The following is a 136,661-nucleotide window of genomic DNA, read 5'->3' as shown; positions in this document are numbered from 1 at the left end:
ATTCAAGGAAGAAGTAATTTGCAAATAAACAAGCCTCATGGCTCTCAGCTTTTAAGTTCTGAGAAAAGTAAGAAAATTCAGGAAGCTAAAAATGCCTTCAATATCTGTGCTCAAAATAACATTTGACATTTCTTGTTACTACCTTCAAAACAGAGGATCCTCTGAAGACCAGTTTTACAGATGGAGCAGTTTTCCATGAGCTCACCTTAATAAATACCCTAAGGTTAATGTAGACAGCAACAAGAAATATCATCTAAATGATATATTCCTCATCTGCACAAGCTGGTTGGCTCAACAATAAGCCACCATTTTCTACTGAAACTCATTAACACCATTAATACTTTCCACACAAAGTACTGCAAGAAGAGGGAGAGCTTCGACCCACCAGACGATGGTCGCAGAGCCCAAGAAGCTCCGTACACTTTCAAATGCTTCCCAGCCAGGGTACACACGTGAGAGTCTTCTGCAAAAGTGAGGGACAAAATATCTAGGGCTTAAAATGCTCCCATACATAAAATAGAGCAAAAGGTTCGCTCTATGCTATAAAGGTCAGTATATTAGTTTTACACTAACACCAGTTTTCTTCAAAATGTGAAGCATTTCCTAAAGACCTTGGACTTCTAAATGAGAAAATACACTCATTTGGGAAAAAAACAGATAAAATCCAGTTTAAAAAAAATGAATTTATCTTAAATAAGATCTCTTCACAGAATCAAGTCTTTCCTTCTCCCCCCCAACCCTGAAAAAAACAAAAAAACAAAACACACACACACACACAGATGAAGATTTCTTTTCGGAGCAAAGGAGTGTTGAAGATTTAAAGATTCAGGAAAGATTTTCATTTAACTACATGATTAAAATTTCATTAACAAAATATTCAGTCCCCTGGAGCCTTTTCAACTTTTCAAAATACCTAACATAAATCTTCTGTATTACTGAAGTTCCTTCTGCCTTGTTTTTCCTCATGTCTTCTGATTCTCCAATTGCTCTTGAAGAAATATCAGGAAAAATAGCAAAATACAAATTTCCATTGGATAAATATACCAACATTTGATCCCCAGTCCTTACTAACTTCCCTATTAACTCTCAGTTTGGAAATGCGTTAGGCTCCTGCTGTACTTTAGAAGAAACTGCAAGGTCCTGCAAATCCATTTCCTCCCTTTGGCAAGTCAGCCACATTTTGCATTTTGGTGAACATGAGGCAGGCGAACCAAACACATGATACAGGGAGATAATTCAGTCTGTAACTGGCATATTCCAAATTCCACTAGTACCAAAAATGTGTCAGTAAGAAAAGTAATGTAAACACTCTTGCAATGCAGTATTTGACACTGGCTACACTGGTAAGCACATAGTGCAGAGCTCACATGTGACAAAATGAGAAAAAAAAATTGAGTGAATTGTGTTCCACAGTGAGTTATGAATTATTTTAATGGGGAATGGCAGGAGTCTCTACTTCAGTAAGTCTTTACTTCCAAGCGATATGAAACATTATTTAAGTTGCATTGAGCTTATGAAGTAGCTGATATTCTCCCTTGTCGTTGCATGTGCTGATTTCAGTCTTATGAAACAAGTCAAGTTAGGACAGCAGGTATGGTTTGTTGAGACAGAAATAGACAATTTCTTATGTGATTGCCTTAAGAAACATCCTGAGATCAGGTTCAATTTGGATATCTGTATCTCTTTCAAATCCTGATGCCACTGGATATTCACATGCTGAACTTCCAAATGTTTAACAAGAGTTATTCAAAGAGCAAAAGTAGTATTTTGCTAGTTTAGTCTATTCAAAACAGCCTAATTTCATCTTGCCGTTATAGAGAGTTTTTCAAATCCTACTACAAACATACACTGTCATTATTTGACATTAGGATGACATTTAATTTCCAAGAAGATATAGCCTGACACAAGCATTAAGAAAGTCGCCCTCTTCAATGGCTTGCTTTGGGGATACTCTGGTGCTGTTTGAAAGTCAATTAAACTGATAAGATTAGATGTGTCAAAAATTGGTTTCTGATGAATCAGGGGGAAAAAAGCAAACTAGATCTAGCTAATTACTTTCTTCCACAGTCTTCCAAAAATAATATCTCTAGGGTTACCAGTCAAATATAAGATCCGGGCAAATACTCCAAGGCATACAATGGACTCCTTTTTATCATTATGTTTTCGAGGAAATAACATGCATAAAATCCACATCTCTGAGCCAGCTAACCTGTATTTAGGACAAAAATGTGGATAGGATGATGGTGTCATTTCCTTATTCTGGAGGAAGCCATTACTTTTCATTTTTAATTGCATTTTAGAATTGTTCTGCTAGTCTACGATTGCTGTCTACAATTTCGCAGAACCACTTGGGCACCAAAAGCAAGACTGAGCACAGCTTCTGTGTTCTTTCCACTGCAGCTGGAGACACAGCTTTGTACAGCTTTGCATACGGCTTTTCATATCATTTGTATCAATAGACTCTAGCAAAAAGTTATTTATTGTGTGGGGAAAGGAAACAGTTCCATATATGCTGCAAGAAAACACTGCTAGCAATCTGTTAGCAAAGGATTAAATGTCTCACAATAAAATACTCTCAAAAGGTTGTTAAAGACTATTCTCAAATTGTTCCATTTAAAGAGAAAATGGAATCTGTAACTTCACCTCAAGGGAGAAGTAATTGGCAATTCTCCTGCTGCTCAGCTTAGTTTGTAGTTTCACAGCTGACATTAATTGTATTCACTACATCAGCTATGGATAATTTTACCTGCATATGGCAAACCAAATCTGCCGTAGTTCTCCATCTAGCTGACACAGCGCTGCACTCTGAACACACCTTGCAGCCAAGTACTGCCTCTGTAAATGCTGTATACACAAAAAATAGTCTAAGGTACAGTAAAAATCTTAATTTTGACAAAACAATACAAAAGATCTGGGCTAGGCCAGGATGTAACCTTTTTGTTAATTTGTTCAGTACAAGATGACATAGGTCAAGTTCTGCCTTAACTTGCCATCAACTTCAGAGGTTTGGAAAGATGACGAGCTGCAAGGGAGTATAAATTCTTACCTCTTGCCTGACACACACAGCCTGACATGTTCTGACCACACGCCTTGTTCACAAGTACATAGTGGTGAACCTGCTGCTATGGTTGGGGAAGTCTCCTAAAAGCCATTTCCCTCAGCAGATCAACGTGTTTACACTGGTCAGCTCCTCATTTATCATTAGCCAACACATCCACAACGGATGTTAACAGAGCTTCTTAATAGCAGAGCAGTTACACACCCCTGCTCTGAAGGGTAGGAATTGATGAACAGCATTCTACTTTGCTTGCAGTAATTAGTTTTTAATCCAACACTGATATATTTCTTTTCCTACAATGTTACCTCAGCATGAAAGTGTTATTCGTTACAAACATGCCCCCAGCTCAAGATAGGCATCAAGGTCAGGTGGCAACAGGAGGTTAACCTCTTTCAAAGTGCTCCCTCGGAAATACAACGGCTGCCCCAAAAGCTAGTGCAGGCTACTGCACACACACAGCGCAGGTGCTGACAAACAAGGCTTGTTTTGCAAGAGAAAGACTTGGAGGAAGGGGCAAGGCAGTGGTGATGCCCCCAGTCTGTTGTCAGAGACGCACCTTGAACTATTACCTCTGCCCCTTTCCACTTCTAGGTCTAACCTACACAGCACTGAACCCTGCTCAGGCCTTGCAGCTGGGCACTGCTTCTACAAATGCTTTATAGAGAAGGAGTATTTTAAGGCAACAGCACTCGATTATAAATTTGGAAGGGAGGACCATCTCATACAACTTCAAAATGCTGAGCAGATGCTCAAGGGGTTTACCTCTATCAGAAGATTGAAATAGCTGAAGAAAAAAAAAAAAAAAAAAAAAAACCCTCTTAGCTGGTTTCTGGCTTGGCTCTGTTTCGCCATCTCAAGAAACAACATTAACAGCTATTTAACTGAAGATATCCTCTCACAATAAAGAGTGAATCAAAAATTGAAGAATGTCTTTTTGCTCACCACATAGAACTACTATTTCTGTTCTTTTTGTCCTCAGAGATTATCTTCATCAGCTGTTTCATGTGTTTTGCAGTTTCTGTAACACAGGGTAGGTAGAACTTAAACACCAGAATTAACCAGCAGAAAAATAAAATTTATATTCCTTTTTGTAGATGTACCTATCTATTGTAGCAGATGTTTGCTATACATTGGGCTAAGTTTGGCGTGTAAAATACTATTTTGAGTTTAAATGACCTTCAACTCCCAATTTCCTTGTAAATATGCCCAGTAACTTTGGGTTTCTTCAATGCTAGTCTCATAAATCCCAAGGCCCAGGTGGCTCTTTCATCCTGAGAACTCCTTTAAGCAGAATTATTTTCCACAGATAAAAATCAGCTGCACGGTCATTGCCACTAGAACACGAAGAATCACCCAGTAATTGCAACACAATCCACCCACATATTGCCACTGAAACAGGACAGAGCACACTCGAAGGAATCAGACATGCGAGATCAAATTAATAAATTGGAGGAGGATTAGTGGAGATTAGGGGAATTATGGCATTGGTGAATTGCTATGGCTGAGGACTTCTAGTGGCTGGTTTAGCTTTTGTTACATTTAATCCAGGACAATTTCACCTAATGTTTTGTTGTTTTTGTTGTAGATTTAAAGAAGATACTGAGGCAAACTGCATGACACAATGTTAGTTTGCAGTAGAATGCTTCAAAGAGCCACAAATAGAAATCAGGAAATAACATGTATGAAATATGTTAAAAAGGATTTAAAAGATGTATTTACAGTAAAATCAACCTGTATACATGAAATTGTAGCTACTAGATTTGTAATTAGTAGAGAAGAAACAGTTTAATGGAAAATTTGGTTACAGCATATTTAATATTGAACTAGGTCCTGCTCACCTGGGGACAGGTAACCGTGGTAAGTAGGAGACAGTGCCAAGACACTAGAGACCCCTCTTTTAAATTTTAACAAATGAGTTTGGGTAAGGTACTGATTTACATAAGGAGCCCGCTGTGAAATCCACGTTCACAGGCACACGCTCCTGCTGTTCCATATATTTGTCCAAGCCTCTTCCCACATAAGAACTAACCAGCCCTGGTTTGTAGCAGACACAGTGGAAGCCTGTCAATTCCTCACCCATATACAGAAAAATTTCATTTCATTCTTGGTTGAAATACAACTGGCAATGATTTTCCAGAACGGGAACTGTTCCGCATATTCTAAATATATAAGGTATATTTCTAATATTTTATATACGTATATATACACACAAAAAATTCAATAAAACAGCTAGCAGAAAGCAAAATACATCCTTTATCTAGCTCGCTATGTTCTAAGGATACATTGGAAAAATAAGGGTTAATCAAAAGTTTCTTCCCTGCTAAATTTACTCTGAAAGGGCTAAAAAAGTATGCAATTTCATTTGTGGTAAATGCCTACTACATTTGGGGTAAATTCTGATGGAAAACTCTAGGCTATCAGAGGACACACAATTCCTATCCACCAGAAACAACACAACCAACCCAACAGCTGCAAGTGATGACTTTTTATTTTAAGAAAAAAAAAAAGAAATAAAAAAAAACAAACCACCCCTCCCCCCAACTTTCCACCACTGCAATTTGTAAAATCGTCAATGTTTTCAGTGGAAACAGTTCACAAGTCAGAACTCAAGATTTAAAATAACATTGTGCAAAGTAGTACTGGCATTAAGTACACATAGCAAGGAGACTAGTGTAATTCAAGAATTCCATTGAAATTAGTTGAGCGGCTCCAGTTTTACACCAGTGCATCACCTCAGAAAACGCTCTTTCACAGAACATCCCCAAACACCTCTTGCTTACAAAAATAGCCTTACATGCAACAAGGAACCTAGCAGTACAACACACACAACAACATCTCCACAAGTTATCACAGTGTAACAGAGGAAAATATACCAGCCCATTTCATACAAAGGCAAATCTAAAGGCAGTTTTGGACACCCTTGGACTGCCAAACTCAAAAATTGCACATTTTAATAAATGAAAACATATTCTGAACAAAGTCAAGCAATATTATTCTTTAACAACCAACATATTGACAACTAGGATGGCTGAGGTGTCTAAAAAAGGTTTTCATTTTTTAGCTTACCAGATTTTCTAAAGTGTTTCAAGATACATGTCAAAATGAAACATAACTTCCAGTGTTATCAGACCTAGTATTTTTCTGCAATTCAGATAACCACTACAGAAGCCTCTGTTGCCAAATACAAAACCTAATGAAGAACTGATGAGCAAAGACCATATTTAAATGATTACTGATGACATGCAATAAGATCAAGAAAGCAGTAATAAAATTCAGTAAGCATTTTGAAGAGTGGCATTTCAGATGGCATACAGGATTGTATCTTTACAGGTACTCTTTACGGCTAGTATTCTTCCCCTACTGAACTCTACATACAAAGTAATTTTCCCAAAACAATGCATCTAGGTGATTCTTTGTATTAAAAAGAGCACAACTGACTCTCACAGGGGATGAAGACTCACAAATTCATGTCAAAAAAACAAAACAAAACACCCCATACGAGTACAGTTTGCAATAGCAGACACTTTGTTTGCTGCATGCCCAGGTTTAGAACACCAATTTCGTAAGAACTGTTCAACCACAGTGAAACCGAATCTTCCACTGCACCTTTTAGTCACCTAGGTTAGGAAAGCAGAACCTTCTATTACCTTTTCTAAAACTTAGTGTTTTAGTTGTAATACACTGCAGTCCATCTTGGGTCTAACCCAGCACAACATCTTTAGGCTGCAACTTTTGATAAAGGGCACTTAGATTATGGCATTACATAGAGAAAGCACAGTCCTGCCATTCGTTTCTCAGGCTATATTCATTTCAAGAGAAACGGTGGAAATAACATGCAATTTTGCTTTGCAAGGGCTTGTGTAAAAAGTGCGTTATCGGTTCTGGATGAGGACAGCTCTGGAAGTCCATCCATAGAGAAAATTCTTACAAATACCAGTCCTGCTTCAAATCAGAAATACAGAAGAAGCAGATCTACACACACTGTATGTATATACCTCTAATCAGACAAATGGAACTCAACACACCTATGAAGTCACCAAATAGCACTGATATTTGTAACTGCGAGCTACTGGTGTCCTTCTATGAGGTGCAAAAACCGACTTCTCACCATCTTTTATAGTTTCAGAGAGGACCTGTCAGATATTCAGCAAAGAAACAACAAGGATAAGAGGGAAAGCTTTTAGACATCACTGGCATGGAGTTACCGTGAGGTTATCACCAAGCATTCAAGAGATGGCTGGGAGAGAACACAGTAGTTCAGCAAGAAGTTGCTGCTATACTACTCAGATTCAGTAAGCAACATGCTAGTCCTGAGGCAGTAGGAAGGTTAATGATATCTTATTTGTTCAGTTTTCCTCCTGTTACCAAACTTTTAACTCTTTAAATTAATACATCCTCTTCTTCAAAAGCTGTCTTTAGCAACTTTTAAATCTTTCAATATATATAAAGCATATTGCTTCTAATCTTCATAGGATGTTTAATTTTTAAATGTATTTGTTAATAGGTGCATGAAGTTAACATTATGTAAAATATTTCCAGATATCACAATAATAAAATGATGCAAGTACCTATTCTTAAATTTTTTTTTTCCTCCCCAAAAGGCTCAGCTTCAGTGTTTTCCAACAGTCAAATTCTGAATTCCAGTACACTGTAATTTATAATAAACAAGAAAGTAGCCCTGAGAGTAAACATACTTTTTAGGAGCTGCTATTGCTTTACATAAGTCAAGCAGAGAAGTCACTTCCATTGTACTCAATTATTTAGTTTTCTGTCCTTCCTTTCTCATAGGAGATACATACATGCAAGCAAGAATTTCCAAGGAATCTGTACTCAAGCATTAGCCTTTACTGCCTCAGTACTTTAATTTGTTGCTCCAGGATTATGGCACCAATCCTGCAGAAGCAAGTTAAACTTTAACAAAAAAGTCCTCTTTCCTTGTGCCTTGAATTCTTAAAACAAAGGCTCCAACACAGCTGCCAGCACAGGTCTTTAGTATAACATTGACCTTCTACCTTGTGACTCAGAGTTTACAAATAGGGAAACACAATTTATACATCTCGAAAATCAACTACCAGTGTTATTGAACACTCTGCCACTGGCCTTTAGGTGTTGCTAGACACGTGCAATGTTGGGAAAACAGAGTACTAAGTGTGTCAAGTGATTCATAAAAAAATAGACCTTTACTTTTTTTTTTTTTTTTTTTTTTAAGCTACAAGATAGGCAATCAAGGAACTGACTAGGCTCATGCATAGCTAGGGCTGAAAGGATACCAAATGAACTCAACATCTTGGTAAAACTGTCCTCAAGCAATACATGAGTAAAACCTCCCAAACTCGGACATTCTAACCCATAAATAACACAGTTTTAAGAAGTCTATACTGAAATTGATTTAAATTCTTTACCTAACAGCCCTGCACAAGACAGTATACAGGATGTTTAAGGCTAATTTTTTTTTATGTGCACATGCATAAAAGCTGGTCTTGGAACAAGAGCTGTCTTATTTTCTTAATTCTGAGCTTTTAGCATGGATTCATAATAAAGTAGAGCTGCCACTGCAATGAGTGGAGTTGTCCTGTACAAAAAAAAAGTCCTGAAACCAGATTGTTTTCATAAAAAGCAAGAACCTCGCATTTCCATTTGTTTTTTCTCAGAGCAGCTCACTAACTCATACAGTACGTTGTCTGATAACATACAATGTAAACTAAGAGACGCTCAAGCACTATGATAACAGGTGCAAAAGAAAGGTGAGGAAGCTGTTGCTATTTGGGAGTCACTCAGTGATGACAACAAACATGAGAACGCAGTTTTGGTGAAGTCAGTTAAGTCTCAAGGCTGTGATGATGTGATGAAGGCTGCTCGTTAACTTTAGCCCTTTGGTTCTTAACTAATCAGTTAAGATCTCCTGATAAAGCACTAGGCTATGTGGCACTGACGAATCTTTCCATATGCTGTTACTGCAGAATAAGCACAGACTTACAAGTAACTCTTTCATCTGAATAATCCTCTCCCATGAAACCAGTCATGTCAGGTTTACACAAAGCCAGCTAAAGCAATACATTTTAGACTTCAGATCTCAAATTTTCAGAAGAAACTTACCAATATTCATAAAAAAATACAAAAAACCCACAACTGATACTACAGAAAATTGAAGCACCAAGCCATGTAATCTCCTCTCCCTAAACAATTTCTTAGTGTAAATCAGAGCTGTGACTTCAAAACAGTTTTTTAAACCCATCTATATAATCCTAACTATTCTGATGAGAAGAGCAAGGTGACAAACCAAGTTCTGCTCATTTGCTAATTTAGCAAGTGTCATACTTTAATATTTAGTAAAATATTTTTCATTTTTGGTATGTTGAACTTTTGCATAATGTTTTAAAAAGGGGGCTTGTTATACCACAAATGCAGGACTTATAAGCTAGCACAATTTACTGGTATTAGTTCTGTAAAATTTACTGTTATCTGACAGTTATTTGTGGCATTTACAGGAACAGAAAGGGTTTACCGAAACAGTGACTGTTACCTTCAAAGGTACACAGATAATTCTTCTTTAAGTGAAATGTCTGCGACCAAATTTAGCATATTAAGCACTGAAGACAGTTGTTATACTTGCAGTATAACATTTAAATAGATGCAACTATGAGAAGACTTGAGTATGCAGCTGATCCTTGGAAGCTTTATATATATATGTGTGTGCGCGCATTATAAGTCGGTAAGAACTCATATGCAACAGACCAATATTCAGACCCAGAGAATAAGTTGGTTTTAGAAGTAGAATTACCCAGAGAATAAATTTAAAATTACTGAATCTACTCTGCAAGAGAGGATACAAGGCCAATTCATTTTGTATGCTGATGTTAAGCAACTGCAATTGCATTTTACTCAAATCCCAGTAATGAACTTCAACACCAGAGAAGCCTTACCGAAGGTCCAGAATAGTGTCAGCTTGAAATGGTTGCTTCCCCTACTTTCATTTATCGGGGTTGCCAAAGAACCATAAACTGCTGCATGTCAATAGCAGGTGTCAGAAAATCCTGTGCTATCAAAAGGTTGGCTATCGAAAAAGGAGAACGTGCTGTTGCAGTAAACTGCTGTTTGACAAATACCATACCCTATAAACCATCACCCTCACCAGCCCCACAAAACCCTGCTATGGTGAAAGGGAAGAAACCACTCACGTATTTCACTGCTATGTGGCATGGAACTACAATATAGTAATGAGTCAGGACAGCGCAAATTTGTGCCAAGAGTGGTTAATGATTCAAGTTGGCTAATGCTACCAATAGCCAAGAAATCCTGTAAGAGGCAAGTAGCATATTTTCTGGGGCGGGGGGGGGGAGGAAAGGTGGAGGGAAAATAAGAGGATTTGCGTTTTCCCACCTCTACACAAAAATCCTATGCACAAAGGCAACACTGCTGGGACAAGTGCTTTCAAATGCAATTTTCCAGGCAATAAACACAGATGAGAATTCCGTGAAGGAAGGAGTCTTAAGAACGTGACTTACCCAAAACACAAACTTCAGATATATTTTAAAAAAACATTGCTTTTTGGATACTCTTGTTTAAACTCTTTTAAGAACATTATTTTTTCTTATTTTATTTTGGGCTGAGCCTGTTCAGCAGTCTCAAATCATGTGACCTTGCTGAAGTATTTCAGCAATCCTTTGGTCCCAAGAGCTGGAAAACAGCCAAGAAAATAAACTTTTCCTACCCCCCAAAAAAAAAAAAAAATTAAAAAAAGGTGGGGGACTGTGATCAGGAAATTATCTTTTGAACACTTTGCTATGCACCAGAAAAAGCAAGTTTTTGTTATAAAATACACATTTTCATACAAAAGACATCTTGCAAAACCATTTGATTGCCCCTCCCTTTGCAGATCACAACAGCAAACGGGGTCAGATGGTTGGTCTTGAGATATTTTTTTTTTATGGAAAGAAGTCGTCAAAGGACACGCTGTATCACAAGAACTGGTCCTTTAAACAGCAAAGCAAAGGATTGACAGTCTTCATTTTCACCAGTGTTTAAAAAAGCAGGCAAGAAAACAGAACTGGAGTCTTCAGAAAGTGCAGACAGAATATCTGCTGCTGCATCATCCTGAACTTTTCAACATATTACCAAATTGTCATATGTACAAGCAGTTCATTTATGACAGCGCCACAAGTTGTTAAAATGCAAATAGTCTGGACAGAAAGGTCTAGTCAACTGGTTCCAAATGTTTCCCAGGAGTTTCCCAGAAAATAATGTCAAGACAATCTAAATCTATCCTTCGGCTTCTTCAGTATGTCCTGATTGCTGGAGTAAGGAGGTCTGTGGTATTATCGTGCTTGTTCCACGAGAGATCCTGTCTTGATCTGTGTTTGCAGATAGGGAAGCCACAGAAATGGGCTGTAACAAACTGGGTGTCATGCCAGAGGAGACAGTCAGACTGTGAGTAGTGCCCTTGCGTGTAAGATCCTGTGTAGGAAGAAGTGGCTTGAGGATGCTGACAAGACAGAAAGCAGAACCACTTTTAGGAATGAAATTCACTTTGTTCTTGTCAGGGCAGTAGAAGGCTGGAATTTCATGCAATGGCTTTGGCCTAGAAAGAAAATACACAGAACAGTTTAAACCAGCATTGAAAACCAACATCAGATTGTGCCTCTGACAGCTACGCATTGCTGAACATGTCACCACAGACATGGTGGGTAGGTTTAAGCTTGAAATGTTTCAGAGACTCAGTGCTGCTTTGTGACATTCCTGCCTCATGCCACACTCAAGATGGCTATGAATATGTTTATTCATCCATATCCTGTCTGAATATTTTTTCCCCCTAAAATTTAGTGTCTGTAGAAAAAAAGGTATTCTACAAACAAATTAGTAATAAAATAAATACCAGGAATTAACCTGTCCAATTCATCTACAGATTTTACTCCTGATATTCACAAATATCAAGCTAGAGCAATCAGCAGGGAAATGGCAGCAACTATAAGTTAACATCCCAGGCTGGTCTGTGAGGCCACAAACTGGGTGCTGTTGCAAAAAGGTTTGAATGCAACTGGTTAACCAGTGCCTGGATGGGCGATCAAGTTCCACGCTTTGGAACAGGAGCGGATTTCCTGGTTCATAGTCTTCTTTGAAAAGGACGAAGGAACAGACTCGAGGCGGAAGAATAGAGCAATACAAGTAGCAGGTTCTCAAATTAAATAAGCTCTAACTCAGAGCAGCATCTTAGAGGCCCAGAGTCCAGGGACAGCCTAAGTAGGGACCAGGAGCAGTGGAAAAAATGTAATTGTTGCCTAACACCTGACCAACTTCATAAGTTTGGGGGAAAAGTAGGAGGAAGACAGATAACATTACTCTGCCAAGAACTTTACAGAGGCACTACTACCCTGAAGAAGAATAAATGGCCAGGTTTCTCGCTTATGCCAGATTTATACAGGCAATGCCAGATGTCAGGAAGAAAGGTCAAGGTTTGTGTGAAAGTGGGTTTAGCATCCTTGGATGTGGTGTTGAGATTCAAGGGAAACATCCCATGATGCAAAGGTACCTCAATTCACATTTGAGTCTCTATCGTAAATGGGATTGAGAGGACTTAGATCTCCCTGAGCCTCAACGGATAGGGTGGAAAAATAACCATCTAGTTCTGGAAGAGCCATCTCAAACCCAGCAACGTGCCACTGACCCACAGCTAAGAAGCTTTGACATTTCCAAGCTGATGGAACTTCATTAAACCTGCTTAGTTCCTCTCTTTGTACTTGATTTGAAGATTTTGATTTTCATACAAAAGTCCAGCAATAAATACACACCAGTATACAGTCATACAAAGCAGACTGTGCTGTTAGTGTTGTTTTAGTACTTAGACTAATAATTTTGATCGAACACAAAATCAGTAAGTCAGTGGGCACCTCAAAGCATTAAATGTTTTTTCTCATGTAGTAAAGATCAACTTACAAGCTTTCCTCAAAGACTTTCACTTTTTCACAGCCTTCTGGAGGTTCACGCTTGAACATGTAGCTGTTATTGGGTTTTGGTGAGGTAGCGTATTTTGGGAGTGGAGAATTATTCCCATTCTCTGCAGAAATAGAGTTTCTCATTACTTAAAAATGATGCACTATAAAAATCAAGGCCTCTCTAAAAAAAGCCCCCAATACTCAAGCCATCAGCATTATAAAACTGCAGAAACACTTTCATTCACCTGCCAGTCTTCCCTTGTAAATAAGCTTTTCTAGCCCAGTTTCTTCCCTCCTTTTCATTTTCCTTGTATCATTTACAGATCCTTCTGCACACTCCATTCATTGCCTGACGCAGTTTACAACTGCACACCTGAGGTCTAGGGCCCTATCCTCCCACTGCCTAGCCAAAAGAAATGAGCAGGAGCCGTATTTCTTAAAACAACAAAGACGACAGTTACATAATTTAACAGAAACCTATTATTGCTCAGAATTTTTCTGATTGAAACAAAAGCAAAAAAGAAAACAAACAACCCTCCCCACCCCACCCCCCCCCCCAAAAAAAAAAAAACACAACCAAAACAACCCATTACATTTGGCAGGGGAGGTAGGAGAGAAAAACTGCCAACAGGTGGAACGTTACCCCTTTTGACCTAAATCATAACAGATCCCTAACAGAGACAAGGAGACAAGCGTACTTTGCTATTGCACCTGCCACTGCACACTCCTCTTCCTCCAATTTCCCATTGAAGATACTTAATATTTTATTTTTTAACAAAATAATGCTGTTCATTTCTCATATCTATCCAACTTCAACAACAGAACACTAGAAATGTATTCTGCACACATATGAGTTCTGGAGGAACACATACTTCTATCTTTAGTACCTTTATCTCTGGACTCAGCAAGAAGATCATCTGTGGAACACGGACTTTCCTCACTGCCCTCAGTAGAGATGGTGAGAAATGAGGCTGGAGACACTGACTGGGAACGGCTGCTGTTGTTACTGCCTCTGTCTGCTCCACCGGGCGTTTGGGTATCAATGCTGCGGGTACTACTGCTACGCTGAGCCAGTGGAGGGGGAGCACGGTGCCCATCAGGAATATCTTGGGGCTGTCAAAAATAAAAGCATCAAATTGTATTAGAGGGTTGTTCTCATCTGGTTAGCAATTTCTGTAAACCCAGTAGTGCTGAGGACTTTTTCCTGTCTGTTTTCAAAACCTGTTTGAAGTTGAAAGTTTTGTTCATATATATACACGAAATTTCAGCAGAGGATAAAACCTGGCAGTTTTTGAAACTAAGAACAAAAAACCAACAGTTTAAGATTCTGTTACTTCTTTTACCAACTTACTTCTAAATATCCCTGAACATAAAACATGAATGAAAAATAGGAGAGTTATACTCCATCTGAGGAGAGATAGGAACCCCTCTTTGGGATGAGCAAAGAAGGAAACAAGAGTTAATAGGGAAATTCTCAAAATAGTTCTCTTTTCCTCTGTCTTATTAAACTTGCTTATTTCACTGAAAAGCTAACTATGTCAGAGCAATGACAAAGAAAAAGGTTCAGCTTCAAATTTTAACCTTTTTTTTTTTTTTTTTTTTTTGCTTTCCGAGAGACCTTCCAACAACTTCTACTATGAAAACAAAATTAATTGCAGAAAAACTTAAGGAACTTTCAAAGGCCATTAGGTTGACAGATACATACAACAAGCTGCTCTTCTTTGTCTCCTGTCTCCTTAATGATTATCTCAATCTCTTGATTCAGTCCTTCTATGCTGTTTCGGAACCGTGATCCTGTTGATTTGGCAATAGGTATCACAGGAACAAGAGCAGTCTTTGGAATGGGAGGCTGAAAAACGGAGGCAGAGAAAAAGTGATGTAAGTTTACTTACAAAACATAGTTAGTATTTTTACTTAAATATCAACTTTTAACCAGAATATATCTATTTCTAAATATCAGAGACTCAGGAGAAGCTGTAGCAAATATATTAAAATAGATACCTTTAAATGAGGAGACATTCAAAAATGTTCAAATCAAATTTGTAGCAGGAAAAGCTTTGCCTCCCACACTACATTGCTTTAAAAGTGGAAATTAAACAAAATCCTCAAATTTAAATAAGACAAATCTTTTAGGCACAGAGCCTTTAAAAATATATTCCAGTTCCCCTTGAAATGAGCTGTACCACAATTTCACTTTCTTCTCCATAGAATTTACTTCTTGTAACTTCATTATAATTTTGTTTTAATGGCAGTCTGCTGTCACCTACAGTGCTATGACAAGAGCAGAAGGAAAAAAACGTGTTTTTTTTTTTCTTCCCCCTCTCCCTCCATGTTAACTCTTTTGCTGGCCATATCTTCCTCAGTTACCAGGAAAGGGGGTTTGATCATCATCATTTTGAAGTCATATGTGCAACATGCATTATTGTTCTCCTAGCATAAAGGCTGAATAAGCAGTTACAAACATGCATAAAACAACAAAAACTGAATTCTGTCCCATTCAGCGCTGAAGTAACTACGTTCAACTATTACTGCGCAAATTTTGTAGGTGCTTTCAATGTTAAAAGAGACTATACTCATCTTAAAAACACTGTTTTTGTACAAATGCCCAGGACAAGGCCAGGTGACTAGTTTTGTGCAAATCAGAGTTTTGGAAGTCACAGTTGTCCCATCTTAATCTGTCACTAAACATCTGTTAAAATTTAGTTGATATATTCATATATTTGTGAGATATCAGTGGGGAAAAGTCTGAGAAACTAGCCATGCTTTCCTATTGATTTTCTTAAAGTTACTCAAGCAAAAGAGATCTGAAAAAGAACTTGTATGTCAGAAAGCCTCTAATCTTTTTCACCTACTATCAACAGAGCTAAAAATATCATCTCACTGTGAACCAGGCCCCATTCAAAGTGTCTAGATAAAGCTACAACTGCACACTGAACACGTGGCATAGCCATCACGTAGTTTTCATAGTGACTACTACTCAAAGTCTCAAGGTACAATGATAAATCACAGAGGAATGGTTACAAAGGCTGAGGCTGAATGCAGTCATCGAGAGGACACTCTTTGACAGAGCAACTATTAAAAAAAGGTAAAATTCTGTTTGAAATTCTTTTGAAGGCAGAGCTGTGCAGCAAAATAGCCTAGCCAAGTAACAAAGGCATCCTGCACCTAAGGCAGTCCGCAAAGCCAAAAGAAATTTCACAGAATTTATCTATAGCTACGATGCATGTAGAAGTACATGAGTTCCCTTAAAATCTTGAACAGAGTTAAAAACAGTGTTAGCTACCTACTATATCTAAAAAGATAGCATAGCCTTACCTGACTGTGGTTAATGGCTGTATGGTTACCGTGAAACGGAGAGTGCCTTTCCTTATCCCGATGGTGCCTGCTGCTGTGCTTGCTTCTCTGCAACTGTTGACGCAACTTTGCGATCTAACAAAGGAAAAATGTGAGTTAGGCTTTACCAGATATGCTCAGCTACATGCGGCTCCACGGCTTAATCGGTCACTTAACTCAGCCTCTACACCAGAATTGTCATAATTATCACCAGCACTAAATTAAACTTGAGTTCCTGCAAAAGTAACAAAGTCAGATACCAATTCAGGTCCAGGAGATATGTCCTGAAGTTTAATGAAATACATAAAATTTGGAAATAATTAGATCACTGCTGTATTTCTGCTGCTGCTGAAGAAAGTCTTCCCCATTTAATAATTTCTTTTCCACCCACTGATATTAAAAAAAAAATAAGTCCTGTACTGTTACAAGAAATCAAACCAAATGAACAGCTGAAGTATATTTTAGCTTATTTTCAACCAAGCCCAAGCTTTGTCTAAGCTTTACATAATACAAAAAAGATACAACTTTCATGCCTTACTAAAAATTCAAGACAACAATGCATAAGAGCAACAAACTTAACCCAAAATCATATTATATAATAGCATTCCTGACCTCCTTGAGTTGATCGTTACTGCCCCACGATGCTGAACGCTTGTGCGAGCTTCTCTTCTTTTCTAAATATTCTTCAGCCCAGGCACTTTCTGTCTACAGAAAAAAGAATTACCAGATTAATTACAAAAAAAAAAAAAAAAAAAAAGAGAGAGAATTTCTACTCCCTGGAAGAAATATTTTCTGACAAACTAGAAGAGAGAAGAGTGTTAAGATTTTCCGGATACAAAACTGCAAATGAAAAGTAGTCATTGAATAGAAGCCTTTCTAGCAAGTAAAACATGAAAACGTCTAGTGAAACTGTATATTTACCAACTTTCAGACCTCCTCCAGCATGAGGACATGCAAGTTTCCTTTCCACATTTCTATACATAGGTAAAGCAGTATTAATGGGTAGCTATATCATAAGTTAGTAAAGAGTGCTGAAGAACCAGCAGCACAGTGCTGAAGCTGTGGGCGATTTAGCCCTGTGCAGATGCTGAGCTAAAATAGCTTGACATAAATTACAGGAAATCCTGTACCAATGAAGCTTCAAAATCACGTTCATGCTCAGTAGAATGATAAAAGGGACGTCAAGCTACCAGAGTTATTCCGAGGCAGGGAATTAATTTATTAAAGCCTTAAAGAGCTTCAGGTTTACAATTGGCTCAGCTGCCAAGCAGAAAGCAACCCAAACAATACTATGCTACTTTCACTAAACCAACAAAGTCATTAACAGACTTGAGAAAAGTGTAAATATATTACAACTAAAAAAAGATCTGGGTTCTTCAAAGTATCATTAAAACAAATTGTGTTCATTAAAGGTAACAAAAAACACGAGCAAGCCTCTGATAGTAGTGCATGCTCTATGGACAAAAATTTGTATTTCTTCCCAACTATGTCTAGAACTGCCTTCAAAAGCAGTGAACTCTAAATCCTCTAGGTCAGGGATAACCTATCGGGAACCTCTATGCAGCCACAACATATCCAAAGAAGCAAAGGGAAGCATCTCTGGAAGCAGCAAACAAGCTGAAAGACAGTGACTTCCTTTATAGTCCCAGAGCTGCAGTGCCAAATTCAGCTTGCAGCAGCATCAGGGGTGCCCTGGCTACCTCAGCCTTAGGAGTCACTGAGGTCTCACTTTCCCCCACAGACAGAAACTTCAGCTGCCTCAGAGCCTCCAAATCCAAAACGCACAACAGTAGGACTATGTTTACACCACATCTAGGACAAACAGCTTGCAAGGCACAAGCTGACTGGCCTTACCCATCTATTCGCTGAGCACAGAAAATTGCAAAATCTTTAATGATATGATATTAATCTCCATTTTCTGGGTAAATGGAGATGTAACTCATCGAGCACATAGACTGCAATTTACACTGATTTCAGTTACAGATGGTGGTTTCACATAAATTAAACCTCCATGCAAAACCATCAGCAGGTTTTCCTATTAATGAGTGCAAATCAGCAACTAACTAGGGCAAATTTGAATAACAATTTAGTAGGTTTGAACAGGAATTTTGTAGGCAAAAATCAAAACCCATTTTTCCAGGGACATTTACCTTAATCACAGAATGATCCTTTCATGCTATAAAATCCCATCTATATTTTCCAACTTAATTAAAACAGAATAACTGACAAACCCTATTTCCCAACTCATAATGGTAGACCCAGTCTTTGCCTAGTCCATTCTCTAATTCTGGCCTGCAATCCTATGCTACCTTCTAGCTCCTGGAAAAATCCATTTTTGTGTTAATTCTAAACTTCCCCACTAAGCACAACTACTACATTTGCTAATAAGAATCTCATTTACACTTCAATCAGTCCTTGCATATAATTTATACTCAAAACTTTGTACCAGATCTTAATATCTGATTCATTTTAAAGAATTCAAGTTTATTTTGATATTAATCTTCAAAGCAAACAGGTACAAGATTTTTTTAGAGCAGGAGTAGGAATAAGATGTTAAATTACAGGACACCTTTGCATCAAGACAGAAATCTAATAGTGTTTTAGCAGGTCTCCTACCTCTTTCCTATATTTGATAATATATTTTAAGAACAAATAGATTGAACAATGAGCCAACATAAAGAAGGATTTTTATTTGTCTAGGTTCTTAACATACAATTACTTGCTTGTTAAGTTATCTTTCACAATGCCTGTTCTGGAATTACAAGAAGCTTGTTTATGGGTATATTTTTCATATACTAGAACATAACAAAAAAGACTTAAGAAAAAGGCTCTAAAAACATTGTACTTGAAATTTAAATTATTCTTTAAGAGCTAAAAAAAAAATTTAAAAACAATTGTCTCATTTTAATCTGCATTTTGACATAGGAGTTTTTCAAATAATTACAGGCAAAGCCAAACAAGAAGACAGAACAGGTTACAAATACCTGTTCAAGCAACAATTAATAACCATGCCTCCATTTATGATTTCCTACCAGACCTGGAATGCTCATCTTATCAGACAAATAACATTCTGTATGCACATAACTCTGGTTTTAGAAATAAGTTGTACCTCACTAAAACAAAATGGTTGAAGTCTGATATATAGATAATTTCTGCTCCAACTATGATCTCTTACACAATTCTGATCTGTGATCTAGGGGCATCTCTAACAGCCTGCAAGACAAAGCATGTCACAAACTGCTGCTGTTTCTCAGTCTGATTGAGCGCTCTCTCCACCGCACGAGGTCACGGATTCAAGATGCTCAGCTGACTCAACTCAGAAGGCTTCTACATCTCTGTAGCTTCAGTCTGCAATGGGGACCTCCATTAAAGCATGTGTCACATTGTTCATAGAAAAATAGACTTTAACTATCTGTTTTTTGCCAAACAGACTTTTTGGCATCTTTTTAGGTTCTGAATATAAAAGTATTCATGGCTAGTACCTTCACACATGATTTGAAGCCTAGCTGTTGCAATAAAAGTATTTGAAGAATAAAAGAATTTGAAATAATTTTGAACAAGCTCTCGCAAGTGAGTATGTAACTGTGTTTATCCATCTGCAACGTAACAACTTTGCCTCTCTTATATGCCTCAACTCCTGGTGTTAATCTAATTAGTTGATAGGCACTACTGGAAAATAAGTACAGACTCAAAGTATGTGAAAATGAGGGATATGACAGACTTTGTGAAATCCAAAATTACAAAGTGAAACCATGATACCTTGCAAGTGAAAGTTCATCTCTTCACAAACAAAAAACTGACCAGTTGAAGAGTCTACACTCTTGGGAAATTAGTTACTGTTAAATCACATGTTTAACTCTGCACTAACTCAGATGGTTGTTCTCAAGCCCATTAGAAAGATTAAAAACAACAGCCTTGTCAGTGTCACATCAGCTCGAGGCTTAGACATCAGATGCAAGGTATCCCAGAACTTTCTACCTTGGTAGACACATTTTCAATTAGCAAGTGTAAAAATATCATTCTACTTCCTTCAGGAGTATATTAACATTAACATCCATTAAATACACTCATTCTGAGGAAATCCCAAATGGAATTTCATTTTTTTTAAATTCATGTATATACACACATATAGCCTTCCCACTAATCTTTGTAGATGTGTTTCCTTTCATATATAAAAGCCCATCCACCTTAGCAGCTGAGTGTGTCAGAATTAGAAGAAAATGACAAAAGAAAAGTGTAAGCCAAGAAAGAGAATATCTAATCTAATTGGAAAATATACAGATTTTAAGAACCCAGACATGACTAAAACCTAACTAAGCTGAAAGAGATCAACTAAATACAACAAATACTTTGGTAGCCTTTTAGAAATACAATTATTTTAGAGTAAAAAAAAAAAAAAGTAAGAAATCAAGCTTGCAAATACAGAGCTAAGGCATCCATGAGCTGTCTCTTTTGCCCTTTAATGAGGGTTGTTAATAGCTAAGCATGAATGGAAATACCTTGTATATCATATGCCTTCTTCTCTCACTACAATTTGTTTTCCCTTTTCACACCAGTTCATTTTCCCACACAGAGAACTTGCTCCTGAACAATTCCTCCTTCACCAGTTTTTAAATTATCCACTTGATCAAATTCCTCTGTGAAATACCTTACTTGTGCAAAATTTAGTTCAAAGGAAAAGATAGTGGACATCTTGGGGAAACCAGCTTGCATAGCTGCATTTTCATTATTGTTACCACTTCTAACGATGGCCGGTTTACACCCAAGTAAGCATCACATGTTGCCTGTGTATTTGGCGGACGCAGTTCTGATACATTATTAGGAATTGGGAAAAGTCTGTTGTTGTAACCATGCTCTAGAATTAAGGACTTAAAAATTTGAGATGGTTGGTTCTTTCTCTCACTCTACAAGTTAGGAAAATCCACTGCCACACTGTATACACAGAAGCCGGAATGAAAGTCTGATAATTGATGGAAAAACCCACCTTGAATCTCTTCTATATACAGCATGATACCATATAAATCTCTCCTTGTAAGGAGAATTTGATAAAACAAGTGCCAGGCAGTTAGCTTACAGCTCTGGCAATGTCACAGTTTCATGGAATGTTTGTTGGTTCTATCTTTGCAGAGAGCAGAGGAATGTATCATTAAAAGGTTGTAAAATACTGTCAAGTTCTTGAAGTTAATCACTAAATCAGGTACTTTTAAAATGCTTTGCAGCTCAACTGAATTTGAGCACAATTTGTTCTTTAAAGACAGCACTTCAATGTATATATTCCAGGTGAATATTAAAAGACTTGTTACAAACAGAGGACTAAAGGGTTTTCATAGGAAAGACTAGAATAACTTTTATGAAATACAAAACTTATGTGGTTCTGTTCTATAATTTCATATCAGGAGTCACATTAAGTTCACTCCCATAAACACTAAATAATACTTAACCAAAACAATGCTTTTTCTTCCACACAGTACAAACGATGAGAATACAGATGTGTGGTACACTAGTGCCTTTCCAAGAGAAGAGTAAGATGCCACAGTTCATGGCCTTCTCTTAGGAAACAATGTAAATAACCCAATGGTGAAATATCAAAGGCAAAACCTCTGTAATTTCAAAGTGAACAAGAACTTCCAAGCTAAAAAGCCAAAGTGAATGCTTCAAAGAAAAGCTTCTTGTATTTAAATCCTGTCTTCATACTTAGGGATGTTAGAAATATTGAATATTTTAAAGAAAAAAAAAATCTGTCCTACCTGTGTGGCTTTGTCTCTCATACATGGAACAGCTTGCCCATGATTATCACGAGGCCACTGTCCAGCAAGATATGGAGCAGCAAGTGTATCCAGTGAGGAGGTGCGGCGGATAATACTGGAAGGGCTTGAGGAAGGTGGTCTTGACTTGTCAGCTGGAATGAGATCGTTTGATTAGGAAGAAAGCAAATCAAAGGGCTTAATTATTTCATTATCTACAGTAAGTCATACATCGGAACTGCCTTTTTGTGCCAGGAAAGGACAAGACAAGATACTTTCAATACAGGAATTAAGTTTGCTATTTCAAGCTCTATTCAGTTTTAATAAGCAATGCAATGTGTTTTTACCATTTCCCTGAAAAACATGCTATGTCAAAAACGTGGCACTGGTACCAATAAATCACCATTTATTCCCTCAAAAGCACAACAGTCATTGGATTCTTAAACAGGTAAGACCTAGAAGAAAATACAACAGCTAAGTTTCCTTATACCTGTCAAAGGCTAACAAAGAAAAGCCATGCGAAAGCATTTTCAGTTTAATACTAATTTTATTAGAATTCATAGCAATAAACTTTTCCCTTTGTCTACTTTAAGTCAAGCAGTATTGTAAGCTGACAAGTTCTAGTAACCACTCAAAATATGACATGTAACAGATTTGTAAAGAGGTGTATTTAACTCTTAATTCTAGATGTCAATTTTCATTAGATAATGATTCATTTATTACATTTGCTCCCTTTCAATGTTACTTGGTAGCTACGGTCACGTGACCTTCACCTTCTGCAAAATGTTGTTATCTAACACTTTTATTGTTTAGGCTGACACCCCTTTTCAAAGGAATCTATATATTAACAGGAACCTTTACTGGAGGGGGGGAAAGCTTAAATGTAACAAATGTAGGAAGTGAAAACACAACAAAATCTGTTTTTTGTTGTTGTTTTTTAAGTTGCACACACGCCATCTATCAATTTTGTTTTAAAGTGGGGCTACAGTAAAAAATTAAGCTACAAGCTAGTAACTGTCAAACACTGGAAGGAAGGTTCCTCAACAAGGTTAAAGAATTGGCAAATGGAAAAGAGTCAGGTTTTAGATATACATATATGGCCCACGCATACACACAATTGTCATTAGTCATTACAGAGGTAGAAGGCCAATTCATAGACTCCAATGATTTAAGCTTATTATCAATCCATCTAGTTCTCTCCAGACTTATATCTGACAAATATCATATATTAATCTGATCTGTGAAGAATGCAAAGGGATGAAGCAAATGGCTAGAATGCAGCAAGTGACATGGAGATCAACAGGAAGCTTAGATCACTGGGAAGTCTAGTGACATTCAATAAATAATATGGCTTATGCAAATATTGCATTAATGCACATTAAAACAATGCAAAATATTTCAACTTAACTATAAGGAAATAATTATTATTGCTCTAATCAGCAGCTCTCTCAAATTACACTCAAATCCTCATCTGATTAATTATTTCTACAGGCACAAATGATCAAAATTGTACTAGTGATGAAGAGTCCTTTATCAAAGACTACTGTGATACAGCATAGGATACATATAATTGCACAAGACATCAAAGAGATCCCATGTATGCCAAACATGCTATTCGTTTGAGAAATAATTGCCATACTCTGCCTAAACATTTATTTTTCTTCCAAATTATTATTTTTACATTTTCAAGGAGGTCCTCTCTTTTGACAAAGGGGAAATAGAAAGGATGTGGAAATAAAAAGAATCAGGAAGTGTGTATGGTCAGGCCCATCATCTGTAAAGCAACTGCAACAGACATCTTCAAAATTGAAGCTGCATAAACTACTACTGCATCCCCTCCCCCAGCAAAAACCGAGGGAGCATTTTAGCAGGCAGACAGAACGAAAACCGAAGAGCTTGTTTACTAGCTAAGTTCAACTGAAGCTGCTTATTTCAAGGCACAAAGCATAAACACACCTTTTTTTTTCTTCTAATTTAAATATTCCTGCAGAATTAACTGCAGTATGGGATTCCAATTTCAACTCGTTTTTCATTTATATCGGACAAGAATTGCTGATGATTTAATACATTTTTGACTATTTTTTAATACCAGGCACTGTACTATCACAACACATCTTAAAACAAATTGCCAGTGTCTACTATTCAAATCCTCTTGGTGATTCACAACACTTCAGTGGAAACATTTACAACGTTTTCATTACATTTTCCTCTACAGTTCTTGGAGCAAGTGCTCAGCTGCTATTTTCCCTTTATGTGACCTACATAACAAGAGATCTGCCTCCATAGAGATAACAGTTACAACAGCTGCGGCTGATGAAAAACAATGGAGCTGTTTCATCAAACTGAAGCTTCTTAAACATTAGATTTGTTTTAAGTGGCTTGATTATCTCTTTAAACCAATATTTGGGACAAACACCAGCCCTGCTCTCCCCACCTAACACCAAAATCTATTTGGAAACAAAGCTTTCTTTGCAATCTTGTTTGAAATAAAGCAAAATAATAAAACAAACTATCAATTGAATCTATAGAATATAAATTTAAAAAAAAAGCTATAGTATGAGGGAAAAAAAAAATCTAGTTACCACATCTCAACAAATCACTGCAGCACAACGGAAGTCAATTGCTTTGGCACATACCTATTGAAATTTTAGGAAGAGGCACACACCTGTGAAAATGCATTAAGCTAAGACAGTCAAGCAGTGTGACTGAACAAGGCAAAACAAAACACAGATGTTTACCAATAATGCTGTGAAAGTTAGTGAAAGGACGCTGACTTTGATGTACTGTTAATCAAATTCTATAGCTACTACTATAATGACAATTGGGGAAAAAAAGAAGGAACCGATACTGTGAGCACATACATCTTTGAAATAGACATGGGAAAGGAGAAAATTGTTACATACAAAAACTGGGCAAGTCTCTCATGAAAAGGTCCTAAAGAGAAAAAAAAAAAAACACTCTGAAGAACAATCTTTAATTTTCCTAAAAAAAAAGTCCAGAACTGTTGCTAGGTGCTCAAAGCACAAAATAAGTATTACTGATGAAGTATAACCTGAAGATTGATCTTACATCCCTGATGTTATTTTTCTAAGCATTTCTAATTAAAATTTTCTAAAAGGAAATTAAAAGCTTCAAAGAACTGTTTTCTGATAGACACCATGAACAGAAACAAGACCAGCAAGCAGTGGAAAGCTATTTTTTTTCCTCTGACAAAGAGAGTTCTAACTGAAGCCTTATATACACCTGAAATACCCAAACCGAGATAAACAAGCTTCTCTGGCATCTGGTAATATCTGAATGGGTTTTTTAGTCAGTTTTCTCTCCTCAAACCAACTCTCTTTTTTCCCACAAACACTAAGAAAATGCAACCACAACAACTTGTTCATGTTTGGTTGAAAGTACTCACCAGGCTCAACTGCTTTAAGGTCAGACGCAGAGTATGATGCACATACTCACTCTGGAAGATCCAGACACAAGATCGCCTCCCTCCCCACTACTAGCAATGCCCTGCCTAATGCCACCTAGTCATTGACCTAATGTCGTCTTTGCAAGGAGGGTGCATGGCTGGCCCAAGGACAACTTATTACCCACCAGGACCCCAGGTCCTTCCCTGCAAAGCTGCTTTACAAAGGACTGACCCCCAGTTGAAATGCCACAGTGAAATTTTAGAGCATAATGGAGTTCCCATCCTTCTATCCTCCCCAAGGAGGGTCTCCCATCTAAACTCTTTAAGACTTTCTGATATACGTTGATATCATTTTCTTCCACCACTTCCTTTCACATGTCAGCTTTAATATCACTCTCGCATATACTATTCTAAATGGTAAAAGACAATGACAACAGCAACAGAGCAGAAAGTTCACTATGCAGAAACAGTATTTCTCAGAATTTCAGGACTCTTGAATTGGACAGTAGATGACTAACAACATTGATTCTTATCTTCTTGTTCACATAGCCTCATGTGTCCCAGCATTTCTGCAGTTGAACACCAGTGTTCAAGCTCTCATGAGCTTACTCTTTGGTTTGCATACATAAGCACACTTTTTCTGGAACTCAACATCTATCTACTGGTCTCTCTTGATATTGAAGCTTGGTAATCCAACCATCTGGCTCCTAAAGCTCCAGCTGTACCTTACTCACTGTCTCTAAAGTGGAGTTGTGATTTGCAGTTGAACTCTTCTCTGACCTATTCTATTAAAGAGCACAAATAACTGAAGATCACATTTGCTCTCTACTCAGTAGATAAACCAAAATAAAAATAGTAGAGCATATGCATTTTGGACCTACTAATAGGTCAAAATGAGATTATTTGTTCCCAGTCTAAACCATGCGCTTTCTTATTTTAAATAAGTATGTTCCAAGATGCAAATCATACCTCAGGACATCCTCAGTGGAAAACTCCAATGCAACCATATATGAAGCTCTCTCTATTTCCACACTTTGACAAAAGGACATCTAGGATTTCCTCCGTGGTGTCACACTGACCATTCTCCACTCAGCTAACAGAGCCCCAAACCACCTTCAACTAAACAATTCTGCTCCTACTTTCAGGTGTAACAAGATCCCCTAAGGGGAGATAGAACAAAGAGAGGGAACTTCGACAGTGATGTCATTAATTGATTCCCAAATTTGTTGTGTGGAAAAGCTATTGAATTGGGAGTCAAGCAAAATGTATCTGGAAGAAGGGGAAGAAAAAAAAATCAGATGATTCTAACTTTCTCTGATAAACATGTTTGCAGCTAAAGTGTATGCAAAAGGCAAGCCAGAACTGGGATTGGCAGGACAGACTCTGCAGTGTAGAAGGGAGGTGTAAGAGTCAATCACCCCAGAAGTCATAGGGAAGACAGAGATCAAAAACCTTAAAAACAGTGTTGATTAACACGATGTAGAAGCTGAAATCGGAGAAATTGGATTTGGAGACTATAGGAAAGGAAAATAAAAGCTGAGAAAGCGGTCAGAAGAAATATCTTGGTCCTACTGGTCCTATTATTTAGGAGGAAAGCACCAAGAGAGGTATGGGAATTAGAAGAGTTTCATAAAATCTTCAGTTTGTAATTACCCCATCTGAACAGAATTTTCAGCTAAATATTTCCAAAATTTAGTTGCAATTCACTTCAGAAATCCTAGGTCTACAAAGTGGGAGAGGGGAAGAAAAAAAAAAAAAAACACACTGCAGTCCTGTGCCATGTGCTCTAGGTGACCCTGCGTGTGCAGGGGGTTGGACTAGATGATCTCTAGAGGTCCCTTCCAACCTTCAGCATTCTGTGATTCTGGCACATTTTAAAAGTTGCTCTCGTGTTAAATATACTGGAGAAAACATTACGTTCAGGACTCTTCAACTGCTTATTAGAAAAGAAAATCAGACAAACATGACATTGAGCCTTAAATGTACAGCTTACAGAACCAGTATCAACATTTCAAGCTCCATTAAAAAAACAAAAAGCCATCATCAAATGAAAACACCCACATAAGCAAAAACAGTTCCCTTTTCTCAGCTACCATTAAGCTTTCTCATCTATATGGAACAGAAAATAAGTCAACCTCTATCAAACACTGAACTGTACAATATAAACATTAATATTAAACTGCCTTGATCAGCATTTTAATTCTGTGCCAATACCAGTCCTTCTCAGAAATTTAAATACATGGCAGCAGTTAAAAGTACACAACTCTTCTGCTTCCCCTCCTCTTGCAAAAAGCTGGTGGGGTTATCTGCTAACACAGCAGTGGGAAACAGCTAGTGATCAAACCACTTTCTTTCTTTATGCTGCTTCCTAGATCCAGCAAGAAGTCAGGTAGACAGTGTTGTTCTAACAGGTTTGTACATGACGATCCGAAGATGGTGCAATTCTTTCCCCCTTCTAAGTGGTCTGATAGGAGCTTTCACAAACTGCTTTTGAATCTGGATCTCAAGGGTAGCCGTCCTGGTCCTCACTCTTCAGGCTACCCAGGAGACTGCATTTTGGAGGAGAATTTCTCTAGAGTTCTAGAAACAAAGATGCATTTTGTGCTGTGTATAATGTCTTTCAAATTGATCAACAAGAATCTCAAATGAAGAATATACACATTTCTCAACCCAAAACTTCAGAGTATGACCTTAAGCAAAACACTTATCTGGAAAGCTGGAGATCTAAATCAGAACCTAAATGCCTTTGTAGTTATGCTCTCTTTCATTTCAGAGAAATGGACATTTGGTAATCTCAAAGAAATGTGTCTGAATAAAAAGGACAACATACAAACACACAAAAAAAGAAAAATTAAGCCACAGAGATGTTACCATAAGTACTGCATGAACAGAGTTGGTTATGACTGGTAAATGGTAATGGTAAATCATTCCTCAAAAGTTAGGCTACATAAAAACTATAGTGCGGCTGCAATTGTAATTTTAGAAGGGGAGTGAGTGAGCGGGGCAACATTAGAAGTGAAAAAGTTAATGGGAATGATGCTGGTCCTACATTTCTGCCTTCTCACTTTCACGTAGTACTCAAGTTGGTGCAAGCATGTGATGCAAGTTCATGACAAAAGCTACAGCTTTGTTGTATTGAAAGCCACTCATTTTCCAGATTTGAGGACAATAGCACATTCCTCACTCATGCATTTTGGAGTAAACTTTTATGCCAAGACCAAGGATTTACTTACACACGGAAGCCTTCAATATCCTCAGCCAGATGCCACACATTGTTTACATTTCAGTGTCCCTCAGTACGTTTTAATTATTCAAAAACAGTAAAAAGCAGCTTGCTCCCACAAAACATATACCATTGCCACACATTTCCTTTCTTTGCTGCTGTGCCAGCCTGTCACTCTCAAGTTTACACATCCTTCTGCAGGGTTTACGTTAGGAGCAGCTACTAAGAAAGGGGCTTTCCTTTTCCTCTCTGTGTGTTTCACGCCCACAACGCTGAAGAGATTTGTGGTGGGCACAGACTTGGGGACGTTACTTGGACAAGAGCCACACACCGTGGGGCGCGCGAGGCGCGGGGAGGGCAGACGCGGCGGCTCCCCTGCAGTTCCCCCCTGCTCCCCTCAGGAACCCGCCGCGCGCCCCAGCGTTCCTCGCGCGGGTAACGGTCGCGCCCGTCAGTCTCCTCGCGCGGGTAACGGTCGCGCCGCCTGCGCCCCAACGTTCCTCGCGCGGACAACGGTCGCGCCGCGTGTCCCCCAACGCCTCTCCCGCGGGTAACGGTCGCGCCGCGCACCTAACGGTTACGGGGCGAGGCAGAGCCGGCGGCGCTCACCTTTGCACACCGGCGAGCTGGGGCTCTTCCTCTCCGGGGAGCTCCTCGCGGGCTCCGGCGAGTGCCGCCGGTGGCGGAGCCTGCTCGCGGCTGCAGCGCTCCCCTCCGGCAGCGGAGGCACCGGCGATGAGCAGGGCGAGGGCCCGCATCCCGGCGGAGGAGGAGGCGGCGGCGGCGGCAGCTGGTGCGGCCGCGGGGGGCTGCCCCGCGCCCCGCCCGCGCGCGTGGGGCTGCCCCGCGAGGAGGCGGCGGCGGCTGCCGAGGCGGCGGCGCCTCCCCCGCCCGCCGGCGTCTGCGTGGCCACGGCGGGGCCGGCGCGCGCGCCGCTGCCACCACCGCCGGCGGGCGCCGTACGCGTGGGGCTGATGCTGCGCGAGGCGGGCGCCGCGCGTGGGAGACCCCCGCTGGGCGCGCCGGCGCCGCCGCTCCTCGTGGGGCTGCCATGTTGCTGCTGCTGCTGCTTGAGCTGGAAGGGCACCGTGGCCCGCATGGGCTGCAGGCGGCTGCTCGCTGCCGCGCCGCCGCCCGCCGCCGCCGCGGGCCCCCCGCCGCCGAGGGCCGTTGCGGGGGTCGGGGAGCCGTTGCGCCGCACGCGCTGGTGGGACATTGTCCGCCGAGACGCGCGGCCCGCGCGGGAGCGCCGAGCACCAGCAACGCGGGGCGGCCCCCACGCGATCCGAAAACCTCGCGCGCACCCGCCCGCTCCGGGCGCCTCATCAACAATAGCGGCCCGGCCGGCCGCGCCGCCCCCCGCGCCGCCCATTGGCCGCGCCGCCCCCCGCGCCCGCCCATTGGCCGCGCCGCGGCGCCGCTCGCGCGGTGACGGCGCCACCATTGGCCGCGCCGCGGCGCCGCTCGCGGCAGAGCCTGCGCGGGGAGCGCGGCGGGGGCTGCTCTTAAAGGCGCACGAGCCCTGCCGCCCCGCTGCTGCCGCACGTGCCCCGCGGAGCCGGTCCCTTCGCCCGCCCGCCCGCCCCGGCCCCGAGCCGCGACCCCAGGCGCTAAGCGCCCGGCCCCGAGCGCTCCGCTCCGCCGCGGGGCCTGGCGGCGGCGCGAGCGCTCGCGGCGGGGCCGTAACCCGGCAGGGAAAGGCGGTTCCGGCTCTCCCGCGGCCCGGGAGCGCGGCCCCGGGAAGCCGCGGTACGGTAAGAGTAGGGCTACTCAGTTGTTTTTTCCTCCAAATACAACAGAGGAGAGGATGGGGGCTCAGCAGCAGTTTATCCAATCGCTGTGCCGCCAGCTTAGCATTAGTGATGATGGCACCAGGCATGCGGGTAATATCCAGGCAGAATTGACCCCCTTTCCCTTTAATTGCGGTGGTTACGGTTCTCCATCAGATCCTTTGCTCAGGCATCTTCAAAGCAGATCTTTCTCAAGGCCTTGTGGATTGCAGTCAGCCTTTTAACGTGATTTATGTGTTAGAAAATTGGATTCATGCATTCAGTGGGCCGTAGTTTGAGAATCCGGATCGTTTAGGTGCAAGGTAAATGCCATTTAGCACTTTCAACACATGGAGGAATCAGTAAATCCTCTCTCTCCCCTTTTGGCAAATGCCACTTCTGTGCTACCGAAGAGGACTTTCTTTACCCAGATTCTTTTCAGCATTGGCCTGCGAAATTGTATGTTGCAACTGAATACCAATGGTGTGATACAAATGATGTGACAAGTTACATATTGTTCTTGCTTGTCTGCAGCTTTTTTTTTTCTCCTTTGCTGTCTGATTGACGCTTCCCTTGCTGAAAAAGCCCCTCTTGGCCTTTGAAAAGGACTGATGTGTTTCTGAGAACCAAGTAAGTTAGTTCTTGCATTCTAAAGTAACTAAATTTATTTCAAAGGACACACATCCTTCACAGGACCTGTAAATTACAGTAAACTGGCCTGCAGGACAGACAGATGGGCCAACCACAGTCAGCAACAACACTGTGCTCTCTCTTGGGAATTATCCTGGACTACACTTGAAAGCACCAGCCACCTGGCTGCTCACCAACACACCCATTTTATCCCTGCTTAAAGTGTCCTTCAGTCACTCCAGAAATCACACATTAGGGCCACACACGGTGACTTCTTGCAGCCATCACAGGCACTGCTAGGGCAATGGGTCAGAACGTGGACAACCTGCTTAACTAACGAAGCACTGTGGAAACAGCACGGTCCTCACCAGGGAGGCAGAGAGCAGTAGGGGCTGCCCGTGGCAGGCGCTGGAGGAAGCAGATCGCACAATTCCCTCGGTGACCGCGTGTGCACTGCAGGGAGAACCTGCACTTCCTAATGCTCCACATGTAAATCCCTGCAGGCAGAAAAGGAGCACCTTAGCATGTTCTGGGGACACGGATGGAGCCTCGCTGCTGCTATTCCAGCAGCCTGGGATCAAGCGTGGCCATACTCATGATCGGTGGTGTCCTACGTACAGGCTAGTCAAGGAGTGTGAATATGATGATCCAAAGCTTGAGAAGCTGCTGCCACTGCAGAAAGTCTGAACAGTGCAAAAAACCTAGGCAGCATTCATTCACTCCTTTTGTGCGATTTTCCATCTGGATCAAAAGGTGAAATCCTCTTTACAGTCCTTCCTGGTGTGACCTAAGGACTACCCCTTACAGCCAGTGCCAGTGCAGCTGCTCAGCAGCTTTTATTATTCACACGGTTTATCCTCTCCAGAAATACTGGATTTGTTTGTAAGCAACATGTCATAAAGCAGCACACCATTTTTAAGGCATAAAATAAACCGAACAATTCCTGATTCCTCTTGAAGAGGCCAGAAGACTAAAGGTACTTATTCATATTTAGGTGCATGATGAACTGTAGCCAAGCCACAATTTTGAATGCACAAGATGTGGTGAATAATTTTGGTACTTCCCTCGTTCTTGTCACAGTGCAGAAGTGGCACTGCTTCCCGCAGCTGCTCTGAGTACAAAGAAAGGCCTTTGTGGGTACTGCTCACCACCGCTTGCATTGCTTTGTGTGCGTTGGACCTGAGCAGAACTTCAAAATGTGAAGCCATGTACGCAACGCTAATCACGCAGAGATTTAAGTTTTGTGTCAGCTGTCCCCCCTCACTATGTACGGACGCTGCTCAGTGGTGTCCCGGCCAACTGTGGACATCTTATACAGTTTCTTGTGGAACCTTTAGGCTGCAGCTACTTCACATCAGCAACAGTCTTGTTCTGCCCATAACACCCAGTGTGAAACGGCCATCAAAGATCCCAAATAAGAAGAATGAATATCCTGTTCCAGGCAATATTTCTTAAGCAAGTATCCAGTAAGAGGGGAAGGTACAAACAAATCAATCCAGGTGTTAGAAGCATGTCAAAAGTGTCCTCAGAGCATGTAGATAAAAAACACAGAGCTGCATACACCGATTTGAAATGTTCTGAAAATAGGAACATAAACAAGTTAAGGAAGTGGTCAGAACAGTAACCTTGAAAGTAAAACAGAAACAAGAGCCAAGAAACAAGCTCATAAGCCGACATCCCACTGATTACTGCCTATCAAAAGCAGTAATACCTGAGGAAGTTTTGTCAGACCGAGGCCTGAAGGCTTGTGAGGATTACCCACAGAGTAATATGCACGAAAAATACACTGTGTTCAAAATAATAGTAATGAGCAAACACAGGAAAAAATTCCATGCTCAAAGCAAGTTCAAATACGTTCTTGTCTTAATGCATAAATAAATAAATGCAGAACAGTACTTCAGCAACAGCCCTCTGCGCTGAAATTGCTTATCTGTGGTTGTGGTAAGTAATATCGAAGGTTGAAAGATTAAAATTCTGTGAGTCTAATCTAAATATTAGATTATGCTGCAGGCATTTGACTGCACTTCCGTGTCTCTTCCCTGCAGACTGAGTTAATTTTGCTTGTTCTTGTGGGCACTCAACATAAACAGGTGAAAAAAGGCATTAAAAAAAAGGACAACTGTAGTAGACTGTGTTTCTTCCTCCAGCTGTTAGAGCCCCGTTACGATTCCAGAACATCTCGAGGACCTGGGGAGGCCAACAGGCTGAAATAAGGTAGTGAGGTTGGAACAGTACAAACAACAGGATCTCAGCATAATTCAAGCTAAATGCAATAAGCACTTACGGCAAAACGCATCTTTGCCATAGATTATGCAGTTAAAATCCTTAAGAAAAGTCACTGTATAAATAATATCCGTTGACTTCAGGCCCTCGCTGTCATTAAGCTAAGGCCTCTTTGACAAGTCCTGTTCCTTAGTGCAACTCCTAGCTGCAGCCTGGGAGATGCTTTCTCCGCACATCCACAGCACGCAAAGGACTTGCGAGAAGAACCTGTTTAATTTCTTTAGGGACAAACCTGCACGCTGTGTGTTTTGCATGGCAGACAGATCAGTACTTTGAACATGTGAAATGTCATCAGGGAGAGTAAGTAACAGCCTTGTTGCGCATTAGTGTCCAGTTGCTAAAGGAAAGGAGCAGCTGGAGTCAGCTGTGGGAACATCTGCTCTCTGGGGTTTTTAGCGTATTTCCCCCCTCAGGATCTCGGTAAAGCTTCAACTCATGATATCCTTGAATCTTAACTTCCAGAATTTGGACAACAAATAAAATTAGCCTGCTGGTAATGGGGATATTAAACCACCTGCTGGTTCCTGAAGCCTGACTGATCATTTTTAATGACCCTGCAAGAAATACCTTGGCATGGCAACAGTAATGGTGCTCCCTGGTGAATACCTTCCATTACACACCAGCAAACCCTCCCGCAGGAGACTCCTGCCACCTGTGCCCGGCTCGATTGCGCCGGTAAAACCGGTGTGTGCAGCAGCAGCAGCAGCAGCAGCAGCAGCCGCCTCCCGGACTCGTTCAGACCCAGAGCTTTGTGCAGGGATTTGGCTCCAACCTGGTTCCACACCGCCCAGGCGGCCGGAGGAGCTACAAGTTGTTCTTTATAGCTCCGCAGGGCCAGCTACTGCCCCTCCAACGAGAGGCACCCAGGAGAGGAAGACTGATAAAATACTGGTCACTGCAAAAAACACAGACACAAACTCGCCTCCCTTCTGACAAAGCGCACAGCTCCAGGTGCATTAGAGCACCTCACGCAAAGCGTATTGCTAGGTACTCGGTTTAGGGACTCTGGGTGTTAACTTCTGGCAAACAAAGGCTGCATTAAGTGAGAGAAGGAAGCAAAAAGAGCCCCTGCCAGTCTGAGGAGCTGCTTGCAGGCCGGTTACAAGCAGTAGCACTGATAACATGGGCTGTACAGCTGCTCTTACCTCTTTGATGTTACCACAACGCCCAGGACTATTAGCCTTTTCCTACCAGCACTTGGCAGAGAACAACGAAATAGGGCAAAGACAAGTGCTGAAACCTACCGTGTAGCTAATGCCCGAAACAAACATTTCTACCCTACCCTGCGCTCTTTCCTCTTCCTCAAGTTATTTTTTACAGTAGAATGTGTTTTGGGTCACAATGGGGAGCAGGTGTCTATAATCCCTTGCACATGGAGAATTTCTGTAAACTCAGAATTAGCAAGGAATAAATGGGAGGAAAAAAATGAACGGGAACAAGTGAAAGACCAACGTGGCTGTGTTCCATGGAGCACGTTCTGCAGTGGCATCGCTGCTCTGGGACAAAGGGGAATGTAATTATTTTATTACTTTCCCCATTAGCAAATAAATAAGTGCAAGGAAAATAGTTGTTTTTATCTTCAGGAGAGAGGAGGCTGAGGTGAGCGCAGGAAGGTGCTGCGGAAGGATTTCTTACGGCTGCATAGCTCACAAGCCAGGAAAGAGGGAAACTCAGGGAAACTCAGCAGCAGAGCTGGCTCGAGGCTTCCCCGATGCCCCCGGGATGAAGCTCAGTGGCACCTGCCAGGGCTGTGTGGGACTTGGCTGCTCCCGGAAACGAGGCCTGTCCCAGCGCTCCCGGGGGTTGTGATGTACGGTATGACCGTGTGTGCAGCCTCTGCACCGCTTCCTCCTCCGTCAGGACAGCAGGACACCAAACTGTGCTGTGTCTCTTCGTGGTGTGTGTTACGGAGATAACTCATCACCCGCAGAGGTGTCAGCCTGGCAACGCCTTCGTACTTGCTTGCAAAAATCAGTAGTCACTGTTGCTACAAAGACAAATTGCCAAGAATCAGGTAACAAGCAGAGATGCAGAGAGCAGAGCAACAGCGGTGAATGCCAGGCCCCGCCAACGTGCGTAACGGGAAGCGCTGACGTTTGCGGGGTGGTGTTTCCACCTAGGGCTCAGCTCAAGGTCCCTGCACGTATCGCTGCGAGAAGGGAGGCTGGAGAAGAGCTCCTCGCTGCGAAGGAACAAGCATTAGCAGAAAGGTCCAGACGGCTCCCTCCAAGGAAGTCCTTGCAAGAAGACCTGCCGAACAGCAGGACAGCGGCGGCGGCAGTGGGGTCGGCAGCGCAGCGAGGCGCAGCCTCCTCCGGAGCGTTGCCTTTGCCTCGCGCAGGCTGCTCCGTCCCGGCTGGTTCTGGCGGGCAGGACGGCAGCTTCGGGCTGGGAACGCCGCTGCGGGTGAGGATGCCCCGACACGGCGTCCTCGTGGGCGCGGGGAGGCAGGACGGGGCTGCGGCCCGGCTCCTGTCCGGGCGCAGAGGCTGTGGCTCGTGGCGCTCCTCCCACGCGCTTGGATGTCACCGTCCCCACCGTCCATCCAAGTTCAGCCAAACCAAAAGCCAAGGGCAGAAGTGTTTAGCTAAAACCTGCAACCATGCGAGGCCTCTCCCCTTTTCTCTTTCTTTCCACTGTCTGTCTTCATCAATCACATAGCCCGCAGACAAGGCGTAACAAGAGGCTGCAGAAGGACTTTGTAACGCCCACAAACTATATTTAGTCGCCAGCGCAGGCACCCTCTGACTGGCTCCCCGGGGCAGCAGGGGACAAGGCAAGCGGAGGTGCCGCTTCCATGCAGCGGCGGCAAATGCGGATCGCTCGCGCTGTTACTGCTGCAACGCTCCGTCTGGCACACGGCTCTGAACACCCTGTTGGGCCCTCAGCCACCAAGTAGCTCCTCATCCTGCAGCCCACGAAATACAGCCCCAAGAGGAGATCTCCTCCGGGAGCACCATGAAAAACCCACAGGAGACTGGGCTTTGTCATTAATACGATCTTTAATAAATGGAATAATGCACCATTTTACAGCAAGCCATTTCTTTTAGACCTAAAGAATAGCCTTTTAAATGTTCTTACCCAATGTCTCTGTATCAATACAATCTCTTTATTTAGGTTTATATATAACAAAGCAATTCTTACAAGTATTCATAGAAAACTCTGTAGTGGCTTCAACAATGTCAGCTTTCATAGTGGCATCCACAGATGATTAAAAAAAAAAAATTAGCTTTTTATTTCATACTCACACTGTTCCATGAAACACAACTTATACAGCATAGCAAGGGTATTGGGCAGCTTATATAAAAGAAATAACTGAAAGAAATTATTTATAAATTCATACATGATATTTCCTCAGTTATTTGAGAGGAAAAATAAAATACCCGTTAACAAAAGGGTTCTGATGAGACTCCATATTCTAGGGTTTCTCCCCCTCCTCCCCAGAAATGCTCGCTCAGAAATTATCGCTCTTTTTACAGTCTTTCATAAAGAAAATGGCAGTTTCACATCTCTCTATTTCAGCTTTTACAGAAGGCCAAACCCTAGAAATCAGCCTTTGCCTCGCTCATTTTCCTTTTGTGCTGCATTCTGGGGGAAAATAATGAACAGTGATTGTAAAATATGATTCCAGCTTATATAAATGTGAATAGAGCACGCTTTCCTCTAGAGACAAAAAGCAGACAAGAAACATTACATACAAACCTTCTTAAATACAGCTCAACATTGTGAAAGAGAGAGAAGAGCCACAAATCAGAACTGGTCGGGAAAGTGACAAATGGAAGTCAGCTGTAACTCGGCCTTGCCTATTCCTTTGTTTGTGGAACTGCTGGAAAATGCCTGAAACATTGACCATTTTCCAAGACTGAAGTGTGACACGTCATGATACAGTCCTGAAGCACAAAAAAGTGAATCAAGTGCTCTAGAAAATAACCTCGCAATTTTTGCTTCTTCTTAAAAACAGGTAAGTGAATGGGCTAAAAAAGTTGACTTTTGGGAGGCTTTAAAACTAATTAGCTATAAAAAGTAACAATTACTGCTCAAAATAATTACCATGCAAGAGGCTAAGCTCCTGCAAAATGTTATGTAATGTAGCTGCAGCAGCCTGCAAGAGTTTTGAAGAAATCCTTCTTTACTGTGACAGTTACTGAAGCTGTTGAAACATGACCTATGTCTTACAATTAACTGAGTGACTTGCAATTTTGCACCACTAGCGATTAATCTGACAACATTATTTAATGTAATGCCAACTGTTTCCTAGTTATTTTGCAGAATAGTAGATTAAACCACAGTGAAATAAATAGAAATTGCCATTCAAAGTACTTGTGTATCCAGCTGAGGTTGACCCAGCGCAGGACTAAGCCCGGAGCAGCACCCGGGGAGGCCGGTGTGAGGGCGAGGGGATCTCGAGGGCTCCCCGCGCCGCCCGCACCGCTCCTGCCCGGTGCCAAAGCCAGGCACCATCCTGCAAACAGCAGCGCCGGGGCGGCCCCCGCGCTGGAATCCTGGTAGTCTTCCCGGGACAGCAGCAAAAGGCCGGGGCAGCCGCCGAGGCGGCCGCTCCTCGGGCAGCGCCAGGCGCAGACTCGGCTGCGATTCCAGCGGGAGCGCCCGGTTCCTCTCGGTTCTGCACCTCGAGGCTCCATACGCCAATGCACAGGCCTAACAAGTAATTCTTCCTATTGGATTTAATGACCTAAAAAACCTTAAGTTTAAATGGCAACCACACGTGACCATAGCTGCTATATAACAAAAGCCTTGTGAAAATTATTATACTTAAGAATTCCGGATTTTTTTTCAGATTTAGCTTATAAAGGAGCAACCTAAAATCCCTAAGCTTCAGGGGGTGTTTGGAGCAAGCGCGTGCCCATTTTCCTCTTGAGACTGAGCTCACCTCAAGAGCCAGTGCTGAGTCTGTTCCGAGGTGTCACACGGCTGGACAAAGTATCACGCGCTGCATCGCAGCGAGGTAAAGACAACTTGAAAATGGCCTTGGAAAAACAGCACTGTGCTTGCTCCCACTGCTGTCATCTGGTGCTGCAACCCGCAGAATTGGGTCTGGAATTCATGCATGATATACATATGCATCAAAATATAGAGATTACGTTAAAAATATGTATTTGGCTCCATCAGCACGTATGTAGCTTTTTCATGGAACAAAGGTCTATATCTGAACACAAAATAAGTAGTACATGGAAGAAAGGGGGGTTATTTAATATATTTATCCGTTAAAATGGACAATGGGAGATCAGATAGCAAAATTGTAATAAGCCAAATTGTATTGAGTCATCCAGTCTATCATCAAACACTCCTAGTCTGATCGACCTTTCTCAAACTTCATTGGAAAAGTGTTCCAAAGTTTCACATTTAACAGACATTGAGTCAGTTACGCTTGACATTTACTATTTTAGTGCTTAAAAACATTCTCTGGTTCAGCAATGAGAACTTTATCAAGAAAAATTTATAGCTTACCACAAGACATTTCTCCTGTAATGACTACATATGTGAATTTAAAAATTCTCTTTAATTAGACTAGAGCTTTTCATAGCATTTCAAGGGCAAAAGAGCTGCGATCTTTTCAGCATTTCCCAAAGAAGATAATTATCATCTCATCATAAATCCTCTAATACTACGCTAATGGACGTTGTTGTTGTTTTGTTTTTAATAGTACTCTCAAAAGTACTTTAGGGGTATCATTAGAGCAGAAAGCATGATCCTAAAAATCAGCCTAACACTGAAACTATGCCATGTATAACGAACACAACATGTATTTTCTAAATACCTAGTCATTAATACTAAGTTTTGCACAATAATCTCTTCCACACATACACAGAACCCCCTTACACTCCTTCCTCAGGCAGCTAGGATTAAACATTTATTCTGGAAGAGCTGTTAGGCAGGAGGATATTTATTTTCTAATAATATTTATAATTTTTATTTATTCCTGACATCTGCCAGCATCCCATCTTGCATCGGCTTTTGACCCTAACAGACTCACAAAATAGGAAATTTGTGTTGCTTTTGAAAGCCAGGTAATGTTACAGACATCAAGAACCCCTAAATGAACTGCAATAAGATGGCAAAACAGAGAGAAACACGATTTTCAATTGAAATGTCCCTTGTTTCAGAGAGCATTGTATTGATGAAAATACCTGCTGTTTTTCTTTTAAACTGAGAATTAGTTTACCTTTAGCTATGCATTTAAGTGCTTTGGGACTGCCAAGAATGACATTTTTTATTACTGTTTAATGTGTGAAGCTATAGACCATTGCAAGCAAATCCAGGGGAAGTATTCCAGGTAATCTGGCTTGTAGATATCAATTTTAAAAGAAAATACATCCCACTATGCAGACACGGGTTAGAATTCAGATTCTAAAACTGTAGCTTTGATGAGTATCTCTGTTATAGCAAATAGAAAATCAGGCAATATATTTAGCCTAAGCAAGTCTTTTAGTTTCAATTATCATGGGATTTTTCTAAAATCAGCAAGGTTTTGGATTTTGGCTTATGTACACAAACATCACAATGTTTGCTGTAACATTTTCCTTGAGTTATACATTATAAATTACCACAGCAAGCACTCTACAGTTGCCCATTTGACATTGGCACAGTTCACTTATTTACACTATTTTATCTTTTCTGAAATATACATCAGAAATTGACAGAAAACTACCAACTTCCATAACTAACCTTTTTTTTTTCTTAAATAATAATAAAAAACCCCAAAGAAATAAACCACATTCCCCACCTCCCCACATATGTGTCCGTTTTGTAGAATTCTCTTACAAGCCTTTCATTCACTTAAGGATGATTCCCCAAGGTACTTTTGTGAGACACATTTCAATATCATTCAATTTACAGAGAATATATTCAGTAAAGACTGGATTGTTTGCTGTGAGCAAAAAAGGGCAATACTAAATTAACCACTAAAAACCCCTGCTAATCTGATCTCATCAGGCTGTGATAGAATTAGAATATTTTGGTACCTACTTAAGAGTTCATTTTGATTGACCTTTAAAAATAAACAGCTTGTCTATAAGGTATTTGGGGATAAAGTACACCTGGCTATCTTGTCAAATTTCAATTATACTTATCCAAGTAGATTATACCACCTTTTGTTTTGCTTTTATTATGATTCTTCCCAAAGGCTTTTCACCAAGTGAGAGAAAAAGATAAATAAATCATTGTGTTGGTTTTCAGAATCCTTAAGAAAGAACTGCAGAACCACCTTCCCATGTGACACATCATTTTAGCAAAATCTTGCGATTGCATGGAGCATAAAAAGTTCAATTTCTTACAAATTGGCCTGAAAAGAAAGGCTGTAAGACTGGTGTAAAGCTGTCTTAGCAGTAAAGCAGCAAAAGTGGGAGTAAATAACTTTTCTTTCCCCAGAGTGTTTCAAATAAGATAAAAGTGTCCTAAACATGCTTTTCAGAGCACGTTCTGCAATGCTCTTGGGAGCTACAAGTTAGGCAAAGCAGAAGTGTGTGGAAAAGGAGTGAAGAATCTTTAACATGTCTGACACAGTGATCACCATGAAACAAGGTGCTGCACCCCAGCCATTCAAACGCAGACCCGGAGAAGTCCGAACGAGATAAAAAGCACAGCAGCAGCACAAACAGCACGCCAGAAACTCCTGCTCCGACCTGGCAAGCCAGCTCAGCAAATGGCAGCTTCCCAGCAGCTGGGACACGGCAGGGCAGCAGGCGGGAAGCTGGAGAGGGAATTAAAAATAAAACTGGAGCTTCCTGAATAGGGAGATGCAGCTGTACTCACACATCAGGGTAGCAGAAGAAAGGACCTGCTAGGACCTGAAGCACAACAGAGATGAGACCATAGGGAGCTCCAACTCTATCCTGGCTCGTATTTCCACAGCTACGCTGAACCAGAGACTGGACATACAGCTTTAACTCCTGGAGATATCTAGGAGAATCTAAGAGTTATTTAAGGAACATCAAGGTGGGAAATCACAGAAATCAAGTAAGAACAAAGGAGTTTGGGAAACAATAAGAATCAGATGTAGGAGGGCAGTTATTACATATGCCAGGTACATCATCAGATGTAAAGGACAGAGCTGGCAAAGTTCACCTCATGGGAAAAAACAGCACAGCAAGAGGCCAAGGAGCTCGGAAGCTTCCGGCGCCGGGAGCTGCCGGAGGACGCGCGGAGAGGCCAGCGCTGGCCCGCGGCGTCCTGCACGGCAGCCGGGCACGCCGGCTCGGCACAGCTCCTGGCCTGGGGCAGAACCACCGCTCGGATGCAGACCAGAGACTACACAGAAAGTATGTAACATACGTCCAATAGGTGTTAAGGAAGGGGTTTTTCTTTTTAAGTCAGAAAGACGATTTCTCAAGCTAAATGTTTTAGATAGAAGGAGGGTTTGGCCAGTAAAGATATTAATTCTCTTTCAGCAGACAGCAAAAATGATTGCTGCAATAATGTTATGATAATAATGTTTACTTGAGAAGATGCAAAAACAATTTTTCTCAATAGATACTACATTCATGATCACTGACACCTAAAGTCACTGTGTGGAGTGTTTACACAAACAGAAAGGAAGTTCTAACCAGAAAAAGCAAACAACTCTCACTCCAAGGCACTCACAACCGTGAATGTTAAAAGCATGCATTATATTTTAACAAGATGAATGAGAGGCTCTGACAGGAAGAAGAGTTTTAACTCTGCAACAGCCATTTAGGATGCACCTACTTGCATAAGTAATGGGGCTGATTTTCCCTCGCACTTTTGGGAGGAGGCAAATCCTGTAGGATTTGTGACTCATCACAAAACGGTTTGTGCCAATCAAGATTCATGATTTTTTGTCCTCTATGTAAACAAAATATCTTAGCAACCTATCTTCACTAGAGCTGTTTCCAGACAGTCATTAACATACCTGATAAAAATGTATTTTTCAATGTACATATTTAGTGATCTAAATAAGGATTTACATAAATACATAGGCTGAAACTGCACACAAAATAAAATGGAAAAAAAGGCTGACATGGTTTCCTTACGTTTGTTCAATGCTTTGTTACTCAAAACTTCACAGGCTAGCATCTACCAGGAAACACATTTAGATTTGGAAGGATTAAAGGAAAGGTACTGAGCTCTTTTCCTTTTTTGTTGTTCCTTTTTAAAAGGCCTTTCCCGTTGGGAAACTCCATGCTTTGTCACCTCCGAGCACAATGTGGTACAGGCAGCTGCTTCGAGCTGGCTCCGCTGTGCAAAGTTCACTGTCAGGACTGGCTGACTGCTCAACTGTCAGGGAAAAATGAACAAATACTCACAGAAAGGGAAACGTGGCAGTTTTAGAAACACACTCTCAATAAAGCATACTGTGAACTATAGACTATTGCACATTTCAACATGACACAAGGAAAATAAAGGTTCAAAAGAGAATACATTTTAACATAGAAATATACAGACTAGCTTGTGCACAGAAATCAAAACATGGTTACAAGACACCACTGCAGTCAAACCTGTCTTATAGTCTGCTTACGATCTTAGTGACCTTAAGAAGCTGGTCCAAACTGATTATCAGCAATACTTTTTTTGTTACTTTTTTTTAAAAAAATATTTTGAGACCACATTTTTGATACACATATATATATTCTGTGGTCAAAACAGACAGACTTAACTTTAGCGATACTAAATAAAAGTGCAAAAACATTCAAAAAATAAAACAAAATAAAAAAATACGGAAGCATAAGCTAAAAATTTTCTGCATAGCTGAAATCTATTTAAAGCGAGTCCTTGGTAGGGGGTTGCTGACAGGAGGAGAAAGCAGTTTTTTAGAATGTCTTCTGCATGTTTGTTTCAAATAATGCAAAAAGGTCATTGGTGGGCTTGGAGAGCGTCTCACAGGCAGTTCACCCCCGTGTCCTTAGACACCATGGTGGTGGCAGCGCCTCCTTCCGCGAGGTAGACAGCGGTGCTGGACTTGCCCGGGGCTCCCCGCTCGCCGCCGTTGTTGTTGACCTCGCAGGGCAGCGGCTCCGTGGAGATGACCCACGTTGAGGGCCGCCACCGCTTGAGGGAGTACGGGGTCTTCACACGTTTCTTGATCTTTTCTCCTGAGCCCGATTTGCCATCCTGCGAGAAGTCACCTACTGAAGAAGAAAACAAAACGGAACAAAACAGAAAACAGCGTTATGAGGTTACGCTGGAGACGCGGCCAGCGTTCAAGGCTGTTGCTCGTGGAATACATGAGCAACATCTTTTCAAAAGAAGCAACGGTGTGTCAGAGGCACGACAGGTACACGAACTAACCACCCACAGTAGCTGCCATTAAAACAAAGGATTGGATTTTGTCTCTGTCACAAATTACCTCAGTGATTTGTGTTACCTTGAATGTGCATTGGCATCAAACAGCAGAAATAGCATTTGCCTTTGAGTAGCTTTTGCAATCACAGTATCTTATATTACCTGTAATGGGAGGTACAGAAAAATGGGGCTACTACAGGACGGCAAAGGCTCATTTTTAATAGCATAATTAAATTATAGATCCTCTAAATAATCCCACTTCACCTGCAAAGCAATTCTTTCACATACAAAGCCTCAGGCAAGGCTTAGGCCTTCACCTGGGAGCAACGTGGCCCATTCTCTGATTTTTTTTAGTCCAACCCTTTCACTTATTTAACCTTCAAAACCTTTTTTTTTTCCTTAATTTACTCTTTAATTGAAGTTACTGAAATAATATCTTTCTTCCCATTCAATAAAATTTCAACTCACATCACTATGTTAGCAAATGAATTAAGGTTTCCTACTTAAAAGGAAAACTTGAAAAGCTTGAACATTCCCCTGCTGAATATGCAACTACACTTCCTGAAGGATCCGTTCTGGTTGGTTTCTAGAGCCTTCGTTTCCACACGCATAATGCCTGGCACACCAGCCAACTCCACTGCTAATTACGGGCTCTTATCTAAGCGTGGTCAAAGGCTTGCAAGGATCTTTCCAAGACCTGAGTGCACTGTGGAAACACCCCTCAAAAACACACCCAGGGAAGTGGTCGCAGCCGCTCCAACAGGCCCAGGGATGAGACACGTCCGAGGCCGTCAGCTCCTGCCTAGCACAGGCAAGAGAGCCATTACAACCTCCTAAACCTTCCCCTGTAGAGCACTAAGGCAGCTATTCTGATGGTGACTGTTAAGACTGATTCCTTCTCTAACTACCTGGATTAATTTTTAATATGCACATGGGAAATTGATGAGAGAGTGCTGCAGTTCCTGGAGCCCAGACAGCAAAGCGCAGAATGCCTGAATGTCTGTCTATGCTGGAATAACACAGTACAATCGGTCACTTTAAATAATGAAATGTGTAAGTAGTTATTTTAATAAATTATTTTAATCAATGCATCTTACAGATGACTACTCTTAAGAAAATGAGGAAAAGTAGGGAAAAATATGCCCCTGAAAGAAGAAATAGGAGGATATTACAGTATGCCTGGCAGCTGCCCGGGTGGGTGCCTTGCAGAGAGCAATGAGTGCAGAAGTGACTCCATGTCCAGGGTAAGAGGAGCTGGGTCAGCAAGGGACAGACTGTCCCAGGTACGGGGAAGGAAGAGCGACCTCATGTTCTGAAGGTGACAGAGACAGAAGACAACCCTTTACTGAGAAGACTGAAATTGCATTGGTGGAAATTCAACTTATACGGGATTTAGTAGGTACGCTTTGAGGAGGGGAAGGGATACAAAAGGAGAAAAAGGAGTTAGTGTTTGAGTAAAAAAGGGTCAGGGCAGCTGTTGAAGCCCTGCTGGCACTTACACTGCATACTACTGCTATCCAAACTATTTGCGGCCGATAGATCCAGCGAGTTTGGCCTCTGTGCTCTTCTAGCCTGGGTCTGCCCAGGATTCCTTGCTATGTTCTGGATGCTGAGTGCAGCCGTGTCCTGCGCTGCGCACGGATTGCTGTTGTTGTTATTGGCATTTGTTCGGCCGTTATCCAGCGGTCGCTCTCTCCTGTCCACCAAGCGGTCCAGAACACCTTCATCGTGGCCAACCTGCTGCTCCCGCCTCAACAGGGGCTCATGCTCATCAGGGCTTGAATTAATATTCAGCCGACTATCCTCTCCACTGAACTGGTTCTGAAGCATTTCCTGGGCCCTCTGCGCTACGGAGCTGCTCGTCTGGCCCGAGGGCACTGCCCCGTTCGCGTACGGGGTTGTGCCAGCATGAGAGTTGATGCCGTGGCTCCTCCCAGCCACCCCGTTCATGGTGACCGTCACCACGTGAGGCTCGGCTGCATTGATGGTGTTCATCTTGGCAACTCCCGTTTCCACTTGCTTCAAGTTCGATTTGTGCTTGCCGCCGAATTTTAACCGAGGCTCCTTTGTTGAATTTTTGGCGTTTAAAGGAAGGGTGGTAGGCCTCTTCGGAAGGTTTTGTTGCTTGGGTAGAGGATAGACCTGAGCAGATGGGACATCAGGAATCAAACACGCTTGACCATTGCCAGTTTGTGTAAAGTCCTGTTGCCCTGTCACCTCCACAGCAAGTTTTATGAGTGGATACAGCAGGCTGGAACTCGTGCTGCTGAGCGGATCTGGCCCACTAAACTGCTTCAGGGAATGCTCCATCAGGTTCTCATCAGAGCTCTCCTTCAGGTTCTTATCCACTTCTTTTGGATCCAGTTTGTTGGTCTCCAGGTCCTCCTCCGTTAGCTGCAGACAGACAGGGGTGGGCCCACCAGGCTGCATGACGTTGGCAGGATGCAAGTTTGTTTCATCTGAGTAAGGCATCTCCGATATGGTGGTCATGCCCGTGCTGGGCGTGAGGCCGGTTGTGTTGGTGGTGGTCGTGTTGGTGGACAAGCTGGTGACGCTCGTCTCGGGGCTGGGGATGCGCGCCTGCGCCTGCTGCCGCTCGTAGTTAATGGAGTTCCTGTTCTTCTCCCCTGAAGTCAGCGGTGTCGTGGACATTGAGTGTTCAGAGGAAATGTTCTTCACTATGCTGTCAGCGTGGTGGATTGAGTCTTCGATGTAGGAGGAAGAGGAGTAATCTGGATATGGCCTTATCTTTGATACACGTCTATGATGCGAGAGATTCCTTTAAGAAAAAATAAGGGATATTAAGACCATATGTGTAAAAATCACCTTAAATTATAAAGCCTCTCAATTAAGAAAGCTGAATGTCTTCATGTTTCTTTCCATGCATAATTACGGACAGATATAGTTCAACCTGAGATCCTTCTGTAACTTTCTGGACAAATCCTGGGTAGCAGAAATTATTTTATTAGGATAGAAATTTTGACATAAGTGTTATTAATACACCTAAGTCAGAGATAATCAATTTTCTTCTATTTGCCCAAGACACTGTCTTAGCAGTTCAGTGCTAAGGCACCACAGTCCAGCACTGCAGAGAAGTGAAACTGCAGGAGAACTTGAAACTGCAAGAACTTTACAGGCAGGATGGAGAAAGTGATCTGGGGAAAGGTCACAAGGTTCCAAACTCTGAAAAATCTACTATTTTAACAATTTAAGTGTTCCATGTTTTGAACAGAAATTTTTAATAACAAGGCACACTGCCTTGTATAGCAATATTCCTCTTCTCTCAAATCCAGATCTCTAGTATATACTAAGTATTAATGTCAGTTCAACTCATTCTCATTCTCTCTAAATAATTTATAGACAGAGAGGAACGTGCAGCACCTCTCCCATTGGGGTCGGGATAGAACATTGGCCTTGTGGGTCTTTAACTGAAAAGCTGTAGGTTTGAGACTCAGTGATTTCCTGAACCTGTATCTCCTGAACATGTACAGCTTTTACTATCTAAGTTTTAAATAGAAATTTCACACATCATATAGCAAGAGATCTTAAAGACTGTTCCAGATCACCTCCTGTCTGTGTAAACCTGTTTGTTCAGTTAGAAAGTCCCCTCAGGGAAAAGTCCAGGTTACCTAAAACGTGAATTCTGGGGTTGTTCAGATCTCAGAACTGGGGATTCAAGTAAAATGAAGCAATCAGCATCTTATCACCCAATGCACACAGACAGAGTAGCTCACAGAACACATGCCCACTCCAGAGATCACGCTAACATCACGCTAACATCACGCTAACATCACGCTAACAGCTTCCTTCCCGGAGCCAGCTAGGCACATGCTACACCCTGCTGACTGAAAACAGGTATTTTCGTTCTCACCGCTCGTTTTGCATGGCAGTTGACATTGGATTGACCGTTGGGCTGACTGATTTATTTCTCTCCCAAATCATCATGAGCTCTGCCATCCTCTCCTCAGCACACTGCGCTGTCAGCCGAGCTTCAGCATCTTGATCCCAACAGTCTTCAATGGTCTCTTTAAGTGACCTCACAGCCTGCCAGGGAAAAAACAAAATTCCTTGTCTTGCATTGCTTCCCCTTTGCACTGGGCTTCTAGTTCACTGTCTCATAACAGCATTCTGTACACATGGAAATAGTCACAAGCTGCTAAGAAAGACACATGGAAGATACCCAACTTAATTCACAGTCACTCTGTCCCAATAGTAGCAGTATGCAGGACTAACACCATCATGTCACACACACACACGGTGGGAAGATCATTATTTGGAAAAACGCCCTCATGGCTGCGTGTGTGACCACTTGCTCTGCCCTACAGCAGCCAAGCATACAGAGGGTCAATGGTGCTCTGGAAAGGTCTTTGCTACCCTCGATGCTCCGCTTGGCGAGCGCTGCCTGCCTTGCCCCGCACGCAGCCGTGCTCGTGCCCTCGGCCCCTGCTCCCGCCTCTCAAACCTCAGCGACCTTGTCTGCGCTACGGGGGACACTACTGCTGCCCTTGTGTTACACATGCAGAAAGAGAGACCCTTCCCGTGACCACACGGCGCGTGGCTGGCGCAGTCAGGGTTAGAGCTCAAGATCCCCACATGGTTTCTGGCCATGTCAGAGACCTGGAGAAGAGAGAGCTGAGGCTACGGGAGCACTGAGCGTTTCTACTCCAGTGCAGCCCAAGTGCACGAGAAGGCCGGACGTTTACTGGCCCCCGCGGCCGCCCATGGGACACGGGTCCAGGACTCGCCAGGATGGGTCACGCTGTCCCAGCTCAGCCCCTGTGGCTGGGCAGGAGGCAGCTCAGCGGCTCCGCGGGCTGCTCCTCACGCCAGACCCGTCCTGCTCCCTTCTGCCCAGGAGCAGTTTTCACCCCACGCGCTGCGGACAGAAGGGAAAGAGCAGGGTCCTGGCTCAGCTTCTCTGGAGCTCGCCACAGCATCTCCCTTGGGATCAGCTCCTACAGCCACAGAGGGTGGAGCGGGTTCTTTGCTCCGTTCTTTGTATCCGTGACACGACTACTTCTTTCTCCCCGCCTCTCTCTGGACACGGGTGTAGATCCATCCCCAGAGCACAACATTCTTTTTAAAATATTATTTTGGATTTTTGCCAAAATACTATAGACACACAGAATTATTATGCAGCTTAAATACAGGGATCATTCTAGCTCAGTGTCTAATAATACTGGGGGCTACCAACGCATTGGAGCATAATGAACACTTTAAATGCGAGTCAGCCAAACAAAACCTTCTTGAACTGCTTTAGTTATAACTGCCTTCAGAAACAGCTGCCGAGTTTGGTTCTTCCAACCCTGCGTTTGCCAGCATGGCCATAGCTAGAACAGTCGCTGCTTGATTTCCTGTATGGTTTGGGTGTGGACTTTTGTAGGATTGGCTGGCCAAAACTGTGCAATAAAATAATCTCTCTGTGAAGCTTTCAACTCAGTTAAAACATGTTTTATAACAGCACTAACACTGGAGGCCATGCTCCTCTCTGAAAATGGCTTCATACATATTTACAAGTAGCAGCACAGATGAGGCCTCAGGCTCCCCATTATCTGCACAGCAGCTACAAACTTATCAACTAGCAAAGCCTCTAAAGGTTGAAGGGTGTAATTTCAGAAAAGGAATAACTAGAAGCATCTTTTTAACTCGTAATGAGGCTATTTTAGCCTAAATGATTTAGCATGCCTCAGATGAATCCTGTTACTGTTTGCTTTTCACTTGGCAGTGGAAGACGAGCAGCCCTCCAGGCTGGGGGCATCGCTGGCCTCTCGCTGCCGACGGCAGCGGCAGAGCAGCGCCAGAGCTCGGCCGACCTGCAGGAACCTGCCGGCCTGCAGCAGCGGGCAGGGCTCTATGCCCTGCCTGCACTAACTCCAAACAAACTCGAGCTGCTTACAGCTTTGGAAATAAAAACTGCAGATCAAATGAAGCCATACAAAATGTCTGATGCGGCTGGAATAAAACTCTTGCTAGAAACTGTAGGCTCTGCAAATCCTGAGGAATATACATCTTTGGGAAAGTTCATTACAATGTTGATGAAATTTCATTTTTGAGGAGCATAATTACATTTTTGAGAACTAACTTAGGGTGTTTTTAGTTTATAAGAGAACAAAGGACTGAAAATACATTTATGTTTCCCATTGTCTTTAGAGAAGATATGTGGGCACTTTATGCACAGTGCTACAGACACTATGTGCAAATTAAAGTAACAAGTAAACTTCAGCCTATCACACTTCAAAATCTCACAATGACAGAATTTTTCCTTAAAAGAAACACATCTTATTGCCTTTTTAAAATTGAGTACAATACTTAAGAAGTCCAGACAGAAACAGCTCGCAGTCCTTAAATACTAACAAAAATTACATGAAAAATATACTCAAGATTTGCTTTTAGGAAAGGAGAGCACCTTATAGCTGGCTAAGCCAGTGTTTCTTTGTAAACATTCTATCTCACCAGGCTGTTTTCTTTCCATGCTTCTGGGAATTTTGGTCTTTGCTTCTCCCTAGACACCAAGACTTGCATATCTTCAAAAGTGGGATGGTTTCCAACTTCTGTCTGGAACGCCATCTGGTACTCTGGCACAGATTCTCCTGGTAGCAAAAGAAAGAAAAAAAAACCCCACAGCTTAAAAAAATTAATAAATAAATAAAGCAAAAAGCAGAACAAGGGCTATCAGGTGATTAAAGGCAGAAACAAAGTTGCTGTCTACCAGGATGTTCTCCACCTCCAAATCCCGACTTCATAAAGAAAGCTGGATGAACTGCAAATGAATTAAGTGTCGGTTAGGAGCCTCTCTGAAGGACAGTGTCCTAAAACCTTTCTGGCTGAGTGGCACATTCAGAATATCTTGGAACCTGAGGATGACACCTAATTTTCTGAAACACTTCAGACCAAAAATACACATATGCTTCATCCGGGAGGAGGCCCAAGGACTTCACAAGACCCAGCATGCAGGATACAGCTGTTTGACAACAGAGGGACACAGCATGTCAGACTATGAACTCATTAGGTTATATCTCAGGAATAAAAGGGTGGTTATGGCACTTTCTCATGTATCAATCTTTACCACTTTAATTCCTCTTGTTTTATGTCACAGATATGAATTTCCCTGCATTTTCAGAGTCACTAACACAAATAAGGCAAGTCCAAATGGCTGAAGGCTACATAAAAATCACGCTTTCCCATCCATTTATTCATGAGGAGGCTCCTGGGAGCTGTATCAGTTTTGAGGACCAAATGACGGTTTTTGCAATCAGCCCAACTCACAGTGTTTGTGAACTCTGGACAGTGACTACAGTGCTCAGATGCACTACCACGAGGCCTGCAAGCTGCTTAGGAGAAGCCATCGACAGTTATCTCAGTTATTTACTGCTAACAACACTGCTTTTGAACACTAGATGGCACTGATCTAATGGTGAAAAACACTTGTGAAAATTAACTTCCTTTCTATGAAGGATTCACTTTAAAAAGCTTGGGTAGGGATTAATCTTGGTTGCCAATACTGTTTTGTATTTTTTTTCCTGCTTCTTTTACTTACCTGGGAACAGGTCTGTGCATCTCATAAATATCTCCCAGTAGATAAGGCCCAGTGCATACATATCTACTTGTTTCAAAGCTGATTCACAGTCCCGCAGGTTCACTGCTCCTTCGAGCACTTCTGGGGCCATATAGCGGATTGTACCAACCTGGAAAAACATAAAGTTTCAAATCAGGAAGCAGCTCCTTCACTGTGTTCAATTTATTATGTTTTTTATTTATACCCAACTGTTTCATGTTTTCTATAGTTTAGCAGAAAATGCAGTTCTCTTCTAATCAATGTCCTCAGCTTCCAGACTCTTTATCAGTTGTCTAGTCATAATAAAACCCTTCCTGTGCTGTCACACATTGCTTGCACCTAAACAAAATAATAAATTTGCCCCTTACACAATGTTCTCACACATATGTTGTCCATATAGCAGATATTTTTTTTCTAAAACGACTCTATCAGATGCCAAAGTACGTACCATAACAGGAGAGGACACAGCTGAACAAGGAACTTGTTTTCTTTATTCCTGTACTGCTGGCCAGGCTCTCCCCTACGTGTTCCAGGTTTACAAGTGATGAACAGCCTTGGAAGAGGCACTCACGCTCATTTCCACCCGGGAATACGGTAGCTTTGAGCTCTCTTCCCCAGCCCTTGCAGGACAGGTCACAGCACCCCTCTGTGCTTGCAGCCTTGTATCCTTTCGTTCAGCGAGGGGAGGCTGAGCAAGGGCACCCCTGTGCTAGGAAGCACCCCGTAATTCTTCCTCTCTAAGGGAAGTTGTCAGAACTGGGCAACACATTCTTGGAATAAAATATCAAGATTTAACGCTAAGAGCAAAAAGACGACAGATACCCTCAAGCATTCTGGGACTTACCTCATTTAAAGTAGTCTCACTGAAGTAGAGAACCCTATATTTAGATATATACAAAAATAAAATAACAAAGCAGCCCTCTCTGAATCATAAAAATACAAGCTCTGTAACTTCTTTCTGTCCAGGTCTCCTGAGAGCTGTTTTTCCTGTCTGTTGTTAAAAATCATAAAATCTTGCATATTCTACAGCCTTCCTTAGGCTTAAACTATTGCAGAGCTTCACTGTCCTTCTATAGATCAGAAAGATTTCTTCATATCTAACTTAAATTTTCTGTCCTGCAACGTAATCCCTTTATCTCTTGTTCTATCCACAGTAAATACGAACAGTTTATTCCTTTCTCTTTGTGGCAGCTGTTTACATATTTGAAGCCTTGTCTCTGTCTTTACTTCACTAGACTAAACATCCCTAATTCTTTCAATCTTTTCTCCTAGGTCACATTTTCAAGCACCTCCTTTGATTCTATTCTGGTTCTTTCTCAGTTGGCCCGTGTCTTTTTGAATGCTTTCATTCCCCCAATGTGCACCCATTTCACATCCAGGAAATTACAGATGACACCCACAAAAACAGTCATAAAATTTGGAATGCAATATGGCACCATTTAGGGGGAAAAAAAAAGAAAATAAAATAACCTTTTCTAAAGAGTATTTGGACTTCAGTAATATCTTCAATGCAAGACCCAAGGGATTTGTATCCTCATCACTGCAACCAGTACTGCAAGCAGTTCCTGACACAGAGCGCTTCAGCCTGCCAGAATGGCAGTTCTATCACCTTTCAATAACGCTGCATTCGTTTTCAAGTCCCAGCCTTCCAAGGTTTCAGTCACTTCTCCCCATACTGCAGCAATCCTTCCCAACAGGAATTGTACCGCCTGAATAGCCACCTTATGACCATAGTGACGAGCACGTATCAACCTTACTTCCGTACCCATTTTTCTCCATTTATGCAGCAGCTTATTTCTATTTGCACTTACCTCGCTAATGGCTGCGTTGTCCTCCTCTCCGGGGCGCACCAGCCTGTTTCCAGTTAGCTTCATGGAGAGCCCAAAATCGCTAATGACGCACGTCCCATCGTTCTTCACCAGGACGTTGCGGCTGTTGAGGTCACGATGGGATATGGCAGGTTTGTAATGGTCTGTTTGGACACGTGAAAGGACTTGTTATTCGAGCAGCTGCACTGTTCGGCAAAATAAGAGAACCTCATTGTGTCTGCACAGTTACTATAAACAGAAAATCAACCTATTTTTTAGAAAGCTGACAGTTTTGCTTCTTTATGAGCACTACAGTATGCTAGGTATAGAAAAACTGAGTGTATCTATACAATATCTTAGTTTTAGTGTTTACCAACAAGCCTCTTCCATGTCCAAAAGATATTTCAGCACGGAATATCATGCTGAAGCATCATGAAATATCACAGGAAAAAATATGTGCTCAAATACAAACCTGCTACCAGGTTGGCCGGGCCCCATATGCTCCCTCATATCCACAAACCTGTGTCAAATGAGGCTTTTCACAGCTGTTTACATTCTGATAGTGCCCAGCACATACTCAGAAGATATGTAGTCAATATTATGCCTGAGAGTTTGAACACTTTAACCTTGCAGTGGATTTGACCTCCAAAGAATAATCTCAGTTGTCCTAGTTTATATGCTTTTTTGATAGAGCTGTTTTGGTTTTTTAAAGTAAACCAGCAAGGACTATAAAACTGATTTTACTGTTCTCAAGAATTTACTCCCTCAGTTCCTTCCTAGCATTTATAGTCCAGTTTATGGCCCCATCTTCCTTTGAGATGGAAAGGGCATGTGTTTTCTGGCTGCTAATGAACACACCTGGCTGCGCATTTCAGAACGACAAAAATAAGATAAAAGCTGCTGATTCGATAGCACACAGGAGTACAACATTAGGTAGTATCAGCCATGCTCTTTTTCAGCCTGTGCTAGAGATGATGCTTCATATTTGACGTATATAATTTGGGATTTTAATTCAAACTTTAAGACCTTAATGTAGAATTAATGCTACTATACTAATTATTCCTTTCATTTGCTGCCAGAACACTAATGCTTCAGTACCAAGCCATATTCTGCAGCGTGTTACATCAGAGACAACAGAATATCTGTCATACAAGCACAGTTCCTCAGCTCCTGAATGAAGCATGCAAGCAGAGATACATAAATCAGTGTTGTTACAGCTACTGCTCTTAAGGCTCTGGAAATTCAGCAGTGTCATCGGTCAACAGAGAAGATGAGGTCCACCCCCCCAGACAGAACCGAAGAGTTGTGATGAAACTAGCGAGGCAGCTTAAGCAATTTCTTTTGGTACGTGTGGTTTGCACACGAGCTATGGCGCGCTGGCGATTCGTGTGTGGGCCGCGGACACAAGCGCAACGTGGCACCCGCTCGCTCCGGGCTCCGGCGCAGCCGCCCTCGCCTCCGGCCGTGGTGCTCGCTCAGGTTTGTGCACAAGGGGTGCCCACACGGCCCACCGCAGGGGCTTGCTCGGGAGGAAGCACGTGTGAGAGGTTCTGCGTGATCGCTATCTCAATTCACTGTCTCCAACACGGCACAGAAGCGGAGGGAGGAGGGAGCCTGGCAGAGCGCAGCGGATAGCACGGCGTCGCTCCGGCCTTACCTCCGCGAGGCAGCTCCGTGTGCAGGTACGCCAAGCCCCTCGTCACGGAGTGTGCCAAGCGACAAGAGCTCACCCAGTCACTTGTGTGGAGGCTCAAATACTTGCATAAGGAGCCCTAAAAGAAAGAAACACTGGATTAGTATCTTTAACAACCAAAAATCTTTAAGAGATTCGGTTTCATCCACTCCTGGAAGATCTAATCCTGCAACCGCGTCCGTGTTTACCCAAGTGTTGTCAATCACAAGCTCAGGCACAAGTTTCGCTGGTCTTTATTACTGTCACTGAGTTTATATGAAGAACAGAAGATGTACTACTTACTGAAAAATAACACATCTTGCCTTTATGAGGAATGATATTAGCTGTAACAACAGAAAAATGATGGGTTTATTTATTCTTTCAAAGAAATTGTAGCTGAACAACAGAAGAAGAAAGGTAACTGCACGTGTAACAGTTCTGGTTCCTAAGCAGTGGACTTGGACCCACTGGCAGAAAACTGGACACCTCTCACTGGCACCTCCCCTGCGGTAATGTATTTAGCCATCAAAGCAAAGAACAAAACAAAACAGCCAAGATAGTTCAAAATAAAAGACTGTCCACAGGCACTGAAGGAAAAAAGGAAAATAATGTCATGTTCTTCCTTTCTTGGAAGAAAAGTTTTATGTGAAAATAAGTTTTTAGTAAGCTGGAGTGGAATCTCCAAGAAAAGCAGAAGGAAAGATGTCAGTTATGATGTTGAAATGTTCTAGAAACTCAAACTGCCATCTCAAAGCAGAGCCAGATGTTGCAAACTACAATGTTCCCTGCAGTTTTTATGTACGTAGCCACCAGCAACAATAGAGTCAATTTAAAAAAACCAAAACCTTGTGTATAGGGAATAAGAAGTACTGCGTTCTCCATAAAAATACCACAATACCATGTTTATTTAGGAGTACAGGCTACCTGCTTTTTGACTATTTAAATGTGAAATCTTAAGGATACACACAGTATAACATTTGTAGCATATTTTTATTAAGAAAACTGATAAACTACCCAGTAAAGCAGTAAAGCTTCACTTAAGTAAAGCTGCTCCTAGCTACTAGCTCCTCCTGCCATGTCAGGAAATCACAATCGCAGCTTCCTGACTCCTGAGGCCTCCTGTTGTCTGTCCCGATTTTAAACTCCATTTGCTTCTCAGCTGATCTAGAACACCGAGACGATCCTCGTCACACCCGAAAACCTGCTCGGAGGTCAAAAGCAGTAAATACAAGGGAACTACCACCACAGGAACCAATGAAAGATGAAATAAGGAGTACACAAAATGAACATCATGGTGGTAAGCCTAAACCCCAGCCAAGTGCCATAAATTGGGTTGCGGCAAAAGATTTTCTTGGTTTAGTGGGCTGAGATTTTGGTCCATCCTAACAAAAACAACAGGGATGCTAGCATAGTGCAAGTGGAGAATACTTAACACAGAAAGATCTCCAACCACCTTCCAAGCTCTTTGTGCTGCAGAGCTTGCTAACCACCACGTACTTGAAAACTGGCTGATGACAGTGATTTTTATGCTCTTATTGAAATTCAATATAAGTGAAATTCAGGAAAAGTCCCAGACAAGATTTATAGATACATATTTTTAACTGAGATTATTCTTGTCAGAATCACAAATTAGATATTAAATCAAGGATACTTGTTCTTTCTGATAATGACTTTTGATAAAATTGACAGTTTTGTTTTGACAATTGTAATATTCTATTACATGTTTAACAGTGGTTCTTAATTGTTCTTAAAAGACAGGAACATCTGACTGCTGGGGAACAAATGTGTGACTCTCAGGTATTTTGTAACTACTCTGTGACTTCTCCCCACAGCTTATTCACCTGGCATGGAATCGAGCACCATCAGCACAGCACGCTGATAAGGAATACACAAACATCCCCCCTTTTATTATTGCTACTTTCACTGACCTGAAGGCGTTTGGATAGTAGCACAGCTTGGATTTTTCTTACTTGCACTGAGGGAAGACCCAGAACAGTTTTCTGTCTAAAACTGTTGTGTTTTGCGAGTACCTACTTCCAAGAATGTACTTCCAGGGAAAACCACTCTTTGGAAGACTACAAAAATATTTCAGCAGTACCTCTTGCACTGGTTGTCCCTCCCTGAAACAAGTCTTGTGGTGCAGTTTGAATCACACAATTCCCATTCAGCGGAGCTTGTGCAGTAGGTTGCTTCTGTTTGCTGTTAGCTCAACATACCCCAGAACATCTGCTCACCCAATTAAAGCTCATCCTGAGAATTAATTACACCTGCTGTGCTCTTTTTCCAGTAACTTCCAAACCACTCATGGACTGATTTTGGGCTAATCTTCCTGTTTTTAATACCTCGCCGAGAAAGAATCTGGTAATATATTGTGCTAAGCCTCATCTGTACAGATCTTTGGCAGATCCAGTTTATATAAACAAGGAACATTTTTCAGCCAAATTATATTTCAACTGAAAATCCCGTTCACACAAGAAAACAGCAAAACCATTTCACTTGTTACAACAGTTAACAGTAACTCACTCGATTTCCTTAACTAATTGAAAATAAGCTGGAGTGAAGGCTTCATTTTTGCATCTGTAGACAGAGCTGAGGTTCTTTGCTACTGTACTGTACTTTGCTACTTGCTATGTGTGTGACTGAGTTTTTCTGGGGCTTTTTCTAGTTTCTGCAATCTCTTCTTGGATGTCCATCTCTTATAAAATGATACTGCTTTTTCAACTGTGTTTTCACTTTAGAAAGGTTAAGATACTTAAGATTCGGTTAAGATACACTTTCCATTATCTTCTAGTGTTATGTTGTCTTCTTAAATTTTTATTTACATACAGTTATATGTATAAGTATATATATTTAACTTTGAGTACACACATATATCTTAAGCATCTTGAGAGACGCTATCACTGCTGCTATTTATTACTACTCTGATTATTTTTGCTACTTGAATGAGAAGTTTTTGTCCTGTTGTCTCCAGAACAAATCAGACTTCTGCCAGCCCTTTCACACACTGTAGTTAATACAACATAAGCTCACTTGGTTGAGACAAAACAAAGTTGTAAATATTATCTAACTGAAAAGATGGTAATTTTCTATAAAAATATGAAATACAAAAGTATAAAATGAATGCATGTATATTTATACATTCACACATCCCCCATATCCTTTATATTTTATGATTTTTCATGATAAGCAGTTCACGTGGATGCTGTACATTTTAAACAATTTCTGTTTCAATGTATGGATGCGCACATGAGCGGAGAGTTCCAAACTAAGTCAGCAAATGTGAGGACGTAAATATTCCGCTAGCTACGGAGCTTGGAAAAGGAGCACAGGGAGCATTTGTGGGAAGTAGGGGTACCTAAGACTTCTCCTTCATCATCAGTACATGATGTAGTAGTATAAGTAGGCTACGTCACAGAATACTGCAAGAAAGATAACAGGAGCAACAACAACAAGTGATTTATAGTACAAAAAAATAGTTTGAAAATAATATTGAATCTATTAAGTGTCACTATCAAAACCTGCCATTTGTTGCCACTGACTCTCCCATAATAGAAGCATTATGTTTTAATATTATAAAGTTTCAAATTTCTTAAATATTTTAATCAAAAAAAATTCTTCAAATGCCATCCTTGAACATGACATGGCCTCGATGATGAAAAAGTGCCCCATAACTAAGAGCAAAGTATTACAGCCAAGAATTCATCAGCCTACGTTCAGGAACCCTCACTGGGAAGCCTTAAGTGTATTACAGTAGATCCATTACGATTCAATAAAACAGTCACTTGTATGGATTATTTTTACATTACATCAGGCAAAGATAACTACTTTGCAAGAAGAACTAATGAAAAATAGTGGTAAATAATAAAGTCTAACCTTTCTGTCCAGCTACTCTTAGGAAACTAAACCTATCTATCTTTTTTTGTTTGAGGCACTTACATTGGGGTAATATTCCATCACCAATAAATATTCCATACGTCCATCTGCAGTGAACCTTTCATCTCCCACAATGAAGCGGGCAATATTGTCATGCTCCATCAGGGGAATTCTGTAAATGTTCCTCTCATTGACGAAGTTCTGGCGATTAGCAAAAGAAAAAACTTTCACAGCAACAGGGCGCTCATCTAGGGAGCCTTTATACACTGCTCCATATCGTCCCCGGCCAATCAACTGCAAAAAAAGAAAAAAAAAAAAAAAAAAGAAATTAGTTCACTAATTAATAAATGAAGACAAATATCAAAGTTTTCACGCCACAAGGAATAGACACCAACTTCTATGCTGCATTACACTGTACAAAGTAGTGAATATTTTGTATTGAAAGCCAGAGGCAAAACATTGTCAGAAAAGCTGTTTTGGAACAGGAAATACTAAGATAGGCCAAATTAAATCTTACTACACTGATCTATAGTTTAAATATTCAATTAATAAATCATAAATCAACTGTTAAGCAACTTTATATATAGGATGAGTAAAATCTGTAATTTGTCTTGCGTTGACAATTCCCTTATTCAGTTTTTGCCTACCAAACATTTTTTAGCTTTTACATAACCAGTTTTAATTAATTCCCAAGATCACAGGTATTAAACTGTATACTAGGTACGTTCTAGGACAGTAATAGCAGTAATACATGTATTTGCGGTGCAAAATAAAGTCCAGAAGAGATACACGGATATTTTACAGACAGGAATAATTCTGTGCTACCTGGAAACCTCCAGTCTAGAGCCCGCTCTGTTAGAGTTGTCACAGAAAACCCTTTTCCATCTCCATGGCAACTGAGATGGATGAGGTCCCTGCTCTGACCCTGAACGCAGGGCACAGCCCTAGCTTTGAGAGTTGAAAAAAATCTCACTTCACCGGGATTTAAGAGTTTAGTCAATTCAAACCCTGACATGACAACCTTGACATGAAATTACAGCGATTTCCTGGACAAACATCTTTTTTAAAATACTTACAAATGGACTAGAAAGGAAAGGATAAAGGAATTATCAATTAATGCTTCCCAAGACGATAAAAACTTCTACAGGAAAGCATAATTTGACAGCCAGACTTTTTGTTTCTCAGTCTTTCCACATCAGGCACTCCTCGCAACGGACTGCAAAGAGGCAGCAAGTCACCTCATGGTGTAAAGATAGAACATACTTCACTCTCAGACACCCGAGAAGGGGATTTGTTCCACAGCACAGTGCGAGGGCCAAGGGCAGGGCGCCTCGCACCTCTCCACCAGCAGCTCCACCGCCTTTGCCAGCAGTTAGCAGCAGAAATTGCACCTGGGGATCTGCATGGCTCTGCGGGGTGCAGTCTGCATCTCTCGGGATTACTTTGGAGGGGCAAAGGGAAGAAAAGTGCCACTCTGCACCCCACTCGCAAAGAGATCACTCCATTGCTATCGATTGATCGATTTTTGGCTAAAAGCTTCGAAAAATCTCATGCAAGTTCTGCGTGCCCCTTGAGGACACAAGATTCTGCAGCTTTCCTAGGACACCACTCACATCAAGTTCTGTGGTTGGCTACTAGAGGCCAGTAGCCGTGACGAGAAACAGTAGCACAGGGTGACAAGTGACACCTGAAAATGCACCACCGGAGAAACATTCCGCCCTTACCTGCGGTGAAGTCCGTGCTCCAGCGTGTGCCGAAGCATCATGAGCGACTGTTGCAGAGCCACCCATGCCAAACACAGAGGACTTTTCACGTGACACTGAAGCACAGCACAGTCCCCTTCCCCCGCACCCGGAGTGTTGCAGGACATGGTCAAGCTGACACCAGCAGTATTGCTGACACACATAGACAAAGCAACTGAGGAAATCTTTGTTTTGCTTTGAGTTTGTTTTGATTTGTTTTCTCAACTATAGGTTTGAAGAAAACATTACAGAAGTGTAGAGATATGTATTTCTGTAACTCTGTGTGGTAAGCACTAGGATTGCAGGTGCTCTACTCAGCTGGAGGACTGAGAAAGCGAGCTGAATGTTTACCTCCAGTAACTTCAGATTGTCGAGATCCAGCGAGGGCTCCGACGCCGCTGCCTCCATCATGTTCATGCTGTGCAAACCCTGCTTGCGGTCTCCTGTAAGGCAGGGGGAAGCAGGCAGGCTCAGGGGTTGGCCAGACGACACAGAAAAACAATAAAGCTCACTTGGAATTGTCCAGGAACACTCTTTCTGGGGAAGGACAGGACAACTCAAAAGGAATCCTGTAAAATCCTCTCAGAGTCAGTAAAAGCAGCAGTGGAGGCACTGAGGGCAGAACCCACGAGCTATCTGCTGTTTAGGTAAGTCAATGTCACTGGCAATAACTCTACAGCTTCCCTTAAACTGCCTGCATTGAACAGAGGATTTGTTGAAGAGAATGGGTCCCAAAATGCCAACTTGGAGAAAGTATTATAAACCTCCCTAGACTGTTATGAAAGGGATATACAGCCAGGAAATGCCAGAGAGGAGAAGGGGAACGCCGGGCAAGAATACCTAAGCACAGCATTGAGAAAGAGTAAAAAGAATAAAAACACCAGTATCTTCGACACGCTACCTGCAAGCATGCGGTATCCAAAGAAGAGCGCAGCAATCAGCACCGCGAGCACGGACACGGATGCGAGGGCAATAACTATAGTCTCATCTCGATGAAAGGAATGAGAAGAATCTGAAAGAAAACAAGACAAAGACTCTTTAATTGTAAATTCAAAAGGATCGGGACCACATAACATGGAGCAATGAGGGATGCTCACTTTTCCCAAAGTGTTTTTTTTTTTTTTTTTTAAAGAAACTCAATTTTCTCGTATCAAAATTAAACAATTATCTTCCAGCAAAGACAGCAAAGAAGTCTTTTCTGAAAAAAAGAAATGTTAGTGCCTTGAATGCTTAGCCTATTACTTCTCCACACCAGGCCCCAGTCCTGCTTCTTTCAGGCATATAAAAATCCAGCAGCTTTAATATGAAAATTTATTACTGTAGATATTCCTCTGATGTCAGAATCCCTGGAATGTGGCATTACAAGACTTCATTTACATTGGCTTTAAAACCAAGTTTGAGAACTATGTTTAAACTTGTTTTATATATTGCTGAAAGTGCTCCTTTAAAAGCTGTAACGAGGCCTAACTATGTTAAAACCACAAAATACAAAATGCACACAGGGCTTCAACACTGGGCAAATTTTTAGGTGAGACTGAAATAAAATTTATCTGAAACCTACACAAGCTGGGTAAAGCAACAACTGCTCTTAAAGGAAATTAAACATCATTCATCTACTCCAGTTGCCAATGGAGAGGTCTAAGCAAATCAGATAGGAAGAGAAAGCAAATTCAAAAGATGACAGCTTCCGTTTTTACCTATCTGTAATGGTAAGAGGAAATAATAGAAAGATGGTAAAACAATATAGCAGAGGGAGTTCTAGCTGGATGTGTGCAAAGTAACCTATCAACAGTAACATGAGGCTCTATCAGATACGTCCCATAAATCCTAGGGAGTTCACAGTGATCACGACAACATCATATGTAAAGAGGCTGCTCATAGACAGAAATACCATCACGACTGGGTTTGGTAGAATAACTTCAGGCACAGAACAACGACAAGGCTACTGACACAGAGCATTGTGCTGTGGAATAACATCCGCCACTTCCACTGTGAAAAATGCGAGCTACAGTATTCAATTACCAATTCAGAACATTTTTGCATACGTACATACGTATATGAAAACCACAGCATCCTAAAGCAAATGGAAGATTGTATAAGGCTACGTGAAATACTAGGCAAGCGCTAAAGGCCCAGTAGCTGAGAGCAGGGGATGTGCAACTTTGATGTTTTTGAGAATAAAATAACATACTTACAGTTTATTGACGTATCTTTGAAACATATTCAAAGTATGTTTTTGTCTTAGTCTAAGATAGTGCCTGGTACACACAGAAAAATTTGGGGCATGAGAGGTTGGGCTCTTGTAGTATAAATTTGAAATATTTTGCTTCATCAAGCAACCAGGGTACAGCCTCCTACAGCCTCCGCACTGCTACATACAGTGACCACCACCCAGCGCCCAAGTCTCACTCTTTGCTTTGGGTTCCGACAAGAGCTGAAGAGGCAACGTGGTGCCTTGTCCACACTGGCGTCGCCTGGATCTTCTCTTTTGAATGGAAGAGAAACCCTTTGTTCCCCTTTTTTAAGCAGCCTGAAGTTGTTTCTGAGAAATACTTCAGTGTTTGCTGCTAGATAACTTATCTTGCGCCATTCTTTCATCTCATCATCATTAAAACAATGTTGACCCACACCATGAGCTACCAGCGTCAGATTGCTGAGCACCATTTATAAATTTAAGAACGGACACAGATTTTTTCTGTGATTCTGTGATTACGTCTGCCTGCCCTCTATCTGCTTTGTATGACCACTTGTTCTGCTCGTGAGGTCATCAATCTTTTTAAATACAGCAAAAGGGCAAGGTCACCTAGGTGCAGTTTTAAATCCTTTCAAAGCATAACAAGAATCCTGCTAAATTATCATCCCTTGAATCCACAGAAAGTTTCTAATTAGGATATTTCTTCCATCTAACTTGTTCTTTGGCTGCATTTCATCTTTAGCTTTTTAAATGAGCTGCTGACTTGCATTTAAACACCTAGAAGGAAAACAGTAGCAAAACCAACCTTCAGCTAAAAACAGACAGGGCCTCATACAGACGGCATTTGCTGAGATGAACCTTTCCTCTAGTTCTAAATGTAACAACACAGATACAAATATAAACATACATACACACATGCACAGAGACATATAAAGTTATAGACCAAATATATTGTATATTGCACAGCTGTACGTGTTTATGCACACATATACACCCCCTTGCACATTTTCCCAGTAATTATATGAAAACACGGATGAACTAACTCATCGAGACGCACGTTGGTGTGCACCACTAACCTACGTAAGCTACTTTTCAGGAAGTCCTGTAAAACATAGGGTATACACATTTCTTTTTGTGCTTTCTTTCATGAGCACGTGGCGTGTCCGAGCCAGCCCTCCCTGCTTCCCACGAGGACGCTCCGTGTGGACACGTCCTTGCCGTGACACCTCCCAGCCCTGGCTCCAGATGCGTAACTAGAGTGAGAACGAGTTAATCTGCCACTGCTCACAACCCCATCCCCAAACCAGCGGGCTCTGCTTCAAAAGTTTATTTACAAGGACAAGGTTAACACACCCGCCCCACAGCTGTGGTATTTTTTTTTTTCCCCATGTCCTAGGATGGCTGCAAACCGAGAGCCAGAGCAGGGCCAGCTTGGTGCTCCCCTGCACCACGGTGCCACACGCACCAAAACCAGCCAGGCTTGTACAAAGACACGCTGAGCAGAACTAGCTGCAGACTAGAGAAATCTAATGGTTAAAAAGTTGATTACTGAGCCAAATTCTACCCAAACTTGTATACACAAAATATCAGCAGAGCTTCTGCAAGTTTATGTTACAGGAGCCGGCAGAGGTTATGCACTGCCTCCTCTCACTGCTGCTTCGATATGAGGCTTCGGCTTCTGCTCAGGAGAGACTAAAACCGCCTTCTTGGGATCCTTGATCTAAAGCAAAATCTGCCAAAACAACAACAAAAAACCCCTAACAACAATAAAAAAAGAAAACTGAAAGGCCTGAAAATACCCTGGGAGCCAACCTATGCTCGCCCTCAGTCAGGCAAGGAAAGTAAAGCAGCAGCTAGCATTACATTTCCAAGGCATCTAGCAGACATGTCTCTCAGATCTCTTTTCTGATAATAATCATAGAATCATAGAATGCTTAGGGTTGGAAGGGGCCTCTAGAGATCATCTAGTCCAACCCCCCTGCACACGCAGGGTCACCTAGATCACGTGGCACTGGACTGCGTCCAAGCGGGTTTTGAAGATCTCCAGAGAAGGAGACTCCACAACCTCTCTGGGCAGCCTGTTCCAGTGCTCTGGCACCCTCACTGTCAAGAAAGTTTTCCTTAAGTTCCTGTGGAACTTTTGGTGCTTCAGTTTGTGGCCATTTCCTCTAGTCCTATCAGTGGCCACCACTGAAAAGAGGCCAGCACCATCCTCCTCACTCCCTCCCTTGAGGTACTTATATACACTGATTAGATCCTCTCTCAGCCTTCTCTTCTCCAGGCTGAACAGGCCCAGCTCCCTCAGCCTCTCCTCGTAGGGCAGACGTTCCAGGCCCCGATAATATAATTATGACACTTCTACCTCTGCATGAAGTCCACCAGTTCCATCACAGTGAAAAATCACGGAAAACAGTACCAAGAGCCTTTTCCTTTAAAGCCCAGCTCCCGAGGCAGCCGGCCGCAGGCGCTGTTCCCAGCGGCTCCCCCAGCGTTCAGGAGCCTGTTGGTTGGCCCCAGATCCCAGGCACAACAGAGCCGGGGCAGGGAGAGGTTTTTCCCAAGGGAGCACAGCGGCAGCTCGAGGGAGATTAGGAGCAAGCCGTGAAGGCCGGAGTTTCTCCTGCTCAGTTCGGAGTGTGCAGGCCGGCTGCGCCCGGCTCTCTTGCTCCCTTCAGCCACTTCTATCACATGAGGGATTTCTAAGGCATCTCTGCCACAATATTTACCAGAAGTCAATGATTTTGGCAAATTAGTTTGTTAAAATTAAGCTTTCATATTGCCACACACAGAGGTTTTCTTCTGCTGCCTTCCCAGATGTCCTCCCGAATGACACAGAGTGAAAAACGCTGACAGTGCTTATGACATCATGGGGAATAATATTTTTCCTTTGAATTAACCTTTCCACTGTAAACATAAGCTTGTAATATTAATTAATGCAAAAATATTTTGATCTAGGTCTATGCTCGAGAAGCTTCTTCTATTTCTCTGTAATTTAACTCACTAAAATGAAAGACTCTTGTATGCTTCCTGTTTCCATATTTAAAAAATTAGCACTTACGCTATTACCAAAGAACATTTTGACCAATCAAAGGAAACGGGGACAAAAGCAGGTTACAATGGCCAATGGCAAGAGTCTGTAAACATTCGAGAATTCCTTCCTTGGAGCCAGAGGAGGATGCAAGCTCCTTGTATCTTCCTTTTCCATCAGCAAATACTCGGAAGCCACAGACAGTTGTTCCCGTCGTGCTCCCTCCACCCGAGACAGGAAAGCACAACTCACCCAGTGCCACCACGGGTGCTGTGTCACCCAGGCGAGCAGCGAAGGGCAAACACTGCAGCCTGGCTCATGAGCTCTGGAGAATCCATACACAATTTCTGCTCTTCACTTTAGGGTTTTAAGATTGTGGCCTTTAATACTGATATTTAAATTGGAAAGCACGGAGTGACTAGTCAGAAATGAAGAGGATTTCCTGATTATAGAAGCTGAAAACTGTCCTGAAGGCTCTTCTGTACCACGAACCCAGACGCTCCAGAGATCCCTGTTGTGATGAGAGATCTCAAAAAAGGCCTGTGTAAAAATAAAGCTCTGCCTTTGGGTTAAGAATATGCAAGTAAATAAGTCCTGCAGCCACCTACTGATGAAAATAAGAATGCAGCAGTCTGTGGGTTAGCCACATTGGAAAAGGAAGAAACCCATGGGGAAAAACCTGCTTGTATAATTAAAAGCTGTATCAGGACATAGACACACAGGAGATTGCCTTAAAACTCTGCGAGTAACTATGTTGATTCTTTCTACTTTAATGTTTGAACATGAAACATTACACTTTGAAATGTGGTTCACACACACAGAAACAACCTAAAATATTTGTAGCCATTTGTATTCTGACAACAGTATTTAGGAAATGGAGGGGGACATATAATTAAGGGCATTTGCATTTAAAAAACTTTTACCAGCAATTTGTAAAAGTAATTTTACCACCAGATCTCTATATTGCTATTCAAACATTTTTGGGGAGTTTTTTTTTTTAATATAGTCTCCCTCCTTTAAAATACTGATAGCTTACACTTATCTAGTATAAACAGTAGTAAATAAGTCTAGAAAATAATATATGTGTGTATTTTACTTTAGGTGACTTTTGTATAAAAACACGTTTGAGAAATACTACTATTCTACTTTTTTAAAAAAATAATCAATGTTCCCCCAGAATTTCTGGTATGAATATGCTGTAGAAAGTAAAAGGTCTAACTGCGGAATAGGTACAAAAATATTACTATTTGTTTTTACTGCTGCATCCCCAGGTTTCCAGTAATGCAGGTCTGGAGAAGCAGGAAGACGACTCTCCGTGAGCCTTCCCGGCACTCCAGCTGCAGCTGATTCTTCCACGCAGCTACAGCTGCAGGGACTGTGATCAAAGGCAGTGAAATTACACAGGGACCCAAAGATCTGCCGGTGCAGCCTGCTTTAAAAAGGAGCAGAGTCTTAACCCCATACGACAACTATTTCTTTGATGTGATAGATTCAGCATGCTCACTGCCAATCTGCTACAGGAGTTGCTTTTCTATTAAGGAATGTAGACGATATTGGGGATGAGATCAGAAGCGGGAGGGAAACCTTACGCTGAAATTATAAACACAGCGCAACATGGGCTATGAAGTGTGTGGCCAATATGGCCTTCGGCTGCAGATGACTGCAAATATGTTCTGGAAATTATAAAAGTGATTTTTCAAGTATAAATAATTCTTCTTGCTTTTAAAATCATACATCCTTCACAGGGGCCCAGCAGGACTCATTTTAACACAGGGATAAGGTCTGAATATTTTGGAAAAAACATTGTTACCAACCTTTTCTAAGGACTCACGGATTTCAATTCTAATTCTAAATTGTATTTGCTGACCAGGTGATAGCGACATGACCTGGATGATTTAATTCCCAGTTACTTAATAATAGAAAAAAAAGTATTTCAATAGTATATTTAAAACCTGTATTCTAGCTTTGTAGCTTTTTTTGAAATTCCACTGAATAATGTACAAGCAGCAGTAAATTCATCTGTTCAGTCTACGCATGGGTTATATCACATGTGTCTCATGAATCTTCCCCAAAGGATAAAAGACCTACTCATTCCTCACTACACTTGAGCTGTACATTCCAGCCGAACCAAAACCCTTAATCAGTTCCTTTTTCAGCTCTGTTCTGGATGGCAATCAGCATTTCAACTGACTGCCCATTGCTTCATTCCTGATTCATTTCCTGACTCAGGGTCCTGCAACAAGAGACTTCAGTCTCCATCACGCTCAGGCAAATGACAAGAATGCCTCCAATGGAAACAATGCACCCAAAATGACTCCTGTTAGTTTAAGTAAATCTCAAGTTCATTTTGGTGTAGGCAAGAAAAGATCAGAGAAAAACATATGCAGAAAACCTGTACTGAAGTAACGCGCGTTAGAAGCCCGTTGGGTATCAGGGACGAGGTCACCCTTTTGCACACGCACACAAGAACCACAGTTGCATGCTGATTGAAACTCACTTAAACCACATTTTTAGTTAAGTCAGTGCTACAAGATTGGAATACCTCAAGTTATACTCTAGAGACCTCTACAACTAACTAGTAGGAGCTATTTCCAGCTTTCTGTAAAACTACAGACACTGAGAGTAACAAAAGCAGGGGGAATAGCATTTCTATAATATCACCTTTCCTAAATATTTGCAGTTCACCTAAGCTTTCATAGGGTCATGCTCTAAAATGACTATTATCTTAATTCTGTTTTATGAGTCTGTTGAAATGAGACTGCATCCATCAGTACTTGACAAATTATTAAGTAAAATTCATGTTGACATTTTTGTAATAGTATGAAATAGTATAGAACATAAATATCTGCTACTCATCCAAGCAACCACTTTTAATACTTAAACCAAAATTAAGGTAAAAAATGTTATTTCACACACAATTTTTGCAGGTATCCAAATGCAGAGCCTGAAATTAGCCAGGAAACACCTACTAAGGGCTAGGGAGAGAGACTGAGCTTGGAAGATGAAAAGCAGTTAATGGGAACAGTGCTTTTGTGGGAGATGAGGAGACATTCCTTAACAAAATAGCCCTGCCAACCAGTAACCCTAAGGCAATTTTCTTTTGTAACTGAAAACGGATGTTTTCTCTCTAAACTTCAGAGCAAATCCTTGGTTTCTATTCCAGCCTGCAAGGCCGAGATGAAGCAGAAAGTCTGCACTTATTTCCAATCATCCCATTATTTGAAGGAAAATCTAAACCATCACCAATATTTTACCATTTCACATCTAGCATCATCATATTTTCTTGATTTTATATTCTTGTATGAAACCATAGATATGTGTTTTTGTGGCGTGTCCTTAACCACACATTTTCTCATGCCTTTCTCCACTTATGAGAGGACTAGATTTTTTCCTCATTTTTCACAGCAGATCCAAATCTAGACTCAAGCACCAAAGTTTCCTGAAACCTGCAGTAACCTCATGACCTGGCAGTGCTGCATCACCAATCCCCTCTGCTGCTGCAGAAAATGCCTAAAAATGTAGCAAGGTTTGGGCTATAAAAGCTTCCTTCTCAAAGGCAAAGGTGCCTTGGGGACACGGCTGGATCTGAGCTTGCTGCGCTCCGACCACAGCCACGGAAGGGGAATCCTCCTTGCTTCCCTGCTGCTCAGGCTACCTCTGGTAACAAGCCCCTGGCTGGATCCGGGTTTCTGCCTTAGATTTGCCTTTTTGTAGTTTGCTTTGAAAACCGAAGGCCACACTGACACACGAAATGTAATAAAAATACAGAATGTGTGATCCTTTGCTTGACAGAGACCTGAGTTATGCAACCTCTCACAGCTCTCTCCCTTTGATAACCAGATACAAAGTCATGAATTAGCAGCTTGTCACTTTTGTAAAGAAACAGCCCCTGAGCTGGCAAAACCCCACCTCTACTGCTCTGCCTGCCTTTTTTTCTCCCGTGACATCAGAGGTTTTCAGAGTAATTTTAATACTACTGAACATTCCCTGTAACCGAGATATATGCAGAATTATTAGCAATGCAAAAGCATCATCGTATTTAGATAATCTTTCTGAAGTTGCCTACAAATAGATAAGCACTTGGTTACTAAAGAGATAAAAAGGAATATCTTGCTTCTACAAGCAAGCTGCACTTGAACATGCCTGAGCCGTGCTTGATGTTTATCTGCTGCAAGATAGTCTGGCCACACAACCAGATGCTGGGAACATCATATGCATCAAAATAAAATACTCATAACAATATTTTTAATAAGAGGCTGAAAAACTGTTCGCATTATCCCCTTGCGTTGATGTTAGACCAGCAGGTCTTCCTCCTATTCGATCAGCTGGCAACACCAGTTTTAACATGATGGCTCTCTTCTAGCATCTGTAAAAACACCAGACCAAGAAAAATGCAAGTGCTGCAGCACAAAGAGGGAGCACTTCACAAAGCCCCGGGATAACTGCCTTAAACCCGGCAGGCTCCAGAGCTGAGCATTTCATACGCATAACGTTCCTGGGAATATTGCTGCTACAAAAATAGCGCCCAGAAGTGCCAAGAAAACACAAAACTGTGTATTTTCACCCAGGTGCGCGACCTCGGCAGCAATTCCTTGAAGAGGAAGGACTGCTGGGGCGGCAGGAGCGGAGGCCGGGGCTCCCGGCACCCGCCTCGCGCTCCCTGCTGCTCCGCCAGTTTTCCGGCCGGAGGGAGCGGCGGATGTTTGTGTTTTGTGGCGGCGGAGCCGGCGGAGGCCGCGCTGGCTGCGCCGGCGACGCTGCCCTCGGCTCGGCCTGGCCCCGCACCGGAATCAGGGCCCCTCTCATGGAGCCGCGAGCGGCTGGAGGGCCCTTCCAGGCTGTTTCCTCCTTCTTCAGCTTCATCAATAGGCAATGAAAAATAACCAGCTTTAATGGACGTAACTGTACATCAGACTCATCCACAATCATAAACATGCAATAGCAACTGAATCACAGCATAATATAAAAACAACTAAGTGATTCAAGAGAAAATACAGGAGCAATATAAAGAGACACAGTGAGAATGAGTTTATGATAAAACCTTGCATTACACTTTCGTGTCCTAGATGCACAGAATTACAAAAGGAAAGAAAAAAACATGTTCAAGTGGAAGCAAATCCAGAGGAAAACAGCAAAGGGGAATGGAAACCTAGGCACCTCAGCGTGTTGGGAGCGTGAGGCCGCGCCAGGCCCCACTGACGCAGCCCATCTCCACACCACCGTGGTCGCCCGCCTTCTTCAAATAAACACCTCCAATGCCGTAAATACTGCTCTAGACATGCGTGAATGTACTTGTTCTTTTTAAAAAATGGAAATGATATTTTTTAGGACTTAAAATTCCAAGGTGTGGGAAGCGCAGGCGTTGTTTCTGCCTCGGATGTGCAGCAGGGGTGCGAGGAGGCCGCTGTGCACTCTCCTCTCCCAGCTGCACAAGGGGGCACAGCACCTCCCTGAACTTCAAAGGTACTTGATTATTTCAAAACAGCACAGAGATGAAAAAGGCAATAACGATACATCGCAACCCTCAGTTTGCATTTATGCAAAATCCCTCCACAGATCCAAGGGCTTGATTTGAGATGAAACGAGGGCCGCGTTTGATGTTGCTCTCTGGCCGCCCGGGCGCGCGCGGGTGCCCCGGCTGGCGCGACGAGCACCCTGCGCCTCGCGAAGGGCTCAGGAGGGAGGGGAGACAGGGAGAAAGCAAGGAAGGGAGGGAGGGAGGGAGGAAGATGTGAGGCACCTCTCTGCCGAAGCAAGCACACAGCACGCAGGCACCTAGGCGGGCAGCAAAGGCGCCCATGGTGCCGCACCACGGGCTCGGGGGAACCGCACGGACGCCGCTCGCTCCCGGCTCCCAGTCGCAGGCTGTTTCGGAGCAGGGACCGCCGCGGCAGCGCAAACCTGGGAGACGACGAAGCCCCACGGAGCTGAGCCGCCGTCAGGGCTGCCATCGCCTTCCGCTGTTCCCTACGTTCCTGTCACCGGGGGAATCAAATGCTCCGGCATCCCCAAAACGCAGCGTCTGCAGCTGTGCTACTTTAAGCATTTCTTTCGAATGTAATTAAAAAAGTTATTGAATCAATCCTTGAAGTTGTTAAGGGAGCTGATTCCAGGCTACGCTTTCAAAAAGGATACACAAGTATTCTAGGGTTTCTGTGACTTTCCATCAATGGCTGATCAGGAGTAAAAATGTAGCCAACTTGAGGCTAAAAAAGATGGCCAAATCTCAAAAGCCATGTGCAAGTATATACTTGCTTCTCAAAAGTGACACAAAAGAAAAGTAACTAACAGCTCTTACTTGGTAGTTATTTTATAATAATAACGTGGAATGAATACAATTATTTTCTAATAATAATATAGAATGAAAAGACCACCCTCCAGTCTTATTTGAACAGCTCCATCGACACGTAAGACCACAGTGCAGTAGCGCTTTTGGGACTCTGTCTTCTTAGCTCTGACGGTTGCAAATCTATCACCAGGGTGAACAAATTCATAACACACTTTTGGCATCAATGTGGCACTGCATATGCAAACCTATTCTTCACATCCCTCTCAAGTAAGTAAATAAATATAAATTACTATAAATACGTTGATAATTGTAATTCTGATACCAAAAGAAAATCTCAAAATTTACCGCTCTATGCTCTCCTACCAACTCCCTTATAAGTTAGCATAAAGCACACATATAAGTGTGCAGGCAGAAAATAAGCATTTCCTGGGAAAATCATTCAGTATGATCTCAGCCCACTAATTAAGTATTTAGGCCCGCATCCCCCAAGCCCTAGCACACTTTGGCTGCCCAGCAGAGAGCACGGTGACCGCACACCCGGACTCTCGCTGAATGCGGGACTGTGCTCGTCTCCCCTCCCTGCGCTCCGTGCTCTGGCTCATGTTAACCCACACACTCCTTCAGTGCGGGGACAAGTTTAGCAGAGCTGGGAACAGCTAATGCAGACATCAGTCGGTGAGTCGGTGACATTGTGTATCGCTTGATGTACTCGGAAATATTAAGTAAAATTAAGGCTTCACAACTTACAAGTTTTCCCCATTTGCAAATGTAAACATTGTCTTCCTAACAAGTATTTGACACTGGGTTATGACCAAAACTTTCTGCTCACTACAAGAGCTTGAAGCTCTTCTTTCACGTCCACTTCCCCACAGCCATCTCAACACATAGTTTTTGCTATTTAGTGCTGGATATGAGGGGCCTCCCTTCCAGGCTCCCAGGCTCAGCACGGGCTGCCTCCTCCCGGGGCGCCGGGCACGGTTGGGTAACGCTTTTGGCTTGCAGTGTGTGTTGACTGCACCCACACATTTTCCCTTGCTCCAAAGACGCTACGAAGCGCTCTGCAGCTGGGAGCGTCGAGGGGAGGTGAGAGGAAGAAAGAAAACACACTGCTCTGCAGGATCAAGCTTTAAAACAAATACACGAAACAGCAGTTTTGTGCGCAACACCGAATGTCACTGTTTCGTGAAACACTGAATCCATCTCCCCGACACTTTCAGTGGTATTAAAATTAAATCACAAGCAACTGTCACTCAGTCTCAATGCAACTTGATGTTAGAGGCCTTAGGAAAAACAATTCTTCCTCAAACCTCTTAGAAAAAAATCAAATCTCTTATTCTACCCTAAAACAAGAAAAAGCTAAGCCAATAGCTAAGGCGAGAGAAAACCCTTTATTTCCCTGGAACTTCTTCTTTCAATTTCTTTACCTGCCCTCAGGGACTGAATCTCTAACTTCTCTCTTTCAGATCTAACTAAATATTAAACGTTCTTCCCTGATTCTAATTTTTATTGATGGGTACTCTGCTAATTGAGCAAAATGAATGAAAACTGGTCTAAACTAGATTTGAAGACTAAAGAAAGTATCAATTCCTTTCAAATTATCAAATGTGTTACAGAATAAATACTTCAGCGTCTCAAAAGGAAACGTAAATCATCAAAACAGTCTTCTGACAAGGAAATACATGGACATGCAACAAAAATCTGATTACATTCACTATTTAGAAAGATCTATAGTTATTCTGATAATGAAAGCACAGAAGTTAAAAAATATGTTCTCCAGATTTCTAACAGCTGGCATTAAAAGTCAGATTTCCTATCACGAATTGAGTATAATAAGGATTGCAGCAAGGGAAAGGTCTGTCTCACGCCCACAGTGCAAATAAATACACAGTCTACCAGCTAAAACGCTGTGTGTCAGTGTCCATAGCAACAGGGCACTGCTCTTTTTATTCATTAAAACGAGCAACAACAGCAACGAAAATGATAATAATAATATTCATAATGAATGATATCTCAATAACAGCTATTTCCATAAAGAGGCAACATTCCCAAATGTATGAAAAGAGAGAAAAATGAAAGATGGCTGGAAAGAGCAACATCCAGGTAAACTTAAAGCTAAAATGGAAAGACACAAAGGAAGACTCAAAACTTCTGACAGACATTTAGAAAGATGTTGGCTTTTCAGATGAAGTCATTAATCACTGTTCCTTTTTGAGCCTTTTTTGGTCCAAATTTTTCTTTTTTTCTGGAAAACACCGTGATCCTGAGAACGAAACCCATTATTAACTGAATTCTTGTGTTATGAACTAGCATGAGGTGTGTCTTCATTCGCCCTGCAGAGTACCTGCACATAAAACAGAGGCTATATTTCAGTATGGCACCATCTCTGGAAGTGGTGATAAATAAAGCTTTACAGCAATGTGACAGGATGTTTCTAAGAAGAGCTGAACTACTTTTAGATAAGGTGTTCAGGAGGCTTGAATTGTCCCAGCCTAGGGGCTTCCTCGTAGAGCCTGGATCCAGAGCCGCGGGCAGCACCGGGAAATCCCACATCCCTCTTCCAGGCTCCCTCTCACCTACCTCTGCTGTGGTCCAGGCTCAACGCGGGCCTCTCTGGGCTTATCTATGGAAATGCACATTAAAAGGCTCTTCTTTATGTAATTTGATATATTTATTTTTATTGTACTCAGAATTGCATTGCTGGAGCATCTAAAATTGGGGGATGAAGATGCACTGCATGTTATTTCATAGAAGAGAATGCAGAAATCAATAATGTATTTGAGACAGTATCAGACTTTTGTCAGCAAAGGGCGCAGGGACCAGAGCAAATAAGGCTTATAGGAAACGCCTAATTAAAGAGCAAGGAAAAGACATGAAAGGTTTTCAGGAACTAATCATTATTTTGCCCAGATAAGCTTAATGAGACCACAGATCAGATCAAGCATGAGGAGTGCTGCTAGCACTGCACAGGAGGAAAAAGTGGATTAGAATGACCAGTACTTGCACAGTGACCAGAGACTGCAACAAATCCCACGTGAAAACACACCCTCAACTTGCAACACACACGGCGGCTGAGGAGGGGAACACTTACATACAGCATAAACAGCACTTCAAGTCACTAGGGAAGTGCTACAATGTACAGTATCTTGGCTAATTCGGACATGTAATTTTCAGGATAATTATGTGTTTTACTGCACATGCAGTATCATCATCTTAAGAACACACAGGAGTAGAATAATCAGCTGCTCAACGCGTCTCTGAAGCATTTTGCATCTCGTTTTGCATTCACACTCCAAGGATATAAAAACAACCATTTCAGTTCCCAACATTACTGCCCCCAGAACTGACTGCTCCTGACCAAAGGACAACCACAGAAAACAAACTAGATGCTTGAAATTCCTATATAAATCATGCTAGAGCTGAAATTTAAATTGAAGATCTGGTTTTATGAATTTCACAAAAGGAAGAATTTCATTGAAAAAAATTAAAAATGTAGTTTAAACTTCAAATACAGAGCCATGGTCAATGTCTTGTTATAGAATGAAGCTTTTTAGTTCTTAGCCAGGCTTGTATCTCCATGTATTTCTCCTGTTAAATCATAACTTAATTTCTTGTAATTATTTGCAAACTCAATAAATTCAAGATGAATAGAGAAACACTTTACAAGAAGTCAAGACATGAAGACACGTGGGGGCATGGTTTACCTTCTAGGATGCTTTTCTTTTTCTAGTTTATTTCCTAGAAGCAGATTTTGTTATTAGCCTGCCCTCAAGGAGAACTTGCCCACATTTTTGAAAGACACCCATGTTCCATTATTGAGCAGTTTGAGAAAGCTTCTGCTACTTTCAGAAAGTATTTTTAAAGCCTGTCGATCCAGAACATTCCCCAAGAGCAGACTGCTAAGTGTATCTGTGCTCCAGAGAGCTCCCAATACCGCTCAAGTCTGTTAAACAGCAGAGTAGAATTTGCTTAGAATAATGTTTATCACCACGTGCTTTGCAGTTAAAAAAAAGCCCATTGTCCTTGCCTGTTCTCCATTTAACCTTAATAATAGAGGGGGTGAAGCAACTCCTTATCTACTACCGTTTTTATTTACACTCCAATTTTTCACTAAAACATGTTGAAACAGTCTTGGTCTCACTAGCCTTATCTAATTTTGCCTTGCATCTGTCAGGCATTTGCAAGGAATTGTCACAGCTATGGCTTAGGTTTATTATAGTCAGATTATACTCAGTATTTCCAGTAAATGGAAAATGTATTTACAATATTTGTAAAACCCAAGGATATTTGGAGATGATTAAGGTCCAAGTAGGAGCAGATAAGCCATGCTGACTGCAAGAAGCTCATCTCCAGCAGAGATACAGATTCCTGCCTCAAGAGCTCTCCTTGATGCAGAGAACTGAACTGCCCATTTAACGATGCTAGTTGACTTAATTGTTTGCTCTTATTGAACAAGGCAAAAATCATGAATTGTATTGCAGAAAAGAGAGATTTCCCATCTTCATTCTAGAGCCGAAACTGTTAAAGAAAACATTACATGTGTAGTACTGGAAATACACATGACTATGATGCAGATTTGAGAATTAAACCAAATGAATAAGCTAAGTTGTGCGTGCAGCTACGTGAAGATTTGAGATCTCTAAGGTCACTAAAGTAAAATATTTTTAGTCTTCTGAAACAATGTGCAGTTACAGCTCTATCTCTGCAGTTTCACGAGACAGATAAATCCTATCTTCCATCCTATTCAGATTCCAAACAACTTTGGAAAGGGCCTTGTTCTCTGACCTCCAGATCATAACACAGTACCAATTCCTGCTGGCACAGCTTTTATTAAAGTCACCTTGTCCTGTTCTCATATCACGTGCACTCTAAGCAGTAGTTTGATAAAACAATAAGGAATGTATTTATAAAACAGGTTTTGCTTTTTTATTCCTAAAAATGGTATTTGAAGTGTTCCTCCTTTTTCAGATAAACACCTTTGTATTATTACATTGCATTTGTTCTTATTATATTTGACAATGATTCCAGTGCTTGGTGGTTCTGGTGCACGCAAACAATTCCAAACATTTCCAAAGCTTTACAACCTCAGCGGAAATGAAACACTGATTTCAGCTTCCTGATTAAATATTTCTCCAAGAGGAGTGACTTGCAGTCTTCTGCCTAGCTACGCTTTGCCTTCACAGCTAGCATTTCATATTCACAGTCCAATTGCACATCAAAGCTTTACTTTTAAATTCAGTAAAAATGCTACTTTAATCTTGGGAGACTGCTGTCTTAGAAGTTAAAATATTAAATGCTGCTAATAACAACCTTCAAGAGATTCTGCTTTTGACATATTCTTTTCTAATGAGAATCACTGGAGTTACCCAAAAAGCATTACGAGTTATCACAGTCCCGGAGTGACTTGCAAAACCTTTCACTGTTTTTACAAAACTGAGGCTTTCACTCCTATTTCTACTTAGGCCTCTAACAAGTAACTAATTGTCTTCCTGTCTTTGCTGCTGGCACTCTGCAGGAACTTCTCTACTCTTCCCTCCAGTAGTCCTGACTATCACTTCTTTTACCTCTGCCATAACAATGCAAGAGCCAGCCCCAGTTTGCACGAGCTTCCACAACACCATTACTCTACTCAATATTTGCTGTAATCTGCACCCTGCGTTCACTTCCCTCCCCCAAAAAAACTCACAGTCAATTCATTTCCTTTAACCAAAGGATCATTAGAAATAAAATAATAAAACAAGATTTATTTTAAGCATTCACTACATTTTAGACAAAAACAGGAACAGCAATTGAATCACAGAATCATAGAATGCTTAAGGTTGGAAGGGACCTCTAGAGATCATCCAGTCCAACCCCCTGCACACGCAGGGTCACCTAGAGCACGTGGCACAGGACTGCGTCCAAGTGGGTTTGAAGATCTCCAGAGAAGGAGACTCCACAACCTCTCTGGGCAGCCTGTTCCAGGGCTCTGGCACCCTCACTGTTAAGAAATTTTTCCTTAAGTTCCTGTGGAACTTTTGGTGCTTCAGTTTCTGGCTGTTTCCTCTTGTCTTATTACTGGCCACTACTGAAAAGAGGCCAGCCCCATCCTCCTCACTGCCTTCCTTGAGGTACTTCTAGATACTGCTCAGGTCCCCTCTCAGCCTTCTCTTCTCCAGGCTGAACAGGCCCAGCTCCCTCAGCCTCTCCTCATAGGGCAGATGTTCCAGGCCCCTGATCATCCTCGTAGCCCTGCGCTGGACTCTCTCCAGCAGCTCCACATCCCTCTTGTCCTGTGGAGCCCAGAACTGGACACAATACTCCAGATGTGGCCTCACTAGGGCTGAGTAGAGGGGCAGGATCACCTCCCTCGACCTGCTGGAGATGCTCTTCTTAATGCACCCCAGGATCCCATTGGCCTTCTTGGCCACCAGAGCACACTGCTGCCTCATGGTCAACTTGTCGTCCACCATGACACCCAGGTCTTTCTCCGCAGAGCTGCTCTCCAGGTCGGTCCCCAGCCTGTCCTGGTGTCTGGGGTTATTCCTCCCCAGGTGCAGAACCTTGCACTTGGCCTTGTTGAACTTCATGAGGTTTTTCACCGCCCAGTTGTCCAGTCTGTCCAGGTCCCTCTGGATGGCAGCACAGCCCTCTGGGGTATCGGCTACTCCTCCCAGTTTCGTGTCATCAGCAAACTTGCTGAGGGAGCACTCTGTGCCTCCATCCAGGTCATTGATGAATAAATTGAACAGGACTGGACCAAGGACTGACCCCTGGGGGACCCCACTAGCTACAGGCCTCCAACTGGACTCTGCACCGCTGATCACCACTCTCTGGGCTCTGCCATCCAGCCAGTTGAAGGTTCAAGTAAAATAAAAATTTGCCAAATATTGACAAAAATGAAAAATCTTTCACCACTACATCAGTGACCTTAGAATCATAGAATCATAGAATGCTTAGGGTTGGAAGGGACCTCTAGAGATCATCTAGTCCAACCCCCCTGCATACGCAGGGACACCTAGAGCACGTGGCACAGGACTGCATCCAAGCGGGTTTTGAAGATCTCCAGAGAAGGAGACTCCACAACCTCTCTGGGCAGCCTGTTCCAGTGCTCTGTCACCCTCACTGTTAAGAAATTTTTCCTTAAGTTCCTATGGAATTTTTGGTGTTTCAGTTTCCAGCCATTTCCTCTAGTCCTATCAGTGGCCACCACTGAAAAGAGACCATCACCGTCCTCTGCACTCCCTCCCTTGAGGTATTTATATACACTGATTAGATCCCCTCTCAGCCTTCTCTTCTCCAGGCTGAACAGGCCCAGCTCCCTCAGCCTCTCCTCATAGGGCAGATGTTCCAGGCCCCTGATCATCCTTGTGGCCCTGCGCTGGAAACAGCCTCTGGAACCTTGCTGGAACAGCCTCTAAAACCCGCTTATCCTTCTGCGTCTTTGCTGGCTGCCGTGCATACAACCTCCCTTCCCAGAGACTCCTCCGCAGCAGCCCGCGGAGAATCCCCACCGCGGCGCGGCAGCCTCCGCATCCCGCACGCCCTGCGGAGAAGCGCTCTGGGAGCCCCGCGTCCCAGGGCGTCGCTTGCACAAGCGCTCAGCCACTTCAGAGGCGGCTCCTCGGGGGTTTTCTTGGGTTTGTTTTTAAAGAGGCACTCGGCTCCTTATTGACTGTATGAAGACTTCCTCTCCTGGCACTCTCTCGGGTGCACTTCTCTGCCTCGCAGTTCAGGGGAGATAAGTTGCCAATGTATCTCTGCCGAAGCAAAGAGGTCTGGAATGACTCCCTATCATTTCAAAGGCACAAGTTCTAGTCCTTGTGTGGCTCATTCCCTGCAAAATCAGCAAAATTGCACAGGTTTGCAAATTCTGCCTTGCTATAATATCCAAATCACCCCCCAAAAAATTCAAGTACACCTAGGGGAATATGCTTATTTACAGAGTGTTTGCTTTGATTAGGCAGATTGAAAATGAGAGAAGCACTCAAGCACTGGCTGAAAACTGAGCTGAGCAGGTGCTGCACTTGCCACGCACAATCAAGGGGAAATAAAAGGCGTTTCAGCTACAAATTAATATTGGATGATGCTCTCTGGGAAAAAGCAGCCCACATAACATTGGGAGCGAGCAAGGTTGCAGCTTCACAAGATTAGCCCAGTGTGATCTAATTCACCTTCAGTAGGAGTTGGACTGGGCCATTTGCCCACAGCAACAGGAGTTTAAGTGCAGCTTCTCAGAAGCAATAGCTAAATGAAAACAATCTATTACTACTTTAATTAACCTGACCGAGCCGCATACCTTAATAATTATATTTAGACAAATTGTAGCTTTCCTCAGAAGTTTCCACAGAAGGCTGGGATGATATGCTGCAGAAACAAGCCATTCTAGCAGGGTTTTCAAGAAAAACTGTCTTCCTGACAATAAGTTTCTAAATCTCAAAATTTCAGGCTCCGTGTGTTGTTACGGAGAAAAAAGCCCTACTTCTTTTTTTAAATGTCAACAATATTGTACCAGTAATGCTCAACTGGTACGATGCTCAACCAGTTGCTGCCAGGGATTTTTCGCATGTATTGTGTAAATACATCTATTACCCATCATGCAAAAACATATTCTTAATACTAACTTGTTGGAAGAGTAATTTATTTGCAGTACTGGAATGCAGCCTTGAGGGAAAAAAAAATAAAAAAATTGTTACTTTGCACTTGAAGCTATTTTATCTTGAATGTTTCATTACAATATATCTATGACTGAAGAACGAGAGTGTTTTCTTCCTTAATTACTTGCTTTCTATTTCAACCGCCATTATGGACTACTGTAAAATTAATCATTTTGTCCTTGAAATATTTTTAGAATCTGGAAAGCATTTAGTAGAGATGAGAGCTACGCGGATGTGTTGCAACAGCCTCAGAATAAGTATTTGACAAAGCCAGGAAACACAGATCTCCCCAAACTTTTACCTGAACTCACGGTTGGCCCTTTTAAGTTGCAGGTTGGGAATATGTACATATACTGGTTGAAGCCAAGATGGAGATTTTTTGGACAAAGGGTTATTTTGGTGAACACAGAGGATGGTGAAATAATGAATCTATTCATAGGTTATTTAGCAAAGCATGGAAAAGTATTCTCTCCCTTCCCCACTAAGAAGCGTGAGCTTAGCCTGTGGATGAGAGGTGGTTTTTGACCTTCTACATGTCAAGGACTCCCAACTATAGTCCTAACCCATCAGTCTGTATGGGACTGACACTGTCAGAACTAGCATGGCCTCTGAGGACTGTGCAAATAACCCAGCACAGAAGCACGTGAGGCCGTATGTGAGTGTGTGAGGCTATATGAGCTCCTCGGATGGCCAGTCCCAACTTCTTCTAGCACAGCCAAAGCAGAGACACAGCTGGGTGAGGAACTTACCCCCCTTATGCTTAAAGGCAGATCTGCATACTATGAAAATGCAAGATGACACAATCATATTAAACTCTGTGAGTTAATAGAAAGGTAGGCTGCAATACCCAATTACAGCTGGGTGAATTAAGGACTGTGTTAGAACAGACTGCTTAATTCCGAGATCTTTCCCTACCACATACTGTGCCAGTCAGGTTAGATCTTTCAGTATTAAAGAGTTCACAACTTCCAAATAAAATTTATTTGGAGATCTTATCATACAACATCTGAATTCTTCTTTAGAAGAGGCTACCCAAAAATTTAGACTGGGCTACTAATTAATCTTTGCATGTTTTTAATTCTTGGAACACATCATATCAGTGTGTGGGGGAGTACAGATCTTGCTTCTGTCACAGCACATTATAGGATCTGATACCTTGACTTCTATCCATACGCTATGCTGATTTTCTAATAAACAACAGATAATCTAATCTGAAAGAAAATTACACTGCTCAAACTAGTATGCTTTGAATATTAGGCCAAAGTTAGTCTCTGCCAAAGATACACAAAAGTAAGAGAGAAGTCAGATTTCAAAGCACTCTAAGATGGCTGAAGAGCATCTCAGCAACCTTATCATGTTCTCTTACGGAGACAGGTTCTACTGCTCAAAGCTCTCTGTGAACCATGGCTGAACAGACACACCAGACTTTTCAAATATGCCATGATTTTAATGAACTTGCTGGCATGTTTTTACAGAAGTCTGAATCGTTATAAAAAGTCCCCAGAGGCTTCTGAAGCTGGGCATCCAAATACTGAGCACACAGCATTAGAGACCATTTTGGAGGTGGGGCGGGGAACAAAACAAAACATTCACTCAACAGTTGCCTACACAAATACTTCTCTAGTAAGAACTTAATGCATTCTTTAAGCACTGTGGAATACGCAAATGTAATAAACTTCACATGAAAAAGTTCTATTCCATTTGTTATTTCTGTTGTATATAAATAGAAAGGTCACAGGTTTTCCATTAGAAAACAAAGATCTTTCTCTACATTATGTGAAGCATGAAATGACAAGGACAGAACAGTCTGACTTACTGAAAGGTGTTGTATCAGTAGGGTCAGGAGGTGGGAAGTTTTCAGTGAAGTTGACATTACACAAGTCAGTACTGCAACAGCAGAAGCGATATGTTCCATTCTGGATCAAGGAGGGGGTGGTTGTTACTATACACTCTTCAAAGTGACACTCTTGTGGGTCTCCTATATGAGACCAGCATCCTGTAAAAAGAGGCAAAATAAAAAAATAACAATAATAAGGAAGCATTAAATTCTTTTGCATTAACATTTAAACATACCTATATTAACAATATCATATTATCCAATTAAATTTTACAGAGTAGGGTGAAAATGGTTAACATGATTTCCTTGTCTTGCTTCACTATCACTTTTTAAACTAACAACCGAGTAATTCATTTTAAAATTTACCGCAACCAAGGAAAAGCTTTGGATCACGCCATCATCACGACAGCATCCAGCTGTCAACCTCAATATGACAAATCCTGAATTCTTGATTTTTCTAAACAGATGGATGCCAGTCACCTTTCCTCTGGTAACAGGGACAACACTACCACCCTCTGGTCCACAGTCTGGACTTACTTGTGACCTAGTCTTCTCCTCACAGCCAGGAAACAGACTGCATCTGTAATTTGATATTTCTTGTGCAATTTCTAAAATCTCTGCCCTTCATTGTCAACATTATTTGAATCTTCTACACCAGCACAGGTTATTCTTGGTTTAGGGCCAGTCCCTTTTCCCCGTGCCAACTCTCTCTTCAAAATATGGACAACATGGGTTACATGTTGTCTGTGCAAAGACATTTGGAAGCGAAAGCGGCAGCGTTAGGGCAGAGTTGAACAGGCAGAACTGCTTCTTTCAGAGTAGTACCAGAGCAAACACGAAGCAACAGCTCTGACTGGGAGAACTACACATGGCCTGGGAAAGTACCACACCTTTCATCCAGCCTTATACTACATTAACATTTATTAGAGTAATCAAGAGCTGAGTCTGTGAGAATGAAAAATCAGAGCTCACTTCTAGTAGACACAAGACCCGTCACCCTTCCCTACCATCCTACTCCCACCAGAACTGATGGTTTGTGATATGTGACAGCTGTGTGACACATTTACAATTTCTTTTTGTAAACATGTCCAATGAATAAGTACATTTAGCACCACATCAGTAAGTATACTAAAATATTCTCAAGAAAATAATTTTCCTCTGCATACCCTAAGTAATGAGAAACTTGAGTTTTATTTCCTTTAACTGTGCACTGAAAATGAGCTTATCAGTCTCTTTCACAAGTAATTTGTTCTGAATAAACTTTCTGTTCATGTTTAAGATTGCTAAAGGGAAGATAAAAAGAAAGTTATGTGTTTGTACAACGTGCAAACAAAATGCCTAGCTTTGCAACCAAGCATCTACATATCAGTTCTCTTGTATCAAAAAGAAAAATGAAAAGATTAGCAAAACTACTGCACTTAAATGGAAAGTTATGTACCTTGTTTTACAAGGTGTATGTCTCCTTCTCGTGTTTTTTCCCAAAGTCCATAGCAGGTACTACCCTTCATACACAGAATTGTGCCATTCTCCTGAGAGATTCGGCTCTCGCTGATGCCATGGTCCTGCTGATACGGGTCCTTGAATGCACACAGCCGCTCCTCACTCTGTGTAGCTTAAGATAAAAGAAAAAAAGCATTTTTTTTGTCACTGATTTTATTTTAAAAATACTAACTTTCATAGAAAGGATTATTAGGACTATCCTGAAAAACAACATTCAAGACCATTCTGAACTTTACCCACACAGTTAATTTCACAAAGAGGACAAGAAAAGCTCAGCAGATGTTACAGAAGGAATGTCCAAATGTTGGAAACCCACAGGTGCAGAATTTAAAGACAACTGTTGGCTGTTTTCTTCAGGAAAACAAGAGAAGTAAGAGAAGGATAAATATATTCAAACAGTAAATGCTTTGGAAAGGCATCAAGTCCAACATAAATTTGAGTTTTGCAGGGAATATGCTGTTTAGAATATCTTCATTCTTCCCTTTAATATGTTTTTATAGAAAGCACGGAAAGGCGGGTCCATAATTACCATGCAGTTATTAAATATTATGCTTAAAGTTACATTTCAAATAAGAACTTGCACAATGTATCTTAACAATTAGATTTCATCCCAAATCTTTAATTCTCATGAAAGCATTTGTAGCAAAAAAGTGTAAGGTCAACTAGACAACAAGCAGTCTCTTGGGATAACTACTGTTAAAATTGTAGAAGAAACAATTGCTAGCTCTTAGGCAGGGCAGAGCAGAAATGCTGCTTCATTATATCCCTAATGCAGACGACTTGCTAGTAGTAAGACAAACCGAGACACGGTTTCAGCTATAAATGTCTCCCTGCTCCGACTGTGACCATTCGCTAAGGAGTCCAAGGCACGGGCAGCTGCCGCGTGCAGCGCGGCCACCGCCACTAAAATAGCACCGGCGGCTCCGGTACCCGCTCGTGCCTGGCCCGGCAGCTCTGCCGCGAGGGGCCGGGAGCCTCTGCAGCCCTCGCGCCCCCGCGGCCCGCACGGCAGCCCGTGCGCTGGCGTGTTGGTTTCGTACAACTTCTCCTTTTCCAACGGGCGCCGTTCCTCGAGTTCCTAAGGAGAGGAAGGTCAAGCACTACATGGCAGCGCCTGCCTCTCTGCTCCCCGACAGCTGAGTATTCCCAGCGTGAAGCATCTGTCCCATCTCGTGGCACGCGGCCTTGGGGACCCGGAGCTGCCCCTCGTTTTCCAAAGAAAAAGGGGGAAAAGCACCACGGAAATATGAGAGAATTGTATGTCCTTGTGAAACATGATGTGGCTGCTCATAGGGACGCAATGGAGCCTTTTGAATCCAGTGCAGACTGAGGTCCCCAGAGACGTGATTTGTTTTCCCACTGCTCAGATGGCTGCAACGTAAGCCCTGCTGCAGCGTAAGCCCTGCCGCAATCTGCTTTTACTGTGAAAAATGAATAATAACCAAGCAAACACAACCGAGGCAGTCCTGATCAGCTGTGCTCAGCTGGTTTCTTCACCCAAAAAACAAACAACAACTGAGGACTTATTTAAGAAACAAAAACAAAATAATACCAAGAAGGATATGCTTTCATAACTCGATAAATTAAAATCTTTTAACTTTTGAACTAATGGAGGAAACTGCTTTGGTTTTGCTTTCTACCCAGAAAGGCAGCTCTCTGGATTGTGTCCGTGCTTCCGAGGTGCAGGCAGCTGTACCAGGCGGCTCTTCTAGCCTGTTCATCCCACTCCACAGCTCTGCAGATCAAGCCATGCAATACAGAAAATAACTGTTCTGATCAAAGACTTTTTTGATAAAAAAAAAGAAAAAAAAAAAACTATTGCCGCATAAGAAGACCTGGGAGAGGGAAGCATGGAAAGCACAGAGCTCAGGGTCAGAGACCAGAGGGCCTAGCTGTCGTTTTTCTAGCAAACTAATAAAAATGCAAGTTAACTCACCACAATTTCACGTCAGACGATCTCAGTGGGAAACTTTTCCAACAAAAATAAAGGTTACTCACCCAACAACTAGAGTTTTCATGCTGATCTCTGCACATTCCTCCAATTACAACTTAGGCTTTGCCTATAACTTAGGTCAGGAAAGCTCCCCTAGGAGCAGTACCCAGCGCAACGGGCTGCTGCCCCCTCCCCGACGCAACATCTGGAGGGCAGGGGACGTTCAACAAAAGCCACTTTATGTTTGCCTGGGTTCACCGCTGAAGCCGGAATGCCAAAACACCCTGGGCAGGATGGCGAGACGCGCACCAGTGGCCTCGCAGCCGCAGAGCGGGGACACGCCACTTGAGGCGCCGGGACAGCTTTGGCGAGCGCGCTCCAGGGATACTCGCGAAGGGAGATCGGCTCCCGAAACCCTCCGCACCTGACGACTGAACTACAGCAACTGCGTTCACCCAGAGCAGAAACACCCCAGTATCGACCGCACACGCGAACCCCACGAGCCCCGCACGCAGCAACGGCAGAGCCCTCACAGGGCACCACCGCGCCGACAAAGTCACCTTTCAGAGCCCTTCTCTGAGAAGGGAAATCACCTTGCATCAACTCTTTCACAGGGCCTCTCAAGCCATCCATCTTCTTACACCTACACAAATTAAGCATCTCAAGAATAACAGCAGTAAGATAATTAAAGTTAATTTGGATGGTGGTTTCTGCATGAACGTGTAACTCCATAATAGCTCTTTCATCATAGTGCTAAAAACAGCAAATAGGAAAAAAACGCCAAAGATACATATGTCCTCACAAAGATTATAAACCTCCTGAATCAATTATATTATTAAACTCATACCTTATAAAAGTATAATTTTGGAAATGGAGAACTTATGACTAAGAAACGGAGAAAGTCATGTTAAAGGCTCCCTCCAGAAGTGGGAAACTTCTATGTCATTTTAATTTCGCAACAGATAAGTAAGAAATTGAAGCAATTATTTTTTAGTGATGGCTTCTAGAATTTCAGGAGTACTTCTACTATTTTTATTTTCATTATAAAAAAGGTAAATTCATCATAAAATATACTTGTCACATAGAACTCATTCTTACACATTCAGGTCCGGTCTAATCTGCTCTGAATGAAAGACTACAGAAGAGAACCTCCAAAAATGCCAAATGAATATTCAGTTCCAATATTCAGTTCCTTATCAAAAAACAAAAACAAAGCGAACAAACAAAAAAACACCCACACCCCACAAATGAGTTCTGTTCTTCTATAGCCCATTTACACCAATACTTCAATATAAATAAACCTTATAGGCCATTTCCAAAGATATGCTTAGCTCAGGACTAGCATTACAGATGAAGATGAGGTGTTTCAAAAGGCAAATTATGAAACGTTACATTTTCTAGCTTTCTTGCTTGGCTGCCATCACTGTTGTATCTGGTCACGGCAGGCAATTACCAGACTTAACTGCTGGTAGATAACAAAATATTTTTGCCCTGTTGTAAAAGGGGAATGGAGAAACGGGTTACATTAAATGACATTCATGAAATCCTAAGGGATCAGGGCATTAGCTTCCCAAGCTCACCCTAACAGATCACTGCTTTAGTCCACAGTATTTTGCAGAGCCAGGAGCTCCGATGCAGCACACTAAGCAGCCCAGGCTAAAATGCTCCAGGCCTTCAGGAATTTCACTTTGACACAAGCCACACTTTATATACATATATATATATGCATATATATACACACATACACACACACACATATATACACGTGTGCTTATCAGTTTTAAGATAGACACACAAAACAGCAGAAAAAAACAAGTTACTGTAGGAGACATACTATACTGATGTTTTTAATACTTTACCCTTATAAAGACACTTTTATGTCCAACTGCTCAACTACAGAAAAGTAGCACATGAATACGTGGATCCTGGATGCTTATATTGTTTCACTACAACAATAACCCGACATACATTTACTATTTGAATTTTTGCCTCTGTTCCCGGAAAGCTATTGTGATATGAACACATGATTCATCCATACTTGGATGAGTTTTAAACAAATGAATATGTTGTGACTGCTTTTTAATATACTGATTCTTTTGTGATTATCTTATGTTATAGGAAATCATAATTGCTTAAAACAATAACACACACATACAAAAGTTACAGGAATCCAACTGCAAATCCTTAGAGCATGAGTCATGTTTTCATTAATAGCATAGGAAGTCAAATCCGTTAGTATTTAATCAACATTTCCTGTTCTTACGTCTGTTCGGCGTAGTATATGTGACTGCAAAGGGAGGGCGAAAGGAAGGAAAAACAGACAAGTGCTGATACTGCTTCAAAGAATTCCCCTACTCCTTGTTCCAATTGTCAGGATAAAACCAGTGTTTGCTACTCAGAGATTAATGCCAGGCAATGTATTTTGCAACACAACAACCCTGAGTGACCGAATCTGAGGCAACAGGCAGGATAGACACCTGCACGCAGCCCTGAAGAGCAGATTCCCTGGCATCGCAGGCAGCCAACAGGGCTACCATTTGGGTAATTATGGCCACCTACCTCCACGACCCCCTGGGGGAAGATGTGAAAGGTCTCTGTGGTGTTATTTTACTTATATAAGCCATGAAATTGCTCTGGGGAAACATCATCGCCCCAGAGGCAGTGTTATGAGATAGGATATGTCTTTATAGTGTGAACTATTAAAAAGAGGTTGATTAAAGAAGTGCCTATATCAGGGGGTTCCTTCAAGCGTATCCTCTCAGCTCCTGATACTATTCTGACATGCGATAAACAGAAGAACGTCAGCAGCTTCTGAGCACACGCACTTGACAGCTGCTTTTTTTCATCTTTTCCTCCTTGTATGCCTTAACTACAAATATACGTAAAAGTACACGCTTACATAAAAATATCATCACAACTTTCGTCTTTTGAAAGACTTGCTACTACAGACAATCCTTAACCCCAACTAGAGTGGGAAGGGGGGGGAATAAGCTAAAATGCTTTTCTAATTTGTATTTGCACTTCCAATAGCTTGTTTTGCAGTATATTTGATCAACTGCCCAAACGAGAGCTGGCCTGACTGGTCCAGAAGAGGAATCCACTGCTGGAGGCCTGGGTGCAGGAGCACGAAGGGCTAAAACGGGCAGGCACAGTGCGGGGTTGGTGTTGAGCAGGAGGCCTGAGGAGCAGAGCGCGATGCGCAGCCAGGAGCGCCGGAGGCCCCGCTAACACCAGCCCCGGATTCGTGTTTGGATAAGGGTCAAAATGTCAGAATGGGACATTTGAGAAGGAAACTCTGACAGTTTATGCTCAGTGTTAGAATCTGGAATTATTTACATGCAGTACTTCGCTTTCACCAAGGAAAATTAAGTTTTCATTGATAATTGTTTTTTCTTTTGCCCTTGTCTGCCTTTTGCGGGCAAAACGCTGGCAATTACACAAAGCCAGGCTTTGATTGAGAACCAGTGCCCAAACTAAAACGACTGCTAGTCCTAACAGCCATTTCAAAAAGATTAAGCGACTGGGCATGCACATGACTAAATCATTCATGACAGTTAGAGGATTTTTCTCCATTAAAATATATGACGCTAGAAAAAGCAAGTATCTTATTTTTGGTACTGGGTTATACTTCAGTCTTTCAAATTCTCAGGCCCAATTTCTAAGAAAGCAACTTGCTAAACTCTTTTCTCCTTATTTCCTTTCTAATATAGTGCAGCCTGTTGATAAGCACTACCAGCAGCGAGACAGACACCAGCTTTTATACCGTGATTGTGTTTTCTGATGTTTCGCCTGCATTTTGAAGGTTCTATGATCTGTTGGTGTTACCTTTGCAGCATCCAGTTTAATGGAGAGAAGTCCTGGAGCGGAGCAGCAGAATTACGGCACAGATTTATTGCCAGCAGCGACAAATGATGTTAATTCAAACTGCAGCCCAGACACCTTGACAGATTTTATGCGGTTGAGACCAACGCTTCCTGCTCCCCCACAACAGATCATCTAGCTGTGCAAAGCTCACCTGGATCGGGCATTAGCACAAATGCAAAATTTAATCTAATTAGCAAAAGCACAAGCAATTACTCCAGCTTCATGCTAATGATACCTGTGTTCCAGCATAAAACCTGCTTGGGACAAAATTCAAAAATTGCAATTTGAACCAGCAGAGTTATCACCCATTCACACCTCACATCAAGACTGAGGCATTTCTTACCCGGTTTGAGAAGAAATCAAGCTGAATTGGGAATGAAGACATACCTTATTCACTTGGCCAATAAAACAGAAAGATATAACAGAAAATTAAACCCAAGTCCCCTACAGTCTCGTTTTCACTGTGTAATTCAGTCTAGTTCAGCAGGTTTTTTCTTTCCAACTTTTTTCTCTAAATGGATTTTTAACAAGACAGAACTAAAAGGAGATGGCTATAACCAACAGGTAGCAGGTGAGCATTATCAATCTGTCCAACATGAAATTTCTGCTGCCAACAGTGACAAATCCCTTTGGCACGTTAAAAAAAATAACCCTACCTCAGTTCAACAGTTTCACACCACTGACTTTTTCCTCACACAACTCTTTGCTTAAAAAACAGTTATTATCAGACAGTTTTTAATGAGACTTCACTTTTCAACCAGCCTACAACTACTTCAAAAACCTGTATATTCCCTATGAGAGCCAGATCCTGACGCATATTCTAGGCAAAAATGCACTCCTGGTGTTGGGGTTTTGCAGCAATCTGGAGCTTCGGCAATTCTACCAAACTTGCAGGAGCAGATTTGCTGTTCTTGTGGCACAGAACATGTGTGGAGCTTCCAAGCATATTGTCTGATTTGCACAGTCTCCAGTTCTTCCATTTTTTCCTCCAAAAACTTCATCTGCTTTTAACGGTCTCCTATGACTCAAAGTAAAGTAATTAAATACTTTACCCCATGAGCAAATAGGACATACATAAAAGCCGTACTTGATAACCACAATGGGCACAAAAAACAGGATAAGGAAGAAGAACCAAGCATAGTGGGGGGGAAAGCACTATGGAAGTTAATATTCTATCTCATCTGGTAATTCCTTTTTTAAAAATGTTTTGGGATTTGTGCAACCCAAATGATTCTCAGTGACAAAGAATCACAGACAGCCCCTAGATCAAGCTGACTCTGAAGCAAATCGCCTTGAAGGGCTTTCCTCATCTGCACTCATGTCCAAACCTGAAGAGAAGGCTGAGAGGGGACCTGAGCAGTGTCCAGAAGTACCTCAAGGGAGGCAGTGAGGAGGATGGTGCTGGCCTCTTTTCAGTGGTGGCCACCGACAGAACTAGAGGAAATGGCCACAAACTGAAGCACCAAAAGTTCCACAGGAACTTAAGGAAAAATTTCTTAACAGTGAGGGTGCCAGAGCACTGGAACAGGCTGCCCAGAGAGGTTGTGGAGTCTCCTTCTCTGGAGATCTTCAAACCTGCTTGGACGCAGTCCAGTGCCCGTGTGTAGGGGGTTGGACTAGATGATCTCTAGAGGTCCCTTCCAACCTCAAACATTCTATGATTCTATGATCCTATCTGACCTATAGGAACTTCCATGTTTTACAGGCTCAGGACATTCAGCAAAAGAAAATGCTATATTTTCAATAAAAAGTACTTATAAGTCAGCTCTCACATATACCTCACACTTTAAGTATTACCGCAACTCTGAAAAAATGTAAAGAAAGTAGCAGCTGTTTTTAATTGTCTCAGTGGGACTTTGGACACCCAACTCCTTCAGATCTGCAAAAATCACAGCCCATATTCAATCTTTTGAAATCATGGAGCAGTATATTTCAGGACTTAAACAAACCCACTATTTTTTCCAATTTATTATGAAAAATATTATTCTACTTCCTAAATCTGTTTGCATTCAGAGAAAAAAAAAACATGTATTGAAGTTACTGTTTAGCAATCATGTCAGCTGATAAATCATTGCAGTCACAGCCACACACAGTCTTTTCCAGTGGCCAGCATGTACTCACAGAGCTGAAAAAGCCTCAAGTTTTATCTTTGCCCTAGACTGGAGTTCAGGCATTTTTTCTGGGTATGAGCGTCTGGATTTTGTTTATCTGGGCTGTCAAAGTGAAGTATCTGCACAGAATAACACAGGAAACTGCAGCAAAAAGCAAGAGTAAAGCAAGCTAATGATGTGGTATTTCTACTCAAACTCAAATGGAACAAACTTCCCATGGCAAAATCAATTATTTCAGAGTCTATTTCAGATTCCATCGAAAACAAGCCTGTTACTGGATATTCCCCTCACACATCTAATTATACTCACTTGTCTAGCAAGCACAGATGTCATTTCCACTAGGTATATTATTAAAACATTTTCTTGGAAACTTTTCAGTGCCTTTAATTTGGAGAAAGACAGTACCCGCACAGCTTGTCTTTTACAGTATATCACAAAAATTCTTTCTAGAAATACTTTCAGGGAGCATGGGTTACTGGTGATCTGCTGAGACATTTCACAATTGGCAAATACTCTCTGATGTGAACCTACAAGCAAATTAAGTTCCAATTTTGTAATCATATTTTGGCCCCAGTAATATACATCATGCTATCTTTGATTACACAAGCTATTTGGCTCCGAATGCTTAAACCTACCGAAAACTACAAGAGGAGCGAAACGCAGAAAGCAGCTTCCTCTCCAATGGGCCTCTGTCCGTCACACTTCTCACCTTCTCCCGATTCCTCAAAAAGCAGGCGTTCAAGCTCAAATACAGCTCATGTCTTTATTTTCAAGGCACTTGATGGCTTATGGGATGTTCCAAGGCCAAAATCATCATCTTGAGTCCAAAGCAGAGTCACTCCCTAGGCAACTTATATTTAGCCCAGACAAGGTGAAAGCCAATTTATGCAAAGGACGGAGGACTTTCAAGTCCTAGTAAGGGCTTACAGGCTACTGCAGGAGTGTGCAAACATTGCTACCCCCTGCTCCAGAATCAGCACGTCAGCATAAAATATGCCCATGCATCCTTCCAAAAGGAAAAATAAGGGGAAAAATTAAACTAAAACACCTCCTACAAATGTCCCTGCATGACAAGAGACGTTTTCTCATGTGATACTTCTCAGTCCTCCATGGATCACAAGACTCTGCTCAAATACGTTTCTAGGACAAAAACTTTGCTTTTGTTAGGCTGCAAAATTATGAGTCCACTGAGCAGCGGGATGGTTCACTTAGCTCTTGGTGTTTCAGTTTTTGACTTGTCAGCAATTCATGGGCACAGCACTGAACTATGTAAAAATCAATTCCTAGGTCCTCTTTATGCATTAATTCCTTCACATTTACATTTCTGTTGTACTAATAACATATCATCTTAGTTGATGTAGTTAAGCCAACTTCGGCAATCTTAATATATTTAGAAAAATTAGCGTCTAGTCAAGACAAGCTTTTCATTAACTTAACGTAGGTTTCTAAACTTACCATAGCCAGAAAGGATATTGTTGGTACATGCAGAGAAGCCCAAATTACTGAATACACTCTTGTTTCTAGGCCTGGATTTCCTGTCTGGGGGTCCCTGTAAAGCAACTAATGTCTGAGCAGGAGAAAACAAGATGTTCATTTTACACAGCAGAAAATATTACCCCGATTGTCCTTACTGATCTTTATTGATGGCATTGTGGTAGTTTTGCTCTAAAACAGGTCAAAAGCTTCCTTCTGTTCGCAGCTCAGCTTCCTTGGGGGTCTAAATCCTGGCAGAGGGCACCCCGGGGAGGCCTGTGCTCCTGCGGGCTGCCCTGGGAGCAGAATTCCCAGATTCAGACTGCCAAAGGGCAGACCCCAATCAACAGGCTTAACGGCTGCTATTGCACACCTGAGGGTGCCAGCAGCAGTTATGCTTGAGTCACCAACTCGGCTGCTCACCAGTATTGATATTTTCTCTAATTCCTATCTTTCAGGAGCACTGAGCAGGTACCAGTTAGTTGATTTAGGTGCCATTAAAAAAAAAGAAAAAGCTATAATTGAGCTCTGTGCCAGTGAGCAGTGAGAAAGCTGACGGTTTAGGAATCAAAAAACCAAGTTTTTCTCGTCAACTTGAGCTAGGAACATTAGGAAACAACAGAACATAGAGCTGTTATTTAAATGTTTTCTGCTAGGAGCTTCAGGTTTATAAATCCACTTTATTTTCTAGTAAAGCCGGCTCTAATTTATGAAAAGTATAACATGGGGAGGAAATCATGTTTCAGCATGCCTTTTTTTTTTTTTTTAAGCTGTGTTTCTTTGTCAAACAAACTAGTGAATATTCTAATATAAACAGCCACTATGCTGGATATTTCAAATAAGCCATACATACATGCAAAGTAGCTTTCTCATTCTTTTTAACAGATTTATATAATGGAAATCCTGTTTGCAATAAATCCCTAAATAAGAGATTGTGCCCACATTAGTTGGTGATAAGCCAGATGAGAACAATTTCTGGCTATTAAATTACAAATTATTTCAATGTCAAACGAATTTAAGGCCATATTTTTGATTAATAGTTTTTAAACATGTAATTTTTTTTAATAAACACAGCTATCAAAGAAGGGAAAGCCCCACACGCATAGTGAAAATATACAATTCAAAACCTAAGCACATGCTTTAGAATCTAAAGGGAAGAGATAATTTATTCTACAATATTCACTAAACATATTTACAGGATCAGACAAGTTTTTAGGATCTCTGAGACAAACTAATACTGCAATCAAAGGATTAGCAAACCAGCTGCCTATGTGCATTTACAAGTGATTATCATAGACTGCAGACAGCTAGGTTGCTTGGGAAGCATTTGCAGGAGCACTTCATTGCTGCCACAGGAAAATAATGTTATATTTACCCAGTTATTTATTATATACAAGAAATAAAATTCATGGGACATAAATTACTAGGTTGTTTTAGAAAATGTTCAGTAATAAACTACCTCTACAGAAATAATAGACAAAAGTGAACATGTGAAGAGCATTATAGACCACTGCCATTTGTGAGCATGGATGCACGGCTGAGGCTTCACTTTCCTACATTCTCACCAAAACTAAAGCCAAGGACAAAATTCTTACACCCTATGAGACACCAAGATAAAAACCTGGAAAGCAGGAGAAACCAAAACTTTTTGCAAGTCACAGATTTGTCTTTTTTCCTCAAAAAGTTTTCAAATGACTTTTCAATGCGTATGTCTAAAAAATAGATTGGCAAATTTTAATTCCTCTCAATGAATACAGTACGTTTGTCAGCAGAAAGTGTTCAAATAGCACATGAGCACCTGCAGTGCTGCCACACCATCCTTCGAAAGGTCGAAGAGCTCCTGAGATACCTCTGAACAGCAAATCAGCAGAATCCAGCATTTAACAAGATACTAGGGGCTTTGAAGTCTTTTTAACCCACTTCTTACTAACAGTTCAGCATTTTGCTCTTATCGACACTGTAGTTTTGAGTTGTTAACAGGAGAACACTTGCATCACTCCAGCTTGACGCAGATATAAAGGAAACTGCAGATTTATTAACTATATCGAAAATCCAGATGTGGTAAGAAATAGTGTTAGTGATTCATTCACCTGGTAAAACCTCTCCTTGCAGATGACACTGATGTATAACCCAGACTAGTAAACACCTGAATTTCTCCCTCCGGGAGCTGGTAAAAGTGGCAGTTCTAGTGCACAGAATAGAGCTGTAGCTTGTTATGAGAAGCCCAGATGTGGCATTTTCATGGAATGGGTTTTGTTTTGACTGTCACTGGCTCAGTCAATGTCATTTGGAATAATATAGTGGATTCTAGGTTTCCTGTATGTTGAGAAAAACAGAATCATTTTGACTGCAGCAGCTTCTAGCCACTGATATGGCCTCCGTATCTCAGGAGAGGAAGCACAAGCAGAATTTCACAGGCAGTCGAGAGAGGACTGCCTGCCTGGGGGTGACTCCAGCACTGCAATTATGCACCAGTTATTCAAAGCAGGGCTTTCCAGAAAGCTTTTAGATGAGAGATTCTTCTTCCTCTACTTGCTGCTTCTCTAGTTTGTCTTCTTTCACTCACCTTCTGGGGTTTTTCAGGGTCTTTTGACATCCTTTGTAGGAGATGAAACAAGTGCAAGTCACAGTTTACAAACACTCTGCCTCAGAGAGCAGGGGGCTTTACTGTTGTTCTAAAGCACACGCACACACACACATACACACACACAGAGACTGCCCTCCAACTCTTCCTGGTGCCTCCATCCCTGTGCTGGAAAAGGGGCTCCAGGTTGGCAAGCTTTTCCTTGTCCTTATGGAAAAGTTCTTGGACTCGATCTGATGAAAATAAAGGCTGCTACAAGGGTCTACACTCAAGCACATTCACTATTCTTTGGCTTTTTCTTTTGAAAACAAAACTAAAATGAAGACGCCCCAACAACAAAACCAGTCTGAGCTCACCGAGGAGATAAAGCTCAAACTCAGCATGAAGAATCCTTTTTTTCTACTCATTTCCCATTGTGAGGCTTACTTAGGTTTCCACGCAAAGCTGGAAGTAAAACACCAACAACTTTGGCTGATGTGCAAATCTCTTCTTTGCAAAAAGGAAAACGCAACACTAAACAAGGAAAAAAAAATCCAGGCTAGGTTCTCTTTTTGGGTGGATAATAGCCAAATAAAAGGCAGAAATCCCAGCAGAGGAAGTGCACAACTGCTGGCATCAATCACAGCGAGGCAGCGAAAACCAGCTCAGGAGGAGGAAGAGCGCTCCAGGGACAAGAGAAGAGACATTTAATTCATCATGACTAAGGTTTCTCTATGCAAAGAACACACACATTAACTAGAGAAAAGCAAGTCCTGCAGCAAAAGTCACCAGTTCCTCAAGCCGAGCTCTTTCCGGCGCAACACACAGAGCCAAATAAGGAACGCGAAGCCTGGAAATAAAGTCCTAAACAAAAGGAATCCACTTTTCTATGTGAAAATCAAGCTTGAGGGTATTTTCAACATTACGACAGAATGCTAACAAAACCAGACAGGTCACAGGCTTTGAAACATTTCTAACTCATGAGTGAAAAATGCAAACAATATAAATAACAGTACAGTCAAATGCAGCAACTTTGGAATACAATAAACAGAATTTACTCAGAAAATAGTAATGTTAGAAGAGCAGTATTTGAACTTAAAAAACCATGGAGACAGTGAGAGTAGCACCTGGCCCATGACATATACTGTGATGAAACAGCAGTGTTTCCGCAGGGCCGCGGTCCCTCCTCTCTTCCCTTCTCGCCCTGACGCAGCAGGGCTCTCTGCCTTGTTGTTCCCTCCTCCACAGCATCTCTGCCCAACAATCACACCAACAATGTCCACCCGCAGAACTACAGCCCCTTTCATTGCCCCAATACCCGTTTAACAGCTTTCTGGCCACTCAAGGTGCGTCACCCACCGCTGTCTTCCTGGATAGAGGAAGTTTGCCAACACTTAATTTCATTAACTTCCATTTTTCCTTTCGAAGCCCTATGTAACTCAGCCCCTCACTGATTTTTTGCTTTCTGTTTATGGCTTCGTTGCCTGTTCCACCCACTGTGTTTGACAGGAGCTGCCAGTGTTTCCCTTAAGTGCCAGCCCACCTTTCCTATGGCTTCTCTATACATACAGCATCGTCCTCTCATGAACTGCCAGGTCATGGAGTCCCTCCATCCTCTTCATCCAAACTTGTTGCTCAAATTCATTTCTACCACATGTCCATAATCAAATAAAACAAGCTCCCTCCTTTCAGCTATTGCAAAGTGCCAAGGCAGCCACCATAGTAACAAACAGCACAAACCTGAATAATTACTTCGAAAAGGAAGAGCAAAGGTGATGGAAGAAGTAGGACACTAACTGCCTTGCTGTGTTATAATCTAAAATCAGACATAAGCTCCTCACAGCAGTGGCTGTTTATACAGCATTACAAGCATTTGAATCCTATGGGATCTACACCCCTTCCCCCATCCCCTTCTGCTGAAGTAGGTGCTAATCCGACCCTGCATAGGCTGCATTTTAAGAGAATACAGACTTCTATCTATTAGAAAAATATATATTCCTGGGAGCAGCATGAGCAGAGCTTCGTCAAAAAGGATAGAATTGAATTTTACAATTAGAAACCTGCTCTGTCTTTTACAATTAGAAACCTGCTCTGTCTTTTACAACAGGGGAGAATAACACATTCCTTTCATTGTATATTGTTATATGCATAAACTGACTGATCAAAAAGATTCCACACAAGCCTCAGTTTAACACTGTGAGTCTGAGATCATCAATTTTTATTTTCTTAGGCTTTACCTTGTACATGTGTTCAAAGCAAATCGGTACTGAGAAACATCCCCGCGAGCATCACTATAGCAACTGCAGCTCTGGAAGCGCTGTGGATGCGACGCTCGGGTTCCAGCGGGAGCAAACGCCGCCTCCACCCGCTCGCGGGGACAGCCGGGCAGCGCTGGCTCCTGCAAAGGCCGCCCTGGTAGGATATACCCACCTGTGCAGACACAGACACCAGCATCTACAGGATTCTTGCAAGCTTTGGTGTCCAAATCATTCTGCAATGTATGGTTGTGCCCTGGAGATGCACTCCTTCTGCCTCTATTTCAGGTAAATAAAAAGAAGCTTATTTGCTAATACATTAAATAAATACCTGCCCTAGCTATTATCACAAGTTCCTGTTACAGCTGACTCCTGGCTCACAGATGGTTCAGTTCTTATAAGCAGAAAAATGCCTATTTATTAGCTGACCCGTAAATACTTGGGCTTTCTTTGCAAGCCTATGGAAATAATTCAGGAACAGCAAAAATGGGGACAGTGTGTATTCTCTCTCCCAAAAAAAATTTGACCATTCCTACCGAAAAATTGCTGTGAAAAGGTTTGAAGTGTTGTTCGCAAACCAAGGTCTAAAATTATACAATTTTTTTTCTTGGATAATAATTTCTCATTTTTCAATTATATATATGAGAGAGTGTCTGCAAATTCCAGAGGATGTCCTATGACATGAAGCTCAGGTTTGAAATTAAGCTCAAGCAGTATCAAGATCTACTGTAGTCAGCAATTAAGAGAGACGAGGATTAACAGAGATAGTAACCATAAACACTTCTGAAATTGTTGTCTAAATTCTTAAATTGAGTTTCTAAATAAAAATTATTTTTAGATGATGTATAGGAGAATTTTGTTACGAATTGCAAATCCAGACATGTAAATTTGATTACACATTTCTGGCATGCAATCAAGGCACAGAAAAAATGCTACAGACTTGCCTGGCTAAACAGAAATGATTCAGACCATAATTATTCCGAATCTTTAAGACTCATTTTTCTTAATAGATCTAAACAAGTTCAAGGAAATCATTCCCTAGTTGTGGATATTTGGTGCAAAGAATAAAATATTAACAAAATTACTTCTATTTCAGCTACTTTCAGGTGTAGGGACGGCATGCAGAATCCTATGGCTGTAGATTTCCCAGGAAACAAAAAAAAGGCTCTGAAGACTTGCAGCATGATTTTGAGCACGTCAAGAAAGGCCACAACCTTCTCATATATCAAAGCAGGTATTTTGAGATAAATGTGAAAGATACATGACATTTTGAGGTGTTTAAAAAGTCAACAAAAATATTTGTGTAATGTCTTCGGTGCCTTCAAGGTATTTTGTCCCTTGACACTTTCTTCTATCAGCGTAATTCTCAAATCTTCTCCCCCTCCATTTGACACAGCACAGAGGGCTTCTTCTTCATATCCCACCCAACTAAGGATGCGTCTTCAGGCTGGACAGGGTTGGCTCTTTACAGAAAGCAGCACAAAGCTGTTCCATGATGGGCAGCTGCACAAACAGCAGTGTTTTACCAGCAGGCAGCGGCCCTCACTGCAATGCATCTCATTCTGTAGCAATTTTGCAAGTTTAAATAAGCCCAGTATCTGAAAAACAATAATCAATAGTTTGAAAGTATGCTCTTCACTACACAAAAACACACTTACGGGTTTAAAACAGCAGATTGTACCACTCTAGGTACAAGGGAAGTTTGAGGGGCCACATGCTAGTTTGAGGAACATATTGAGGACTCATTACCAAGTTCTGCTCTTAAAACCAAAAACAGCTCTGCAAATCTGGCCAAACACACAGTCAAGCAACAAAGGCACTTTTTCACCAAGACGACGACTCCCCCCTCTAGACGTACTAAGAAAGTCATAATTTTCCTAGATAAACCACCGAACTGACAAGGAGAGTGTCATTTCTCACTAAAAAATAAAGTCTGGAAAAGATCCGTACCGGCAGTTTTGCAAAACAAGTCAGCTCACATGAACAAACAGCAGCTCTCAGAGCTGAAAGAGCGGGCTGCACCCACAATAACTAATTTTTATGTCTTTCTTTTCCCCCTCCCTACCTGAAAATTTGGGGCACCTCTGGGTAAAACAGACAGGAGAAAGAACAGACAAAACCAGATATATCCAAATTAAACACACAATCTGGTCAATAAAACAACTCACATTATAACCGTAAGGCTGCTAAGAACACTAAATTATCCTAGACTTTTTTGCACGATTTTACAGGGCAGAATTTGACATCTGAGCTGCCCAAAACATTCAGCATGATGACTCCTAAATGAAAAGGTTTTGTTTTTGTTTTATTTTTATAGGAGTCAGAGCTATAGTGTTCTTTAAAAATCTTCAGATTTTCAGATCATGACTTATTCAGATCATGACTGCAGTTTAAATGCAGAGGAAAAAAAGTGGCATCTAAGTTGACTTTTTGTTATGCCTAGCAGAACCTCATTTGAGAAAACTTTCCTTTCACATTGCTAAAATACAACTTTTCTGAAATACTCAGTAGCTGAAGCAATTGTAAGTCACACAAATTAAATGTTTTTCCTCATTATTGTGATTGATGGATGGAATCTGTTTTTCTCAGAGAAAAAAAGTCTTTGAGCTCTATATAAATTATGATTTCATCGATGATGTTTACAGTTTAGGAACAAGAACGAACAGAAATACTTCTTTCCTAAGAAGAATATACAGCTTGCTACGAACCAAAACCACGAGTAGAGGCCTCACAACAGCTAAAATCCTGTTCTGCTACGATAGCGATGTTTGAATCTTTAAGGTGTTGTAGTGCGGAAGAGAGCAAGAGAGAAGTCACCTTTCCTAAGCACACAGAGGGCTCCTGATGTCCCTTAGCTGGTCTCACTGAGGCAGAGGGGAAACGGAGAGGGACAGGAGGGAACACGCTGAGCTTCTCAACAGCTTGGAGACGTTAAGGCCCAAGTTCATTTCCCTGGGTTGGCTGACCCGCTCAGCGCAGTGCAAGGCGGCAGCTGAGGGGTGAAGGTGGCTCTTCCTTCTTCCCGTCCTTTCTGAGGCTGTTTGCCGGGGCTCGGTGGCCTCGGAGCCTGGCCCGCAGCCAGGCTGCTCCGCGCCGCGCACGCCGCCCGCAGAGCTGCGCTGCGAGAGGATCGCTCGTCCCAGACTTCTGTAAATTAATCCAGGGTCACTGCACCTCCCTTCCTCCCCGCAAAGCCACCACTGCCACGTAACAACTAACACTTAACATACAGCACTATGCACATCAGCAGAACACACAAAATACTAACATCCCATGTACAAGCGAGCCCTTCTATCTTAACTCTTTAGAACCTCCACACAGCTATTATTAACAGAAACAAAAATCAGGAACAGTTTAAGAGTTCTAATTTATGTTCCTACTGCCATGGACTTGGCAAATTGCTAAGGCAGAATGAATTCAATCAGAGGGAGGCTCTTCCTTTCAACAAGCGCCAACGTTCTCGGCTAATAAAACATTGCAATTACATTAGTGCTGTACTCAACATACCTTGCTTGAGACTGTAATGTCAACATGTACTTCCACAGCTTTTAATTACCGTCAGCATCCATGCTTCACACTCATTTTTAGAGAGCATCTTCTTACAAATGACTATAAGCGTCTTTAAAAAAGCTAACCACAATTTACCAGATTCCAGTTATACCAGCATTGAGTGTCAAGTACAAAAAACAGCAATTGGAATACAGTGGAACTCTGCACAGAAAGCTTTTTTTCTTGTCTAGTTATTGAGGACTTTTTCCTGGTTGGGTCATGGGTTTATTTACTTAGAAATAAATATGACTTTTCCCCACAGTAATTTCAAACTCTATTAAAACCGTAACTTAATTGGTTTTGACCCACTATCATATCAGAGGCTATAACCCAACTCCCTGCTAACAAGGCCTAAAACATTTCCGTTCCAGAGTCACTCAGACACATGGGTTCATGCAATGTCTTTGGAGAGCAGCTCTCGACCCAAGTCTTCTGCTCGACACATACAGCTTCTGCAAAAGCATCTGCTGTTCAAAGCTGACCCCGAAGGGCACGGCTGTGCTTTGCGAGCAATATCTAAGGAACACCCTAAGCAAGACCCGCGTTAGGATCTGCCACTGTTGTCAACATGTGTTTGCTCTCTCCACCCAGGCAGGCTGTGTCCAAACACAGCAAGCTCTTCCCAAAGGTAAGGGAGAAGCTTCCTGCTTGATCATGTAGGACTTAAAGCTGAATCGAGGCAAGTTGTTCTTGTAGAAACACAAGAGGAGATTGTGCCTGAGAAAAAAATACAGGAGGGTAAGCTAGAACAAGCACCAAGTGGAGGCAGAATAAGTGTTCTAGGTCATACCTAATGTCTCCACACTAGCAAGAGAGAGAGGGGTGCAAGAACCTCTGACTGAGGTTTAGCAAGAAGATTTTGCTTCCTAGGAGAGGCACTTTGTAGCATGGAGGGCAGAGGCTCGCAGGAGAATACGCCCCTGAGACGAGATCTAAAGTCCAGCTCTCCCAAAGCTGGTCGAGCGCTGCCTAGGTGACTGTTGCTGTGACAATCCTGATTCAGTACTGATTTGCTGATTATGCTGCCATTTCTCCGTAACGTTGCTATCAGCTGAAATGTAACACCACATTTATACCTGAATATTGATTTTATGTTAAGATGCAGCTCATTTTCACTCGAGTTAATATCCTGCAGTCACATCAGCAGCGCCCATAGTTCATTTCAGACTATGAAACACACAAAAATCAACACTGGTGAGATGCAAAATTAACATTCTATATGTAAAGACTTTTGAGAAGAGAGAGCAGTTTTGCATAGTTAAAAGCAAGGTGGAGACCATCACTCATCCTCCTTAGCATCCAGCAACTTGCAATTTAGCAGGTTATCATGAAACATCGGCTATTCTCTTGACCATTTTCTCACCAAACCAGGCTAAAATTTTAGTCAGGGTTTCATTTAAAGCTGCCTTGGTGATGGCGCAGCTATCAAACATCCCTGCATAAGCACACGGCTGAGTATTTGCTAGACGGAAAGAGGCAGGGGCCAAGGAGTTTTTCCCTTTGCAACCCTGGCGCAGACAGGCTAGCAGGGCTGAGCAAAAAGGCAGCAAAAAGCTCACAGCAGGGAATGAAGCAGGAAAACACCTCACATACATGTATTGCATATTTCTGCTTTTCATCAATCTGTTTTTCCTTTGCATGTATATCAATCCTCTAAAAATAATCTCCCTGACCTGTAGTTGCATTAAATCACAACCTTCATAGTACAGCATCAATAGGCTTTATCCAACCAAAATGTAAAAAGAAACAGATGCTAAGTTGAAACTCGAAATGCAGTTCAATGGCTTTTAATGCAATTAGTCAATCCTCTCTTCAGGAAGGAAATGATATAAAATTGCTTTCATTAAAAACAATAAAATCCCACCTTCCTAGCAATGACCTCCTTAGGTCTTGAAGGGATTTACTTTTTCCTAGGTTTGGAAGAAGCAATTAGAGCCTTCGGGTGTGTAGGTGCCTGTTTAAAATGTCAGCAAATCAGCACTGGAGACAGTTGCATACTAGGGTACATTAAAGAAAAAAAACCAACAACTGTATGTAAGTCTGTTATAAAGCATTACTTTACACAAAAGCAATTAAATGCCAAGAAAAAAAATCTGACCTTTTACAAACCCAAGATATTTATTAACAACATAAATTTCTTGTTTTTTTTTTTTAAGACTCAAGGTCAATACGCGGCAGAAAATAAGCATATCCTTAAATTTCTGCTTAATATTCAGGATCCTGCAATGTACTGTTGTGTGAGCCCCAAGGACTTAAGATTTTGACCTGTAATTATAATTTAATACGATTGCAGTAGAAGGCCAATACACAGTGATAAAGTTAATACTCTGGCTTACTTATATTTAAGATTACAGACTTCTCTAGCGAGAAATCAGTCAGTTTCTTATGTTTTTCATAAATGCAAGTGAATTTGATAAAACCTCAGATTCTTAAGATGCTATTTGCAGGTTCTTCTCTATGTATGTCTACAGCTTATTCATACATGGGGTAAAATTATAAAGCAACAGCTTGAGTCCAGAACTGTCATTTTATCAAATAATCCAAAAACGAGCAACAGATGAGAAGAAAGAGTAAGAAAAGTGTTCACGAGCAACACAAACAAGTGTTTTCAGTAAGAAAGTGTAAAAATTACAAATCCATTACTGAGGCGGCATTAGGGCCAGGAACATTTCCCCAGTTTTGCAAAGTGGCTATTTAAAAATATCCTGCAACTCTTACCACACCTCGAGCACTTTATTCTGAAAATTTATTAAAGGTGATCTATACTGTCTTTACTACTTAGTAAAGAGTTACACACATCATTTACATATCTTTATATTTACATTTTTATTATCTTAAGTAGCCAAAGGCTCACAAAACCACCAAGTTTATAAAGTCCTTACCCCCTGCTGCCAGGGATTAGCATGTTTAAGCATTCTGGGGAGGCCAAGGAGAAACAAAAGCCAACGGCGCTAGAAACGGGCCCTTTAAAATAAAACAAAAGAAAACCAAGAAACCTCTTATGCATTCCCAGCACTTGGCTATTCACCCTGTGACAAAAACAGGGTAAAAAAAAACCACTGCAGAAGTTCAAAAGACGGTAATTAAAGTCAGCGTATCATACGTGACCAGTTCAAATCTATTTGCTTCACTTTTTTTCCTGTGGAAAGGGTCTACCCTGCAGCTCACTGAGCAGCTAAGAGTGAAGTCCTAAATGAGCCTCCTCCTATAAATCAAGGAAACTACCAGTGGGAAAGGGAAGGAAGTTTCTCTCTCGTAAGACAAGAATCAACCCCTAAACCAAGTTGTTAGATGAGGGAACGCAGCCTTTGATCATTTAATATTCGGCACCAGTGGCAGGATAGAATACAGAATTCTATAGTATAGAATATAGTACCTGAACTTGATATTGGCTCGGTATCAGTTGTGGACTATTTACTCTCTTGCACTCTAATATGTAGCCAACCCCGTTACTCACTAATCCAGATATAAGCCTCTTGGGGCCATTGCACTGCCTCTCAACCCAACCCAGGGTAGCACTTGCCACTATTTTGCCTTTTTCACTGCAGAGGGATGGTCTGGTGAAAAACTAACGGGGACAGGAGGAGTACATGAGTTTTCAGCAGTTTTCAGCACAGCGAGCACAAGAAAGCAGGACTAGGCAAGAGCGAGTGACTAGCAGGACATAAGGCAGGCAATGAAAAAGGGCTGCAAAGGCTGCTCACATTTAGGTAAAATTTAATTGTCACAGAATGACACCCTGGATTTCATTTCTCCCCTCAAAAAGAAGGCAGTTCAGTAACAACTGCAAAAATGTAAAGTAACCAGTGCTTTGGAGTCACTCATCAGATGTTTGAAATAAATAATTGGACTCCCCAAACACTGAGCAAACGAGCCCTGGAGGGACTGTGGTGGAAATAAGGAAAAACAGTTGTGGTCAGCTGATTATTTTGGTATCTTACCATGTGATATCAGCCACGCTTCCAAGAATTAAAAATAAAAACATTTTAATGGAGAAATTGCTCTTAAAATCAGCAACTTGAGTTCTTTTTTTTCTTTTCTCTCTCTCTTTCTCACCTGTATAGAACAAATAACATTCTGTAGAAGAAAAATAAGCTCTAATGGGAAAAAAAAATCGCTGTATCTACTCATCTTTAATTTCCTTAGGCACTATCAATACCAAGATGTTTTTGTTTTACATGAGTTTAACATTTAAGTAGTTTTGGTACAGATTTGTATGAAGAAGCAAACCTTTGCAGAGCAAATTTCAAAGCACTTTGTTCTTCAGGCTCTGTAGACTTAAAAGGCAGTGCCATCTACCTTGGAGCAGCCCATCACTAAGTATGTCAACTAAGCGAGGAAGAAATGCTAAACCTCCCCTTTAGAGATACAGATATGAAAAAAGTGGAAAGAATCTGTTGTGTTAGTGATATAGCTCCAGGACACAAAATCTTCACTTGCCTCAATTCCTATGAAGTGTTTTCACACATTTTGGATAGCTCAGTGAATGGACTTGTTGGAAGTCAATTCACATACATTTTGATAGAATATGCAAAGAGGTTCTCTGAAAACCCTTTTAAATAAACTACAGTGAAAAAAAATCATTATTTCAGTATCTACAAACGACAGAAGCTGTCCCAGAAAAATTACATACCAAATATACTCTGCATTAAAATTTAACAGGATTATTTACTAGCAATTTGATTTCTTCCCTTTATGCTCACCTCTGACAAGCCACTAGAAACCCGTGAAAGCAAATCCAAAAGCGGAAAAATCTGCCATGGATATTTATTTGTGGACGAAATTACTCTGTGAGAAAAGGGAAAAAAAAATCTGAAATGTTGGGTGTTTGTACCTCAAGTCTACGAGAAAAATCAACTCCGCCTGCTATGCCCTGGTGTCTGGGAGCTCCCCAAATCTTCTCTCCAGCTTTTTTCTCTCCTTCTTTCTTTGTACTGACCCTGAGTAACTTCATTCCCAATGATCTGGACAAATACCAGCGGACTTAGGGATTTCCAGCACTGATGGGTTACCAGCCTTGCCCTTACATACCCACATCCATGAAATTCAAGTGCTGCAGTCCAACACAAACATCTCAAGTCTTCCTCCAAGATTAGGTAAAGGGACTGCAAAGAGGGAGAGTTTCAAAACAAAGCTCATATACCAAGACAGATTACTAAACCAGATATTACATTCATACCAAAAAAGGACACTAAACTAGATTTATGAAAATTAACCTTTATAAGGGTAGAGGATAAAAAGGTTGTTTGATCAGCCAGGACATGTCTTTTCAATCTAATTAATATAAATAGTTAAACAAAGATATATATAAAAAATGCAAATATTCCACCTTGGAAGATAACTGATTACATCTATAGATGAAGGAAATTCAAATGTGAAGATTAGCTGTCACAGATAAAATATACAGCAACTGATGTACTGTCTTTCTGCAAGTCTTAAAGATTTCTTAAAATTAATCACCCAGATTTTATATTCCTAAACATTCCTTATATTAATTTATATTTCATAATCCACTTTGCACATCATATCAGTTCTACATTATTTTATAAAATTCTACACTAAATTTTAATGTAAAAGTGTTTAGTTAGAAGATTTGTGCTGTTGCAAACATTCATCTCATATCCAGAAGGATCACACTTCAAAAAAGGGCATAAATGTGCCCATCACTTTGGTACACTCATGTTTTACTGGGTTTGGGAAAATGCCTATGAAATTTTGGTCCAAGAAATTAAGAAAGCAATACAGCCTGTTCTGGAGGGAAAGGAAGCGCCTTGGGTCCTTAAATATTCATGACAGGATACAGGTATGTGGTACCATACCAAACTTAAGCCACTCATATACTCTTAAGTGCATACACACACACTGCGTCACCATCCGGCAGTATTGAAACTCCTGAGTAAATGCAGCAAGCAGGCAGAGCTAAATTTTGTTTCTTCTGTCTCTCCCTGTCTTTCAAGGCCACCTGAGTGACCAAATCCAAGCCACCATTACTTGCAGATGTTTCCTACAAAACAACCCCATGCAAATATTCAAGCTTTTGGAAGACAACAACATAGACTGTATCATGGGCCAAGCAGTTGCTATTTCAGGATTGCCGCTCGCAGTCTGCAGCACATTCAGCCTTAGGACAAACACCGAGTACTTGCAGATGACCAAGATCCTAGCCCTGTGCAAGCAAAGGCACAGAAACATTGCACCAGCTCAGATACATGCCCCAAAACAAGGATGCGAGCTCTGAACCTTCCCTGGAGCAGAGACACTGTTTTTTTAAGTCTCCAAAGCAACACCAGTAACCATCAGCTCTAATTTGACTTTTCTCAGCGCAAGTTCTTGGCATTTGCGGGACAGAGTTAAACGCAGAGCCGTGCACAGAAAGCAGTAGTGCAGAACATGCTTTTACATATTCCTGAGCCATAGCTTTGTTTCCAAGAAATGCAAAAATATGAAAATGAGCTGGAGGTTGCAGAAACAACAACTGCAAATACTAGCATTATCCACAATAAGAACATTGGACCGTGACAGTATATTGAATGGCATTATAGTATAAAATTCATCGAAAACAGTACGCAAAGGTTTCTGCAATGACTATGGTACATTATTATTTTACACTAGAAAACAACAGTTTTCTCCCCAGCTACAGAGTCATTATGTCATGGCAATAACAGCATCTCTGGCAGTTGTGCATTCCTACATAACTGAAAGGACTTTAATCCGTTGCTTACTTGATCTTCAAGGTAACAGTGAACCTGCTCTACCAAAACATGAAGGGCGCACTAAAACTTAAATTATCTGAATGCTGACAGTGTGCCCCATTTGCAAACCACGACGCTAGCAATGATCCTGGAAAGCACCATCCTGCTGCAAATTAATGAAATTTAACTTTTGCTTGTTGTTATCTGCCTAACATATATCGATCTTCAAGTTTGCTGTCATTCTTCCCTGCCTGCTACAACAGCATCAGAAATACAGAGCAGATTACATTTTTCAGCTGTGGAAATGCGGAGATTTTTGCCCCAGCAGCAGATGAATATCTGCAGCAGAAAGGATATTAAAATATCCTTTCATAGATGAGAGTGGCTTCCTCTGTTAATATTCCATGGAGACTGCTCAGTTGCAGCTGTTAAGAATGACAAAGCTAGGGAAGATGATGATAAATGTCCATGCATGTAAAATAATTAAGTACTTAATGAGCTAGAACTTCAGCTTGCATGATAAAAGTCTTAAACTTAGAATAATATGATTTGTACGTACTGATATTTTTAATGTGGTTCGTTCATGGAAGCGTAAATTATACAGAACTGTTCAAAAATTATTTGACTATTAATGTCTCATCTAAAAGATGAGTCACGATAAGTTAAAAAAGTCAAAAAAATGTTTTAGGAGGAGCAGGGGGAGGAGGGAATGGCTAACTTAAGGGAATCAAGAAGAAACGCTAAAGAGCTATAGTCAAAAAAAAAAAAAACCGGAATGTTCTACTTTCAAAATGTAATTCTTGCAGCTTCACAAAACTTGTGTAAAGATACCAGAGACATAAGTTACCTAAACAGGTTGGGGGCAAAAATACTTTCCATATGAAAGTCAACATGTAAATAACAGAAATAAACACACTCAATAGACTAGGCTTATCTTGAAGATGATTTAAATTGTACATCTAAAAATTTCTATGAAGTTTTTTTTCCCCCCCTCAAAAAAATGATGCACTGACATGTCCTAAAGATTGTAATAATTTTTTTTTATAATAAATTGAAGCTGGGTTAAGCTGAATATTTAAGAAAATTCTTTATAATACATTGAAGCTTGGGGTAAATGAATGAGAAGGGCAAGATACACATACGAAGCAAGGCGAAACCCAAGTGCCCCTGAAGCTTCCCTTCAGATACAGCTGTTTATTTCTGTTGGGGTTTTTACCATCCCTTATTTCCACCCTCGTCAGACGGCCAGCACTGCCCTGTATTCTGTTCAGTCCATGTGACAGCCAGAATAGGCACCTCGGAGACATTCCTAATCGTATGTCCATGTCCCAGCCTCATGGCAGAACCCTTCACCTGCTAAAGCACCTAGACTCAGGCAAATTTGGTGGGGAAGAAGCACTTGGAGGGCACACGGGTGTCTGGAGGTAGAGGGGTGCGCACAGCGGTGTGCAGAGTTTACTTGCTTGCTTTTCCAACAGCCATTTCACCCAGGCCAAGCTTGGCCAACATGAATGAGCTTGACGAACTGAGGTGACAACCCTGGCTCCGCAGGCTTGCTCGGAATCCCAGCGAGTCTGCGAGTCCCTTGTGAGCTCTGGATAAACACAAACTTGGTACCACTTATTAACAAACAGAGATGTGAGGACAACTGTGCATTTGGGCAACCTTGCAAACAACCCCAGAAAGCTCTGCGAGCTTCAAGAGCCGCGCGGTGCCCTCCTGGCTGGCTGCCACAAATCCTGCCTTCATTTAAATTCCGCTCTAATTCAGCCCTCGAGTGCTTCGGCGCTTTAGGGAGCTTTCACTGCACAATACAGGCACTGCCACCAATCTCGTCCTGCCTCGGTAAATAATTTACTAAACTAGTTCTATGATTTCATCCTAGCAAGTGACTGCGACTGCAGTGGAATTGTAAACCTGAGTGCCGACACGGCCGCTTCCCAGCACCTCCCCCAGTGCTGGATCACGGCGCTGTGCCGGGGCGGCAGAGCTAGCCTCAGCTCGCAAGAGAAACCCCCAAAACACATTTTGTCCAAGAAGGGGATCAGGAGTGTGAGCTATGGAATAACTCGCAGGCAAGGTGGCAAATACCCTCAGGGAGCAACCCCGCAAGTGCTGTAGCTGGACACGGCTCCGAGAGGGACAACTGCTCAGCCCGGCTCAGCAGTAAGTGTCCTACAAAGGTTTTCAAACTGTCTTACATATGTAAAATTATTTGTCAAAAAACACAATTTGTGTCAGTTTGGGAGAGCTAGTGCAGAAATCTCTCCACAAGGACATAAGGTTTTGTTCTTTGAAAGCCCGATTGCAACAGCTGGAGCACCCGCTGCTCTGAAGCAAAGTTCACACGCTACAAGAAGACGCCCAAGTAGTGAATGAACCCGTTAAAAACACTCATCTGAGCACAAGTCTCGCTGGGAGCGGGGCAGAGAGCAGAGCACGTTCAGCCAACTGGAATACAGGCCACCCCAGCCAGCAGCTTCTTGGGGAAATGGGAAGAAGCTGGAAAACTGCAGTGCTGTGAATTCACTGCCTTTAAATAATGGCAGGGCTTATCTTCTTTAAAAAGTCCTTGCCAGGAGTTCACATTTCCCCCTAACATTCTCATGGAACTAATTTACTGTGTATTCTATTCATATTTTTTATAAATTTGCAACACTGCAAAAGAAATTCAAGCAGGAAAAAAGTTTTCATCAATGCTGCAAAGCAGAGTTGAAGGCATGATGGCATTCAGCTCAAATAGGTTAGAAATATTTACATTAACACACCACGTTTGATTTGTTCTTGGCTTTTTATCAGGATTTGCTTTTTAAAGTCTGACCACCACCACAGATACTCCTCTTGTCATTTACCTTCACGTTAGTTCAGCTCAGTATGTTTGTATACACAACCTGAAATTCAAGCTTTTGGACATGAGTTGAACTAATTGCACTGTTAACCATCTTCTCAGTGTTGGTCAATTAAGGACAGCACCGAGGGACAGTTGGCCTGACATGATTTATATTTACTAACTTTTAATTTAAACTGAGAGGGAAGAGAATAATTACATATTTATTACAACCAACTCTGGACTCTGCCTCTAATTACGGCTCTGACACATCTCAGAGGAACTCTATTTTCAGTTGCTGAGGACAGTTGCCAAACTATGAGCGTGCACAGAAATTTCGCATGGCAGGTGTCTTCCTGCCATTTTACGCAGCAACGCAAAGCAGATTCTGTGGTGTCCAAGAGCAGAAAAGCAGCCCATGGAGCGCAGCGCTAAGCGCTTTCCTCGGGCGCGCGGTTGCCGAGCTCTAGCCCTGGCAGCAGCTCAGGCTCCCAGCCAGGGTGTGCCTCTGGGGTGCTTTGTGGCCAGCTTTTTCTTTTAGGGAAGTGGAAGGGGAATGGAGGGAGGATTGCTCATTTTCTTGACAAAGCACCAAAACTACAGGCCTCCGAAAAGTTGCTAGTTTGGAAGTGCTGTTTTTTGCAGAGCAGCAAAGCTGGACACGCTCTACAGCCTCCCTAGGACATGCAATTTCACACATGGCACTTCCACAGGCAGGTAAAAAATGTGCTCAGCTGCTTACAGACGAGTTGAGGTGAACTTAGCTCTGGTTCCTCCTGCCGCAGCCAAGCAGCGAGTCTGGTAAAACTGGAACGAAAAGCAGGCAGGCCAGCTCCTTGCTCAGGAAGCACACAGGATAGGAGGAGACAGAAATACTGCAAATGCTAAGACATAAAAAGCAGAGAGAGACCCAAAGCCAGGCTGGGGCACAAGGCAGCCAGGACGCTGCTGCTCCGAGAAAAGCCAAGGAGGCAGAAACAAATGAAGACATCAAGGAGAAGCAGCAGCTCAGGGCACAGGTATTGCAAATGCCTCTAAATTCTTAGCGCTGTAAAAATGATTTCTCTTTTTTTTTTGCCCACCCTCTAATGAACCTAACCAGAAACCTGGCAGTTATTCCATGATTCTGGTCACAATGTTGTGCTTTGGAAACCAAAATATTGTTGCAGTAAGAATAGTAGGACAATAACAGCTAGGATCAAAACATACAGTGACAGATTTTTCTCTTTTTAATGACTTCTTCCCCCCTCCCCAATATAAGGCTTTGGGTTTTATTTGTTTTGCCTTACTTCATTGCTGTTCTTATTAAAGACACCTCTTGCCAGGCTACTGGGGTGCAAGGCAGCCTGGATTACTGATTTACAGTATTTTTTCTCATCCTCCTTAGAACTCTTTGCAGACTCTGAACTCTTTTTGTTTTTTAAATTTTACTAAATATTCCTCTAATTCATTCAAAACATATTGATCGGGTATTAAATGTTATGAAATAAGTCAGCATTACAGAAGAAGGTGCAATCTTGCAAGGGCCAAAGTATTTACAAATTTATATGTACTCTGGAGATTCCCAGACTGCAACTAGCGATTGATGGAACCCAGCCACCTCCCAACAAGACCAGCAACAATTTCCAAACTGAAACGAGAATACTTCTCGGCCCAGGGGATGAAACCATTCGGCTAGAGGTGGAGACCAGGGAATTGCAGTCGGTTGTTACAGCAGTCGTTATTCCACCAGGGACACACTAAGGCAAACTGAGACAGGCCACTTTCTTCTCTTCCTTGTAAGCAAAAGCAGCAGATAACACTGCCCTATCTCCTGGGTATATATTCAGCAACTGCTACGTAGCAATCAAAATAATAAGGACTAAGAATTCTATTATTCCTTAGCACTCAGAGGGGACAGCAGCAGCAGGGAATATTTTGTTTTAAAAGATGACAAATAACTTACAGGCCTTTTGTCAAAACAAGTGTCCATGCCTGGCAAGGGTCAATCTTTTACATGGGAAAGCACCATATAGAGCCCCAGTATTTCACTGACTAGAACTGAGAGTTTCCACTGATTCAAACATCTGTTTTTAGGGAATGCCATTAAGCTTGTTAAGTAGCTATCTTATATTTGTATTTGGCAGCAGTTTACAAGAATTGCACCAACAAACAAAAATAGTAAGAACCAGAAAACTTGCAGTTAATATGTTATTTCTCTGGGGATTCTTCAGTGTTTAGTATCAAGCAAAACTACATGCACAGGAAAAGCTACAAAAAAAAACCATGCAGGTGGAAAGGCAGAGAAGGTAATTATGCATAAACCGTGTCATGGATCTGCGTGTATCAAGCTAACATCAAAAATACTTAGATTTACTCCGACAATTAAAGACTAAGTAGCCCTCTCTCCAGACCTTCCCAGGAATTCCGTCAAACTTGATTTTCCTTTTACATATTCTTAGAGATCTTGATGACCCATCTGCCCACAGCTTCAGCCCTTCAGCCATAGAAGGAAATTAGGAAGGAAAAAGCAGCTTACCCTCCATCATATTATCAGCACTCTTCCACCTCACTCATGTTTTGCTTGTTTCCAAGTAGAAAATGATTAAAATAACTGAGAGCAGTAATAGAAAAGGTTATCTTTCCATCTGTGACCAACGCCTAGCATCCAATCTTTTACTAGTCACTATTCATCTCTATGGCAAAACAGGTTTTGATGCTTTTCATCCTGCTATATTTTAAAATACATTAAAATCTGCATCTAGGTAGCATGCTTCTACTGCTTTAAAAAGAACACTATAGTCCAGCATCCAGTATCCATTCCTAATGGTTTTTAAGTGGCAAGAGTATAAGGATTTTGCAACTTGGTTACTCTAATACAAGAATTCAGCAAAAGCTCCTAGTACATCCTATTTCCTCTAGCTTCTGACTGCCCAAGGCTTAAAACACACCCTCCTCTCCTAACTCCAAAGTCATTAATTTTAAGAACCTAATCATCCCACTCTCTCACGCTGAGCCTTACAAAACCCCTTAATAGCAAAAATAATAGCTACTCCAAACAGAAGGAAAAGGGAAATCGAGTTGATTACAAGGTAAAAAGAGAAGAAAAAAAGAAGCAACCCTGACTACCTTAGCCTTTCATCTCCTTGCATACATCTTAAAATTCAAACTATACTGTGAAGTCTGCAGTATTTGCTAAGCCCATATAATAGTTTTATTGATTCTCAGATATCCTCAGTTTAAGAGTTACCAGGAGAAACTGACTATTCATTATATTGTATCAATATTTAATATTTTCTCTATTATAGTATTATGTACTATTCTTTATCCCAGTGTGGCAAATTGGAGAATACAAAGTGAAGAAATACCTAGTACATGCCAATACTTTGCCAAAAGCAAAAACACAGCGAGCTTGGTTAACTGCCATCCTCAGTTAAGGAAATACCTGGATTTAATATTGAGCAATGAACAACCAAAATGCAGAGCAGCAATGCCATTACACAGGGAAACACAAAAACAGAAAACAAAGTAGAAGAGAAAAAAAAATAGAGTAGCAAACACTCTGGTAAGCTTTAAATTCACATTTTTTTCTTCACTAAATAATATTTGGAACACCAGTATTTAGAAGTTCTGAAGCGTATATTTGGTGGTCTACAGCCCAATACATTAAGTAATTCATTACTTGGGATGGAAGAAAAGAGTAGCTTCAGAAAAGGTCAACAGAAAATTCTCTTAAGATTTTTTATGCTTGCCTAAGTGTCCTTTGTGCTGAGTAGTTTCTTAAAATCCAGAGTAAAGGCAGGGCTCAGTAATTATACTTATTAGACATCAAAACACTGTAGCAACGTAACTAGATAGAGCTGTGGTTCAAATTACCTCTTCACCCTCCTACGCAGGCAGGATAGGCACTTGTAGAACATTTGACAGAGAGAAAAAAGTGAAAAGACGCAAAGGAAATGCAGAAGATAGAAAAAGGAAATTAGGGTAATGAAATTTTATCAGTCTGTTTATGTCTGTACACTTTATTGTTTGCATTTGCAATAAAAAAGCAATAACAGTATTGAAGGAAAGTGGATAAGGAGAATTTTGTAACTAGTTGCTGCAGTTAAGTGCACTGAAAGCATGTCAGAGTATGCTGACACTTGCATTTGCTAATTTAGAAATAGATACAGCTTCATATTAGAATTTCACTTTCATCTGCAAGAAGGAACATCTACCATGTGCCTACCAAATATTCAACAAAAAATGTGGTGCTTAAATATATTCACACAGCTAGGTAATGGTGCACACTACCAGAAAAAAAAAAAAAAAAACACCACTTGGGCACTTGTTCAGCTATTTATTAAAGCTTCACAAGACCAGTTCATTCAGACAGACAAAGAGGACAAGTGGATTACATAAAACAAGAGCTATTTGAGATCTCCGGACTGCTTGTGGTAGCAAACAGAAGAAACTGAGAGGTCAGGGACAATAATAAAATTTTCAATTTGACTAAGTACAAATGTATAATTCTTGCAAGGTAAAACACTCCAAAAGCTATGTGAAATGTAAGTGTTTGCTGCTTTCAAAGTATTTGTATAAAATTGAAGTTGGGTATTCGACAGCTCTAAGAAATTAAGAAAAGTATTTATAAAGCTTCTGAAAACAAAACCTCAAATCAAAATGGCACCTTTAGGAGTTCACTAATTTTCACAAGTTTTTGCATTAGTGTACTTTTAACAATTGTAGTGCTTTCACAACCAGCTTTCAACTACGGGGGTGTCTCAAAAGTATCAGTTTGGGGTCACAATGAGAAACCCCAAATGGTGACAGGGGTGACACAATGGGCATAAAGCACAATCTGTTTCTGCTTGCTGCTGGCATGCAAAGAACCAAACAGCAAGGTGCTTCATCTCCCTACCATCCTCCCTCCAGCCCTTCTCAGGGCAGCTGTAAGCACTCTACAGGAGATGCTTTTCCTCATTATAATCAGTTAGGCCTCAACATTTTTTGTTGTTTTAAATGTCAATATTGCAGCAATCAGTTGTGCACAGAGCACAACTTGTCAACACACAACTGACATACCAGAACAGCTAATCCAGGGGAGCAGACTTCTATCCAACTTCCAAGAAAACAACAATATAGCAATTTAGACAATTGCTCAGAGGGGAAAAATAGCTATTTTTAACTATTTTGCTTAGTGGCTGCACTTGAGGGAGGCTCCCATTTCCTTTCTTCATCTTATGGGGCAGTAGTAACTACTGCTTCCTTTTTCCTCGGCCTTAACAAATATCCGTGTTTGAACCTTGCAATAAACATGCTGTCTTCATTACTGTGACAGGTTCGGAGCAAAACCAGAGTATTGCCTCAAAACTGAGGTCTGCCCTGATGTGGCACAACTCAACATAAGTTTGAGTGTATCCATTGCTTTGCACATGGGAACTGCAATCCTGAATCCTATGCGGGCTCTGAATGTGAATTAGCAGGCAAGTCAGGGACACAGATTTAAGCTGCTGGTGCTCCACAGGCAAATGCAAACGCGATGGAGCTCTCACATAAACACAGTTTTATGACGGTACTTAAGCACTGCTCCTTGGTGATCATCTGAGGCAATTTAACACGAATATAGGAATCCACAGGGATAGATGTCACCGTATGATCCGTCAGTTCTTGATGATCAAAAGAGATCTTTGGTGGCTCGTGAACGATGAGGTTAAGAGCTTCTCCCGAAGTAACATTACTAAATATGTAAACTCGAGTTTAATTCTGTTTATTTTAAAGCTATGAGAGGTCTATTACCATAAGCTAAAACATGTCTTCTGCACTTCTTTACAGAACAGAATAAATGCCAGAAGGGACAATCTCTTAGGAGCTCTCTCTTTACCCTCAAACAGAGGCACTAGAAATGGAGAGGTCTTTGCGCTCGTTATTTGTAAACATCTGGGGAATGAAACCCGGAAAGATGGGAAGGGCAGAGCAGGCAAAGGCTCCCACAGTTCTCAGTTAACATTCCAAACTTGATCTCATCAGGCTGGCATGATACAAACATTACAAACACGAACACAAAGCTGAGAATCCTAAATAACTCTAGGAGATCTACAAGGGAAGGTATCCACTGTCATCTGGGTCTCCCACTGCACTAATGACGAGATATGGACCTCCAAAACAGCAGGTTGTTCTTTTCAAACTGTTACCTCCAGTATATTCACTAGTTGACAAAACTGGAAAGAACTTTAGCTTTTTTATATTTAGAGTCGAATACTATTATCTTGCTTTTTCAAAAGCCCTCAAGAACACTTGATAAAATGCACTATACAGATAAACTAAGGGATCAGTGCCGTGGAACCTGTAGATTGTCCAAGGATTAGAGTCACCCTTTCATGTATTTTTATCCCAACCAGCAATACATATCTAACCCCCAAAACCTAACCAGAGAATTCATGAGATTATTTTGAAAATGTTATTTAAATGGAGTCTGAAATATGTATTTTTAATGACTTACTCAAAGTCACACATGTTTAAAAAGTTTAGTTATACAGCCATCTATCTTACACAGCCATGTTTAGGTAGGCAATGACTGTCTTATACTGCCTCTAATCTACCTTCTTTTCAGCAAGTTATCCTACTGCATTTCCCCTTGGAACAAATGATATATTCATGGGGAATCTGTCATCACACAGTTAAAATTCTCAGGGTCTGTGTTCTGTAAAATAAAAAAAAAAAGGGGGGGGAAAAAATCCCCTCTTAGAAAACATACCAAATGAGTCAGGGAAGCTAAACATTGCTTTAGGGTGGAATGAATTTCAGTCTTCTGCACTTCCTTTATGGATCTCAGCTGATTGGAACACTTAAAGATCTCTTTTTAGTAACATAATATTGGTTTCTTTTCACTAAATCAAATAAATGCATAAAACAGCAATGTGCAAGATTAAATATAAATGCACTTTCATGATAAATGAAATAAGGCAAACATGGAAAATATAAAAGAGAATCACGAGAAGCACACATGAAGAACCTAAGAACTGCAGGAGATAGCAGCCAAGAAGAGGGGAATAAACAGGAAGATCTACAACTACAATAGCATATTTCTATGCAAGCACCTTAATCCATTTTCTACCAAAGCAGAGATGGTGCAGGACGTAAGAATATATAAGCATGTAGTTGAAAACTTCATCACAATACTTATGCACTGAGAGCCTGAAGAGGCCAAACCACAGTTAAGACAGATAACTGTAATAATGTCATTTAATTTTTACCTGATTGATTTTTTTTTCTTTTTAATGCATTGCTTTTAGCTACTTTTGGTTTTATTAGTGAAAACAAACTACAGAATTATGCTTGTTCTCTGCCAAATACAGAATTTACCCTTTGAAGTGCTGCATCAGGTAGTTCTTAGGCTGCAGAGGGATTATCATCTCCATCACTACTCAAGCACAAGAACTGCCCAGCAGAGAAAGTACAATGTTCATGAAGCCGCAGAGGAGAAAACGTGAAGCATGGGCATAATTTACGTACATCAAATAATCTGCAACCATGTCATGTATGCATGCTCACAGCTTTCTATGAACTACATGACACTTACTACAGGTTAAGAGCACATACATGTTCTATTAATGCAAAGCAGTTGCAAATTGAAGTTTCCGTCCTAGCTGCTCCCACTCTTCCCATCTCTTTGCTCATGAATTCACGATGTTTATTCTCAGGCTCTCAAGATGAATCTCACCATTTGTGCCTTCTCATCCCGAGCTATCAGAGGCACCTGCTACCTGCCACTTGTCCTCCTATCACCAATAAACTTGAAAGTACTTGCCCTCATTTCCTGAGGAAACCCCCCCATTTTCCCCCTACTTCTTCCCCTCATCAGTCCCCAGCACAACTAATTAAACCGGGCTCAGCTCTGGGTAACATTATGCTTTGCCTTGTTACATCGATGTGCCTTACAGAATGACATATCCCCCTCACTACTCATCTTCAATTAAAGGAAGGAAATGAGTCCCTAATACTTTCTCCTAATACTTTTTGCTGTAAAAGCATATTGCAAATTTCCGCCCACCTCAGCTTGGTATCAGCCTTTTCCTTCTGTCAAATATAATTAATTCTACAGCAACTCATTAAACCGTTTCTTCCAAAAGCCACTACCTCTGAGAAATGACAAGAAACCAATATTCTGCAATCCAAACAGCATTCTTTCAAGCCCAGACCTTTAACTATAGTTAGAATATTACTTGTGATCCCACCAAAATCTTAACTTGTTCCTCTGTGAGTCCATGCCAGCACACTCGTTAAGTGCAAGGTCACTTTTAAAAAGATTGGTATTTGTCCCTTTTGGTACACGCTCTCATGCCCACCTAGGCTGAAGCTCGATGGTGCAGTTACCTCTCTACCTCACCCCAGGCTTCAACAGAACTGAAGCAAGTTATCAAATAAGTGCTCAAAAAGTCTGCTTTATGTAATTATCACCGTGGCATTCACCATTCCCTAAGTCATACTCATTTGGTATTTATATAACATATTTCAGCTCAAAATGATAGTTTTGTATGTGACATTGTCCTGATTATTCTAAACTATATTAGCTGGAATTACGTAGATGGACAGACATCAGTAACAAACCTAATTTCATGTTTATTCAAACTACCTTAAAAGGAACTGTAAAACCTGGGGAGCGATTGAAAACAAACAAACAAACAAACAGACTCTCAAATTCAGGAAAATAATCAAGACAAATAGCCTCAACTCTGTCCTATTCAGTCAGGACTCCCATCTAGTTTTATCTAGGGAAACACAGATGTGACCAATAGGTTTACTTTTTAGTATTTCTTAATAAACACACTAAAGAAAGTGGGACCTTCAATATATGTATAAATTTCACGGGACTAACACGATGCTAATGGTAACTGGCATAAATTAATATATATATGTGCATATAAATATAACATATGAAGTACACAGAACAAAAGAATAGGAAAAAAAGGTGATAGAATTATACCAGGATCTTGTAAGATAATCATCTGAAAACTAAGCAACTCTACTGAATTGTACTGTCCTAAAGTGCTGCCGGTTTTAAGCTTAGAGCAGGATCACGAAAATAAGTCAAAAGTAATGCTAAGAGGATCTTACTGGGCATCATTAGAGCACAGAAGAGTAGTTCACTTAAATTTTCATGTAAATTTAAAACTTTTATATAAATTTACATTTTCCCTTTAGTAATCTGACCTGGCAGACAAACCAGATGATACAGCAAAAAGTTTAATTAACTCTTATCCTATATGATGATTTACAGTTATCTTGATTAATTTCAACTAGAAGCACAGATAAAGGTTATTGATGCGTTTTGGTTGGTTTTATTTTGCAATATATGCTTTAATGCATCACAGAAAGACGTGGCATTGATATGTAACAATATCGTCGAATATATCAAACCTAAAAGCTAGGCACTTTTGGCCTCTGAAAACGAAAAATCCAGATTTAACTAAATCTTAGCTGACTGAAAAGAATCAGTAAACAAGGACACACTACACAGGCATTAAAACTACCAAAGATGAGCCCTCTCTTAACAGTACAAAAAGCAACATTAAAGCATAGGTGCTAGTTTATCCCCAACCAAATGCAAGCACAAAACAAATTGAGATTCTATGCAAATTCTTCTAATTAGCACCACTGTGGATTATTCAGGTTCTTCATACTATAAATTCTGCACTACAGTTTTTCATTATTTGCGATACGAAAATGTTTAAAACAGTCAAGAATTTTAGTTTTCATCGGTTTCTTTGAACTGCTTGCAGTTCAGCACACATACCAGCTACACACAATGCATTTCAGACACGATTTTGGGGAGCATATTGTGGACTTAGTGTCTATTCCAAAAGCTCTCCCATTCTGCTAAAGATGCTTCTTTCCATAAGAAGATGCACAGAGAAGTAAGAGTGTAACAGGCCTGACACGGTGTGCAACACAGGATCCCCTTCAAGGATCCTTCTTCAAGGATCCCCTAATTTTCAATGGGAACCTTTGTTAATTGCAAGACTTTCTGACCTTTCCCATCTTCCTCACTCCTGGACTGGATCACTAACTCTGCTCACTTATTTATACTGAAAGTCCATCCTTCTATACACAGAATGGAAGGCGAAGAAAGCATTCTTGCATCATCAAAACAAAATCATGAAGATGTTCCTGAGTTATTACACCGTGCAATTATTGCAGCCTTATTTTTCCTTATCTCCCATCTCCTGCCCCCCACTTTTTTTGTGAAATTCATTTACTCTATTGTGTCATATCTAGCTGCATATTCTTGCACCCAAAAGACACGTCTGCAGTTTTAGGTAGCACTCTATAGTCTGCATACAGACCAGTAAGTAATTGGGGCTTATTTGTATTGCATGCTATCTTTCTGCTTCTTAAAGTAAGGAAAGCTACATTTGCTGACAACTTCATTAGTGATACAACTCTCTGGAAACAATAAAATCAAAGTCTTCCTATTTACCATATCAAAATTTTCTAACTTTGTATTAAAAAATGCATGAAAAAAATTTACTGTAAGATTTTAGCTAAAACAATTAGCTAAAACAATGTTAAACAAGTATGGCCAAATAATTGTGTTCAGCTGCAAGAGCATTAATTACTATAATCTAAATTCAGCTACAACTTAATTAGGCTGGATTTGACTTAGCATAACTAAGAGAAATCATTTAACATGTCCCGGTAAAATTGGGATTTAATCATCAAATGCAAAATTAACTGGTCACAAAGCAATCTGTTTATAAGGATTTTTCGGAAATTAGAGACACCAGGCAAGCATCTAATTTGCTAATATTAAAGTATTTTTTGTTAGCAGTGAAGCAGATTGATATGCTTGAAACAATAATATACCAAGCACATAAGGATATCCATACACGTATTAGAAGTCGTCTTCATTGCATATATGCAATATATAATAGAATCTGAGATTTGGATATCTTTGTAAAGTTTCAATATAGATGCAAATACTGCTGCAGTGGATGTTAGAAATAATTTAGCCTAATTTAGGGAGAATTAAACTGCTCTCACATCTCTTCTACTCATTTAGATTCCCAGACTCTTTCGGACCAGCCCATAAAGCACAGCAAGAATAGCACAGATGCCGGAACAAGTTTATCCACATCTTAGTAAAGTCCTACTGAAGTATCACGCACAAGGCCTGCGAGCCAGGCGCGTGCGCAGTGCCACACGGGCTGTCTGTGCTGCAGTTGTCAGGCTCGGCGCGTGTATGTCTATTTACATCACGGCAGCTGCTCCGCTTCCCAGGTCTGGGCGATTACAGCTAGAAACAAGAGCTTTAAATGTACAAAGGTAACAGACGGACACTGCCACAGAGTCTTCACAAGCTTCACAAGGTTCCTTTTATTCTGATTGCAGCTAAAATATTATGTTAATACAGAAAGATTCTTGACCTAAGTGCCTGCTCTGCATACGTATGGAGATTCCACATTAACTAAAGTGACAGAAGAAAGTATGTCTAATACCTACAAAAATACATATAGACATATAGAAAGTATCTAAAAAGCATCATCATCCAGAACTGGCATTTTCAATTAACAGTCATGAGCACAAAAAAAAAAAAAATACATATTTACATACAGATCTAGATATCCTATCAAAGAAAGAATATATAGCTGGATCATATTTACTTTTCCTTCAGAAGTTCTACATAAGCTTCTGGTATTTCTCTCTGAAGGTTATCACCATAAAGAAGGATTAGTTTTCAAGTCAACTTGGTAACAAACTATCTACAACAAAACCTTTAACAACTTTAACAAAAGCAAAAACTCATTAGAACAAGTGAAATGGTATCAGTGAATGATTGAACTTTCCACTGTTCCATCAGTTAGTTGATCAAATCATCAAATCATTAATGCACAAAATAGGATAAGCAATAAAATGATCAGTTATTTTTCCTTAGCTATGATTGTCATGTCTAACAAATTTGAGAAAAGCCGAGTTCTGTGGATTAGCTTGAATCCTTGGAAAAATCAATGTCAGAGAAACATCCTTCAATGAGTGTTTTTTTTTTTTTTTTTTTTTTGTTTCAAGTATCTGTGTCTAGGCGGCTTTGGCTGCAGAAATAGAACAATATATTTTTAACAGCAGCCAAGTCAATCCCACTATGTGTGATGAGGCAAAGGCAAAAAAAGCGGTTATTGTCCGGGAGCAGAGCTGAGGCTCCTCACAGCGCGGGAGTCTGACCCTTGCTACGCATGCAGAGGCAAATTCAGTTCATGCCAGGAATGGTGAGCCTGGGAGATGACACTGCCAGTGGCCAATACTTCAATATTAATTAAGTGCTGCATTCTCCCAACGTTTAAATTAAGGAGTTCAGTTAGTATCCATCACTTAAGACAATAGTTTCAGTCATGTCGCTCCAGAAGAGCTCTTACCCCTACAGTGTGAAAGTTAATGCTTACCATAAAACACTCCTATGGCATCTCGGGAGAGCAAGAGACCAGACACGCAGTGCAGAACCGCGTATGCACCCGGAGACCAGGCAGACCGTTAGAGCAAACACAGTTATGCGGGCTGAGTTCTGCCCGAGTCGCCCTTTAAGAAAGTTCTACCTCAGATTTCTCTCCTCTACTCAGTTACTAATTTTCATGAAAGCAGTAGCAAATTAATCTCTCTGAGACATCTCTCACATATGGTTGAAATTGGCAAGCAGGTTCAGAAGTTCCTGATGGAAACGGGCAGGTTCACAGATGGCAACGACATAAAAAGGGAGTCTTCTCTATCTCTAGTTCCTATCTTTCCCTCCCTCTCTCACACAGAAATAAAAAACACAAGAGAAAATACAAAGTACTGCTACACAGGATGCTAAGACACCTTTACAGCTCACAGCACAAAACGTGTTTTGATAGAAAAACAGGCAATCAACAAAACTGACACCCTCCCACCCAACTGCTTGAAATAAAATACCATTACTTCCCCAAAACCTTGCAATTTTCAAAGCTGTGAGACTACCGAAGAAAGGAAAGCGATTACCTCAATGACCAGATCTCTCGTTAATGCTCACGACAGAGCAGAATTCTTCACCACCGCTCCCTCCAACTGCGCCTTCTTTCTCAGCCCCGGCGCAGACCTCCGTTCCACCACACAACTGCAGACATTCATGCTCCAAACAAGTCTGACAGATGTAAGTCATCTTTTCTGTCTAGCTGTCTAATAAACCCTGCTTCTCAGCCTATTGCAAAATAGATTTCATTCTTCATCCTTTCAAATCCCTCCTGCCCCACCAGCCTTTCCTCCTTCTGTTCACACATCGAGCCTGATCTCTCCTGTAGATTCCACTGCTGCTGCTCATCCTGGCACCCATCTCTGCACTCAGCAGACTCCTTGAGTCACACTGGCAGTCTTAGAAACCAGAATTATAGGATTTTTTCCTATTATTCACTTAGTTTTAAACTCAAAAGGAGTGAGTAGCTCCAGCAAACCAATCTATTTAATCAAACCATGACTTAAAACCTGCATGCAAGCTGCCCAGATATTGCTGCCCTACCCAGCATGCAGCGTCACACATCCCACTGCTGGGATTGTACATCCCACTGCTGGGAATGAAACAGTTCAGAAGACCCTGCTCGATTATTTGCCAGCACCTGCCAAGGAAACAGTAACGCTCACTGGAGCGTTCATATGGATTGCTGAGACATACTTAAAGAAATGGAAAAAGGTGGGTGGAACAATAATGCTTATTCTTAGAGTGCCAGTCAACACTGCCCATAGAAACATTAGAAAAATAAATGCTTTTTTAGAAAAGGTAATATATTCTAGAGAGGTGCCAATAAAGCCATCATTTGTACAAAGCTAACCATAATAATAATTCTGGGGGAAGAAATGCTTCCCTTCTCCTTGTCCAGGGTGCAGAAGGGCTTGCCCTCTGTCCACGGAGAAGAACACACAGGTGACTTACTTAGCCAGCTCTTTAGTCACAGCTCTTTTGAGGGTAAAACAACTCATGCTAGAAGGGATGCACCTATGTAATGGCTCAGGGCTTGAAATTCCAGCTCCTCAGCAGTGCGATTGCTGCGGCTTCCATTTCCTCATAGGATATGCCCACACCACGCAGCGCAGCCGAGGAATACCAGCGTTTGCTTGGGAAGCGTGAGCAGCTCCGCTGGAGCGCCAGAGACCTGCACGGGCCCCTCTGCCGCGTCTCCAGGCTGCCTCCGGAGCCAACCGCCCGCTCCCGCCAGCTGGGCTACTGGAAAAGCTTCCATGTCCAACAGAACAATGAAGTTCAGTTGCAAATGACCAGCAGAATAAGCCATTAGCAATAAGCATGTCTCCAGCAAAGCAGAAATTGAACCACGCAGGTACAGGCTTACGGAAAGACACAAGGATAAAAGAACAGTCTATCTCAGTTTCCACTTTATGTTTTCCCCAAATAACTTACACACCAGACAAAGGAATGCTGCCTGCCCTGGATGTCTATAAAGAAGTGCTTTAGCACTGCATATCACAGAAGCTAAGTAAATGAAACAGGATGACATCAGAAGAAAAATAATTTTCATTCACATCAAGTCACACAAACACCCAAACAAAATTCTTGAATGATATTAAGAAAGGGTTCAATCATTCACCGGCCACCTCTTCAGCAGTAGCCTTCATGATTACTACATCCAAGCCTTCCAACACATAAAAGAGGATAACTGTACCTCGTATTTCTGAACAAAAGGTTTAGAAAAGAAGAATGTGAAGTCTTCTGAGAAGGAAAGAGCAAAATGGCACAAAGCAGCATCTCCAACAACAACAAAAAATAAGCAGACAAAAAAGACACAAAAACGTAGCATTTCTTTTTACAATGAATGATATATAACTTAAATATGAGCTAACGGACAGCTAGTAAAATCCAGATTTTATGCAAGAAGCCACTATTCCCTAATAATAATAAAAAAAAAAAGTTCTCCAAATCTGAAGTTAGTTCTTTATAATACCTTTGGCTGCCAAGGTGAAGAACTACCTCCTTTCTCAATCAGGTTCCAGATTAAGAGTGAAACGGTCATCAAAAGCCTCCCCTGAGGATTTTCTCTTTTACCCACGCACCTCAGCATCCTTTCCTTCTTGACACAGTGCAGGACCTTGGGGAGGCACCCCAAGGATGCCGCAACATTCTTCCCAAGACTGGAATTTACCATCCTGTTCTGAAAGCACTCTCCCTCTGCTGTCATGATTTTGCATTTATAAACAGTGAATTCTCCAAGCTGCTGAGGCATAGGAGGTGCTCAGCAGCAAGAAGAGGCAGCTAGGCAAGCGTTTTGGAGCTACACAGGCTGCATTTGCACAGCGCACACGGTTCACGCTCCAGGGGAGGGGAAGGGAAGAAACCGTGTTGGCTCTTTCGTGAACATAAAAGGGCAGAATTACACATTAGTGGAGCTTCCCCATGTAAAGCTGCTTTTTTTCCTGAAATGCAGTGTAAACTTACAATCAACTGTTAGCAACTTTAACTAAAGCTCAAATCATTCATGTAATTACTTGTACAGGGGATTATGACCGAGGCTTTACAACATGGATTGTTACAATTTCACAATTAAGAAATAAATCACGATGGGAAAATCGGTTCCTATTCACAAGGCAGCCTAACAAGCCGGCATCATTATTCCTGTTCTTATAAAACAAACCCCGAACCAAAACAGCAGGAATGCTGCTGACAGTGAGGACAGAGGTGAATCGGCAGAACGTGTAAATGGGCTGCAGGGCACCTGCCCAGCCCTGGGCCTGCTCCCTCCCTAACCTGCTCCTGGGCTGCCTAAGCACCTACCCATTCACTGCAGCTTTGGCAAATGGAAAAAAAGAAAATCTGACACCTTTTAAAACCATCTTTAAGAGAAATGGTTAAATACTTGGCATTCTTGACTCATCCATGCTTTCACCTTAAGGCTTTCGACCTTCAAAGGTCCCTTTTTCTAAATAAATAAATAAATAAATAAATAAAAAGAAAATCCCCTTAAATTACTGCAGACAGACAGAGCAGGTATCAGTCTAAATATCAATCATTGAAGGTCAGGCTGATGCAGGCAAAACCTACATCATTCACTTCATTTTAGTATCTTCCCCAAAGATAGAAAAACAAAAAACAGAAGGGGAGATCCGGAACTATCGGAGCAATAAAGAAATGGCCTAACCATGTCTAATTCACAGCATTTCTCAAATAATGGCACTGACAATCATTCAATTAAAAAAAAAAATCAAGAATGTAGTATGGAAACTATTATCATCTTATTAGGTCATCTTTGTAAGATAGAGCCATTTACGATTCACCTATAAGCTAAACTCATCAGACCACAAAAAAAATGTCCAACAGCGCGAGCACTCAAAATTGGCTCCTCATTAGTCAAAAGAGCCCAAAGTCCTCAGAGCCTCCCAAGGCTGCTGAAAACGCCCACGCCAGGAAGATTCGGTCCTTGCACCTAACAAAGCTGGGGGACCCTCTGGAAGCCTCTGCGGGCTCATCGGTCACCATGACAGAAAACCAGAGGATGCCAGAGCAACACGCAGCTCTTCCAATACCACAGTTAAATATCCTATACATCCAACATACAGCTTCCAAGTGACATTAAAAATAGGCCACGAAATACAAATAGGGATGCTCCTGGCATACACGTTTCTCGGTTACTGCTAAGAAAGAGGGCTGTCTCCAAGAGCTCGCTCCCGAGCAGCATTTTCACTGCTGTTCTATAATCACAAGTGACATTAGAAATAGCGACGCTCCTGCTTCCGACCTCTCCCCGCGGCGCAGAACCAAGCGCGGCACATGGGTAAGGCCCCTGGAAGCATCGGGCTGGGGAAATTAAAAATGGCTGTGCCCAGCACATCCCACACGGCTCCGCTGCCGATTAAATATATAATAAAGATCCCTGCCTCACCTCTTAAAGTGCTAGGCATGCAAAACAAGAAGATTATGAATAAATATGGATAGATGTAAAATATGTTCTTTTTTCTGATTAAAACCGAAGGGCTGAGCACACACCTCGCGCTACACAATGAAACCCATTTCCACTTGTGAGGGGCCCCAGCCCTGGCACTGGGTACCCGATGCCCTCGGCCCGCCTCTGGGGGGGCCCTGGACGGAATCCCCCTTCCACGGTCTCCCCTTCCCAAAATTGCGCTCCCGGACCCCCCCGGTACTCACCGGCCGCAGTGCCGAGCAGCAGGGTGGCACCGGAGAGCAGCAGCACCAGCCACAGGCGCTGCAGCGAGGCAGTCATACCTGGCGAAGCCGAGGGACGAGGGGGCAGGAGGAAAAAAAAAACCGAAAAATAATAATATATATATATAAAAAAAAAACCCACAAGCGGCGAGGGGAGCGTCGCTCTGCGCGGGGAGCGCGGCGGGCTCCGCCGCTCAGCAGGCGGCCCGGGCGGGCGGGCGGCAGCGCAGGGGGGCGGCCGCGGCGCTCGCTCCCTCACGCCAGCCCGTCCTCATGGCTCGCCAAGCGGCGCCGCGGCTCCTGGCGCTCCGCACGAGAGGCCGCTGCGGCCGCCGAGCCCACGGGCATCTCCCCGCGCCGGGGCAGGGCCGAGGGGCGCCGCGCTTATTTCCCACGCAGCTTCACGACGTCGAAGAAGCCGCCGGGCTGCGGAGGAAACATGTCCGCGCGCGGCGAAGGTCTCCGGCTGTCAGCGCGGGCGAGGGGCAGCGCGCCCTGCTCCGCTCTTCCCTCGTCTCGTCGCCCCGCGCCGCGCCTGCGGAGGGAGAGAGCCGCTCAGTCCCGCCGCGCTCCCACCGAGGCCCGCGGCGCCCCCGCGGCCCATCGGCGCCGCCGCGAACGGGCCGCGCCGCCCCCTCCCTCCGCCCGCCGCCGGCCCCGCCGCGCCAACGGCCCCAACGGCTCCCGCACCAGACACAAAGGGCGCCCGCTCCAACTGCCACTGGCGGCGCCCGGCCCGGCCCGGCGCGGCACGGCACGGCACGGCACGGCGCGGCGCGGGGGGAGGGGAGGCCCCGCCCCCGCGCCAACGGCCGCGCCCCCCGCGCCAACGGCCGCACCGCCCCCTGCGGGGCGGGGCCGCGCGCAGGTAGAGCGGGCGCCGCCCGCGCCTCCATGTTGTGGAGCGGCCGCCGCTGCCGCCGGAGCGGGACGCGGGGAGCCCGCAACGCGCGGCCTGGGCGTTTGGGGCTCCTCAGACGCGACCTGGGCGTAGCGGTGCCCCCGGGGATGCCCTCTGCTAGGGTCCCGCTCCGTAACGGCGTGGGGGCACAGTGCAGAATTCTCTTGTGTGCCTTGGAGTGCTAAATATTGCTACGTAGCAGGGGGTGGGGGCCACCCAGACGGCTATATTTATGTCATCGAAAAAAAAAAAAGCCTGAGTAACTCCTCTTTCCTCTTCCTGAGTGTGTCCCGTTATAGGGCCTGCCCTGGGTCTTGCTTTGTCAACAGAATTGCTAAATACAGCCCCTAAAGCCCAAGGGGAGCTTGGCTGTGGTGACAGCGAAGCTCAGTGTTCCTTGTGTCGAAGCCGAGCTGTGGGGCTGACCGCCATGAGCGGCTTTTACCAGCTTGTTACCTTACTTTTTTTTACTTCTAATCCATGCAGAATTAATGTAGGTATTGGTGAGAGACAATAGAATGCAGAATAATCCCAGATAGTAGTTTGTATTGCCACCTTCCAGAACTATAACCACATGTTAACCACAGTTTCCTTCCTCTTCTATGTGGAGTGTGAGCTGTCAAGAAGGAACCTGCACAAAACAGCCAGCAGTAGATCTATGTCTAAAAGAGAAATCCAACACTGAACATGTTTTTGTGGAGCCAAAATGCAGCATTTTTCTTCTGGTTTAGTGAAGACACCTACCTATGCAACCTGCTTCCTGCCTAGCTGCACTTACCAGTGAAGGAGGCTGGATCTGCTGCGTCCACAGAAAAACAAGAACTGAACAGTGCAGGTTATGCTCTGCTTTTTCTGTTCAGATGGTTAAAAGGAAATTACCCTTGTTGTTTATGGCACATATTGAAACCAGCCTGCGCCGTGCTCGGCACCAGAGCCAGGTTGCTGCCCAAGTCCCTGTTCCCCGAGCCCAGGATGGGCCAACCCTCGGCTTTCACCACACAAATGTAGGAAGTAATCGCTGCTGTCTAAGGACAGAGGCAGCTTCCCTTTCCCACGGTGGTGGGAGGAAACCAGGGATCTAAACTGTCATTCTCAGACTCACATACTGTTGTTTGCTTGGACAAGGGCGTGTTTATCATTCTTTCTTCAGTATTGTTTTATCCGTTTAAACTGTATGCTAGTGCTTCACTAATCTAATATGCAGCAGTGTCAAATGAGACCTGCAGAGAAATGCTAAGGATAATGAAAAACTTAAGGAGCTGTGGCATCACGTGTCCTCAGTGTTGGTCACAACAAGAAAGCAGAGAGAGCCTTCTCAAACTAAGCAGGATTTTGAGACGCTGCACTGAAGCACTGCATGTCTGCCAGGAGGAGCTTAGCCCTGTGAAACAGCAGCATTGAACTTAGTCAAGAAAAGACTGAAAAAAAATAGAGGAGGGAAAAGACCTTATTCTGTCACAGCTGTCATCCCTGACGCTGGAAGCAGGTGGGGACAAGGTGAAGGAGCTTTAAATGACATGGCCGCATCCAGTTCACTGAGGCCATTGACGCTGCCTCCTTACGTGGGTGAGATGCTGAAGCTGGGAATAACGCACAGCTCAGATACACGCTGCTGTCGTGCCGATGCACGTGCAGACGTATTGATAGCACTTGCAAATTCAAGCTTGTACACGAACGTAATTAGACATGTCCTTGTTAGCAGTGTCTCCTTTAAGCAACACATTTAATTTTTGTTAATTACCCCAGCATATGGAAAATCTTACTTTCATGCTTCCAAGTGAATATTCAAATCAGAGGAAAATCAAATCAACAAAACATCAAGAAAACCAAAACAACCCACCAGACGATAACTTTAGCCCTATCCCTTTTCAGAAAGCACAGTTTGCAGGCACGTCTTAGAGGATATCTTAGCACAGGTTCGCTGTCATCCACGAGTATTTCGGTGCCGATGCCTCACACCGTTATTGTTGGGACTCAGAGAAGGACTCTTTTTGATACAGCCTTTCATAATGTCAACAAATCAGTTTAAAATAAGCCATAAATTTTGCTTGGCCGTCATAAGTGCTAGGGAGAAGATAAGAACGTTGCCCAGAGCTTTGTTTTTAGGGGATTTTTTTGTTTGTTTAGAAAGAAAGCATCCCCGTAGTGTTGACTCTGATGCATAAACATTTGCTATAATAACAACAATCAAGATGTTCGCAGACTTTCTGACAAATAAATACTCCTCTCCTGGCCTCCAAGCAGCGATCTTCATGAATGATGGATTTGGTGCCGGTCTCTGTTGCAGACGCTTGCCACGTATTGCTAAATTAGGGACCTGTCAGCAAGATCCTCTCCCTCGATCCAGCTCCTGCAGCCGTGCGGAGGGAGAGGAGATCTCCGAGAGCCGGAGCACGAGCCTTATATCGCTCTCTAGATTATTATTAGCATCCTGAACCGCGGCCAGGACGGAGGGAGGAGACGGCACCGTCTGCAGCCAGCAGAGCTGAGCAAGTAATCACACGCACGCGCTGCTGCCAGTGAGGTGCTGAGGACTTATTTTACACGGATTTTCCCATCGGCCTCAAGCCCAGGCTGCCGTGCCAAGGCTCTGATACTCCCCCACAGCCTCGGGGACACGAGGGTGGCAGGGGGAGCATCATGATTACAGGAAGAGCAGTGAATGCCCAGGGGATTTTAGGAGCAATTGGGATCCAGAAAGAGCTTTCTCTAAGGGGAGGGATGGATTTTCTTAGCAGCGGGGCAAGGCATCCGGCTCTGCAGAGCCTTCTTCAGCCCATCACTGTCACCTTGTCTGAACCAACGCTGGGTTTCCATCCCCTTTCCATGGCTGAAGAAAACCAACTCCCAAAGAGGGACACCAAGGTGGGACATAGTTGGGAGGGGGGAAATGACTGGAAAAATCCTCTGTGGGAGAAAATTTCCAGTTTCCTTCATGGGAAGGAAAAGCAGCACCAAGGAGAGCCCATGTCTGCATCCCCTTTAGTCCAGTCAGATAATCCGTGCCAGACGCTGCTTTTGGCCTTTGGACTCATAAAAGTCCGTCTGAAGACTATTATGTCTTCGGGTTTTGTTTGTCTCTGAAGCAAAGAGCAGCAACTATCCAGCCTTCAAAAAAAGGCAACATTTGTAAGCACGGCTTTCAAACCTGGATTTTTCTGACTCTGCCCTGCTGCTGTGTGTGATCTCTTGTGAAACGAACCCTCCTCTGCCACAAAGTTACTGCAGTCTTTGATGTTGTCCTTGATCGGTTTAGGAATTGTGCAGCAGCTCTGCTTGGCTTCCAGAAGGAGGCTTCTAATTAATTTATTACAAAAATAAATTATGCAGGTTTCATGGCAGCCCCTTGTGAAGATCTATTTTCATACTAAACTCCTTCCCCTTGATGCTGTCCGCACGTTTCCTGATTTGATGCCTTCCCGTGGCGAGCAGGGAGGTGCCCTGCAGCGGAGGAAAGGCTTGAGCCTCAATGTCCCCAGGCAGACGGGGGACAGGCTGGGCCGTGGGAAGAGGAGGAAGGAGCCGGCGTTGCAGGATAAGCACACCGTGAACGTGCACGTTGATTCTGGTGACAGTCAGGGCACGCTCTGCGCCCAAAGGGATTAGCAGCGAGGCCGTTAATGGTTACTAGCCGTATTTAGCTGTTGTAATAGGTGATATCACACATGATAGTGAACTAGGAGCAATGCTGGGGCAGTAGCTGTCTTGTTTTGGAGATAATGCTGTTTAGTCTGGGGAAACTTCTATCTCCAAGCTGGGGGTGGAGGTGAGAGCAACTTTCCTGCATCCCAAAGAAGCACCTCCCGGCAGGAGGCAATTTCCAAATCCCAGGCAAAAGGCCCTGCAGAGCTCCCGGCTGGCTCAGCACGGCCTCGGATGGGAGATTTGCTGCAGGGCGCTTATCGGTTCAGGACATCCTGTGCTTGCTCACGCGGTCCAGCCTCAGACTGGGTCAGAAACGGAGGCGCTGGGAGCTGCGCAGCCTGCAGCCCTCCTGCCCGTCGGAGCTGCCACGCGCCCTCTCCTCCTGTCCCTCCCTGCAAGAAGGGCACTCCAGGGCAAGGCCAGCAGGGCTTTTCCAAAGCCTTGTCCAAGGCCTTGCTGCTCCTAAGCGGCTGTTCCCACCTAGCATCTTCAGGGAGATGCACGTTGAACTATCACCTGCCAGGGCACTGAGCAGGAAGCGCCCGGCCCGGCTGCTGCTGCAACGCCACATCTGCTCCCTGGCGCTCTGGAAACTTATTTTTTTATCTGTGGAGAACACTCCTGCGGATGAAAAAAATGAGTCAGTGTCTCCGTGCGATGTCCCTGCCTTCCATGCATCTCTCATGAAGGAGCAAACCCTTCCCCAGCCTACGGACACGGCACCGTGGAGCGGGGACACGGAGCCGGCGGCACCTTCCCCTCCCTTTGGCCCGCGCTCTCCTGGGTCGTTTGAAGCTTTGCAGGGCTACGAAGCTCTCATCACACACAGGACAGGGGCCCGACAAAGCCTCACGCGGGGCTCCGAGAGCATAGGCAGCTCCCGGAAACCTCCACCTTGGCTTGGGATTTTAAATTAAAGCCTGTAACACAAATAAGCAGGGAGGGACAAGCACTAGAGACTTTAAAGGAAAATTTGCCCTTGATTTTCATCGCAAATCGCTTGTAATTTCTGCGCAGATGAAAGCTCATCCGAAGCAGGGAGGACAGTCTCCCAGGAAGAAACAGCCTGCGACGCGCGCCTTGCCTCTCTTCCAAGTGAGAGTCGCCTTTTCTTCAGAATTTGTCACAAAACTCTCCTGATTGTTGTCAATTTTTCACGTACTGCTTTTTCCTGTCCTCCCTCCCTGAGCTCAGCACACTCAGGGCCTGAGCAGGGTTTTCTCCCCACTGGTATTCTTTGCGGTTTCACCTTTGTGCCCTTGTAACTGTTCACAAAAGAAGAACAAGGGCCCAGCTGGTCTGACACCCCGAAACGTTTCGTTTTCGTCCTCAGCTTGGGCTTTGCTCCTGACAAGGGCTGCTCAGGCGCTTGCAGGGGCTTTGCCAGCAGCACCAGGCTCCCGTCTCCGGCCCCGATGACAACCCTGCACTCTGAGGCTGCAGGAAAAGTTCAACAGTTTCTCGGCCTCCAGCTCCAATCAGCTCCTTGGGGGGACCCACAAGATAACTCTAGTTTGGGAAGGAAGCGGACAATTCCCATGCTTCTCCCCACGGAGCCAGCAGCTGTAAAGCAGATTTCCCTGGCCCTCGCGCAGCGCTCAGGCCTCTTCCTCCTCCTCAGGACATGTTGATGAAATCGCTTGCCCTAACTCGGGAGATATCAGCATTTACTAAACACGCTCTCCCTCGCTACCAGAAAAGCCTTTGACCTTGTCCCGTCGTCTTCTTGGCACGCGGCGAGCCCTTATCGGCGCCGGCAGTGACCTCCCGCCAGCTGCGCGGGATGCTCGCAGCCAAACGCGCACAAATAATTTCAGGGGCAGCTGGTGCTACCGTATAATCTGCTGCGGCGGCTTCTGCCCTGCGAGCAGCGAAACGGGCGGCCGCGCGCTCTGCACAGGAGCTTCTCGCCCTTCGCTCGTAACTTGGCACCGTTAAACGCGTCCTCGGCCCCTGCAACATGCAGGCTGCCATCAGGCCAATGCACTGTCCTCGCATGCAACAGAGCCCCAAGAAGCCCTCCAGGCTGCACAGAGCAAGTGCCATCCACACGGCAGCAGCACCAGCTTCCAAAGCATGAGGCTCTTGGGGCTGCAGGCTCCTGTGAAAGCCCGAGCAGGGCTGAGAGCAGACCCCAGTGCCCACAGCAGAGCCTCGCTGGGCTCTGGTTTGTGCCGACACAACCCAAAGCAGAGGACTGACGGGAGCGGGGCCGCGGACGCTTATGGGGAAGCTGCGCAAGGACCAAATCCCGGCGTCACTTTTGTGGCCAGAAGGCTTCCGCAGGACAGAGCCATTTGGCCACGAATCGCTGCATCCAAAATGCTGTTCTTCTCAGCTAAGCCCCACTCGGCGTCTGCAGGAGGCAGCTGAATCTCCCAGCTTCACTCCTCCATCCATGCTGGCAATGGAGCCAGCGTGCGCCGAGCAGCTCCGGGAACTGCTGCCATTACCCACTGCTATTCAGGAAAGCAGGAGCTTGACGCTGCTAGGTAGAAGAGGAAATACAAAGTATTCATCACTCCCTGAACTGAGCAAGATGCAGCTCCCATTGCTCTTCCTTCCACTTAGGTGCAGCACAGCTGCTCCTGCAAACCAGGGCAGACCTTGTTTTGGGTATCGCTATAAAGAAACACAAAGACCATCACTGGTTAGCATCGGAAATGCAGTTTAAAAAAAAAAAAAAAAAAAAAAAAAAACAGGGCTCTCCTGGGAGTTTTACCCCACTGTCCACGCACCATTGGACACCCCAGCTGCAAGGTTCCCAGCTGCTGCTCCCAGTCTTGGCTTTCCCTTAGTAATGTGCAGCCAACCTACCATTTCTGAAGGGGTATCAAAATGCCATGACAAAAGTGATTTTTTTTTTGAACAGGAAACATGCCCTTTCTTGAATAGATGAATGGCTCCAACAGCCCCTTGAAAATCAAGGGAACGTGCTCACAAACCTGTCCATAAAACATGAGCTAGAATGTGCTGCTCCCCACACCACTGCAAAAGCTCCTCTAAGTCATGCAAACACTTGGGAGTTTCCCAAAGGAGAAAGAACTGGAAATAGTTTCAGATAGAAGGACCTTTTCTGCCAGCTGGCAAAAGCAAACCAGATGCATGAGAGAGATGGATAACGGGGGCCAAAAGGCACTTGTGTCTCACTGGCAGGCTGGGCTCGCGCCCACGCCGTCTGGGGGCTGCACATCCCATCCATGAGCTCCTGCCCTGCACAGTGAGCTCTTGCCCTCGCCCCTTCCTCTTCGCCCCGAGGAGGATCATTTCTGGCCGCCTCGCATCCCGCTACCGAGAACGCCGCTGCTCGGGTCGGCCTGTCACCTCCCCGGCCACGGAGCCACCTGTGCTGGCCGAGTGCCACCCCAGAGTCGACGTTTCAACCAACGCCGGTGCTTATAGCAAAACATCTGCTTTCTACCACCTATTCCATTGCTGCGTAAGCTGGCCGTGGAAGAGCACCGTGATTTTCCTGTGTGGGTGGTTCCTTTTCCAACAGCTGCTCAGGAGCCAAACTAAGGGATATTTAGGGCCGAGGGCAGGGCTTCCCCTGCACGCAGGCTGCTCCGACCTGCCGAGGGCTGCAGCCGGACGCGGATGGCGCCACGGCCAAGGCTTTCCTGGCCGTGGTGGGTGTTTCTGGGCAGCCTTTCCCAACACGGGCAGGCTCCCTCTGCTGGCTCCCTCCGCGGGGATTTCGGGAGGGCACCGACCTCCCAGCAGCCGGCCGGAGCTGCTGCTCTCCAGAGCCCAAGTTCCCAGGAAAGCTGCAAAGGGAAAAACGCCTTTTACCATCAATTTAAAGTGATCTACAAAGGCAAATCACTAAAAAACTTCTACCCAATTTTTATTTTTCCTTCTTTGCAACATACAAACTCAACTGCCCGGATTCTTAATGCTGCCCTTCCAGATGTCTTTCCTTTGGATATCCCAAAGCACATTAAACTCTTT

At 42.4% G+C, this 136,661-nt stretch overlaps 2 protein-coding genes across 3 annotated transcripts; both read right to left on the bottom strand.

Moving 5' to 3' along the window:
* Positions 1-10,836: 10,836 nt before the first annotated feature.
* Positions 10,837-29,909, bottom strand: FAM117B (family with sequence similarity 117 member B). The gene is made up of 8 exons (XM_088523765.1): positions 29,303-29,909; positions 22,068-22,219; positions 16,933-17,025; positions 16,303-16,416; positions 14,693-14,836; positions 13,875-14,100; positions 12,989-13,109; positions 10,837-11,636 (listed from the first exon to the last, which is right to left on the bottom strand). Exons 1-8 carry the CDS (start codon positions 29,907-29,909, stop codon positions 11,318-11,320), a joined length of 1,776 nt encoding a protein of 591 aa, XP_088379891.1. The 3' UTR covers positions 10,837-11,317.
* Positions 29,910-42,295: 12,386 nt separating this feature from the next.
* On the bottom strand, positions 42,296-128,260 carry BMPR2 (bone morphogenetic protein receptor type 2). Of its 2 annotated transcripts, none has more exons than XM_088523759.1 (13): positions 128,147-128,260; positions 83,705-83,878; positions 82,246-82,425; positions 61,187-61,297; positions 60,637-60,728; positions 58,607-58,837; positions 54,656-54,770; positions 53,002-53,162; positions 51,173-51,320; positions 50,089-50,225; positions 47,507-47,679; positions 45,135-46,414; positions 42,296-43,481 (listed from the first exon to the last, which is right to left on the bottom strand). In XM_088523759.1, exons 1-13 carry the CDS (start codon positions 128,220-128,222, stop codon positions 43,231-43,233), a joined length of 3,129 nt encoding a protein of 1,042 aa, XP_088379885.1. In that variant the 5' UTR covers positions 128,223-128,260; the 3' UTR covers positions 42,296-43,230. The 2 variants fall into 2 exon arrangements, with proteins under 2 accessions (XP_088379885.1, XP_088379886.1); XM_088523760.1 differs by having other exon boundaries at positions 42,296-43,478.
* Positions 128,261-136,661: the final 8,401 nt, after the last annotated feature.

This window comes from Tinamus guttatus, unplaced genomic scaffold, assembly GCF_059628265.1.
Source record: "Tinamus guttatus ecotype Peru unplaced genomic scaffold, ASM5962826v1 Tinamus_guttatus_pri_ptg000197l, whole genome shotgun sequence".
NCBI lineage: Eukaryota > Metazoa > Chordata > Aves > Tinamiformes > Tinamidae > Tinamus > Tinamus guttatus.
This window is presented reverse-complemented; position numbering and strand designations above follow the sequence as displayed.

Excerpts from the sequence above, each read along its gene's own strand:
- FAM117B (XM_088523765.1), bottom strand. The coding sequence starts at position 29,909 with ATGTCCCACCAGCGCGTGCGGCGCAACGGCTCCCCGACCCCCGCAACG. Across the intron at positions 14,101-14,692 it reads ACAAAGAAGAGCAGCTTGTT|CCCCAAGATATTCCTGATGG; the intron begins GTATGTATCTGT and ends TATTTTTGACAG. Across the intron at positions 13,110-13,874 it reads TGCTGAGTCCAGAGATAAAG|AGAATGGGAATAATTCTCCA; the intron begins GTACTAAAGATA and ends CTATTTCTGCAG.
- BMPR2 (XM_088523759.1), bottom strand. The coding sequence starts at position 128,222 with ATGACTGCCTCGCTGCAGCGCCTGTGGCTGGTGCTGCTGCTCTCCGGT. Across the intron at positions 54,771-58,606 it reads TGATGGAATATTACCCCAAT|GGCTCCTTATGCAAGTATTT; the intron begins GTAAGTGCCTCA and ends TCTTTCTTTTAG. Across the intron at positions 46,415-47,506 it reads ACTGCCATGCAAAACGAGCG|GAATCTCTCGCATCATAGAC; the intron begins GTGAGAACGAAA and ends TTTTTCTTAAAG.